The sequence below is a fragment of the Ptychodera flava genome, assembly GCF_041260155.1.
Source record: "Ptychodera flava strain L36383 chromosome 23 unlocalized genomic scaffold, AS_Pfla_20210202 Scaffold_24__1_contigs__length_23054250_pilon, whole genome shotgun sequence".
NCBI classification, from domain to species: Eukaryota; Metazoa; Hemichordata; class Enteropneusta; family Ptychoderidae; genus Ptychodera; species Ptychodera flava.
This window is the reverse complement of record NW_027248278.1, coordinates 5,822,002-5,966,180: the sequence shown is the minus strand read 5'-3', so window position 1 is coordinate 5,966,180 and position 144,179 is coordinate 5,822,002. Positions and strand designations below refer to the sequence as shown.

General features: G+C 38.2%; 2 protein-coding genes across 7 annotated transcripts; one reads left to right on the top strand and one right to left on the bottom strand.

Annotated features, from left to right (window-relative positions):
* Positions 1–65,346: 65,346 nt before the first annotated feature.
* Positions 65,347–85,881, bottom strand: LOC139124963 (SWI/SNF-related matrix-associated actin-dependent regulator of chromatin subfamily E member 1-like). 4 transcript variants are annotated; one of them, XM_070691082.1, is made up of 8 exons: positions 85,558–85,881; positions 83,046–83,110; positions 80,341–80,553; positions 79,823–79,898; positions 77,354–77,440; positions 76,422–76,594; positions 68,010–68,111; positions 65,347–67,418 (listed from the first exon to the last, which is right to left on the bottom strand). In XM_070691082.1, the coding sequence occupies exons 1-8, from the start codon at positions 85,631–85,633 to the stop codon at positions 66,201–66,203; spliced, it is 2,010 nt and encodes a 669-aa protein (XP_070547183.1). In that variant the 5' UTR covers positions 85,634–85,881; the 3' UTR covers positions 65,347–66,200. The 4 variants fall into 4 exon arrangements, with proteins under 4 accessions (XP_070547183.1, XP_070547181.1, XP_070547184.1 ...); XM_070691080.1 differs by having other exon boundaries at positions 77,354–77,467; positions 85,558–85,880; XM_070691083.1 differs by having other exon boundaries at positions 80,341–80,550; positions 85,558–85,873.
* Positions 85,882–85,902: 21 nt separating this feature from the next.
* On the top strand, positions 85,903–121,577 carry LOC139124961 (DNA topoisomerase 2-binding protein 1-like). Of its 3 annotated transcripts, XM_070691079.1 has the most exons (33): positions 85,903–86,287; positions 89,678–89,759; positions 90,681–90,820; positions 92,654–92,786; positions 93,548–93,655; positions 94,737–94,810; positions 95,191–95,318; positions 98,065–98,130; positions 99,541–99,593; positions 100,456–100,591; positions 100,788–100,903; positions 101,243–101,406; positions 101,853–101,945; positions 102,288–102,463; positions 103,234–103,572; positions 108,675–108,897; positions 109,743–109,931; positions 110,438–110,900; positions 111,191–111,319; positions 112,566–112,712; positions 113,184–113,267; positions 113,454–113,522; positions 114,147–114,373; positions 114,640–114,680; positions 115,143–115,247; positions 115,734–115,803; positions 116,198–116,571; positions 117,106–117,212; positions 117,816–117,929; positions 118,254–118,381; positions 118,797–118,875; positions 119,316–119,449; positions 119,933–121,577. In XM_070691079.1, the coding sequence occupies exons 2-33, from the start codon at positions 89,688–89,690 to the stop codon at positions 120,009–120,011; spliced, it is 4,560 nt and encodes a 1,519-aa protein (XP_070547180.1). In that variant the 5' UTR covers positions 85,903–86,287; positions 89,678–89,687; the 3' UTR covers positions 120,012–121,577. The 3 variants fall into 3 exon arrangements, with proteins under 3 accessions (XP_070547180.1, XP_070547178.1, XP_070547179.1); XM_070691077.1 differs by lacking the exon at positions 85,903–86,287 and having other exon boundaries at positions 89,649–89,759; XM_070691078.1 differs by lacking the exon at positions 85,903–86,287 and having other exon boundaries at positions 89,649–89,759; positions 119,938–120,111.
* The last annotated feature ends 22,602 nt before the right edge of the window (positions 121,578–144,179 follow it).

Sequence of the window (144,179 nt, the reverse complement as noted above, 5' to 3'; positions counted from 1 at the left end):
CAATGTCCTTGTACCACCATTGAAAAAAAAATCGGTTGATACCTATGCAAGTTATGGCTCAGGACATGAAAAAATCATAACAAAATGGCCACAAGGCAGCCATATTGCATAGGATTGTGAAACCAGTTGACATGCATATTTATGACATAGGTCAATGTTCTTGTTCCAAGTTTGAAGAAAATCTATTGATACATGTCTTAGTTATGCTAGCTGACATGAAATAATCGTAACATAATGGCTGCCGCGCAGCCATACTTGATCTTACTGTCTAAAAAATCAATATGCATATGCATGACATAAGTCAATGTCCATGTACGAACTTTGAATACAATCGGTTGAGACTTGCCAGAGTTATGGCTCTTGACATGAAAAAAACATTAAAAAATGGCCGCCATGTGGCCATATTGGATGATATCGAGAAACAAATCAAAGTACATATATATATATAACATAAGTCAGTGTGCTTGTACCAACTTTGAATAAAATTGGTTTATAAATGTCTGATTTATGGTTCCAGACATGAAAAAATCGTAACAAAATGGTCGCCACGCAGCCATATTCAATCTTGTCGTAAAACAAATCAATGTGCATAAGCATAACATAGGTCAATGTCCTTGTACCAACTTTGAATAAAATCGGTTGAGACGTGAATGAGTTATGGCTCCGTACATGAAAAAATCGTAACAAAATGGCCGCACGGCGGCCATATTGGATCGTATACATGTGCATATGCATGACATAGGTCAATGTCCTTGTACCGACTTTGAATTAAATCGGTTGAGAGGTGCCTGAGTTATGGCTACGGACATGAAAAAATTGTAACAAAATGGCCGCCATGCGGTCATATTGGATCATATCACAAAACAAATGGACGTGCATATGTATGACATATGAAGTAATCCTTTTACCAAGTTTGAATGAAATCACTCCAAGCATCTCTGAGATATCTGCGTGAACTGACGCACGGACGACGCACGCACGCATGCACGGACGAACGCATGGACACGACCAAACCTATAAGTCCCCGGACGGTGTCCGTGGGGAGTAAAAGTCTCTTCATTATTCATTACATTTTATTCCAATGGTGATTTTGATCAGTCACAGGTGTGTAGACCCTAATCGAGAGCCAAACTGTCTCATTATTTGATATCTCGTGACGTTTACCCTGTATAATGCAACGTCGCAGCCTTTGAGTGAGTTACGCACACACATTCATAAAATTCAGCTTATGCACAGTTGAATGAGGGGTTGGATGGTAAAACAGAGTCTACGGCAACACAGCATAACACATGTATCATACATACCTATTGGTCCATCATATTCGCATTTTTCACGGATGTAACTTCCTTGCCATGTTGCAGGACACTTATTCACCATCCAACAACTTTCTCCAGTATTTTCATCGATTTCCACACAGACATCGATGCCGTCATGAGCATCTAAATCGCCTTCATGTACCGATGTCTTGTTCTGGGTTTGGTTTTTGCAGGCTTCAAGATAATCGGGACAGCAGTCACCATATCGTAGACACTTGGGGTCACAGTTGCAAGCGCGGGAGTTTTCGAGTTGATAATTGATGAATACCTCATCGCAAATTGGTTCGCCTGTGAAGGTGAAGCAGGAGTCCAATCTATCTAGAGTCTCTTCATCGACACAAGTTTCAAGGAATTCACCTTCAGAAGGGATGGAAGCGTGACCACAGCAAACCAGGCATAGTAGTAAAGTGCCTAGAACACCGAATGCAAACTTGTTCATCGTGTTTTCCAGAATAGGTCTGAAAAAGAATGATGGTAGAGCATAAATAAGTCATTTTTATTCATGTATAATAGTCAATCTTATGTGTTGTGGCATCGTTCACCTTCTTTCCGATTGTTACTTTCTGACTTGTTGGATCCTTTTACTTTTTATGTCATGGGGTTGTCCGTCCATATCCAAGAAGTCATCCAACTTTGTGCACTTACAATTGGCAGGATATATTTTATGGAAAGCCGTAGCTGTCTTAAGCAAAGTAAAATGATGATTTAATGCACATTTGTTATACGGGGATGCACATTTGTTACATAGTGATGGGAATTTGTTCTACAATGATGGGCATTTGTTATAGTGTTAGGGAATTTGTTATGTAGTGATGGGCATTTGTTATAAAGTGATGGGCATTTGTTATGTAGTGATGGGAATTTGTTATGTAGTGATGGGCATTTGTTATATATGGTGATGGGCATTTGTTATATAGTGATGGGAATTTGTTATGTAGTGATGGGCATTTGTTATAAAGTGATGGGCATTTGTTATGTAGTGATGGGAATTTGCAATTGGTATATAGTGATGGACATTTGTTATACAGTGATGGGAATTTGTTATGTAGTGATGGGCATTTGTTATAAAGTGATGGGCATTTGTTATGTAGTGATGGGAATTTGTTATATAGTGATGGTCATTTGTTATACAGTGATGGGAATTTGTTATGTAGTGATGGGCATTTGTTATATATGGTGATGGGCATTTGTTATATAGTGATGGGAATTTGTTATGTAGTGATGGGCATTTGTTATAAAGTGATGGGCATTTGTTATGTAGTGATGGGAATTTGTTATATAGTGATAGACATTTGTTATACAGTGATGGGAATTTGTTCTATAGTGATGGGCATTTGTTATATGGCGATGTAAATTTGATATATAGTGATGGGCACTTGTTATATGGTAATGCGAATTTGTTATGGTGAAGCGCATGTATTACATAGTAATGGGCAATTGTTACATAGTAATGCGCATTTAGTATATAGTGATGGATACTTGTTGTATTATGAGCGCTTGTTTTGTTGTGATGGGCATTTTAAAAATTCTAATGGGCATTTTTCATTTTGCGATTAGAATATGTTAAATTGTAATGTGTATTCCTCAAATAGTGACGTGTATGCCTCATATGGTGATGGTCATTCTTTATATGGTGATGTGGATTCATGATGTTGTGATGTTGACTCTTCATTATACGATGAGGACCATAAAACGCCTATTTTTGAGATGCAAATAAATATTTGTGTATTCAAGAAAGGTTGAGAGTAATGAAACAATAATTTCTAAATGGTAAATTAACATATGATACAATATAATCAAACTAAGAATTGGGTATATCACCACTTGGTACTTTTGAATAACTGAAATGATAACCACTCTTAATATAGTGTTGTAGTCCTGATATAATGTTTACAGTACAGGGTTAAGAAAACGTCCTTTGAGAACCAGGAACTCCAGTGCAATCAAAACGGAACACTGTCCGGCGAAGTAATGCGTATTGCGTATGGTTGCATCGCTTACAGTTACATGTAGCTGCAAGGTTACACTTACCCAAGGAATTGCAACGATAGCAACAGGACCGTTGCGGATTCTGAACTCTGAACAACTCTGCTGGAAATTGCATGGCTAGTGAGTGAACACGAAATGACATGAACCGGGATTAATACCGGGGCCAAAGACGTGTTTAGAGTTCTTTTTTCATTAACAGAATTCTACTAATCATCATCATTATTATCATTATTAGTAGTTTATTGTGATATCAATGTTTTGGATCTCAGAGGATGCGACAATTCTCTCAATTTTTGATATGACGGATATATTGTGGTTTCAGACGTGTACCAACTTGACGGGAAGAGAACCGGAAGTTGTTGCTAAGTACGTACACAAATCACCAAACTATTTGGTTTCATTGGCTGACGTGTACGTTTGAAATCAGATGGCTTGTAACTGACGAATAGCGTGGCTTTTGCACCAGTCTATTTGACATCGCTATATTTGGGCTACAGTCCTTCGCCACCAACACAGTGGTTTTGCCGGAAAAAACACATGCCACATGCAGTTTTTGCGGCACAAGGCTTAGGCGACTCCATGGGTGGACGAACCTCACACAAATTCGTCGATGTTCTTATACACATTGCCTAAGATCTTAATATCGACAGATATACTGCTGTGTGTTCTTTTGTGGTTTATTGTTGACGGTATAGAGTTTTGTCCGATCTATGCCGGAGATAAAAATAAACGTTACAGTGCTGTATCAGGTCTTTGTTTTGTACGAATTTTCTGAATGGAAAGACCATAGTCACTGTAGCAAATGGGAGGATGTAAACTGTTAGACTTTGGTTGAGAGAGGAGATAATATGTCCGACAAAGAAATTCAGTCTTGCTGCGAGTTTTAAATTTCTGTAATTTGTTTATTTCCTTAGAATGCCATGACTTGTTTTAAATAGTGTGAGAGGGGAGGTGACTAATGAAGTAAAATGGGGTTACCATGACTACCCGGCAATTCTAATGATTGAAAAAGAAAACTCCAAACACGTCTCTGTCCAAGTTCATATCATTCAACTGGTGTCCACTTTATTCGATAGCATTCGTCCAGGGTTGTTAACAGTTCAAAGCCCGTGTCTGCCTTGTTGCCATGGTTGAAATTCTTTGGTAATTGTCGCGGTTCAGGAGGGAAATCTGACACATAACTTTCCTAGACAGTCAGTCCTCCCTCGGGATTAATAGGCTACTGGCCTCACAGAGGATACCGGAAAATATATACTAGGCCTAAAGTACCATTTAACCAACACACGTGGTTAAAAACCTAATTCTGAGTTTGACATTTAACAAATGTGCATCAAATTACCATTTTACTTCACTGAAAACAGTTATGGCTTTCCATAATCTTTGTTTGTCGGACATACTCTACTAGGCTAGCTTTCGACTTTGTAAATCACCCAGCGTAACTACATCCCAATGGTCGACATTCGTACAACTAAGTTGTTGAAATAACCTTCAGTGAAGTTTTTGCCTCTATTGTATGCGTTATTCTAAAACAGAGATCATATTTGGCTTGACGTTCTTTGCATTGAGAATTTTATCTAAAGAACATGTGTGGCTTCTTTACAATTTTCACAGCCTGGTATGACGTGGACTGGAACAACATAATGTTTCTCAGGTGATGCAGCATGATTTCTCAACGTGACAAAGTCTCCCGGCGGTAATAAATGAACTTCAAGTAAACAGGTTTGTATTTGTATTACAGAGTTAGATATTCTTTGTATCATTAGATGATGTGTCGCTAGAAAGCAATGAATATTTACATGTAGACATGTAGACTACGTACAAAAGCCAACTTGAATTTTAGTAAATGAGAAATGACATTCATTCTATGGGGAAATGGTATCAGAGTGTTGAAGATTTAACTCGGGCTTAGTTTCCGATTTGAAAACAAAGCCGTCAACTTCAATTCAAGTGGTACACCGATTTCTGTTGGACTGAACTTCGTACTGATATTTATCGTAACAAGTTGGAGCCATTCTCAGGTGCAAACCCTAAGGTGAAGGTTAAGAGAGTTGCATTACTGGTGGAGAATCCGGGTAACTGTAACGACATGACTTACACGCCAATGTCCCCTATAAAAGGGGGATTATGGTAAGACTATGCAAATGTGAAAAAGCCACAGTATAGGTAAGACACACTCAATTTGCTCCGAGATTTCCAGAAATTCGACGTGTGAATGATGTTAATTTCCATTCAATCACATACATGACATCTGTGAATGTATAGCGACTGCCTTTATGTCGAAAACACGTTGAAAACACGGCTCTTTAATTCAGAGAGCACATATTTTCACAAAGCGTGGTTCCAGAATGTCCATTTGACCTCTGTTCTAAATGTTAATGCATTATGTCAATCATGCCAAATTCAAATTGCGGCCTGAGCGATCTTGATCCCTGTTCAGCACAAGTAACAAAGCGTACTGACTTATCACTGAAATCACCGTTACGTACCTTGACATACGCATACACAGCAACATACAACACGATATGACATATGAAAGTAACACGTAAGCAAACGGTATTCTTATTTTGGAGTGATTGGTGGTCCTGAAAAGAACCGCTTTGCCCAGCCGCTTTGCATGTGGTCCTGTAAAAGTTATAAACATTGACAGTCTTCACAAGTCATTTAGAAGGCATTCAAAGTTTCATTTCTTCCTTCAGACATCGAAACTGAATATTTTCTCTCATATTTTGAGGAATTACCTTTGGCATTGTGACAAGTTTGGTCATTGTTTATATCAGCTGATTCAATTCAGTTGGGCTAACTAGACTTGAAATTTCAGCGTTAATTACATCGTTACCACTCTCACTGGCTAAGTCGACATAGCGTTGTTTGATCCATCATCCACACTTCGCCAGATCACAGCCCCGGGGGGGGGGTACTTCCATTACTTGCCAATATGTATACGTGCCGCCCAATGGGGTGGGTATTTCAGCAACTTGGTCTAAAATGGGGGTATCGATTCACAGTAAACCAGGGTCTAAAATGGGGTCGATTTTTGAGTGCCACACAAGAACAAATTCCAACTGTCAGTTCCCGTCTTCCTAACACAGGGTTTTGAGCTGCGCTCAACAAGCATCGATATCTTTTTGTATGGCAGGGGAACCATTAAAGAGACCCCCTGGCTTAAGCCAAAATAAATACAGACTTTGTTTTAAGACACTGTCACTAATTGGTCAGAACTCCATATATGGAAGAATTTTGCCCAATAGAAAATATCGAAACAAAGTGGCTCTACTACTACTATCATAACAGGTCGACCATGGGAAAACTAGCAGTGCCTTATTGACGAATGGCGAGGCTTCTTTTAGTTTGGAATTTTAAAAACCACCAGTCAGACAGTAACTGCAGATAACTGATAATTTCAGAAGCTGGACAAAACTTTGGTGAGGGTGAAAGATAGTTTCTTTCACTCAATTTTTTTAGTATTTCCAAAAACGTTTTTCGGAAATCATGGCTTGGCCAGCAACAACAAAGCTGTAAATGCAATATAGTGGTAAGCTCTGCCGGTAGCTCGGTCGCGCAAATGCTTGCTTTTTACCCGATTACGTTTTTGCAAATTTTGACACTATGACTTTTGACCTGGGTCAAAGGTCATAAGGTCTAAAATGGGGTCCTAAAATAACGAGATTTTAGGTCTAAAATGGGCCCCGGGTTTTTTACGTGCGGCCGCACATCCCTACCACTTCTCAGAGCAGGTACCCCCCCCCCCCCCCCCCCCCCCCCCCCCGCCCGGGTCTCACAGCCCCTCGGCCAGTCCACTAACCCTGGTTATGAGCTAGGCCCGAATCGTGTGAACCCTGCACACTTCCGTAATATTCAGGCAAAGGTGATAATCGCTAGCTCCTGGTGTAAAAGATTGTTTATGTTTCTCTGATAAGCCAACGACTAAGCAAACATTTAACCGTACCGCCAAGTATTTGCCTCCAAGTCGTATAACGTCGGGAACACACAGCATCGTACGCATGGGCTACACTTTCCCCTAGCCCTATTGTTTATGTCTAGTGTACGCGTTTAATTGTATCGAATACGAGACTCTCAGGGCTAGATTTGAACTCAATACAGTGTCCGAGGAAATTCTGTCCTGAACTTAGTTGAGACTCTCATTTTATTTTCCTTCCGAAGCTCGTATATTAGTCTGTTTCAAGGATTGGCTTCCATCATAGCACATCTCTAATCACCAGCTGCTGTTGTAAGAAAGTAGTCGTTTCATGTTGAAAGCCGTGTCCCATTGGAAATCGCGACACAGATCGACTACAGACGCTAAAACGATAGTAAAAAATTCAGAGATATATTGAAAGCCATGCATCGTTGCTGGATTATTGAATAAACTGTATGAGAGAAATCCGTCCCCGAACTCGGCGATACGTGCGTATAGCGGTCATTCTGTTTCCTAACTTCCTATTCTATTGCATACCACAGCGACCATCGCCGTGTATCAAACCACAAACGACTGTGGTTTGAATTCTGTAAATTTTCGATGGGATTCGAATTCACAACATTCGGCATCCAGTCACCTAGCGAAGACATCACAGTCGAGAAACTCAGAAAGGTTTGTCGACCAGACCACAGCCCCTTGGCTAGTCTACTAACCCTGGTTATGAGCTAGGATCGAATCGTGTGAACCCTGCACACTTCCGTAATATTTACGCAAAGGTATTAATCGGTAGCTCCTGGTGTAACAGATGAGGTATGTAAGGGTGCCGGAAATCGACAAGTGCGGGGCCAAAGTGAGGGCCAGCACAATCAAAGAACGAGCGAATGTGAGGGCTTGAAGTGAGGGCTCTCACAATCGAAGTGCGAGCGAATGTGAGGGCTTGAAGTGAGAGGCGCCTTGAACTGATCAAATTCGGGCTCAGGCATACGAAAAATGAGAGTCAAAGTCGTTTTCAACGTTGAATGAAAACTTGCTATTTCCAGTACACAGTCGCGGCGCGGCATAGTTCTGTGAACAGTTGAACGGCTGAGCGCGGGACGAGTACACAATGACCTGCGTACAGATCATGACCCATTACATAACTTCCGTCTTTTTCGTTAACCTTTTCGTGTTTTTTAGTCATTGCATTTCAAATATCACAGATATCCTTTTTATTATTAATACATGCAACTCAAACGAGCGATACTTCTTCTGGTACCATTGTACGACTATAGCGCGACTGATAAATGTGACTTCAGTCAAACCAGTTCACGACCTGGGCACGTGAACTCTGATACTGTTTATCCGACATGGCGTCGTATGCGGAGTTTTTTGCCGGAGAATTTTCGACGAAAGAGGAAACTTTTTTGAAGAAATTTTAGAGTGGCTTGTTCACCAGATAAAGTAAGATCATGGGAAAATGTATTTTTGGAGACTTGTCTGGTTCTCTATGATTGATTTTTTGAGGATAAAAAAGATTCAATGGCTACTAAAACTCTGAGAAATCAGACAACAGCAAATGACAAGTTCTTTTTTACGTTTGTACTTACAGTATGCTTTTTATTTTCTCTGTACACAAAGTTTGATAATCATTTCAAAAGATCGATTGCATCAGAATATCAGGGGTCATGAATGTTTGTAACCTTTACATTTTGTTAACAATGATGGATATTCTACCTCAATAAAGTATGCCATTTTGGTCAACGAGCCCCTGAATATTGTTCACTGAATCAATCTCATGGTCAATTATATTGTCACAGAAATCATAGCTCTGTGTAGTCAGCAATTGACCAGTCATTAGATAGAAATTTGACTGTCTCCTTTGTTTCATACTATATAATCGGAAAGCTCTGCGACCTTGCATCACATTCATACGTTGTGTGTAGCGGAAATAATTGTGCCGTCTCTGGCTCTGAAACTTTTAAGCCAACAACTGGGTGATTAGAACAAGCAATCTATCGGCGAGCAACACATCGCGACCGAATCACTTGCAGTAAAATGAATATGCATCACCGTCCCTCCCGTGGGTGGAGGGACGGTGTATGCATGCATCGTGTATCAGCCTTGAGATAAACATTAACTCTGTGACAGGCATGTAGGATGCCAAAGACATTTTGTTCATGTACGTTTACAACAGCCTAGACTTAGTCGATCGTAAGAAAGGTGGTGTTGAAACATATTTCAACTGAACGCAGTGGCTACTATTTCCCAGTATAATACGTAACTTTCACTCTCTCTCTCTCTCTCTCTCTCTCTCTCTCTCTCTCTCTCTCTCTCTCTCTCTCTCTCTCTCTCTCTCTCTCTCTCTCTCTCTCTCTCTCTCATGTGTCAATATCGGGTGTGGTCTCTCAGCGTACCGTCATTCTTATTTGTGTTAGATGGAAATGACCATTGCAGTTTAATCTTGAAATTGGCCAAACGTCATAACTAGACACTTGTCATGGTCTGGAGCAAGTTATCAGCTTGTATAAAAGTCGGAAGTTTTTGCTTCCGAAGGGGCGCACGCGTAAAAATACTGAGCGTGTAACTAAAACTCACTGTTGAAAATTTTCTGACTTTCAAAATTAAGCCAGTTATACTGGCAACAATAAATAAGACAGAGCAATACTGCCGACCTCAAAGACTCCGCGTATTTTTTCAACCTTACTAATGCAGCAATGGCGAGAGTAGGCCTATGAGTCTAAAAATATTACCTCACGGTATTTGGCTTGAATATGCCATCGACTCGATGAACACGTTAAATTCGGACACCTTAACCCTGACGCTACCCTGACGCAAAACCTGTAAGGTGGTGAAATTTCCGATATATATAGGATATTTACCTGCGATTTGACAGCTATTAACGTCCAGTATCGAAGCTAGAGTCTTTCCGTGGAAGTCGGGTTTGGCCAGAAGTGTGAGATGGTGAAATCTCCGATATATATAGGATATTTACTTGCGATTTGACAAAATGTAGTATCGTCTAGTATCGAAGCTAGAGTCAGTCCTTGGAAGTCGGGTTTGGCCAGAACTGTAAGGCACAGGGCAAGTCATTCCAGTATCGTTTAGTATCGATATTTGTGGCGAAGGGAAATTCGTCATGGTGTGACTGATGGACAGACAAGCAGACACGATGTGTTCTGTAATTCTGCTACAACACACACATTTTATTCCGTGGTTCTACTTCTATATATACACCAAAGCATAGACCCTCGAGAAAAACGGGACAGGCAACTGCTGTGTTTTTTTTGAGCGATCTATCTTGGAATATATTCAGTTTATTTGCCAAGCAGTCCCCGACAACAATACTTCGTACTTATAACACTGAATCTCATTAACGATCAAAATGACGTTCTGAATATGTACACTTTGCTCTTGCATGCCACGTTCCGAGTAATGACACAGAGAATTTTGAGGTTTTTTTGATACCAGTCATGTTGAATGTTCTGGTAACGATGAAGATCACAGTTTTTCTCGAGGGTCTATGACCAAAGTTAAATGTCAAAGTCAACATAAAATAAAAAACAACGGAGGGGAAAGGTCAGATTTGCATGTTATGGCTTCATTTAACCACAGTCCCTCTATGGACTGTGATTTAACTAACAAATAAACTAATAGATAAACTGACGCTGTGAAATCGTCATTAGTATGTGTACAGAACCCTGGAAAATAGACAGAAAATATACTATCTGTTTTGCATTATTTCTGTCGGATTTCCGTTTCCGACAATATTAGAGTCCCCAAATCGCCGAAAAATATAGGGTAAATATCGTCGATTTCACAGACCGGGCGTGCCATGGCACCAAGCAATTTATTCTGGTATCGTGTAGTATCGATATTACAGTCCCCCAAAACGCCGGTGAATATCGGCGGTTACACAGACGCGGCTTCCCATGGGACAACCGCAGTTCATTCTAGTATCGTCTAGTATCGATTCTATAGTCCCGAAATCGTCGATATGTCAAACTTCGATACTAGATTGTAAATATACGTTATTTACCGTTATTTACAAATTGAGCAAAGTCGTGCCTTCATGTGAGTTGAGAGACACTTGAGATTTTGAACGACGTGATCAGTCGTGTGTCATTGTCATGGCATTAATTTCAATAACGATAATCTCCCGATGGGCTTGTCTCAAGTTTAAAAGCTTTACAAGAAAGTGTTTTTCAGTCCTGACAGTGTATAACCTAATCATGGCAATGACTGCATGATGTTTTAATATTTCTGCCTGTCGCACATATAGAGTTCGATTCCACTTTGACAAGCACTTTGAATGTGCGATCCCTGCCCGATCAGTCAGTCGCCGATTTTTAAAATCAGCCAGACATTATATTCTTAAAGAAACTCAACGATGTAAAGATTACAAAATGCCTCATTCATATTTTTACGGTGTTTGACAATTTTTTCCGTCAGGGACGTTCGCTCATATCGTGAAGCTTCGATCGATGCTGTAGCTCCATGCATGCTCATACACAGGGCTGCGCCGTTTACACTTAAAGGAATAGTCCACCCAAATAACAACCTGCCTTTAAAAGTTGAAGAAGATTATTTTTGTAACATTTATGATGAAAAGATGAAAAATGTGTTGTTTATTATCCTAGAAATTAATGTTTTATTAACTGATGTGTATGACGCCATTTTCGCGATATGGAAGCGCCACCTATCGGAATTCCTCAGAGAGGCTTAACTTTTGATGACGTAAAGTTTTCGTGTTTGCTTGAGGAAGTTAGGGGTATCGCTAGGGGTCTGGTCTACCGTACGTTTGTATTGAGCTACTGCCCCATAGATACACTTTGCCTTCAACTTATAACTTTGAACCGGAATTCAGCGACTCCGAACTCCAGGATTTCGAACTTGGTGTTTTCAACGAAAAGACGGACACATCGATAAATTCAGAAGTAAAAGAAGGGCACGTGGCTCCACCAATTACCGAAGGAAGCTGTACAAGTATGGCTCTTTTGGTAGCTCACTGTTACGTGGCCATGTTTGGAGCTGAACCACGGTCCCTCAACCGTGGCTGAACACATCTTCGATATCGCCTGGTGACGAAACGAACTCTAACTTACCCACAATGGTTGTACTTTTGGGTAGAACATTTTGATCAGCATTGCAAGCTAGCTGTTATCACTTGAAAAATACGATGTTGGATTTCAAACTCCCAAGAGAACTGTATGTGACGACATTGCTCCGCATGTTTAGCCATTGCAACGCTGGTTTAAAAGTACGGTTAACTCTTTTTATAACAAAGAATGGTCGAAAATTGCCAATTCAAAGTGCTAGTTTTTCAGTTACATATAGAAAAAGAATGAACGAATGACGAGATAATTCCAAGCACTGTTCCCCATAGGGGAGGGAGGAGAGACAAATCGAACGACCGGAAACGGGTCAGCTGTCCGACTCTAAATGGTACTATTGTGTCCCTCATCTAACAAACAATAGTTATACATACACACTTTCATATTCTCCGGGGCACTAAATTAAACTTCAAACACACTTTCATGTTTTAGGAGTACTAAATGAAATTTCAATTTATCCTTTCAACGTACAGTCATAAAACACACTAAAATTTTCCTGTTCTCACAACTCACATTGAACTTTAAACGTAAGTTACCGGTAATTAGAAACCGCCATGGGAAGATATCGCGAATCCTAGTAGCCGTTGCTGCTGTCACCTTGGTGCAATCTTGGAAAAAATAATTGAGAATGGTCAAAATCTGAAAGCTACGACTTCACGACCAGTCATTGGGAAAACTTTTGGGAAAAATTCAATACTTTACAGCAACGTCCAGGCGACAGGTCGTGGAGAGAAACGACCGAAAAAATAAACCTGAAAGCCACGACCTCGCGGCCGGTCTTGGAGAAATATGTCGGCAAAAATTCAACACTAAAGTTACAGCCACGACCTCGCGACTGGTCGTAGAGAAAAATTACAGAAAAAAGGGAATGAAATAAACTACCCTTCGACAGATCAGGAGCGGGAAGATGGCAAAATTAAAAAGTCATGTACTATTATATAGCAATACGGAGAGAAACAGCTCTGAGAAAACAAATCTGAATCACGGTTACTCTATGATGCTACAAGAGCAATGGTGTCTGAATAGCCTGACTGAGAAACGTTGAATATTTCGATCACATATATTGAGTATCTGATTCCGTTTTTTTCACTTTGGAACTTAAAGTTTTCAGGCTTTAGCTCAATGATGTTATTCTATGTGCTTGCTGAGGTTGAGTGGCGTCTTTGAATGACGATACGATGCACTCAAATCTTTGCGTAGTTGAATGGAAATTTCTAGAAACCCCACAAAAGAGAGCCTCGTTTTCACTACAATCCAACATGGTCGTACGACCGGTCGTGCAGCGTGCTTATATGAAACGTTGGTTCATTTTGGACCATTTATTGAAATCCATGTGATAATATATTTGGGGAAATCCCTTGTAATTCCGCACTGGCAACGCAGTAACGAACTTCACTTACTGCTTCTTGTTTTTATTTACAATTTAGTGGCAAAATTGCTCATTATTTTTTCGACGCCACAAAAATATGACTCGCTGCCGTGGTATCGTAGAAACATTGAACTTACAGCATGCATGCCCGATAATAAAGTTTACTTTGACGTGCCTATTTTTTTCTAAAAGGAAGGAAAGACATGTCTGAAATTTTTCCGACATCAATGAAAGTTGTCATCTACGCATCTACTTCTTCTCGAACTCTTTTGAACCTATTCTTGGTTCCAGATAACTCATTTCAACATATGGATCGTTTCCGTTGACTTGATGCGTGGATGCTATACGGTAGTTGCGTTGATGTGGTTAAACATGCCCGAGCAAAAATACAACTTTCTGATTTCAATTGATCACGCAAACTTTATTATGTTTTAAATACCAATGCGATGTCATCAAAATAACAAGAATAATAAGTAAACTTTTTGTAAGAAAGATGATCTCAACAAACTCTCCGGCGGTTCAGAAAAATCATAAATATTTAAACCATGAACCTCTTTTCTTTTATGGAGAGTCTCTCCCACAATCGCCCTTGTATGTCCTCTTTTCACCAATGCATTTGCTTTCCAGTGTAAGTTTGTGGTACAGCATCATCTTGAAGTCTTTTCCTAATCCAAATTTGATTGTGGATCGTCAAACTGCCGACGAAGTCCTTCTCTTTGAAACGGCCTTTGCATACGTAAAAACATGCACTGCACTTATAATTTTGAAAACTTACGTCAGTGGCAATCTTTACCGGCAACAATTTCTAGAGGCGGTGTTTTCACTTCGGGTTTCGAATCATTCAGAATGCCTTATCGAAATCTCGCTCACGATTATTGGTACATCCGTAATACTTACAGGCAGGCATAAGCTATTTATGAGACTCCCTAGATCAGACCCCCTAGCCAATGCACCAAAACACGAGAACTTTACGTCATCATCCGGGCATTTCTCCCGACATGCTTTGCGAGGAAGTAGACAATATGGTCGCGCCACAGTCGGCTAAAAAGGTCTCCATATTGCCTGATTTTGATATTTATTTTAATAGATAACTTCAAAAAATCGCTGTTTCTGTGCAAAAAGTAATGATAAATGCTTTTATGACATACATAGAAACCTGTATAAGGCACATTACATTTTGGGTGGACTATTCCTTTAAGTGGAGATCGTATCGCGCTTTTGGAAGTGACTTTGATCACAAGTCTTCATTCGATCAATGTGAATTTAGTACTGATATTCGCAAGTTTTACCCCTCACATTCGCTCGCACTTCGATTGTGAGAGCCCTCACTTCAAGCCCTCACATTCGCTCGCACTTTGATTGTGCTAGCCCTCACTTTGGCCCCGCACTTGTCGATTTCCGGCACCCTTACATACCTGAACAGATAGTTTATGTTTTTCTGATAAGCCAACAACTGAGCAAGTATTTAACCTTCCGCCCAGTGTTTGCCAACGACCAACGTCACTACAACGTTGCCTATTGCACGCCCACGGCGCTTTAAAGATTAGGTAGACTTCAACACATCAGGAAGAAATGGCATAGTTATATAAAATATGTCTAGTTGGACTACAAGGCCCGTTTACAACCGGCCTTGAGGAACGGATCTCCGACACGTTTCGTTGATCGGCTGCAATGGACACTCTGCGTTTGCATGATGCCATCTAGATATACCAAGCGTGGGAATAAATGTCCTCGAAAACAGCTGTGAAAATTTGAAGCAAATTAGGAACTCAAAAGAGTTCGTAATGATAATATCCTTGAACCGTTCTGCTTATTAATGACTTTCGGTTCTGAGCGATAGTTTTCAGTTCAACCACAAAGTGTTTCATAAAACTTCTTTTCAAAAACAGATCATACTAGAGCGAACTCTCTTAAACGATTTACGGAACAAGGGCAAAGATGATACACCGATCAATTACTGAAGGACATACAGTAACGGTACAATCTGGCAATGGAAAGTTGTCAGTTGGCTTCAGGACAAACGTTTTCGGTATTGCTGGACTGACGCAGCATTGATTGGTCTTTTTATACAAAGGTTACGGCCGATGCTCATGGATTCATTGCAAGATGAAATACGGAGGAAATCCAGAGGATTTAGAGTTAGTTCACATGTTTGATAGGACGGGAGAGCTGATGTTTGAACTACCGATTATCGTCAGGTTTCAAATGACTGTTCATTTGGTTCATGAAATTCCTAAATAATGTTATGGCAAGATATGCCCCACGAGTTATTCTCTGATGAAATTGGCCAATGGCTATAATATTGAATTGTTTAGGGCAGCGATTCACTGAACCAACACGCCTTTTTTAAAGCAACATTGCTCATTAAATATGACTTGAAAACTTGTTCATGCATATTGTTACGACAGAAAAAGGTGGCGAAGTCAGCGATTTCTTTTAAATGAATTTATTAAAACTAATTAAGGGGAAAGTGACTAGAAGCTACAAAACAGTACAGTGATAAGATTACAGCTTAGCTGGGACGGCACAAAACTCCTAGTTACAGCCTCCAGGAAGTTGAGTCAACAGAGACACTGCTGAGTAAGAAAGTGATTTTTTTCTGGCTACAGTCTTGATGTAGTTCTGAACAGTGTAGAGCTCATATACCAAAATCAAGTATGAAAGTCAACAGTGATGTGCAAATCGAAACGTCTAACTAAAGTACTGCACCGCCCCGTACTATGGTGAAAAAGCTTGGAATAGATTCACTGCATTTCTCCAAATGTTGCCGGATTTTGCAACATTTAAGTTTGCCTTGTCTGACTATCAGAGTGATATAAACTCCTCGGCTCAATCAGACCACAACGTACTATTTTAGTTTTGATTGTAACGATAGTCGTTGTTGGTTTTTATGCGCGTTGCCTGCGTTGTCTTCAGTCATTCAATAGATATGAGTTCACTGCATGAATATCCTACAAAATCTCCTGTATTTTAGCTGAATAGTGCATACACAGATGAATACAGTCAAGAATCCATGGCTTGTATTCAGCAAGCCTGTATTCATATGACTTGTGTGGAATTACGTGTATTATTCTACAACACAGCCAATACACTTAGTATAAATTTATCTTTATTGATACCTTTTGATAAGTTCTTATTTATCCCTGTTGACTTGTATACAGTTCATCGTGAAAAGACAGTTTTAATTTACTACAAGCTGCTGTCGACCTTGATTATTTAACGTTGTACAATTTCTCATTAGCAGATATTTACTGGGTATTTTTTAACTGAATGATTATATAATATCAATGTTTTGACAATTATACTGATTTACATCAATGTTTATTTTAATATATGTAATGTGAAATATGTAATTACTACATATGAATACTGTTCTTAACAAACAGGTTGCAGAAGTCCTGTATAATCCGTGAAGAGAAGATGAAGAGAGTGTCGACACAATTGTACATGTTTATGTAAATAATGGAATTATCATGTCCATGTATTTATCCATCAAATGTGAACTTCTCTGTATTTTTGTATCAATATGTCATTACATGAATTGAATCATCAATTGTAAGCAAATCATCAAAAGGGAAATTACTTTCTTACTTCAAGACTATATATTGATAAACACACAAATAAACACAGAGTGTAACGTATTATAATTTCTTCTGCTCACCTACTATATAAACTGAAGACGAAACCAAATGTGCCATAACAAATAAACAACACAAGCCAAGATCTAAAATAAACTGGTGAAAAATGTGCGAAATTGTTATTGGCAATTAACAAAAACTCACAAGCAAAATTTAATTAGTCCTAAACTAATAGCTATGGGGAAATGACTTATTGTTGGCTTTTTTGAGAAAAACTGGTCGATTGATTCGTTGTTTGATTCAAAAAACTTGACCCACATATGTTCATTTAAAGGAAGGGCTCCCATAAATACGAAAATTGGTATTAAGTATGCAAAATTTACCAGCGCTTTACAGCAATGTTATATACTAGGGAAAAAAAACACGAACAAAAATAGTTAAGAAACCCACAATTACGGTTAACAAATAGATCTATTTCTGATTTTAACATCTATGAACTAAAGCTTTCCAATGCTGATAAGAATTTTCATTTGTAAGGTGCGGCTGAAAGACTGAGCTTAGCAAAAATGTTGAACTGAAGTTCGTACGTATTCTTTCCCTGACGTGTGTTTAACATCTCTTTAGTTGCAGTATTTGCAAATATGAATGTACTATGTACGAGATTTTGCGATTGACTGCGCGAAGGAAGGATTCCGGCTCAATGAAAAAAGTGTTTTTTATCATGGGGAGTCTAAATTTATTTTCTGTAATTGAACCAACGGTGAAGTTCGGAATGTTGCCTTTAAAAATAAGATTACGCGTGTACCTTTTTATGATATTGACTTTTTGTTTTAGATTTAATTTGTCAAGGTAAAACTACCTTCCATTAGCGATCATAGGCACAAATCAAACTCCATCGATTTAATAACAAGTTAGCTATAAAGAAACGACAGCTGTTATAAATCGGCTCAATAAAATAGTCACGAAGTCGTATTCTAATTTGTCCCGGGTCATATTACTCAGTAGACCATAGAATATCTTGTAGGTTTGTCAGAAAAATATCATTGAAGTGAGAAATGTATTTTGAGTTACTTACCAAATGAGAGACCAGATGATAACTTGAATCTGCCGGAGATAATTGTAAAAATGTGCGATAGGTAAAGGCTTATATCGCTTTGGAACGTTCCATTATCAATTGTTATAACATCCCTCCTTTAATAGCTTTAATAGCCCTTGTCCCTATCGTGGCTAGAGTTGCACACGTCACTATATGATTCAAACCACGTTTTCATCTCGCCGACAAATTCAGCTTGCTTGCTATTATGACAGTTTTTTAATTATCCAGTTTATGCTTTGCAAGACAATCAAGTCAAAACAAATTTATGAGGAATTAATCAAAACAGTTTTAAAAATTTCAAAGTCTATAGAACAACAAAATTTTTCACAAAGTCGAGTCGAACAATGAAAAAAAAATACAGGCATGAAATAAAAATTACAGGTATGAAAAAAAAATTACAGGCATGAAATAAAAATTACAGGCATGAAATTACAGGCATGAAATAAAAATTACAGGTATGAAAAAAAAATTACAAGCATGAAATAAAAATTACAGGTATGAAAAAAATATTACAGGTATGAAATAAAAATTACAGGCATGAAATAAAAATTACAGGCATGAAATAAATATTACAGGCATGAAATAAAAATTACAGGTATGAAAAAAAAATTACAGGTATGAAATAAAAATTACAGGAATGAAAAAAATTACAGGCATGAAATAAACATTACAGACATGAAATAAAAATTACAGGTATGAAATAAACATTACAGACATGAAATAAAAATTACAGGCATGAAAAAAATATTACAGGTATGAAATAAAAATTACAGGTATGAAAAAAGTATTACAGGCATGAAATAAAAATTACAGGTATGAACTAAAAATTATAGGCATGAAAAATAAATTACAGGTATGAAATAAAAACAATTACAGGTATGAAATTAAAAATTACACCTGTGGCCTCATTAAGCCTCCGTAACCATGAACGCTGGAGAAAACATCAGGAAAAGTAGCAAAGTAATTTGAGCGGGAAATATACCAAAAGTCTGATTGGATAAATATACCAAAAGCCTGATTGGATAAACTAAACGTCTGTGATTGGCTGAGAGTTTCTTTTTCAGGATCCTAGTGTCTGTAATGAATAAATTTTGAATTACGTTCTAAACTTCTCCAAATTCTCCGCCGCGCGAAAAAAAAGGAAAATACGGATAGTTTTCAATGAAAATAAACACCATGAACAGAGAATCTCAGATAACATGAAAGTTAATGCGTATAAAGGTCTTTTAATATGTCCATTATACTACACCATGGATTTTAGAAACGCTGCTCAAATTGTCCACGAAAACAAATTTCGACTTTGAACACACACGATGGAATAAAGAATGCATGCAAATCGTGTAAATTGTCTGAGTCAAATAAGGTCCGCTATTCGTATTCGAGCAGCTACAGCAGAGTCTCTCATCGGTTGTCTAAGAAAGGCGTCATCCGCCTTCTGAGTGTTGTCACCAGGAATACGCGTCGAATTCACAGTAGCCCCTGTATTAGTACTGGAGTCTGATCTAACATCTGTTAGCTCCTCCTCATGCTCTGTTGTGGTCAGCTGTTCAGACACGACTTCCAATGGATATAACTTCTGGATGGGTCTGTTTGTCGGGCCGTTTGCAGTACTCAACTCCGCAGATCGCACCAGTTTCTTCGTCAAAGTGATCTTCGTCGGTCAGATCGAGAATTTTGATCTCAGGGTCAGCCAGCGAGTAGAGAGATCTTACTTGAAAGTTGATCGTTCAGCGCTTCCAGCGTGTCGAGTGTAGTCACTTGGTCGGTATCAACGTCTCCAAACTTTTTCATGAGAGCGTTAGCCCGGTTGAATAGTCAGGTAACTTGTGCACGTTGACCGCGACGTGATCTCTTGTCTGAATCAAATAAGGGACGGACCATTAGATCTTGGGAGGGGGTGGTCAAAAACAGAAAAAAAAAATTCAGAGCAGAAAGTTAGGAAAAAAAAATCTTCAAACTAGTTTGCAAAATAAAAAAAAAATAAATAAGAAGACAAAGGCGTAAAAAAAATCTGCAAAAGTCTTTAAAATTTTGAATTTTTTTTAGATTTTACCGACAGAAAGCAACTTTCTGTATTTTTTAGTACATCCTCCCGGCACATTTTTAATTTTAATTTATACATTTAGAGTGACTTATCCCTTATACTGGAAGTTGTGATTATCTTATCTTTTCAGGACTTTTGTATTCTGATCACTTGAAAATTATGAAATTATAGAGCCTGTTTTCTACTTGTTTCCTGCGTACAAACCAAGCAGGTACACTAGGTAAAATATTGAAACTATGGTATGGTTGTCAAGACAGAAAGTTGTATTTGCCTTTTAAGATCAAGGTAAACAGATGCAGGCCACATCAGTTTCATTTTTTTCACAGCATTTTATTGCAATGATGAATGCAAGAATGGGTGAACAAGTAGAAACACGTCAATAATGATAAAAACAACATATCAAGTCATAATGTATTATTTTGCTTTTAAAAAGGCATTTTCAATTCTTTTTTCTCAAAAAACAGCCTCAAAAAACAACAGCAACACATGTTTTAACATTCAACAATACACTACGTAGAATGCCATCTATCCAACAAATCCCAACACAAAAACACAAAAGGGTTGAACTTTGAAAGTTTCTCGATAGCAAATACTGAATAAATCTGCATGAATAATCGTGTTTGTGTAGCAAATTTCAAAGAAATTGGACAAGCCCTTTCAGAGAATACAGATTTTTTGACCATGAATGGCATAGATTGCCCTAACAAGACAAATATTGAAATTTCAACACATCTATACACATCCAATCAATTTGGACATGCTGCTACAGAGAAATAGATGTTTTGATCAAAAAAGGGCAACAATTGCTCTAAAAACACAAATATGCAAATTTAACTATATTGTTTAGCTTATTTTAGCTTCTCAGCTTGTCAAAATCAATTGTAAATCATGAGATATGCATGATGTTTGGTGGGGTGAATGTAGGGATTTCACCACGCAGTAGAAAGGGAAGCCAGGAAACCAAAATAGTCAATTTTCAAAACTATAGGAAGCTACTGAGGAGCAAGAAGACCATGTTTCAGAGGAAGATGTGTAATCCGAAAAAAATGCTCCCAAAGTACCACCAAATAACACCATTTTTATCTCTATTTTTCAAAAGTTCCAACAGCAGGAGGGGGGACACCCCCCTCCTGACCTCCCCCCGCAAAACATACTCCCCAAGTGCCACCAAATAACACCATTTTAATCTCTATTTTCAAAAGCTCTAACGGCAGGAGGGGGACACCCCCTCCTGACCTCCCCCCCGCAAAACATACTCCCCAAGTGCCACCAAATAACACCATTTTAATCTCTATTTTCAAAAGCTCTAACGGCAGGAGGGGGACACCCCCTCCTGACCACCCCCCGCAAAACATACTCCCAAAGTGCCACCAAATAACACCATTTTAATCTCTATTTTTCAAAAGCTCCAACAGCAGCAGGGGGACACCCCTCTCCTGACCTCCCCCCGTGACCGATTGCGTGGCCGCTTGTGGTGCTTGGCACCACATCTTTGCCCTCTTTATCTTCAGACAGCAACGAACTAAAAAAAAATTATAAATCTGAAAATTTACTCTGAAAAAAAAATTTGCACAGCTAATCTCAATTGGAAAAAAAAATTCAGAAATTTACAAGGGTAAAAAAAAAATTCTCACAATTTCATTGTGACCACCCCCCCTCCCAAGGTCTAATGGTCCATCCCTAAGGTCCGCTATTCGTATTCGAGCAGCTACAGCTGTGGCTGTCTGATCCTCATTCTTTTGTCTATCTGGTGGAGGGTTGTGTTCTTGTTCCGACATCTTTCTCGGGTATCCTGGTCTCGGCACCAAACATGTTGGGGGGGGGGGGGTTAAAGTGACGATAAGAATACTCCCCGGGTGGGGTTCAAGTTAAACTGACGTCGAAACAGAAGCGAGTGATTCGGTTCAATGTAAAAACCACAGTTGGTTTATTAAAATTCGAATCCAACAACAATAACAAGTAAGGGATGGATCATTAGATCTTGGGAGGGGGGTGGTCACAATGAAATTGTGAAAATTTTGTTTTTACAATTGTAAATTTCTAAAAAAAAATTTTTTGCAAATGAGAATAGCTGTGCTAGTTTTTTTTTCTGAGTAAATTTTCAGATTGCTAATTTTTTTAGTGCGACGCTGTCTGAGGATACAATGTACATCCATATCACTAGCGCAAATAAGATTGCGTGCTGTAACCCCAACATATATATGGCCTAGTGATTTATATTGCTGATAGATTTCACGAAATGTTGCAGATCATCTTTTGACAAGCTGAGAAGCTGTTTGCAAAATGTAGTGAAATTTGCATATTTGTGTTTTTAGGACAATTTTTGTCCTTTTTTGATCAAAACATCTATTTCTCTGTAGCAGCATGTCCAAATTGATTGGATGTGTATAGATGTGTTGAAATTTCAATATTTGTTTTTTAGGGCAATTTATGCCAAAAATCCGTATTCTCTGAAAGGGCTTGTCCAATTTCTTTGCAGATTTATTCAGTATTAACTATAGATAAATCAGTGTTCTCCCCCGGATTTTTTTACAAGAGGGCAAAGAAGTGGTGCTAAGCACCACAAGCGACCGCGTAAGCGGTCGGGGGGGGAGGTCAGGAGGGGGGTGCCCCCCTCCTGCCGTTGGAGCTTTTGAAAAACAGAGATTAAAATGGTGTTATTTGGTGGCACTTGGGGAGTATTTTTTCAGACTTTTTTCATATAAAAAACTCAAAGGAAAAGAAATCTGAGACAGTGTTCCATAACTTTTATTCCAGTTCACTGATTTCAATGAAGATTACATTTTTTGAAAACGAAAACATAGCGACAGACATACATTTATCTTGTTCACCGATTCTTGCATTCATCATTGCAATAAAATGCTGTGAAAAAAATGAACCTGATGTGGCCTGCATCTGTTCACCTTGATCTTAGGGACGGACCATTAGATCTTGGGAGGGGGGTGGTCAAAAACAGAAAAAAAAAATTTCAGTTAGGAAAAAAAAATCTTCAAACTAGTTTGCAAAATAAAAAAAAAATAAATAAGAAGACAAATGCATAAAAAAAATCTGCAAAAATCTTTAAAATCTTGAATTTTTTTTAGATTTTACCGACAGGAAGCAACTTTCTGTATTTTTAGTACATCCTCCAGGCACATTTTTAATTTTAATTTATACATTTAGAGTGACTGTATCCCTTATACTGGAAGTTGTGATTATCTTATCTTTTCAAGACTTTTGTATTCTGATCACTTGAAAATTATAAAATTATAGAGCCTGTTTTCTACTTGTTTCCTGCGTACAAACCAAGCAGGTACACTAGGTAAAACATTGAAACTATGGTATGGTTGTCAAGACAGAAAGTTATATTTGCCTTTTAAGATCAAGGTAAACAGATGCAGGCCACATCAGTTTCATTTTTTTCTCAGCATTTTATTGCAATGATGAATGCAAGAATGGGTGAACAAGAAGAAACATGTCAATAATGATAAAACAACATATCAAGTCATTTTGTATTATTTTGCTTTTAAAAAGGCATTTTCAATTCTTTATTCTCAAAAAACAGCCTCAAAAAACAACAGCAAAACATTTCTTAACATTCAACAATACACTACGTAGAATGCCATCTATCAAACAAATCCCAACACAAAAACACACAAAAGGGTTGAACTTTGAAAGTTTCTCGATAGCAAATACTGAATAAATCTGCATGAATAATCGTTTGTGTGTAGCAAATTATCTGAAGAATTTTTCCACCACAAAAAAGAGCATGATTTAAACAAATCTTAAGGGACTTATGTAGCAAATTTCAAAGAAACTGGACGAGCCCTTTCAGAGAATACAGCTTTTTTGACCATGAATAGCATAAATTGCCCTAAAAAGACAAATATTGAAATTTCACCACATCTATACACATCCAATCAATTTGGACATGCTGCTACAGAGAAATAGATGTTTTGATCAAAAAAGGGCAACAATTGCTCTAAAAAACACTAATATGCAAATTTCACTATATTTTGCAAACAGCTTCTCAGCTTGTCAAAATCAATTGTAAATCATGAGATATGCATGATGTTTGGTGGGGTGAATGTAGGCATATCACCACGCAGTAGAAAGGGAAGCCAGGAAACCAAAATAGTCAATTTTCAAAACTATAGGAAGCTACTGAGGAGCAAGAAGACCATGTTTCAGAGGAAGATGTGTAATCTGAAAAAAATGCTCCCCAAGTGCCACCAAATAACACCATTTTTATCTCTATTTTTCAAAAGCTCCAATGGCAGAAGGGGGGACACCCCCCTCCTGACCTCCCCCCACAAAAATACTCCCCAAGTGCCACCAAATAACACCATTTTAATCTCTATTTTTCAAAAGCTCCGACAGCAGGATGGGGGGACACCCCCCTCCTGACCTCCCCCCGCAAAAATACTCCCCAAGTGCCACCAAATAACACCATTTTAATCTCTTTTTTTCAAAAGCTCCAACAACAGGGCCCCTCCTGACCTCCCCCGCAAAAATACTCCCCAAGTGCAACCAAATAACACTATTTTAATCTCTATATTTCAAAAGCTCCAACGGCAGGAGGCGGATATCCTCCTCCTGACCTCCCCCCGTGACCGCTTGCGTGGTCGCTTGTGGTGCTTCACCATGAGAGAAAATGCCGAGAGAGTTTGACCGGTTGACCTCGCTGTTAATTTTATGCAGGAAATTACAATAACAATGCTTGGTCGAATGACGCAGTGCCTTGAGGGTGGGATCACCATGGTATATGGGGAGGAGTACCTTCCCGATGGTGATAAGTGGTGCAGATTACCGTCGCCTAGGTGACTGGCGTATACGCGTGCCAAAAGACACCTATGGTTGATTTCCTGTTGACCAGTCGGATGGCAGAGTTGCAAATACCTGGACTGAACCATTTGTTTTTTTGTGGGTGTCGGTGGTACTTTGACAATATAAGTAAAAATGCACATATATTGAGTTTATTGTCTTGTTTATGAGCGGCCAGTATTTCCAACAGCATAAATTATGTGCATTTGCCCTTGAAGGAATAAATAATTTCGAATAAAACATCGCGAATGTAACTACATTCCTTAAGCTCGACGTACACTTAAGTGCCCCAAAGAACCATGAAATCGCCCGACTTTCGATTGAAAGATGAGTTTTGCCAAACCGCGTATACAGAAAAAGTGGCAGATGACTTTATTTTTAGAATCATAGACAGTATAGCGAGATGTAAAAATGTGAAACAGGCTCCCCACCTAACTATCCTAAATGTTTTTTGTGTCGAGTTTGTGTTTGATTCGTTTCGAAAATGTGTTCCTACATTCTTATCCGATTGTTTGTGTTAATGAAATGTTTGTTTCGCTTTGGATATTTGTAGAGAAGTTTGGATTAGTGTGTACAGTAATGTTTTGTTTGTGTGGGGAAAGCTTATGGCGAGACGCAGCCGGACCTATGTTGTTACAAAAGTTGATAGAGTCGCCCTTTGACGCTTGCGTTTCGAAACCCGAGTGTGGTTTCTCATCAGTCGCAGTGTAGATTCTTTCCTTAGTTTGTGTTTTGTGAAAATTTATTTTAATGCATTTTAGTGGTCTTGCTTTCCGATTAGCGAGGCAAGTATATAATTTTGGTCACGTTGTGAGTCCGTTTGGTGGTTCGGTTTGTTTGTTCTATATTTCTTTACTTCGGTAAATTTTGTTTTGACTGGTGTCTTTTAGATTTTTGCGGAGGTTTGTGAATTTTTAGGCAACAAGTACCACTGCGGGTACGGATTTTATGTTTATTGGATCAAGATACTTACAAGTATCCTGGTTGATGTGCTTGTTCTCGTACATTTTAATTAATAGTTCATTTACTTTGTTTACTGTTTGTTCTGGCTTGTTGTGTATAATACTGAGTGTTACGTAATTGCCTTTCGCATTCGAGTACGTAATCGTTTGTGTTGACAATAACGAAAAACCGACCCTTGTCGAAGGGTTATTTTCCCAAAATTTGTCCAATGTTTGCAAGCTGGTTTATCGCGATTCTTTTGGCACGCGACATGTTTTGTTTCCTTGTTTGAAAGGGTATCTCTAGAAGTGCGAGTTTAGCAGCTTCAGATAGCTTTCAAGTTTTTGTTTTTTTGTTGTTCGTGGAGTCCAATTTGACTTTTCTTTGAATTGGTGTTGTTGCGATTGTTTGTGTCTCACGATGTAGCGTAGTCACATTATACGACTTTATTTGTTGAAATCCTGAGGTGGTTTTATTCTGTTTGGTTTTGTTGGTGTCCGAATGAATTTTAAGGCTTTTGCCTAGTACTATTTTTCGGAGTTTCATAGTTTGAGCGATGATAGGTTGTTGTTGAATTTCATGTTGTTGTCGGCTTTTCTTTGGAAATAGCTGATTTATTTACACGGCCATGTTTTCTGTTACGTTACTGTGATTGTTTATTTTGTATTTAATGTTGTGTTTCAGTTGTTTGTTATGTGTACGATTTTGTTATTTCTTTTAAGTGTTTGTGTGTTCTATGTCATCTTATCGTATTTTTTGGTAGTTCCCTTTTTGGAGTATTTGGTGGCCCTGAAAAGGGCCGCTTGGTATGGGTTTTTGTTAGCGCTTGGCGCGTTTGTTTTGGCGATAAGCCTAGCTTTTTATGCTTCTTTTCGCCGATTCGATGTGCTTGGTGAGTAGGTGTTTGCCGCCTTCTTGTCACTGTGTGTGCTTACATGGACAGTCTGCATAGCCCTTGAATGTGGTCTCGATTTTTATCAAACTTACAATTTAGGAGTATATATCAAAACTGATAAATGATTTATGTGATTACTGTAGCTCATGGATGTCTATTTTTTACATCCATGCTGTAGCTATAGATAGGCTACATTCAGGACGGGCAGCGACGGGCAGTAATTAGTAGGCAAAACAGGTGGTTTTCACCGTGGGCAGAACTCGGTGCAATGATACTGAACATTAATAGTAAGCCTGTCACCTTGAAGGTAATGCTGTAGGTGAAACAAGGACACACGATGGTACAAACAACACCACAAGTGAAACGTACACACAGAAATACACGCGTTCCTACGTTGTGCCCACCCGGGCCACGCGATTAAAATATGACTGATACTGCTGGATAGTGTTAATTGGGTCGGTAAACAGTCAATTAATAGTTTAATTGACTACCTGGGTGATTGGCAGGTCGTGTCCAACGACGCATATGCAAAGTAGGCCAAAAGACAAAAGCCCCCAAAGTTATTGACAGCTGGCCAGGGTCACCTTGAATACGTAATGAAGCTTCACTACGCAGAAACTGCGTAGTCAAGCCCTTCTCAACCGGTCAAACTCTCTCGGCATTTTCCGGCATGCACCACATCTTTGCCCTCTTTATCCTCAGACAGCGACGAACTAAAAAGAAATTATAAATCTGAGAATTTACTTCGAAAAAAAAAATTGCACAGCTAATCTCAATTGGAAAAATTTTTTTTTAGAAATTTACAATAGTAAAAAAAAATTGTCACAATTTCATTGTGACCACCCCCTCCCAAGATCTAATGGTCCATCCCTTAAAAGACAAATATAACTTTCTGTCTTGACAACCATACCATAGTTTCAATATTTTACCTAGTTTACATGCTTGGTTTGTACGCATGAAACAAGTAGAAAACAGGCTCTATAATTTTATAATTTTCAAGTGATCAGAATACAAAAGTCCTGAAAAGATAAGATGATCACAACTTCCAGTATAAGGGATACAGTCACTCTAAATGTATACAATAAAATTAAAAATGTGCCTGGAGGATGTACTAAAAATACAGAAAGCTGCTTCCTGTCGGTAAAATCTAAAAAAAATCAAGATTTTAAAGACTTTTGCAGATTTGTTTTTACGCATTTGTATTCTTATTTTTTTTTTTTTTTTTGCAAACTAGTTTGAAGATTTTTTTTCCCTAACTTTCTGCTCTGAAATTTTTTTTCTTCTGTTTTTGACCAACCCCCTCCCAAGATCTAATTGTCCGTCCCTAACACCAGAGTAGCAAGGCTCGTCCAGCCATGCTGTGAAGCATCAGCAATCTGTAGCTCTCTAAAACTAGTAGCGCGGTCAGTTCCTACCTTAACTCATGACGTCGACCATGAACGCTGGAGAAAACATCAGGAAAAGTAGTAAAGTAATTTGAGTGGGAAACATACCAAAGTCTGGTTGGATAAACTAAACGTCTGTGATTGGCTGAGAGTTTCTATCTCAGGATCCTAGTGTCTGTAATGAATAAATTTTGAATTACGTTCTAAATTTCTCCAAAATGCGAAGTGCCCACTTGCAGTAGAGACAGACATGGTAAGGTCGAAGCGGTGAAATCTCTTGGCCTTGTTACTCACTAATGAGTCCCCCAACCCAACCACTCGCAGTGCTCTTTACGAGGATTATTATGCATGAGTAAAGCAACAAGGGTTTTACTACTCTAAGACAAGCTCTCATTTATATAATTGAAAATTGGCCTTGTGTTCATTTGCTGTTCCAAGGGATCGGTGCAGCCGACATATTTTTGACCTTCATTTTATAATTTGGAGGGAAAGCGAGCCTTTTCGTAAATGCCCCCACCAGCATTTGCGAAAACTGCCATCCCACTCCTATTGAATAATAGTGACCAATTCCTTGATGTATGTATGGTCTGCACGCACCCACTACCCCTCGCGCAAGAGTTCAAGCTTCCTACTGCCTATTCACTAAACTTGGCTCGTCTGTGATTTGCGAGTGTGTCATTTCGGTGAACGCGATGATTTGTGCTCTGTTTTCATGTGAAACGCGTGATAGGGTGAACGCCATGAGTGGGTGAACGCGATACAGGGAGGTTTCACCCGGAATCACTGCGGCAGATATTAAATCACTATGCTCAGCAGACTCAAAGGTAACGCGTTCGATCGCCAGGAAAACCTGACCTGGGCTGGCTGCCAAATTTCAAAGTTTTTTTTTTATGAAAAAGAATAGACACTTACTTTTTGAAAATTCACTGACTTGAACCAAGTCTACCCTCTCCCCACCACTGACATAATTAATCTTCTCTAAAATCCTACCTAGTTGAACTACAATATTCCCCTCCCTCTACCTATTATCGGTTACCCACTGCCTTAATTTTCTCCTCGCCCTTGTGTAAAAACTGATATTTTTCCCCTGCCCACAGTAAAATTGAGTTTTATCTCCTCGCCAACTGATTATTGTTTTATTTGTCCGCCCACCAAAACAATCTGCTGACGAAAACCTATTTGCGCGAACAGCTACGTTGGTTGTCGCTGAAGGCACTCCAGCAATGTCATCAGTGGTAACAAAAGGAAATGTAAGGCTGCATTCACAAATACTGGAGAATCTTAATTTTTTTCAGATAACCCTCTCAGTATCCTTACTCCCCGAATTCTTCCAGCCCCTGACCAGCATTTGTGAATGCAATCTAAAAAGGATGCAAATACACCAACTGTAACTATAAATGTTCAACAGGCAGGAATAAAATACCATGACAGTGTTCAGGGCGAGAGAATGCAAGCTCACCGTAATTTACACGAGGACTTGTATTCTGCTCACACAAGACGTTCATGCATGCATGTACAGCAGACTTAATTCGAAGTGCATATAAAGCGTAAAATAATTGTCACACAGGTGACATACCTACCATTTCGTATTTTTTGTTTTTGTCGCTGCCGGCGAAAAATAAAAAAATTAAAAATAATAATAACAAACTCACAAGAAATGGGATTTCAGTATCACCAAATGGAGTAGATACTGTTATATTCCTTCTGATTACAATTTTTGCATCAAGCATTTGACACAGAGGGCGCTTTCCTAAATGTTAACCCCGATCATCTTAAATTCAATCCCAGAATTCTTTGCGTGTGTCTTTGTTGATATGCAAAACAGTTTTCTCTCTTATTTTTATGCGTGATTGTAAGGATAGCTTCTATCCATGAAAAGGTGGAGAATAATAGAATCTCACACCCCCAAGGACCTGGGATCAGATTTCTCACACGAGTTGGGGATATTTTGTCTCACACTCGCCTGCGGCTCGTGTGAGACAAAATATCGCCAACGAGTGTGAGAAATCTGATCCCAGGTCCTTGGTGTGTGAGATTCTTTTTCTCACATGACCACAAAACGCATTAAATTCATACTGGAAACATTGAATATTTCACTGTATAGGCGACTATCCTACTTCGTGGCCATCTACAGTATTCCGTGTCACTTAAACGCGAACTCTGTGGCGAGTTACGCTGCCGATACGTCAATTTCTGCTACGGATGTCGAACAGAAAAAAATTAGCCATATGTTCCAAGTAGCCTAGGAAAATTCGTCCGGTTTTTTTGTGAATCTGTCATCATCCCCATTCCCGGGTTCACAAACAACGTACAACGTTATCCAAAATCATGACAATGCTGTCGTCTGCCCCCGTACTCTGACCTGCTTACTTTTTAGTTCCGGTCCGTGTGTTACTCATCGTGCCATTGGACAATATTTTGCGCGTGGAACGAAAGGCTATTTATAACCCTATCAGAGCTCGTCTATTATATACTGCAGAGTGTGGGACGGTTTCTGAGAGTGTGGGATCGATTTTTCCCACACCGTCGTAGGCTCGGGCATCATCAATATTTCGATCATGACCACCATCCCTTGGGCAGGCAATAAATCGTGATATTGCCCTCGCTCTCATGTGTTATTATTTAAATAATGACATGTTATTGAATAATGCTTTGCATATTTCCTATTTGGTGCTGTAGAAGCACACAAAAAACGCGGCGGCGTCGATGAGTTTAATTGGAGACATTTCCGGTCAATAGAATAATTTATAACACGCCACATGCTCATTCCGTGTCGCGATTCGCCAGAATACGTCACGTGACGAGAAAATAGATACGTCTAGTCCCCACCGGATCGACAAAAGTGACGTCAGAGGGCATTTTTTGAAAAGCTATTTCCCTAGGGAAATAGTTCTGACCAAATTTGGAAAAGTGCCCGGTCACGTGACCGTAGTGTCGTCTGCAGCTTTGCAACAATGGCGGGTGACTAGAACGTGATGTGCGTCCGGGATAGGTGACGACACATCCTCTAAAACAGATTTTCCAACATTTTCCAACATTCCAAAAGCGCAGGAACTTGAACAGCTTATCGACGGTAAAGATTAAAGTGCAACTAAGGATGTCGCTAGGTATGTTTAGAATATTTTTTGAAAGAAAGTGGTACCACCTTACAACTGAAACCACTGTGGAAACATCGCCCAGTGACCTTGTCACAGTGGATTGTTGCGGTGCAAAATATCAAAACACATTAAAAACTATATAACAATACAACATGAGCATGTGGTGTGTTATAAAACACCTATAGCCTGGTCTTTATTCGGGCTATAGCGCTCGTCTGTTACCCCTCGTGGCCGTGTGTTACCAGAAACACATCGCTATACCCCTCGGCCTACGGCCTCGGGGAATAGCGATGTGTTTCTGGTAACACACGGCCCCTCGGGGCAATAGACGAGCGCTATAGCCCTTATGACCAGGCAATAGGTGTTTAATATTCACCCTGCTCATGCGTAGTTAGTTAGCCGCTGGCGTGACTATCAGATAGTAAGCCTTGTCGTAGCTAGCGTCTATGAAATCTTCCATGCATTCCAGGAGTACATGTCATCATACTCCTACGGTAGAATGCGCTTAGGGGTAGTGGGGGGAGATATGCAGACTCTCAAACTTTTACAATATTCTGTTGGCCTACAACATGTGGGCGCTCATTTTTGTGCTAATGAAGTATATACAATTTTTCACTAACATACCTTTGTATTAATCGAAAATTTTGTTTTGTCTCTAGAGTTAACACAGGGATTGTGGCTGTTTTGAATGTCAAAATCGATAAATATTGGGTAATTTGTTTCTTTAGTGCCTTAACATTATATTGACTGTTGTGATTTTACATATATTCATGTCGCTGTAATTAATGAAAAACCATGTGAACAATTTATCAGATTGGCTCCTGATATCATTGCTTTAAGTAGGGGCCGGTAAAGTCGTGCAGCTAGCTATTTTTGATCTATAGTCGAGCGGCTAGCTATGTTCGATATATAGTCGTGTGGCTAGCTATGTTCGATCTATTACAGTCCTGGACCAGTATTACGCTTGGATTGTTTTGAACTGTCTGCAGACTTTGCTGTCGCCCCGACAATTATCACCCTCATTTGTCGTATTGACGAAAAGTTAACAATCTTGTAGAAAAATACTCCATGCCAACATTTTAAAGGGTTCCTTAAATTCAATTCACTCGCAATTGATATCAAAAGGCTTTTGTACTGCTTTTGTACTGCTTTCCTAATCTAATAGTTTCGCAGTGTATTGGAGGCTTGTAAATCTGAAAAGTCGCCTGGCATCGCGCTCCTTAAAGGTATGGCCGTGCGGCTATTGTCTGCCTACTTCAGTCCTGTATTACGCTTGAATTGGTTTATAGTTTGAAGAGCCTGTCGGCCTCAACAATCACCCCAATTAGTGATTTTGACGACAAGCTGAAAAACGTGTAGAAATATGCTCTATGCCAACATTTTTTAGACATTTTAAAACCAATTAACACATAATTGATATCAATAAGCTTTTACAATTCTATCCTGATCTATGACCTTGCGGTGTATTAGAGACTATATCACCCTGAAACAACGCCTGTCATCATGCTCTTAAAATATCGAGTAGAAATGTAAATTTCAATAGGGAAGAACTCCGGTTGTGTTAAATTTATGATACATTTGCCACTTTTTCATTAAGTCGATGGCTGAGAAAAGATTGTGCAGTGAAAGGATGCAGTGAAAACAAATCACAAAATGCTATTGCTAAATTCACACCAGTCATTGCATGGAGAGAGAAACGGAGCTCCATGGGCATGGTCATTATTATCAATTTATTGTACAAATTATTTCATCGTGTGTCACAATTGAATCTAAGCTGGCTTTTGTCTGATGCAGATTTGTCACATTTCAAATATTTCAAAACACAAGCAAACTTCAAAGGACGTGTTGATATTGAACTCTCTCTCTCTCTCTCTCTCTCTCTCTCTCTCGCTCTCTATCTCTGTTGTAAAAGCAAAATAATAACTACAAGGGCAATATTTGACACAATATCCAACAACAATCTTTATTCGAACACAAAATAGTAAGCATTCCACTATACAGTATGACATTAGACATGGAGGCAATACAAGCTAACATTATGCTGTCACTGTTAAATTATTTGTAACAATTTATGGTCATACAAACTTCCGAGTACACTCTTCTGCGCACAGTTGCATTGTACGAAAAATGCATATTGAAAACCTCAAAATTCAGGAAACACTTTTTATTGGTCTGTTATAAAATATCCCTGCGGAAATATATTAGACTCGTCACTGCAACGAGCAACTAAGAAGATACACTGTTGCTTGTCGTCAGCTACTTTTAAATTCGACCGTAACTGCCACAGTACGGTTTTTAGTGGCGCACGGACAGGGGTTGTTATTAAAGGTGAGATTGACCGCCAAGAGTTGATACCACTTAGTATTAAAAACAACACTGCGAGTAAATGATGCAGAACTTTAAGCATCTTATAAGTGTACATTGAACTTCTTTCATCGCCTTTCTCAGTTCTAGATGGCGACGACGCTTTTTCATGGGCAAAACAGTACATAAAGATACATAGTATACGTACAATCACGATACATACAATCACAAGGTATCTGATACGGAATAGCGAAAATCTTAACTTTTGCGTAGGTTAGCATGTAATCGGTAGCTTAACCATAGGGAACCAAAGCCTGACCATCAATATTTTATATGAAATGGTACAGCCAGCCAGCTTCTGTTCCTCTCTCCCTCCTTCCCTCCTTCCTACCTACCATACCCCTCCTCAATCCCTGTCTACCTACCTACCTAGCTACCTACCTATCTATCTATCTATCTATCTATCTATCTATCTATCTATCCAACCTTACTTCTGAAAACAACTACAGCGGGTCGCAAGTATCTTGAGCTTTCCGAACGTGACAACAAAACCAGGAACGGTCAATATGGTAACGTTCGTCCGTACTCACCGAAAATGTTCGCTGTTGAAGACAATAGTATCTGTCCCGTTGAAACATACAAAATATATAAAGATCATCGCCCAGATGACATGTGCAAATTACATTCTCCGTTTTACCTGACCATAAATTACAACCCTAACACCTAGATATGGTACAAACGGCAACCAATGGGCAAAAATAAACTGGAGAATATCGTTAAAACCATCACCGACGAGATGGAATAAAGGGACGCAAAACCAATCACAGTGCACGAAAGACTGCGATACAGAAACTGAGTGAGCATTGTATTCCTTCAACACCAATAATGCAACTTTCCGGTCACAGAAATGTCCAGTCCATTAATTCATAAGCCGTAAACTCTTTGAATCAACAGGGAGTAATGTCAGATACTTTGACTGGCGCCGGAAACGCCAGACATCAACCAATGCCGCGACGATGGTCTCCTGCTGCCGTAGAGCCTCGATGTCCACCAACAACATGATAAGGAGCGTCGACGATGACCCAAGACAGAGTACCGTGACAGCTTCAGCAGCAGGGATGTTTACTGGAGAAACCTTGACAGGTTGCAAGTTTAACATCACCATCAACGTTGCCGGAGCATCTTGCAACAGTCAACGAGTCGAGCCAAGGAAGCGAAGAGTGTTCGTCATTTCAGATAGCAGCGACGATACTTCGCCTGACTACAGGCGTATAAGAAGAAACGCTGTTTTGTTCTTTCAAAGCAACGATAGTTCGCAGGATTTCCAGTGAACTTGTTTCAATTTATTGTATTTTGCATTGCATAGTATGAATCCAATTTCCCAAATTACCGTTGTCGTTGAACTTTCGAGCTTCCGGACACTCGCACCGATATTTTTCAGCTGTAATTTCGAGGCACACACCGTTCTTAATTATATTTAAACAAGCTATTTTTATTCGTAAAATATTGAATATACAATGGATAATTTTTGAAACAAACTGTTGAAAGTTTAAAAAGTTCATACAAAGTTTGGAAAGAAGTGTTCTTTGAATAATGTCCCAACATCGACTACATTTTTGGAATATATTCGATAGCAATCTGTTCCCGGTAACAGCGTGGCAGAGTTAATGATGCCGTCCCGCTTCACTCGCACGTCATTGTGATTATTATTTTGATCGATGAATTTTCACTAACATTGATGTTGTAGTATATATCAAATAAATACCTTTGGTTAAATGATACCTGGTCTTTCGTTGTTCCGCTTGATTCGAAGAGAAAACCCCTGACAATAGTTTTTTATTATTATTCGTAAGAGCAGCCTCTGTGTGCTCCAAGAAAACTTGGGCGTGGCCATGAACAGCTGAGCGCGGTCAAGTCAGCTGTGACCCAATCATGACCGCATATCATGAACGCAGGAATTCTTTTCAAATCGTCTCTATCGTTCTTCCTCGGAAGTTAGTGAGGAATATCATATCTGGGAGGTTTATTCACGTGATTCGTGACTCGTGATTCCCCATGTAGCGGCCGTATACCCCCTCACCTGCTGCTCACTCGTCCGCGACGCAGCCACACTCGTTCGGACTACGGGGGTGGGGGATTATATACAACTATCACATGAACTGGCCCGAATATCCACCTGTGTGACACAGAAAAGGACGAATAAACAAATCAGAATTACCACTGATCTACGTCATCAAACGGCACTTTTACCTGCACCATTACCGTTCAGTGTTGAATCTTGATGTAGATCAGCAGTGACCAAGTGTTCTACACACTTGCTCTTTTTGGCCGAGACGTTTAAGAATGCTGAACAGCCATTCATTTGGTTGTCAAAGCCAAGTATTTGGCAGTTTACTGTGGTGCTTGTACCGCAGGGATATATTCAGGATAATAAATACTAATAAAAACCAAATAAGTTTCGTTGTCTACAAGTTTTTTTCTTTCTGCCTTTCTCTTACCTATACGCTCTGCTGGCTTTTTCAATCCTTTTCTGTGTAGCTGCGCAAGATTATGGGCTCAGCGCTGAATTACTTGTATAACGTGTGTTGCTCTATTAAAAAAACAGAAAAGAAACCGACCTCTGATATTTACCGCTTTGCAATGATGAAGCAGTCAAGCGATACGGACAGACAGACTTCAACGATGAAATACAAGCGTGGTAATTATCAACACCTACTCGTCGCCTCTCAAATCGTCAAAAATGCTTGATTCATTGACGCATTACCTTTAGGTTGCGGTGAATGTGTTAAAAGATGTGAAATGCAAACAGGCTTCAACGACAAACACACAACACTTGTAACTTTCAACACCTAATTTAAATCATCGACGCATAACTTCAGGATTGCGATTGAAGTGTTTTAAGATGTGAAATGTCACAACTACAGAACACATATGTCAATCGTGCGGGATACAGTCCAGTGATTATGCTATTTTTTCGGCTGACAGTGGCTGGCTCATCGAATCCTCTGATAATATCATCACGCCAATGTAATGAAACATAAAGTACAACAACATATGCCAGAGTAAAAGTACACATTATCTATCTATCTATCTATCTATCTATCTATCTATCTATCTATCTATCTATCTATCTATCTATCTATCTATCTATCTATCTATCTATGTGAAATGATCTATATATGTGAAATGATATATATATATATATATATATATATATATATATATATATATATATATATATATATATATATATATATATATGGCTTTGGAGATGGTCTATTCGGTAATAATAAGGATTGTCGTTAAAAATCTCACGAACGTTGTCTATCATCTACTTTCAACCTAACCCTGGGAAACCAAGCGGTCCGAATGTATTTCATTTCATCAGTAGATTCTTTGGTCCGTTTCTTGTATTTTATACGTTTATTTTACGTTGACACTGTGTATGCTGTCAATAGTTTCCAACATCAATTTTCAACCGGTAAAGCTTTGTGCAAATGTCATACGTACTAGAGTAACATAACATAACCTGACAATCATCCGAAACCTAAACTTGGGCAGCGGTTGCAGTTTAGCCAAAACTATCGTAATCAACCAAAAGTAAACTGGAACTTTAACTTTAAAATCAGAAGGATGCTACCGAACCTTATACAAAGAAGTTGGCTACATTAGAAGAAAATATTGAAGAGCTCACCGAGATAAAGTTAAATCTGGTATTTTATGTTTTCGCTCACACGTGCTGACACCAACATTACTCGCCTTTGATGATCCTGGATGATCGTGTAATGCTTGGATGCATAAGACAATATGCATGTTGTTGTGCCTGCAATTAAAAGGTTTGAAGAACACCAATGGCGTCTGCAAGCAGCATTGGATTCAATGTTTAATGGATGAACTTATAATGAATTCAGATGAGGATACCAAAATATACTCTCTTTCGACCTTCTCTGAGAAGGAGATATTTCAGAATCTTTAGTCTGGTTTCAGTGAATATTGATGATCCCATACGTTTAAACATTCCTGATAAATCCAATTATCTCCATCATTATTTTGTGTTTAATATAATAACCTTTTTAATTTAGTCTTCGTAAAAACTGCATTTTTAAGTCAGTCAAAAGAAGCCATCAAATGACCCAAGCATAATTTGTGATATTCAAAATATTCTTTGTAAAAAGGGGAATGACCAGGTGGGGGACACCCCTCATGACCTTCCCCAGCATTGATTCTTATTTGTTTCACTTAAAGGGAGGCAGTCGTCTGAACTGTGCTCAAAGGTTGCCAGGGACCCCTACGACCGATGTAAACATATTTCTAGGATACACTGGCGATTGATGAAAGTTAAAACATGTTTCTTAACAACGCATTTCGTAAAATTTGAATGTTGCATCTATGTTGATATTTAGATATCATGCACGAAATACATTGTTTGTAAACAAGTAAGTCGCACACGCGCAGTTCCAACGACTGCCTTCCTTTAAATGCAGAATAACTCCTCTCCTCGCTATGTGTTGTGCAATCTTTCAAAACCTTGTTAGGCCTTTGGAATGTTATAACCACACTGAACAAACTTAGTCACAGAAGAATGCTGTCTTCTTTTTGACAGACTGAGTCAACTATAACTCCTTCTGCATTAATATTGATATGATGTCAATCACCAATGTGTTGATGTTGCAGTTCAGGGAGCTTCCAGGCTTTTTCCGGCTTCTTGAAGCAGATGCTATATGCCTGTAATAAAATGTAAACTTTGTGTAACTTCTACTTTGTGTGAAAACGCTTCTGCAAAGACAAAGGGATTCAAAGCCTTTTAACGTACAGTATTAAAAATCCCTCCGCACAGTATTAAAGATCCACATTCATCATTGGTTCCATGATGGCTCAGAAATATGAAATCTTCGGCTTTGTCAGAGGCCCTGAAAAGTCCCCACACCTGCCGCCACCTCCTCCTGGATTACTGTCCACCCTGATGTGGATCCTCATATAATTTCTATGGGGTTTACTGGGGACTCCATGCGGTATCATTTCCTTGTCTGCCTCACTTTTATAAGCATTTAGCTTCTTACCATCGGTCCTATTTGGTCCCATCCAATCCCAGCCTACGCACTTCATATTCACCAACCCTAATTTTCACATTATTATATGCTAGCTTACGTCCTTCATATTTCTTGCACTTTAGTAAACTCAAACTAAAAATGAATTTCATTGCAGACTAAATCAATTCATGACTGTGACGTATATGCCTAACTCTGTAGTCCCCAAGAGTCAGGATGCTCAGTTCCAGTGAGTGATAAAAGAGTCTGCAATATCAAAAACTAACTTTGTTAATGTAAGTGTTAAGAAGAACAGGATCACAGGAGAACTTTTTTCTCATGTGAGTGTGAAAATTTTGGAAAACTTTAAGACCATAAGTTTTAGTATATTCAGTTTTTCGCCAATTCACTCATTCTCGACCTTGTTCATCCATGTGCCACACACGCTTGAGAGGCGATAAGTCTTGCCATTTTACCACACAACATTAAGGCCAATCGCCTGATAAATGTCTTTGTTAGGATTTGAACTTTAATCTCATGTCCTTCTAATTTTTACACCTATCAATGTATATATCTTCTATGCACACGAATTGTCCCTATATATTTCACATCTTTTCGATTTCAAAAATCACTTATTCATCCTGTAGCAACGTACAGTCTGATCTGTGTGGAAAGACAGATGTATTCGGTAAGTTAACGTTTGTTGTTTCGGAAATGGAACTCCGGGTCCGTGAAGGTTCACTCAGCTGTTTGGTCATTCAAACTTTTGCTATTCTCATTCTCCATGCTACTTTCATTGACTTACAGACAGGCATTATGAGGCTGTGCTTTTTTAACTTTGTGTGCAAATAGAGCCGAATAAGGACTAATTGAATCGTATGAAAAGTTACAACACGATATTCCTACTTCAGTTCAGCTCTATTCGTCTTGTCTTCGCCTGCCTAACTCGGTAGCTCATGAAAAATATTAGTGAGAGATGAAGCAAACTATCTTTTATTACAAAAATGTATAGAGCAATTATCATTATGAAATCTCCACGCTAATATGGATCCTGATATTATTTTATTACAAAATGTATAGAGCAATTATCATTATGAAATCGTGTCGATTGATGGGAAATAATTTCATTTGGCAACAAATACAAACCTCCTTCTTAATATACCGTTTGAACGAAAATATGCATTCAAACTTTGGCGTAAATTTCATCAGGCGGACAAAACAACGCCAACTATATTGGAGCCTGAGTTACCCATGGTTTTGATATAAGAAAATCAAGGGTGTTCACTTTTCATTGCAAAAACTATGAACTCAGTATCTTCAGGTAACCGAACTTTCAAGCATACGGATCTGGCATGAAGACGTTTTACAGAGTTAAGCTGGGCTAGACACGATTACAAGTAAGGATTGTAAGTGTCTGCAGTTATTAGAGATGTTTTCGTAGTGAAAGATGTTACACTTGCTACTGAGTAAGTAATGTATTACCATATGCTTGAACATACTACATTGGAATCAAATATCTCACTGTTCTGCTAAATACGAGACAATGGCAGCCTTTTTCATCCTACAAATATTTATTTTTATTGGCAACTGAATCGAACTTTACTGTCTGTTACAACATCTACCTTACAAATTCAATGTATCGCTGTATATTCGATCAATGTGGATAATAGAGAAGCGATTTTTAAAGTCTTCCGCATGATTTATGTATCTTTTACTGTTGAATCATTTTATATCGGTCAAATAACACATAATTGTAAGTCTGAACAATAGTTTTTGTTGGATCTCTCACCTAAACACTTAGGATGAGAATGAACTGGCAGGTTGGTCAGTTTTGTTCTCTTTCATTGTAATCGCTGTTAATCAAAGACAGCAGAAAACTATGGTATTTTGAAAACACGAACGAATAGGTTTGTGGATCAGACATATAGTATTGGTTGTCAAAGAACACACTTAAGTTACAATTATAGGTCCTGCATTGGAGTTGATTGAAAAAAACACTCGATGGATAGTGATATATTGTAAAATGACCAAACATTATTTAACCTTTAGCATAAACATGTCACGAACAAATATAATTCTGCTCTTTCATTTTTATTTATGAATCATTGTGTTAGGGGAAATTTACTTTTCTATTTTACAAAATGTCGGCAAAATTTTCATTTCGTCAACAAAGTTGCACAGATTCCAGTGCTAACAGCTATGAGAATGGCATTCAAATAAAAAAGCAAAGAGACACAAGATGATACAAAAGTTCGATAAATTACTAAATACCAATATTATCTTGAATATGGAATACATACGCGGATGATTTTAATGGCGTCATTGCTCAAAACAACCAAGATAAAATGAAATTAAAATATATGTACATATTTAAAATCTACGTTCGATCGATTTCGATTGTTAAACTGTGAATTGAAAAACAACAGAATTTTTAATATTTTGGGTTTCACAGGCGCGACTTTCGTCTTTCATATTAAATCAGGTGCCTGGTGTTGGAATACTTACGTGACACCCAGATAACTTGATAACTTGTCTTCTTGGAAAAGATCATCGCTTCCTCAATAGAATGAAAAACACGAGTTAAGGAATTTACGCTAAATGTTTAAGCTCCATTGATGGTCTTGATTTGAGGGCAATGTAATTTCCCAAAGGCATCGCGTTAGTAGATGGAGGAATGTCTTAAGATAACACAGAATTACTGTTTGTTTAAGCCATCCTACCGACGATATTTCACTTCATCTATCATTATAGATTATTAACAAGTCCAGTTTTAAAGAATTATATTAAACCTTTTTTTCCTAGGAACCATAAGGGCAGCTATTAAGGGACAAATTTTTGAGCCTCTGTTTGGGGGAGGGTCACAAATTTTTGAGCTCCTCCAAGGGGGAGGGTCACAAATTTTTGGGCTTGTTGTCGGTGCACTAAAGGTAGAAAGCAAAATTGTTTGTGTAGACAATTATGCTCACATGACATCACTCGCACACTGCCTCTTACTTTCTATTAAGTGCTCCATTCCCAACTCTCTGTGTATCTCTTCCCCACCATTATCTTAAACAGGATTGTCTCTCTTGTTGCTATTCTTATCGCAATTAAGTTTGTGGCAAATCCAATCTATTGTTCCTCGCTAACCAGTGGCACTCTGGCTGCCCAGTGTACATGTAGTGTGTTTCGTTAATAAACATTGGACAGTGTTTTTGCTAAGATTGGGGAACATCAGAAACCCTGGTAACATTTCTGTTGTCCGCTAGTATGACAGCACTGATATACCAAGGCTAACCCTGGTAAAATGACCGGGGAACCCCGGTAACGTTTACCTAGGTACCGCCCTTAACAAAAACACTGCTGGATATTACCACAATATCTTACATTGTTCTACTGATGTAGTCAATCTTGAACCTATAACTATTGACAATATTATTTCTCGTTCCATTTTTTGTTGATCAACAAAATTTCCCTCTCTTTCACAAGCTACTTCCCTTTAAAGTTTAAGGCCAAGCTCCACCCTGCATCAGTCACTTTATAGGTACATGAATTTTAGTTTTTAGAGATACTATTGTTTGAAATTAAGAGTAAGCTTTGGTGTGATAATTAATAATTTTGATTGCAGAAAAGTGATTTTAGTATACTTCAATATTTAGGTACAGTCATCTGATTGGTATGGCTACTTGTGGCATTTTCAAGTTTATATTGGCTTTACCACGTGGGTACTATCTTTGGAATGGATAGTGTTCATTTGTGTTGTGAAGGCAGGATATATGACATTTGTTGAAATTTAATGTGGGTAATTATACAGTGAATCAGCCATGTTGATCACGTATTCAGATTGAACTTGATTAAATATGGTGATATCCCAATGTCATTTCAGAATATGGAGACTTGATTGATCATGAAATAGTGTTTGCCACTTCTGTGTCAAATCAGGATCAGTCTATCCTCTATTATCTAGGCTGCTTTCTGTGATATGTTTAAAATGCAAAGAAACGAGGCACAAAAATTGACAGTATTGTCAATGTTAAAACACCATAATTTCACACTATAGCATTCAATCCATGACCATACTTTGAATTGTTTGCTTAAATTATTGCTTGAATAGGCTAAGCCTTTCTGTTGACCTTTCCCAACAAACAGGGCAACATGACCAAAACTTCTCATTGTCTACTGGAACACAATAGTACATTTTGTAAAACTGGATTTGATATGAGCGCAATGAGCACATGTACAGGTATTTTCAGTTCTCTGACTACACAGGCCTATCAGGAATATTATCAATACAGTGAATAATGGGGTCATGCACACATGTAGTTCTATATCTGTACCACGAACACATTTTAAACATACATTGTACTTTCCCATATTTCCTCCCCATGTAGAGATTGAACTGCTCAATACATTATACATGACCATATATCACTGTTATGGAGATCAGTGTCACATTGTGTTTCCAGTATTCCCTCAATTGTCAATGTGATACATTCCAAAATTATGAATTTCACTGATATTTTGATAAATATTAAATTATAATTCCTTAGAAAAAATGGCAGGCACATGCATGTGCATTAATATAAAAGAAACCATTTGAGGAGCATTACTTATCACAATCACTCTTAATGGAGTATAAGTGTGCTCTATTCCATTATGAGCCAATTTGGGCATTCATTATTGGAATTATTGGACAGCCTGTTGAATCATAACATTCCACATCTGCAGTTCAAAGGCAAAATGAAAGGGTTAGGGTACATCTTTACTGCCTACTTACATGATATATGCCATTGACTTGGTGTAGCTGTCTAAGCCCTACGAGAATGGTAAGAGTATTCAGCTGTTGATTGCCTCCAACAACGGCATACTCATCACACAGGTGCAACCACAGTCGCAACGCGGAGGCCTATGCACCCGGTAGAGAGAGAGCTCTTTGGGGTAAGTAGTCTTTGCGTAGCGACGGTGGTACACATATCCTCCTAGCGTAGGGCAATATTGCCGTAGTACCTCAATATTTGGACTGCTGTTTAGGTAGTACGTCAACTTGATCAAACCCTAAAATCTAAAAGCCTAAACTTGAAAAAAGGCAAACCCTTCAGTTTCAGAACTCTAGCTACATAAAGCAATATATGATACCACGGTACTACCAAAAGAGTGTGGTAGCTCCTAGCTTTGCATGGCAGGGCTGTGTGTTACCAGCGTTATCACGGCCTGTGGTGGTAGGAGGCCGTATAACGCGCGCTGGTAACACACAGCCCTACCATGCAGAGCTAGGTAGCTCCATGGTGATACTGATACGCTCCTGCTTGGGAAAACAACACAGAGACTTGTGAATTGTAATATAAACATCCTTCTGATCCTTAATATATTTTCCATAAGCCAATAAGTCAATCATTTAAACATACAGACCTTTATTTCCTGAAAGTGATAGGCTAAAATGTACAGTGTACGTCCAGAGAATTTCTTGGTACAGCACGAAACTTGTAAACAAACTTGTATGCGTTGAAGGTATTTGAATATTTTTAGAATGATGTTCACAGTCCCACTTGGAAGTAGTGACAATTTAGTCAAGTTGTAAGTAAAACATATTTCTGAAAATCATCATTAAATTAAGTACTTTCAATACTTAGACCTCAATCAATTTTGACAGTCGGGAAGAACGGACAGAAATAATTGAGTGAAATTAACGACTTACATGACGAATCTCTGACTTAAAAATGACGTTGAAATTACTGTCATTTTCCAGAATACATGTACGTACCATACTTGCAGGTCAAGTGCAGAGGATCAAGTATGATGTGAAATAGGCCCAGAAGAAAGTTTTTAAATAGCTTTGAAACAAGCGGACTGCCAATCTTGTTTAGTGGTCATCTAGTACCAAGACTTTAACTTTTTTCACATAATGCTATGCTTGGTGTCTACCTCCATGGTGTACAACATACCGGTACATGATTCGGCACTCAGCAGAGGACTGCACTTTCATATTGGAAATATTTGTGAGTTCACATGGTGGTGTAATCTTACATCCCTGTTCAGAAATGGCTAATATTATGATACTTTGGACAAAGCTATTTGTGTCAACATTTTACAGTACTACCTTGTCAATGCACCAATTATAAAAATATTCATTGCCACCATTTTAATACTTAAACAGTGCAATGGTCATGCTGCTTGACACTTGAATTAAAAGAATCTCTACTAGATATGTACCAAGTCAAAGGGACAAAGTTGCTCATTATTGACATTATTTTGCCATTTAAATTTCTTTGATAGATAATTCTCACTGAAATATGCTCACTCTCTGGTTATTGCAATTCAATTCTCACTTTTTATAAGGCACATTAACATGTGAAATTTACTGTGACAATTTTTGGTACATACCTTAAATTAAATTATTAAGTGACCACATGTTATATCCATGCATGCACATGAGTTGAGCTGTGACAACAAGAGATTGCAATTAAGCCCATTTCAGTGAGCAGCAGAAAAGCATATATATTCAACGGAAATTAAAATGACCAAAATTTTGTCAAAAATGAGTGACTTTGTCCCTTTAATGGCCAATGAAAATGGCTAAATTCCATGTTTGCTGTTTTGTTAGTTTTGCCTGTCAGTCACTGTAATTTGAAACAATGGTGTATGGACAAGATGTTGGTTTTGTTGTTTACTTTGCAGGTCAGAGTTATATAAATTCATATATTTCAGAATGTTTCAGTATTAGCTGCTGTATTTTAGCATGATATGCTCTGTATTGATTCAGTTTGTCAGCCTAGCTTGATGACACTTGAGCAGTGGTGTCATTTTTTGTGTCCAGTGAAGTCTTAAACTGTTTTTTGTGGTTTGTTCCACATTTACAAGTGTGCTGACAAAGTGGAAAATAGAGCATTTCATCAAACTTGTGCAGAAAATCAAACAATGAATTAATTTAATCATAGAGTTTATCCTATAGTGTTCCCCTGAACAATCCACCCATATCACACTGGAAACAAGAATACCAGTACTCCTTTATCTGGTGATTGGTTTACTAAGTTAACCTGTTCACCCCCAATTCCCTGTAAACAGGTCCACACTCACTATTGATAACAATAGGATTGGGCCAAACCATGGTGGTGAAAGGGTTAAACAGTGTAAGAGTTAAACAGTATATTAAACCATTATCATAACAATCAAAATGCATATTGTGTAGGCAGATAAATCAGGGGTTTCCCTTTTATTAAAAGAACTGAAAATCTGTAGCATAGCATTATCGAGATTTTTTCTAAAAGATTAGTTTTTACCCATGCTGGTTAAATGTGACTGACACAGAGTCGTTGAAAGTATTCTTAGGTAAGGCTGACATCCATATCTAGACTTGTTCTTGTCACAAGCAGAAGCAAGTAAAAAAATTGCAGACATCCCTTGCTGGTATCCATCTATATTGCCCTAGCTGTGTTGTAAATCCCCACCTCAATTTTTGATCGTTGAAGATTCGATCAATTTGTAATATTCTATTTTTTTGAAACTGGGGGAGGGTCACAAATTTTTCAGCCTTGCTTTGGGGGAGGGTCATAAATTTTTCAGCCTTGCTTTGGGGGAGGGTCATAACTTTTTGGTCACTCTCTTACGAAATCCCCCCGGCCCTCCCCCCCTGCTAATTTACGTCCAGTCCCTAACCAATCTTTTCTGAAATTATGTAATTTCAATCCAGAGTATATGTTCCCGCATATGCGCACACCACGAGTGTAAATTAAGATCAGAATATTGAGAGAGAAAAAATGGACAATTTACTATTGCCAATGTATCTTCAAGATTATGCATCTGTTTCGTCACTATGTTCGTATCCGCCACCGATATTATCTTTTTGTACTTGAAGATGTTTTATTGATGACAGTAAATATTGAATGTTCCGTACGCTTGTTTATGAATGTGAGTCAACATTTAAGTAATGTTTGCTTTAAAAGTAAAAGATCTAAACTTTTGTTAAGACTTTCCTGGATGAAACTTTTAACCGTTGTCTTACCAAATAAAAATTAAAAATCGGGCGGGGGGATCGTCCAAATTTTGATTATAGGGAAACCAATTACCTAACATTTACTGACATTTGAAAGTCAAAATGAACGCTATCCATATGTTCACTCAATAGGGAAAATTGCATTTTCGAAAGACTATGATCGTGCTTACTCCAAGAGCTTTAAAATAACACTGACAAGCGGTAAATCAGAAAAATATATGTCAACGAGGAGCATTCTACCCTAGGCAGAATATTCAAAATGCTAAATATTACGCAAGAGTTAGACAAGGGAACACGTAAAACCAATTCGAATTAAATAGTCTTACTTAATTGTCTTGATATGCTTAATGTGCATCCTATGGGACACACTTGTTAATTCCGAATTGAAGACGCCACCAACTTGATATCAGGAGTCATTTACAATTTAATATATCGTTTTAGTCTTTAAATGAAAACTGCATCTGAAGTAAACGGTCCGAAGTAGCCATCAAATGACTCAACAATAATTTGTTAAATTCAAACTACTCTGTGTAAAGGGGGGGGACTAGGAGGACGCCCTTAATGACCATTCCCGCCATTGAATTGTTCGTGTAATTTCCTCTCCCCAGACTATGCGTTGTGAAATCTTTCAAAACCTAGGTGTGTTCGTTTGGAATGCTATTACCACCTGGAACAAACTTAATCGCCAGAGGGCGCTATCGTCTTTCTCACACGCTGGGTCAACAGCGACTGCTTTGGCATTAATATTGATGGTATGACGTCGATCATTAATGTGTAAATGTTGCCGTAGAGGGAGCTTCCCGTCTCTTTCCAGCTGCGCGAAGCAGATGCTGTATGTCTGCGATAAAATGTCAACTTTGTGAAGCTATACCTTTTTGCCAGTCGCTTTTCAGACAACTTCTACAAAAGATGGAGGGGTTGAGGAGTTAAAAAGAAATAGAAAAGTAATCTGTAGAGGAGTCAGTGAACAAGAATGATAACAATGATCCCCTATCTATCTTGCAACCCCTCCAGAATATCAAACGAATAAACCCTTACATGAACTCTTAAACATTCAGTGTATTACGCTTACATTTCAGAGTGAAGCAGAAATTTGCCTTGCGATTCTTCTCTTCAACGATTGAACTGTATGAAAAATAATTGCTCGCTGTACTTGGTAATAATAATTATGCGTTCTTCCATTTATCTTTAGGCCAGAGCAGATGTTTGATTGGATACTGAAAGTACGCAATGATGTCACGGAAGGAATTTGCCTTGGTATGGATTATTCTTTTCCTTATGAGTGCATCGTCAGCGTATGATTACAGCAACGCCACTTTCGGCATACCTCCTGATCCTTCAGAAATCCTTGATTCGTGCTATGGTGAGGACGGAAAACCTGCATGTGATCGTATGGCGGACCATAACAGAGCAAACATTGTCTACTGGAGCTGTAACTGCGATGAACAATGCACACGCTATAGAGACTGTTGCCATGACTACAATGAAGCCTGTCAAGACCAGTCTGACATCAACGGCTACAATAAAATGAATCCCAATATTATTGCAAGTGATTTGTACGACCTGGAGAGTTGTGTAAAGTTCAGCGACCTACACATGGTTGGTATTTGGATGATAAGCAAGTGTCCAAACCAATATCAGGAAGTCATCATCCGGGACAAATGTGAAGCTAATCACAACCTCGGTATGTTTTCCTTTGTATAAAGATTTTTAAAAGTGCGTTTTTATATGGCACTCTCTATCATAAAGTCACCCATTTCATCACTTTTCAACATAAACATTACAATAACATGTCGATAATGTAAACAACCCAAAAGGTCCCTTTCCCACTGGTAGTGTAACGCCCCTCCCTGTAGAGATTTTATCTCGAAGCGTCCCTCACGTGGCCAATGCGTGTGAAGGTCATTGACTCAGATCGTACGAGAAGCAGATAAGAGATAGTGCAATACTTTAATTAATTATTGGTTAAGATTTCAATGGGAACAATCGAGAACGGGATATTCCATGGTGCGATCTTATTTAATCTTAAGAAACAATCAAAGACTGGCGGGAAAATTACCACGTGATAACTTTTGTAATTATGTAATTTTGAAGATGTATTTAAATTTGTAGAGAGCTTAGACTGGGACTTGAGATCAGACCTTGGACGGTGAACGACACGGTCGCCATCTTGCACTAAAGTACGAGGTTGTGTTACAATCTACATCTTGGTATGTCAGCTTCAGTTACTGAAAGCATTACGATCTAGACTGGTACCTCAACTCGTAATTCCCCTAACTACGAGCGCGACAGTAGGAATTTCCATGTCTGGTATTGTGCATTTTGATCAACCTCGAGATAAGGACACCCATAACACGAAAGTCAATTTGTTAAGCATCATTCTACAATATGGCTGCAACACAGATAACGAGTAGTTATCAAGTTGATTCCGCAATTAGCAATCGTTCAGCCAAAACCTTCAAGATAGGGGAAGGATGGTTGGCATTTGGTTCTTCGTAAAGTAGCTGTGTCTTTAGAGGAAAACAATTTGCAATGATTTTTTACTCATTCAAAATTGTCACAGGTATTGTTACATTTGTAGAACTAACAATCTGAATGCTATTTCTAATTAAAGCTGGACACCGACGAAATATATCATGATGTTAAAATAAGCAGCTTTCCTACATCAAGCACAAGTGAATTAAACCCTTGAAAGTGTTTTAAATGTTCTCGGCGAGTACGTACAACGTGTGAACTCCTGCTGCTCTACAAATGCAATCAATGTCACCGTTTGGTTAAAATTCTTTTTCAGTGATTTGGTGTTTTAGTTTTGCACAATTACCAGTACTGCAAGAGCAGTAACAACCACCTATTGCTGCAACCTTAGTAATTTTCGAACCATTAATATTCATTGAGCAAACCAAGCTTAAACGTTAGCATGTGTATCATATTTGCATGCGCATAGATTAGGAATTCCTAAGACATGTGTAATATCATTGAAAATTGATCACAATATCTACAAGGATATTTTGAAGTCAAGCTGTGCAAGGGAAAATGCAAAAGAGGTCTCATAAATCCCCAAAACCGGGAAAACCGCGAGCTTAATTCTTCAAAGTTCGGATTTCGATTTTCTTTTTAAAGAGGATTGTTATATAAGAAACAGTTACACTGCAAAAATACATTCCGATCGAACAGTTCCCTCTGAAAATGTCCAGTAGATTAAAGAAAAGTGTAGTTTCCACTTGCCCAGGAATCGATGCATCTGCAATTCCATGGAATATCTGCTTACTATTATGAGACTGTAAATCGCAACCCCTGTAATTATAAGAATGTCATTCAAATAAATCCAATGACAGGTACCGTTCAAGGTAAATTTCACAACTGACCAGGTTCAAGAAGCAAATGAAAAAAATTATAATAAAACGGCGCCATCATGACCTAAGCCTCGGTGATGGTAAAGAACTAATTCAAGTACACAGTATTTATATATTAGAATTAGAAGTCATTCTTTTCAAGCGTTTGCAGTGAGTTCCAGATTGCAATGCAACTCTTTATTGACAGCATTTTCTTCTTCTCCATCAGGACTGTCACTTGATAGCATACCAGTTACATCAACAGTTGGGTTGAAGGTCTACCGAAATGTATATTGTGCATTGTGTAATGGCCAACATATCACAGATATTGTCCTTTGGAATGTGGAAATAGTTTATCAGGAGCTGAGGCCTTTTGTCTTCGGGACAAGTACTCAACCTGCCACTGACTTTTTGGCTTTTACAAGAGAAGATGCGTCCGGATCAGCACTTATTGACACTTTGGCAACTGTAATGAGTGACGTAACAAACGCTACTCTCAGAGTCTGCGCGATGAATTTAATAGACACTTGTGAGAAAGAACATTATGATAATGAAACCCAGTATCTGCACATGCAGAAAATATGCGAGTCACATTTTGCCCTTGTTCGCTTAGAAACCCCGAACAGTTTTCAAAGTAGTCAGACGTATGTGTTCAGAAATTTCCACTGCTACACATGTAATAAAGAATATCAATCCTTAAATGGAACATGGGACCGTGGCGCAAACTTAAGAAGGAAAACGGATAGGAAAACTACTTTTCCACTGAGCATGATATTTGATATTAATGTCGACGGGCATGTACAGATTGAGAACATTGATTTTGGTAGGAAAGTGTCTGGCTCTGAAAATTTTAAATGTTCTCAAGGTGAAATGTTGGACATTGGAAATTTGAAGTGCATCAGCCTTTCAGGATTAGGTCAAGGATTAGCGAACGATATGCACAACAATGATACAAAGAACGTGACCGATAGAGATATTTGTCCAGCTTCTTTGGATACGCTCGTCTTGCACAAACCATATTTCCGTGTTACCGAACACGGACTCGCTTTCAATCACAACCGGCTGGCATTTCAGACCAAGGTATTTCAAACCTTTGAGAATGATACGATTGCAGTTGCTTGTTTGACCTCAGTTACATCCACTGCATTTCAAATATGGCTAACGATTGGGTGTTCATCACTATCAATTTTTTGCCTTATTTTGTACTTGGTGCTACATTTTAAGCGGTCACAGCGACGCAAATTTTCAGCAAAGTTGTTGGTAAATTTGGCATGTGCAATATTGTTCGCTCAACTAGTGTTCCTATGTAGTATGGGTTTAAATGAAATTCCAGATTTTTGTTTGTATGTGGCTGTGACACTACACTATTCCTGGCTGACACAATTCGTTTGGATGGCCATTGTGAGTTTTGATCTTTGTCGCACTTTTCGATCTGTCAGAAAGAACCTGTTTGTTTCACATGGACAAACTAGACTTGTGTGCTATTGTCTTCTTGGATGGCTCTTTCCGGTTTTAATTGTCCTTACTGCTGTTATCCTTGATCAGGTGACTTCGTTAGGGATAGGATATGGACAGGACATCTTCTGTTGGATTAGCGGAACATTTGGAAAGGTTGTGTTCTTCTTTGGCCCAGTTGCGGCGATTGTACTCTTCAACTCGGTTTGCTTTATAATGACCCTGCGATACATAATGAAGAAGTCGACATTGAATTCAGCAACTTCATGGCGAACATGGAAGACCTATTTGCTTGTTGGTGTGAAAGCGTTCATATTAATGGGTCTGACATGGAGCCTGGTGTTAGCAGAAGCATTTGTTGACAATGATATACTTAGTTTCGCATTTAATATGATCAACTCTCTCCAGGGAGCGATGTTGTTTCTTGGTTTTGTGGTGTTTGCGTTTATTGACAAGAAGTGGGAAAGCAGCAAGTCCGAGTCATTAGCCAAGGGTCGAAACGCTGCTCAGTGTGACAATAGAAAGCAGGCAGGGATGTCTGGTGATATATCATAGGCATATAATAATGGCATTTCTCTCTCTGTGTTAATTCGCGGACAGGCTCGTAAACTATCGCTAATCGGACAGAAAGTCATAGACGGGAGTTCGAAGTGCATAAAATTAAGAAAATGAACCTTTTCGTCCATAAATCCGTAAAAACACAAATACATCCATGAAGCCTTGCATAAATGTTGAAGAGCACGCAGGCACACAACCATGCGGTGTAAAGGGTCGGTAACCCTGACTTTGCCACTTGCCAGCTTTCTAAACAATGAATTCTTTCTTGCACTATCGACTCCATCACTCCGCTTCTTGATTGACTCACAATACCAGCTTTGGAAATACTCGCACCTAGTTTCAAGGTTTGCTACGCGTGCTATATGTATTCACATATATTTGTATGGACATCACTACAAATCACCCTTTGGCTTTCAGTATTCTGGTTGGGCATCAATGATCGATGTGCTACAAATCAGTCTTTGTATGAAGTATAGTTAAGGACAATTTCTTACTTTATGCAACTATTTAAAGATCCATTAGCTGTAACTTTGGTCATTTTTTAAATTTTGTTTGTTCTGTGTATCATTCGCAGTTTCTGGTTTGAATCCCTGAACCTTGGAGAAATTCCTGATATTTAGCTCATAAACTGTGCACCACTTCTTGCTGATTTATTTTTGTATTCATATGAAGCTGAGTTCATGCAGACTCTTCATAGTTCAGGATCTAAAAGAGTTGCAAAGTCCTTTAATAATACCTATAGATATATTGATGATCTCATCAGTTTGAACAATCCTGGAATTTCTAATTACCTCCATCACATATATCCAGATGAATTAGAAATTAAAGAAACAACGGAGAGCATGAACTCAGCATCGTATCTTGATCTATTTATTGAAATTAGACACAATGCAATACACACCAAGTTGTATGATAAAAGGGATGATTTTAATTTTGAAATCATTAACTTTCCCTACTTGACCAGTAATATTCCGTCGAGTCCAGCTTATGGTGTGTACATTTCACAACTACTGAGATACTGTAGAGCTTGTGATTCATATGGAGATTTTCAAGAGAGACACAGCTTATTAGTCTTAAAGCTGGTGAGACAAGGATTTTCACAAAGTAGGTTGGTTAGATCTTTTAAGAAGTTCTATGGTAGATATTGTTATGTAGGTCATTTCCCCCACACTCATTATGACCTGAGTTCAATTAGTCTAGAACATTCTCAAGGTCACTACTCTCAATGACCTCACAACCTTGAATTCAATTAGTCATGTTTGGAATGTTCTGGAAAGTTGATTAGTTGTGTAAGGGAGATAATTTTAGAACAGTAATTAGCATGTCAATAAAAGTTCTAGATTGTTCTTATATGCCTTTATAAAGGGACGTGCTCAGCTTCCAGTCAGACTTTTGGGATCGTGTCTCTTGTGTGTTACTAAACTCCAGCAGTAGTCATTCTCAAGACTTTCCAAGACCTTCACTGTCAACGCTGGATTTATACTGTGGACTTTGTGCAGCTTCAAGCCTGCAAGCCAAAGGACTGTTCATTCATCCAACTGACTGTTACAACTCTGAGACTGGAGCTTTGCCGTCCGGCTGAGATAAGTAGTCTGTACACTTTTAAAGCTTGTACTCTATCCCTGACTTAGTTTTATTTTTGTAATAAATTTTGTTTAAACGTTAACTGCTGAGTTCACCTTTTGTTCGTTTTCTCTGCACGTAACAAAATTGGGGGCTTGTCCGGGAAACGAATATTTTGAGCCGTTTGACAACAATTTGCCTACCTTTTCAAACTACTGTATACTGTGAACTCAGCAAAATTCAATCATGGCGGAATTCAAGCCAGACGAATTTATGGATGACCTTGATCAGGACACATTTAATTCCCTCAGAAAAGACAACCTCATAGCACTGGCCAATTTCCTTAAAGTAGATGTCAAAAGATCTATGCGCAAGCGAGAAATACAGTTCAAGATTGCAAAACATTTAGTTAATTCTGGCCATTTTGAGGAGTCTGCCTTAAAAGATTATGAGCCTGAGTCTTCCTTCGAACTCAAAAAATTGGAATTAGAAATACAGGCAGATTTCGAGCTAAAAAAATTGGCATTAGAAAAAGAAAAGAATTACAAATGAAAGAAAAGAATTACAAATGGAAAAGGAGAGACAGGCATTAGAAAAAGAAAAAATACAAATGCAGTTAGAAATGGAAGAAAGACAGAAAGAGAGGGAATTGGAAATGAAAGAAAAAGAATTGCAAATGGAAGAAAGACAAAGGGAGAAAGAAAGAGAGGAAAAAGAAAAGGAAAGAGAATTAGCAGAACACCGACTGCAGTTAGAAATAAAACGTTTAGAGCTTGGACAGTCAGGAAAATTCTTCCCTTCAGACAAGTTTGACATCACTAAGCATTTCAGGTTAGTTCCCCCTTTCCAAGAAAAGGATGTTGATAAATATTTCCTTCATTTTGAGAAAATTGCTCAGAGTCTGAACTGGCCTAAGGAGTCCTGGTCTATGCTTTTGCAGAGTGCTTTGGTGGGTAAAGCCAGAGAAATTTACATTCAGTTGTCAGTAGAGCAGGCTTCAAATTATGATTCTGTAAAGGAATTAATTCTCAAGGGCTATGAATTGGTGCCTGAAGCTTACCGTCAGAAATTTAGGGATTGTGAGAAGGTGAAGGATCAAACTTATGTTGAATTTGCTCGAACAAAGAACAACTGTTTGATCGTTGGTGTTCTTCTGAAAAGGTCAGTCAGAATTATGACAAATTACGACAGCTTGTTTTGATTGAGGAATTTAAAAGGTGCATCCGGAGTGACATCAAGACGTTTATCAATGAACAAAAGGCAGATACATTGGAGGTTGCTGCACGTTTGGCCGATGATTATTCATTGACCCACAAATCTTCCTTTCTCAGCAAACCATCCCAGTCCTTTTCATACAGAAACAATGCAGGTAAATTTAACTCCTCCTTTTCATCCAAGAATTTTTCAAAGGACAGTAGAAAATCAAATGACAACAGTTCACAGAGTTCAAGTAACACTCCCACATCATCAGATCCCAAGTCTCAATCTCCTTCTGACAAACAGTTCGGTACACTTTCTTGTAATTATTGTAAGAAAGACGGCCATTTAATGTCAGATTGTTTCAAATTGAAAAGAAAACGTGAAGGTCAAAGTGGTCAAAGTGGATCTAAGCCCACCGGCTTTATTTCTTCATCAACTCAATTAGAGTCTAATAATGTGTGTAACACATTTTCTGAGGTTAAACCCGTCTTATCCCCAATTAATGACGTCAAGGCCAATACTTCTCAAGATAGCATTATGGGTATTTTCGAGCCATTTATTCATAATGGTTTTATATCACTTTCTAGTGATTTCTCTTCTGCTACCCCTGTCAAAATTTTAAGAGATACCGGGGCTTCCCAGTCTCTTTTGTTGGCAGATACCCTGCCGTTTTCTGAAAAGTCATTTTCAGGTTCTAAAGTTCTTATTAAGGGGTAGATTGTAATGACTACATTCCTGTTCCTCTCCATAATGTCTATTTGTCTTCGGACTTTGTTTCTGGACCTGTGGCTTTAGGTATTAGGCCTTTTTTGCCTTTTGAAGGGATTCACCTTCTTCTTGGAAACGACCTTGCTGGGGACAAGGTCATTACTAATCCACTTGTGACTGATAATCCTAGTTTAGATCAGGATCCAGAGCCAATTGAACAAGAGATACCCGATTTATTTCCTTCATGTGCCATTACTCGAGCCATGTCAAAGAAAACTTCCGAGAATCAAAATACTCTCAAAAATAATGTCACAGATGTTGACTTCAATGACACCTTTCTCAGTCAGGTGTTTGACACGGATCATTCCGTTATCCCTCGTGGATTTGAAACTTCCAGTAAAACTTCTGCTGACCAAGTCAGACATTTTCTAGATCAAATCTCATTGCAGAACAACACAAGACCCAGATATTTTGTCTTTGTTTGACAGGGTAGATGATGAAGATAAAACTTCAGATAGCTCTGTTTCCTATTATACAAAATCTGGTATTCTCATGCGTAAATGGAGACCTCCAGACGTTTTGGTTGATGACGATTGGGCTATAAAACATCAAATTGTGGTTCCAAAACCCTACCGTGCTGAAATATTGCGCCTGGCCCATGAAACGCCCTGGGCTGGTCATTTGGGAGTAAGGAAAACTTATCATAAAATTCTCAGTCACTTTTATTGGCCTAATCTCAGGCAGGATGTACACATTTCTGTAAAACTTGTCACACATGTCAAATGGTAGGAAAGCCAAATCAGACCATTCCAAAGGCCCCTTTACAGCCAATTCCTGCATTTCAAGAACCATTTAGTAGGATACTAATAGACTGTGTTGGGCCCCTACCAAAAACAAGATCAGGAAATGAGTACATGCTGACAATTATGTGTACATCAACTCGGTTCCCCGAAGCCATACCACTGAGAAACATAAAGACAAAGACTATAGTGAGAGCTTTAGTCAAATTTTTCACTTTATTTGGCCTCCCTAAATGTGTCCAGTCCGATCAAGGCTCCAACTTTATGTCTGGTATTTTTCAACAAGTAATGGATCAGCTAGGCATTAAACAGTATAGGTCATCCGCCTATCATCCAGAAAGTCAGGGTGCTCTTGAGCGATTTCATCAAACTTTGAAAAACATGATTAGGACCTACTGTTTTGACACAGAGAAGCAGTGGGATGAAGGAATTCATTTTCTGCTCTTTGCTGTTAGAGAGTCAATTCAGGAGTCTCTTGGTTTTAGCCCATTTGAGCTTGTATTTGGACATACAGTCCGTGGCCCACTTAAGCTCGTTAAAGAGAAATTCCTATCAGACGATGATGATTGTCTGAATATTTTGCAATATGTGTCAGATTTTCGTACAAAACTCTCTAAAGCATGTGAATTAGCCAGAGAAAATCTTGAGTCATCTCAGCAGTCAATGAAAACCAAATATGATAAAAGCACCTCAAAACGGAAGTTTGAACCAGGTCAAAAGGTTCTTGTTCTACTTCCAATTCCTGGCAAACCACTCCATGCTCGTTACTTTGGGCCATACCTAATTGATAAGAAATTGAGTGATTTAAATTACATCATAATAACACCTGACAGGCGAAAACAAAAACAGCTATGTCACATAAATATGCTTAAGCCATATTTGGATAGGGATAATCCTACTATAACTCAGCCTGTCAGTGCAGTCAGTTCAAACCATTATGAAGATAGTGATACTGAAACTGACTTGAGTGAAAATACTCTAAACTCAAAGCTGGGCTCGGTCAAGCTTCAGAACTCAGAAATCCTGGAGAAGCTGGAGTCTACAAAGTTGGCACACCTCCAGCCAGAACAACAACAACAGGTGAAAGAACTGCTCCATGAATATAACACCTGTTTCAAGATGTTCCAACGAGGACAAACGTCATCTATCACGACGTTGATGTTGGGGACAGTAAGCCTGTAAAACAACATCCATACAGACTGAATCCAACAAAAGCAAATATCTCCAGGAAGAAGTCAAATACCTGCTGGACAATGACTTTATTGAACCCAGTAAAAGTAACTGGAGTTCGCCGTGCATACTTGTTCCCAAATCAGATCACAGTTATCGTATGTGCACGGACTTTAGAAGGTCAACACTTTAACAAAGACAGACACTTTCCCAATCCCGAGGATTGATGACTGCGTCGACCGAGTGGGAAAAGCCAAGTACGTGACGAAATTTGACCTACTGAAGGGATTTTGGCAAGTCCCTCTGACGGATCGTGCTCGTGAAATATCCGCCTTTGTTACACCAGACGGATTGTTTCCAGTACAAGGTGATGCCATTCGGAATGAAGAACTCTCCGGCAACGTTCCAAAGGATGATCAACGACGTCATATCCGGGCTAGACGGGTGTGCAGCTTACGTTGACGACGTCATCCTGTATAGTGACACCTGGGAGGAACACATCAAGCTCATGCGGAAGTTCTTTGAGAGACTGAGTAAAGCCATGTTGACTGTCAACCTTGCCAAATGTGAGTTTGGTTGGGCGAGGGTGACTTACCTCGGACATACTGTAGGACAGGGTGAGGTAAAACCTGTTGATGCCAAAATCAGTGCCATTTCAAGTTTTCCCATACCAAACTGCAAACGACAACTGATGCGCTTTCTCGGTATGGCTGGTTACTACAGAAAATTCTGTCCAAATTTCTCCACAATTACTGAGCCTTTGACTAACTTACTTAAAAAGAAAGTAAAGTTTGTTTGGTCAGAGCAATGCCAACAGGCATTTGATACACTTAAAGCCATACTGCAAAGTGCCCCAGTGTTGTCTGCACCAGATTTCACTTTGCCATTCAAATTAGCTGTGGATGCTAGTGATACGGCTGCTGGTGCTGTTTTATTGCAAGAGGATAGTCATGGTGTAGATCATCCTGTTTGCTATTTTTCACGCAAATTTAACAAATCCCAGAGAAACTACTCTACAATTGAAAAAGAGTGTTTATCTTTGATATTAGCTTTACAGCATTTTGAAGTTTATGTTACTTCTTCAAATCAGCCAATAGTGGTTTATATTGATCACAACCCTCTTGTTTTTCTGCAGAAATTTAAAGGCAAAAATCAGAGATTGCTAAGATGGAGTTTAATGTTACAGGAGTTTAATCTTGACATTAGACATATCAAAGGCAGAGACAATTTAATTGCAGACTGTCTCTCTCGTATTTAGAACTTATTGTTGTTCACACTTTTAAGATTACATTTGTAAAAGAAAGATTTTTCTTTGAAAAATTTTCTTTTTTGAAGAGGGGTGTGTTATGTAGGTCATTTCCCCCACACTCATTATGACCTGAGTTCAATTAGTCTAGAACATTCTCAAGGTCACTACTCTCAATGACCTCACAACCTTGAATTCAATTAGTCATGTTTGGAATGTTCTGGAAAGTTGATTAGTTGTGTAAGGGAGATAATTTTAGAACAGTAATTAGCATGTCAATAAAAGTTCTAGATTGTTCTTATATGCCTTTATAAAAGGGACGTGCTCAGCTTCCAGTCAGACTTTTGGGATTGTGTCTCTTGTGTGTTACTAAACTCCAGCAGTAGTCATTCTCAAGACTTTCCAAGACCTTCACTGTCAACGCTGGATTTATACTGTGGACTTTGTGCAGCTTCAAGCCTGCAAGCCAAAGGACTGTTCATTCATCCAACTGACTGTTACAACTCTGAGACTGGAGCTTTGCCGTCCCGGCTGAGATAAGTAGTCTGTACACTTTTAAAGCTTGTACTCTATCCCTGACTTAGTTTTTATTTTTGTAATAAATTTTGTTTAAACGTTAACTGCTGAGTTCACCCTTTTGTTCGTTTTCTCTGCACGTAACAATATGGAGATCTTATATCTAAATATGGCAAATCTGTCACTCAGATGATGAAAGACAGTATTCCCGACTTTGACTCAGAACAGTAATTTAGCAGATAGCTGAATTACCGTACAATAACTTTGTCACACTAGTTCAATCTTGACGGGTGTAGCATGCTAGCAGGGTACGCTTACCCATTCCGGACACCTGGTACCACCACTTATATAGTGGTTCAAGATTGTACTACCGATTTTGTCAGTGATCTTATGTTTCTTTGTGTGTTTGTTTTTACTGTTTATTGGACCTGGTAATTTATTTGCCTTGAATGATAATGATTGCTGGAATCGATTTGATGTCATATTAGCTCATAAATATACCCTATATGAGTATAATCTGCATTGTTATTGTTTAAATTTTGTATTTAGGTCCGGACTAGAATACATTTACCAACAATAACAATGGTCTTTTCACATATACAGGCTGTGTTGGCAAGCAGGACATCGGGCATTGGTCATGATGATCGGATTATAGTAAAATTCTGTAGTTGATACATTGAAACAGAGTAGTGAAAAATTAGTCAAAAGTTACAGCTAATTTCCCTTTAACTCTAAAATTATGCACCATTTGTTTTTAGTTCACACATATATGTATACGTACGTACGGTTGCTGTTTTTCAATACTTTGCATTTGTTGACTTCTATGATAACATAACAGCTGCACCAAGGTTTCCAAGTCGGACTACATCGGCTGAAGATATACTTAATAGTTAGGACCTGGGTCATCTCTTTATCGCCAAATAACAACCCCATTGATTCTTGTACATTGACTTTTAGATGGAACTATGTTGCAGTTGGGATTAAGATGCCGATAAAACTCCCCTATTGTGACTTAAACCTTACTAAATATACGTCGTGCATTCAACTCTTATAGGCCCAGGTTCCCGTTTGTTCTTGTTGTGATTTGTACGATGGGCATTCAACTCTTACAGGCCCAGGTCCCCATTTGTTCTTGTTGTGATTTGTACGATGGGCATTCAACTCTTATAGGCCCAGGTCCCCATTTGTTCTTGTTGTGATTTGTACGATGGGCATTCAACTCTTACAGGCCCAGGTCCCCATTTTGTTCTTAACTTGTTACAGCATTCAACGGATAACACTTCTTTTCAGTGTAAGAAATCTGGAATCATGAATTCATATTTCTAGTCGAGGTATGCCAAGATTATTTCTACGGTTCCCGTACAGTTTCTTGAGTTGAGATTCTGGTTGCCTATTTATAAAGTATAAATATATGATGAAACCTTAAAAAATATTACATTTTACCTTCTAGTTTTTGCTTGCATCTTTAGACGTGCATCTCTTAAAAGCATTTTGCGTGCTTGTCTGATTTTTACTACTGTCAACAATGCCTGTATTGTATTGTAATATGTACTTTGAAACTAACGGTTTACAACCATGGCATGGTCGTTTGGTGTTATTGCTTTACACCTTAGACAGATAGACGCTCAAACAACGAGCGTACATGAATTATCCTTGTTCCAACGCAGTGTTTTCCGTTCCGTTTATTCACTTTGACTGCAATTTTGAGTATTCAAAGACAAAACGAAATTTGAGTTTATCACGTTCGTTGCCTTTAAAAAATCTTTCGCGCATTTTATGAACATGTTGTATCTGATCCGGACACTGCACTCGCAACTGAAGGCAAACACATGTGTGATGCTTCGACTCTTGATCGATAGTATAGAAATAAAGGGCGACGCCCTAACCATTGATGTCTATTTATGGGCAAGAGCGAGAGGAGAGCCAAAAGTTATACGGGCAAGGCTTGCTGGGCCCATTAATTTTTGCGTTTGGAGTCTGTTATTTCCATTATATTATCAACGACTCAAAACAACGTCCAAATTTACAAAAATGTCCCGTGTGAAAGACAACGGGCCCCAGAACTTGTATTACGCAAATAAGATATTCTCTGAAGTGAGTAGTGCTATGGGCAATGCAGTGTCACGCGCGCTTTAAAAATATTGCAAATCCAGACATTATTTTGGAAGAGTGTCTAAACCTGGCCCACTAGTGCTCGATTTTTTTGGTGATTGACTACAATTTACATTTCAGCTGTAAATTTACGATGTTTACAATACTGTTTTGCTAATATTATTATTTATATTCACGGGCATTAAAAAAAACGATACCGTGTATTTGTGGCCACGTGGTTCAGGTAGACCAATTACAATGTGACGGAAAGGGCAATGGTAACATAGTGTGTATTTTTGTTCGCCAACTGCAGATTCTGTAAATTGGCTGTCATAGTAGTTTATGTACTGATGTGACGTGTAATATCCACATTAAACTTATCATGTAAGAGGAAATGTACCAATAAGATATGAAATACTCAAAGTCAGTGACAATTTCCCAATGGAGGTTTGTGAGTTAATCTATTTCACTTTTTATCAATGAAGGATTTTGTCTTTTTGAATTCAAATGGACAAACACTTCAAATAGTCTTTGCTGTGTTGGTAATGCAAGTGTTTTAATACTAACATCCATTCAGCATGTCTCGTACACTGGTCTTTTGTTTCATGTTCTTCAGTGTAATTTTTTGTAAACATAACTTCTGACCGGGCAGATAATGGTTTTATACAATTGGTGTAATCATTTACCTTGATTTACTTTCACTTCTTCTTACAATTTATCTGTAAAACCGAGATTTGTGTCAACAAAACAGGAGTCTTACTGCCTGTAGATTTTGTCTTATCTATGCTTGAGGTAACAACAACTTAACATCACAATGCATGGTATGTGTTGTGTAGGGATATTCTCAAGGGGCAGAACAGCTAGTTAAAGACCTAACCAAAGTGTTAATAGGTTTGAAATATTGAGAAATGGCACACAAATGAAACCTTTGACTGAAAAAAAACGTTGTACTAAAAAAACACACAATCTACTGGCCATGCATTTCATTTATGTAATTTAAGATATTTGTAAAATTCTGTTAAATGTGAAAAAGGTTACTTGTTGTAACTCTTCTTTATCAAGAAAGAATAAAGAAACAACATCAACCACAACAACGTTTCCACAGTCATCTTTGAAATTCAAGAACTCTCCAGAAGAGTAAGAACCCTGTATCTGGAAGAATGTCTTTTCTCAGCCAGTTACACATTGCTCACAGCTCACGTCTTTGTGTGTTTTACTATTTGTGGCAACTTACGACAATGCTTGAGACCTTCACTTCCGTAATTATATCAAACAGTTTGTTAGGCACACCTCAAGAAAGAACACCAGGAGGCATATTCAGTACTTGTCTGACAGCTCTTGCCATCCACACCTAATTGCTTCACTTGTACTTAGTACCTCATACTTCATCAATCCTTTGAGTGCTGTAATTTTTCCCGCCAAAATTTTAGTGCAGCATTTTACCAATTTTATGATTTTTTCTGTAATTTTTTTGATACTTATATATCAGAAGGACCTAAATTTTCATTGGCTTGAGTTTTTAATTGATAATTTGGGAAAACATCTGAAAAAATTGCGTGGAACTGAATCAAAATCGTGTGCATCGTATTTTGCAAAGGAGACAAAAATTGACTTTTGCACTCAAAGGGTTAGGTCAAGTTCAAACGCTTCTCTGCAATGTAGAGGCAACTCAAGTTGATTGACTTGCAGGTTTAGCACGTTTCCTTGGAGACTGGAGTTAGTTTTGTCATTTTTACAAGGAAAAGGCAGCGAACAGGTAAAGTCAACAATGTGATAATACATCACAGGTAGTACAGTGTGCAGTCAGAGAATGGCACAAACAATTCTCTGTGTATGTCAATATCTCATTGAAGAGGGCGACATGGTGCCCATTTGTGTTATTTTGGGCGGATTCTCTATAAATAGAGAGATTCCAACAAACATGCTCACCGGAGAAAACATTGAACAAGTTTATGTCATATCGCAGTCCTCAACCCCTTGGTCACAAAAGTTCTTAGACTAGTATTAATGCTTTATTTCACTTTCAATGACAAGTCCAGTCAATCACCCACCGTGTTTTTAGAGATAAAGCTGATATACAAATTATGCCCTTAAACATTTTTTCCTACGAACTGTAAAGAACACTGTGAAAGTACAATCTGCAGTTGAAAATACTCAACTTCATGAATTTTCAATACATCCATGAACTTATAACAGTCTTGATTAGAATTGTCTGTTTGTTTCACAGAAGTAAAACTGTGTGTTGATACAAAATTTTGTCATGAAAGGGTTTTTCAATGAATAATATAGGGTTATTCACAAAATACGGCCCTCTATTGACGAGGGCTCAGTGAGTGACGTATTGGACGAGCCATAGGCGAGTCCAATACGTCACTCACTGAGCCCTCGTCTATACAGGGCCGTATTTTGTGTATAACCCTATTATTATACACCTCCCTCCATTAATCGTCTGTATAAACTAATTCTATGGTAAATTTTGAGGGATGCGGCACGCGCGTTATGAGTGGAACGCGCGTGATCTACTGCTCCGTAGTACAAGTCCCTTGCGTTGGCACGAAGCCAATTAATTTTCAGTGCAGTACAAGCAAACTTCGCTGAATGTTTTCAATTTAATTAGTTTTTTAAAATAAAAATTAATTGCATTTAGACTCAGTTTTGTGTTTAGCATGTTTTAAACCTTATACTACGAATACATTTTGGTGGAAGTTGTTATGTCTATAACTCACCGTAAAATAGTTTGTTTACATCCAATAGCCGCTAGGTCAAAGGTCAAACAGGCGCGTCGCGCGTCTCCCGTATTCGGGACTCCGCGTACTATACAAAATACGGAAAGTTATTGGACGGTCAAACTCCCATAGGTTACGGCAGTAGGTGTATAATAATATCCATCACCAAGAAGAATTGATTCATATCTATAATACTGCTCTTGGAACACTGGTGCAGTCAAAGCTTAGAAGATACCAGTGTAAAGTATGGAACTACACCTGGTGTACGAGTGAAGTGAAAAATCCCCCCACACCAATTTTTTGTTTCTGTAAATACATAAGTACATCACAGAAGTAAAACTGTAGGTGGATTCAAACTTTGGTCATGAAAGGGTTTTTCAATGAATAATATCCATTGCTGGGAAGGTACGATCCATACTTATAATACTGCTCTTGGAACACTGGTGCAATCTCAGTTTAGAAGATACCAGTGTAAAGTGTGAAACCTCATCTGGTGTAAGTGTGAAGGGAAAAATATCCCCCCCCCCCCATTTCTGTTTCTGTAAGTAATACATACCTTCAGTACAACAAGGGCCTTATTGATTCTTACCCAAAAATGAACCAAGAGAATGATCTTTCTCTTACCTCAGAGGTCCTTTATGACCCCTGTAAAAGCAGGTGACCCCTTCTTGGGCCTCAGTTACCACCACTGTTGACTTCCCACAGAGAACACAATGTCTTCAGCTTGCCCTCCAATGACCAAGTCCATTATAGTTTTTTTACCCCAAATGAAATGATCTAAATGCCAAGCTTGGGAGGAGGGTAGGAATATAGTTGTATTGAAGGTATTATTTTCAGAAATTATCCGGCGCTGAGGTGGCTAAAGACTCAACCCTGTTTTTGTTTGGCAATGAACTGACAATACTGCTGGATATTGAAAGCACTTTGAATTCTCTGAAAGTCATGGTACACCAGACTTTTGCTGTACATTAACAATTCTTACAGAGAACTTTGTGTAATTTTTCACTTATTTCAAAACAAAAATTTGTTGATGGATATTCCAAAGTATTCTCATTTGAGTTCTACAATGACTGTAGAAACCCAAGCTCTTATGGGGTTTAACACATGAAGTGACATGACGGAGTTCCATACAGATAATGAGATATCAGATGCTCAATGCATTAAGTTTCCTTTCAAGCCTTGTTCCTTTAATGCAAGTCACGCTGAAAGGACAATTCATTACAAACGGCTAAAATAAAACTGAAAAGTACACAATCAGTAACAAATATAATGTTCAAACACATGGGACTCTCATTCTCAAGTTCCAGGCAGCACCTAATTCCCTGTACATGGCCTAACACACCAACTGTTGGTGTCAGGATTAGCTTTCACACTTTAATATTGGCTATTTGCAGGTACCAGGTTAGCCACTGCTTTCCTTTGGGGAGTTAGGATTAGCTTTCACACTTTAATATTGGCTATTTGCAGGCACCAGGTTAGCCACTGCTTTCCTTTGGGGACGAGCCCAGCCCCAGCACCTTAAGTGATCCAAAACAAGAATCCTCTTGTAATGTAATGCCTCAACAGATATGACAGAAAAAATAAGCTGTTAACCTCTGATTCCCAGAAAACATGTCCGCATTCACCAATGTTTACAATGGGTTGAGGTCATGCTGTGGTGATGAAAAAAATTTTCAGTACAGTAAAGTAATGTCTGCTCTAGATTTTAGAATACCTGGTTGATGAGTTGCCAAATCTTATGTAAAAGTAGGTTGACACACACAGATATGCCGATAACATACCGGTACTGGACTGGATCTTGGCTATCATGTTGCAGTGCTAAACTGTATCAGTGAACAATTGCAATACACCCTCACAATAGATGGCTTGGACTACTCAGCTACTTGAAGGCCCTTTGCTCAAAGATGTCATAAGAAAATTATGCATCCTTCATCCTGACCTACAACTACCTCCCTACGTGAAATTAAAACCATGCTATATGGGCCAATGTCTTTTTAAATTTGTTTGCTCTTTTTCATTCCAATGCCTCCTTCTGTGTGTCACTGTCACTTTTGTTGTCTGATTTTAAATTTTCATCACTTGATGACGATTTCTCCTCATCATCTTTTTTGTCAATTTTCTCATCACTTTGTGCCGCATCTGCCTCCATCTCAGATTCTTTGTCCTTCTCACTTCCTTCCTTTTGTAGTTCATCTATGGATGTTCCCGTCTCTTGTTTTTCAATATCACCTGCATCTTTATTAATGTCATCATTCTTCGCTTCTGTGAATGGTTTCTCAGTTTCCTCAGAACTAACACATGGCTGCTCCTCTTGATTCAATGGTGACAATTCACTCTTCTTCTGATTTGTGTCATCTTCTGTATCCTCAGTCTTCTCTTCACAAATTTTCTCCGTTTTGTCATCCACTTTCTCCTCAACATTTGATCCTGTGTTTGATTCTGATTCCTCCTCTGTTTCCTTCACAGTGCTCGTTTTAGACTCGCATCCTTGTCCCTGGACTTCATCATCTTCACCCTTGGACTTGGGCAACTTTTCCTGCCCATCCTTCTCTGTCTGCTTTCCATTTTCCTCTCCCGTTGGCTCAACTTTCATTTCCCCTATCTCCTCCATCTGTTCCTGTGTACGATCTGACTTCTCTTCACCTAATTGTTCAACAATCCCTTTTTCTGTCTGTTCCGCTTTCTTTTCCCCTATCTGCTCATACTTTCCAACCCCTAGCTCCTTGATCTTATCATCTGCTACATGTTTAATCTTCTCATCGCCAAGCTGTTCAATCTTCTCTTCACCAAGCTGCTCTATCTTCTTGTCCCCAATCTGTTCCATCTTCCCTTCCCCTTCCTCTGCCATCTTCTGTTCACCAATTGGTTCTTGCTGCTTATCCCTCACACTATCTGTCTCCATTTCTACTTCCTTGTCTGCTGCCATGTCCGTCGCCTCTTCTGTTTTACTATTGAAATCCTCCCCTTCTTGATCTACCTCCATTTTTTCGGGGGATTTTGGTTCCACCTTAACTGGCTTATCTTTTTGTTTTTTCTGTGACTCTTCAGTGTTCGTCTCAGACCTTGTCTTCAACTGAGCTTCTAGTTTAATGGAATCCTCGGACATTGTCTGGGTGGTGGATACCAGCTGAGGTTGGGGTGGGGCCTGTGGCATTACCTGTGTCTGCATCTGTGGTGCCGGCAGTGGTTTCATCAGTTCACTCCAGTCAATCTCAATCTTCTGTTCACATAGCTGCAGAATAAGGAGAGGCGTTGAAATGTGCAGTACGGAATCACATCATTATTAACATGTCACTATATGGATGAAATGACGGTAAAAACTAAAAATACTGCATGATTTGATCATTAATACTGTATGATTCCATAATAAATGCTGCATGACTAGATTATGATGACATCACAATACAGATATGTGTAAAGCTTTTTCGTAAAACCAGGGTGACTTTGAAAAACTGTGTTTTGTAGAACTTGTCCCTTTAACAATATTAGCTGACTATAGTGACATTAGGACTTTTCCCCAAGCTTGATATTGTCACAGAGGGGTGGCTAATTTACATAACAATACATGATTTGCATATTTTTTGACGAAAATAATCTTTTGGTTTTTTTTAGTAATTTACAAATTAATAGATTGCTGGAGATGCCATCTCTCAAATCCCTTTAAGGAAAACCCAAGTCGGGTGATAGAAAGAGGATACTTTACAATCTTACAACTGGATGTAGCACTAACAATTGTTAACAATGGATGGGTACCTTGCTTTCTCACAATTTTTCAGTACCAACATTACTGAGTATGGGAAAGGCAAGACAATATTCACTTTACCTTTTTCATTGTGTTTGTAAACTGTTCACTGCTTTCTATAAACTTCCTTTTCTTGCTTTCAAATCTCTCTTCTATATGCTGCAGTTCACTTTCAAGTTTTTTCTACACATAAGAAAGAAATTGGGAAGGAAATTATTTGTAAGACTAAAACATCCTGTGAATGAGATTGAAAGGCAATAAAACCTGCCTCAGAAAGGTTTGCATAAGATGTAGCATTAACTGTTAGCGCGCAAGCAGTGTTCTCCACGAGGGGTTTTAGACGAGCGGTGCGCCCGGCTTTTTTTGTCGCCGCCCACCTTTAATCTCGCCCGCCCACCTTTAATCTCGCCCGCCCACCTTTGTTTTCTGTCGCCTGTACTGTTTTCACAGTCAGTTGTCCGAACAATATCTAAAAGTCTATTGAATAAAAATGACATAGCAACTGACAATGTCGTGTTAAAGAGGGGCCGTTCACACATCTGTCGGTTTGTTTTGCGACTGCATGCGATCGTCACGCATATCTGTATGATGTTCCGCCGCTCAGTGTACGTAGGTTACCGAACCTATCAGAGGAGGTGTCCGTTTCACACTTTTTGGGAAAAAGAGTAAAAAGTGTTACCGCCACTACTTTCAAAGCATTTTCCGCCGTACAAGATGTATTTAAACGGCAATAAGTCGCTAGTACCAGCAGTTCATCGCTTACCATCGAAGAAGTTACATCATGAACTCCATACTCCGATACACGACGAAGTCTCCGACCGCCGCCCAGTTGAACCGCAAACGCAAGCAAGATGATGCCGACCGTGACCGCAGCGAATCACCCATCAAGAAGAGTGCCAAGCACCGTTTTTCTGGTGTATTTGACTTGAATACCATACTGATGAAGGTTAGTTCTGTTTAATATCGTAACTTCCAAAACAAAATACGTTCAAACATTTTGGCTTTCCGATACCCTTTCACAGCAAGCAAATAGTCTATTACGTTATTCGTGATCGGATCCCAGGTCAAAAGTACAGTGTGTATAGGTAAAATGTTACATTGGTTGTAATTGGTTTAATCATGTCACATGACGACTTTCAACGAATCACGGTATCGGTTTTATGAACATGTAGTTCTACATCTGAATCTGAATCTGAAATAGTGTTTCCAAGTCAAATACAATCCCCCGTTTCATATTTACGTTTTTCCGGAACACATGTTCGTGTAAACCAGAAAAGCTTTCTAAAATGTGCTCAATTTATCGTTTTCCACCTTTTTAGGCATGTACTGCCGAGTGTGCAAAAAGTACAACGCTAAACAGAAGACTGGTAGTAGTACATGGATTTCGGTGCCGTGTACTGCCTACCGAGAAGACCGTATACGAAGCCATGCAGATTCGATCAGCCACCGTGCCGCTACCCGAAAGGAAGCAGACGCCAGTGCATCGGCTAAAGATGGGGGTATCTGTGCAACTTTTGAGAGAGTCGTCACTGTAGAATCTCAGGCCTTCATCGGTGCTCTACGTTGTATATATTTTCTCATGCATCGTGAGCTTCCGCATACGACGAATTTTGTACACACCCTTGATCTGGCGAAGTCATTGGGCTGTTCGTATCTGAGTACCCTCAGCAGTGATAAGCAGAACTTCAACTACACGTCGGAAAGAACCATGCAAGAAATGGTATACTGTATAGGTGAGTGACAATGTTTATCGTTTGTTTTCTCAAGAAAGGTTGTTTTTGCGATGAGAAAACTAAACAAGGAAAGAATACTCGACAGAAAGCGTGTGCTATATTTTTAATTATTATTTTTCTGCTGCTGAAGTTCATGGATTTTGTTTTCTTTAACATTCATGCTTTTTTGGTTATTGTTTTTTCAGGACAGGTTATCCGTGAAGAAATTTTGGAGAAGGTTAAACAGAGCAACTTTGTGTCATTGCTTATAGACGAGACGACAGATGTATCCATCATGAAACAGCTGATCATCTACTCGAAGTATTTGCTGAAATCTGGAGAGTCCAAAGTTTCATTTCTTGGAACAGAGGAGGTAAGTACAAACTACAATGGCTTCAAATTGTGTTGGCTGTATCAGACATTTCTCGACTGAAAGAAAGACTAGCTAAGACCGAAGAAATTTTCTTAAATGACAAGACAAGGAAATGAATTTATATGAAGACTTCATTCAAAGAAAAGGGTTTAGATGCTTGTCCTTAGGTAATTCCACTGATAATTATAACCCTGAATTATAATTGTATAATATATATTATATTTACATAAATAAATATAACAAACCAGAACCAATTCTTGTTATGTTAGGTTTGTGATGGAAGAGCAGAGACATTGACTGAGTGTGTGAAGACTTTTGCTGAGAGACATGATATTGTTCTGAATGGCAGGCTGTGTGGTCTTGGAAGTGATGGAGCTGCTGTGATGATTGGTAAGAAGTCTGGGGTAGCTACAAGATTGAAGCATGACGTAAGTATATGCAATGTATTGACCTACTCACTTTTCCAGTTTCAAGAGAGCGGTGATTGCACCACAGAATATTTTAAAACATTTTAAGAATAAATAATACCGTCAATGTCCCAGAAAATGAAAAGAGAAAGCTTATTTGTATGTGAGTGAATCCAGATGATAATATTTTGTAGCTGTTATTTGTTACTCGTTAGTGACCATACCAAACAAAGAAAATTATTTTGGGCTTTATTTTTAGCAGTTTTAAGGTGAGACACAAATTAAGAAAGCATTTTTCGTTTGATTTGTTGCAGGTATCTGAGATTATGGTCTCCCACCACTGTGTTGCTCATCGACTTGCGCTTGCTGTGGGACAAGCAGCGAATAGTGTGCCGTACATAAAGAAGTTTAATGACACCTTAGACAACCTGTTCAGGTTCTATGAATATTCACCAGTGAGATCAAGTGCTTTGAAGACAATCCAGGTAATTTGCTTTCTTATATCCAATTTCTGTTAGCTATGTAAAATTTGTAAATCATCAATACATCAAATTTTGTTATGTATACTTTGTAATTCAACACAATATCAATTTCTACACAGTGATAAATTTATAACACTTATATATTGTTGCATCATGTTGACCATTTTCCCCTCTTTTTTTGTCTCTCCAGGCAACCATGGAGAACCCAGTGTTGAGACCAAAGCAGGCCAAGGCAGTGAGATGGCTGTCACATGAGAATGCGTGTTCCACATTGCGGCAGATCCTTCCAAGCGTTATTGTCAGTCTGCATCGTGAGGCATCAGAGAGGAATGATCCGAAGGCATGCGGTTTGTCCAAGTTCGTGGAGGATTGGAGATTTATTGCCACTTTGCTGATGATGTGTGATATTCTTCCACACCTTGCTGCTCTCTCCAGGTATTTCCAGGTAAGCAACTGTACTGTAATCATGATTTATCATTTAGTTTGCCTACAGTTTACCGAACCGACAGACAATGGAAGTACTTTGAAATTGAAAGTGTTACAAATACAATGTAGTTACAATACTCAGTGACCAATTTTCAGATTTTAATACATGTTAATGTATGCATACCAAAATTAAATGGTTTGCATTTTTGTAATTATTATTTGTGTAACACAAAGTTAATGTTTTGTTTTTTCAGAAATCCTCCCTTGACTTCCATGGTGTTGATAACCAAATCCAGACAACTCTGGCAGTGCTGGATGCCAGATTAATGATCCCTGGTGACCATTTCCAAGGAGCTGCAGAGTATATAGAGTCGCTGCGTAACAATGGTTTCAGCTTCCACTTCAGAGGTCAACAAGATCTTGATGAGTTCAAGAAAAAGGTAAGTAACTCTTAGCTGTTCTCTCTGATTGAGTAAAAACAGAATCTGTTTTTACTATTCTAGCATTTATAAGTGATGACTTGTGAACAAAGATCAACTTTAAAATTCAGATTTTGAATTTTGTGTAATTTTTGTCTCATAAATAGTTAGAGCAGAAAGAAAGTTTACTGTCGTGTGTGTTATGGCTGACTCTATTGTTTTGCTCCTTTGCAGATCCATGACAAGTTTATTGTAGCTGTCAGCAACAACATCAAGGACCGTTTTCCAGACACAGCTGTGTTGGATAGTTTCTCTGTCTTCAGTCCAGAGCTCATCCCTGACTTGCCTCTGTGTGACATCCTTGATACACATGGTGAAGATGAAATCCAGGTTAGTTTTCACAAGTGCATTCATAACATCATTTGAATCACAAGAACAGTAGTGACTGACATCAAAATCATAGCCTAAGGTTCAACTGAAAATACTTTTGTCTAACCAAATTTCTTTTCTTTCAATTAGGTGCTTGTAGATCACTACAAAGGTGTTGTTGATGAAGAAGAGACTGCAAAGGAATGGAAGTGCTTCTTGCCAACACTTCACACCAGAAGGACCAGCCTTAAGATTGATGATGTATTGAAGATGCTGTGTTGTGATATTTCCCAAACTTTTCCAAATCTGGCAAAGTTGGCTGAAATATCACTGACTATACCAGTTTCAACTGCAGGTTAGCCTTTTAAAAAAATTATTAAGTTGTAGAAGTTAGACTAAAATAAAACTGTATGTTGCATATTCTGGTCAGTTTTTTTGGTTACACTACGGTAGAGCTTTTCTGGTCATGTTTAATTTTGACGTTTTACATAATTAAAGTCAGATCAGTCATATTTTGGGTTCCATGGACTTTTTTCATTTGTAACTTAACCAACATTTGTATTTTTTTATTTTCCAGACTGTGAGAGGGGTTTTAGTGCCCTTAGTAGGGTGAAGACGAAACTTCGCAACAGACTGTCACAGAAAATCTTGAACGCGCTCCTTATGGTTTCCATCGAAGGGCCACCACCAGAGAAGTTTGACTTCACTAAAGCAGCCAAGCTATGGTCCGGAATTCGCAACAGACGAATTGAGCTGGTCCTACCAGAGTGAACTGACAAATCGAGCTGATCCTTCCAGAGTACTAACTGACAAATTGAGCTGACCTTCCCAGAGTAAACTTAACACTTGCATTTTCTCAGAATATTTACTATATTTACAGTGTATTTTTTGTATTAGTTCAATGTGTTTTTTTCACTTTTGATGTTTTATTATTTATTTAAAGTAAATAAACAGGATTTAAATGTAAAAATTTGTAGCTTGCCATTAATCACTGCTGAATGGAGAAAAATATTGAGAATGTTAGAAGTAATCTCATCACTGGAATACCTTGTGAATAGCCCTGGTGATATGTAAATTGTATGCAAATATTATGTAAATATTATGCAAATTATTATGCTAATTAGCCGCCCGTCTTTAATTTTCATTTGTGGAGAACACTGGCGCAAGTACTAAATGGGGCACTGTGTACTCAATCTGCTTGCGGAAGAGTTTATTCCTATTACATTGAATTAACTCTTTGAGTGCCAGTTGATTTCTATTTCTATTTCTTTATATACTACACAACGCCAACAACTTCTTTCAGATTTTTCCCAAACTTTTGGTCAAAAAGTGCAGCCCATAAAAATTTATACCTATTTTCTCCAAAATCATGGAAAAATTACAGAAAAATTCATAAAAAATTGATAAAATGTTGCCCTGATATTTTTGGGGAAAAATGACAGTGCTCAAAGGGTTAACAAGTGTTTATGTCTTGTATAGTCATTTTGTTTGTAGTTCGCACATTTGAAAAGACACAGCAAAATAGAAACTGAACGGAAGATGCTAAAGAGAAATTCAGTGCCTAGGAGCACTGTCAACAATTTGCCTGTGTGCATATGTACTTTGCCATAACAGCAGAAATATTCACAACACAATTTCATCACATCATCATGGTTGACAAACATATAATTCCTGCTGGACAATTTGCTTTTGCGAGCTGCTGATCCTACTTTCTGATGACTTAGTTGCAGATTTTCTTATTGACATGCAGGTACATGTACTTGGAAAATTATCACAGTAGTGACCATGGGATCATGCGGACTTAGTTGCAGATTTTCTTATTGACATGCAGGTACATGTACTTGGAAAATTATCACAGTAGTGACCATGGGATCATGCGGCCTGTATATGACATATTTGCATGTCACATCATAGTACCGTATTCCTCCGATTCTAAAACCCCTTTTTCAGAACCAAAGGTGACAGAAAACATGTGGGGGGTTGTATAAACGGATGTCACCGCGAAATCGAACGTCGTAGTTAATTTATGCTAATTGATGCAATGTTATGCAAATTTTATGCCAATGTTTTTTTTATTCCCGTGAGCGCTGCAGACAACTCATACTTTGTGATATCGACTCATAGCCATGCTGCGTCGATAATGACAGTCGAATCTGTACGGTATAAATTAATGGAGATCGAAAAGTTTTGAAATTTAGCGTATTTGCCATACCCTCTTTTGCTAAAAAATACGATAGCAATAAATCTTCGTATTTTGTGTATAGTTAATCAGTGTAACCCACGATACTTCGTTGCAACAAAGCAAGTACGCTCCAGCAGTAGCTAGCTCCCCATAGCAATGCATAGCATGGCCGCAAATGTCAGACAAGGAGTAAAGGGAAAGTCCCTAAAGTTCCGCTGGCTGTGATTGGTCAATTCACGCAATAGGTCAAAGGTGTCAGTGCATGAGGTCAGGGTAAAATTCTGTTCAGCACATGCAATGATGCAAGGTGTCCGTCCGATGTTTTCTATTTACGATTTTCAATTAGCGTACTCCTTAAAATAAATGATCAATTACACGTTGTGAGTTTTATTATTTTGCTCCTACCGGTAGTTTCAAAAAGTCTAACCGTATCTCGAAACGAAATGTGATCTTATGAAAAGGCAGGCGGTAGGCTCGAACTGATAAAGTGTTGAAGCATCAGCCGCCTGGCCGCGACGAAAGATTGCTACGCCAATATGCTTACAATTTGATGTATTGAATTTTTGGCAATAAAACTTTGAAGTTTTTTTTTTATTTGTATCGATGAACGAAATGTCTCTTGAAGTGGAATTCAATCATCTATGATCATCTGTTCGGAATGGTACGAACATGCACGTTTTTGTTCTAACTGTAAGTGTATAGGGCTGTTTATGAAGTTGGGTATTTTCCCCAGCAAAGACTTCGAAGCCATGCATAATCTTGAAAATCTATTACACTATCGCCTACTCATTGCCGGGACTAGTTCAGGAAAAGGACACACACAAGCAAGAAATGCCGTTCAAACAATAAATACATTTAAAACATGAGAAGAAAATGTACAAAATTGATAAAATATAAAGAAAGAAATTCAAAGTATTTTCAGTTCATGCACGGAAGAAACTTCGGATGCCGCGTTTGGTGATACAATTGCCCTCTTCATCGAAGTCAAACCCATCGAAGTCTATATCGTTATCTTCCCCCTCGTCATCAAACACGAGTCCCAGGGCTTCATTTGATAAGTCGTCATCAAGTACCGGAATCTCCTCGGAAATCATGTTGTCTTCAGTTCTGTCGAGCGCATTTGCTATACCCGTGGAAAGGAACAATTTTTTCACCTCGTGAAATGAGCGAATCGTACTTGATCGACACGTTCAAAAACCCGACTATCGTAATGTTCATTTTATGGTAGCCAAATGGCATCGAAATATTTGATTCATACTTGATCAAGATGTTAAAAAATCTGTTTATTTTGACGTTAGCAAAATGACAGTGACGAAAAGACGGCATTGTACTAGATTGAGACGCTAAAAAATCCAACTCTTTTAATGTTCATTTACGTAGCGAAATTCAAGTGGAATTGTATCGCCAGGAACGATAGAACCGTTCCCGAGTGACATGTTCCAACACCAAACATTAGTGTGCTTGTTTTGAGGTTTGATACTTCACTTTTGCACTTGTTTGTGACTTTGATTAGCGACGTAGGTGTCGCGGATATCCTTGTCTCATTAAATGACAATGGCTCTATTGTTCCAGTCAGAATTTGGGTGTACCCCCTGGGGGGCGTTATAAACGAACTAACGACCAATTACAAATCGATGAAATAATCCTTGGGGGGGCGTTATAAACGAGCGGGGTTTTAGAATCGGAGGAATACGGTACATTGATTACATTGCCACATACTTGATATACATCTCTATGTTATAGTACATCGTATCGCACCAGTATATTGATGGTGTAAATACAGCCATCTGATTGGCTGAGATGTGGAAATATGAGTACTATATTCGTATTATAGCACAGTTGAAATGCATGCAAGTTCTCAGTAAGATAACAATTTTTTTTTAATGTTTCTTGACAGAATTTCAATATATTACTGCGATGTAATAGCAACGGAATACCAAAGCAACACTCAATTTTGCCTTGTTCACTCTACATATGTGCATGCTCTATCGCTTGTAGATATATCATCACAAGTCATGAAATGCTACAATTTCATGTTATACCTGAATTGATTTATTGCTTCATTGTTCAAATATACTATGACATTTACACAAACATTTACTTTACATTTGGTTTTTACCAACCTGATGCAGCATAAGTGAAGAAACCTGTCTTTTCAAGATGTCCATACGTGCATTTGTGACGACTGAGCGGGGATCTGGTACAACTGTGTCACTGAGGATCTCGTTAATCAACCGATGATTACGAAGATACCTTGCTGCTGCTATATGCTTTACCGAAAAGCCATCGTCAGTATCTGAAAAGTAAAATTGAAAAACTTCATGTGTTTCTCATGAGTTCTACATTACATAGCTACACTGTTGTTGAAGACTCATTATGTTGGATTACAAATGAACATTATCTTTTTGTATTATATTTTCTGCAATCATTTCCTTGCTGAACTGAGTATGAAAATGGAGTATTTTGGCTATACACAGGATGTAAAGAAAATAAACGAGGTCAAATGCTACACATCCTGCAAGTTGGATTCACATTGTTGATGTATGGAGTTAACCCTTTGACTTGAGTGCTGTTATTTTTCCCACCAAAATTTTAGTGCAACATTTTACCAATTTTATGAATTTTTCTGTAATTTTTTTGATAATTTTGGCTCAGATGGACATCACATTTCATTGCCTACAGTTTTTCACCAAATTTTGGCAAAAATCTGAACAAAGTTGACTGCTGTACATTTTATAAAGGTGACAAAAATTGAGTTTGGCGCTCAAAGGGTTAATGGCTCGTGTGAGTTAAGTAAAGTAATAGAGCAAAAAATTCTGATCAGATTGATGATGAAAACAGTACCACAAGTGTAAACTCAAGCATAGTGCGTTCGCTAGCTGTGCCGATTAGTAAACTGTAAGTATTAGTTGGTTCCTGATACTTCCACAAACATTTGCACATATCAGTACTTTACTCATTGGAACACACTGTTACAAGTACAGCACTGATTGTGTCAGGTTTGGGTCAAACCATTGTTGTCAAAGGGATGCACCAGAGGACAAGGCAAACTCACCATCATCATCTTCTGCAGGCTGTATACTCATCCTGGGTTCTGGCTGCTTGTTGTCAACGACTTGAGCCTCTTCTGCTTGTTGCTGGGCTGCAAGACGAGATGACATACTGGTTGCTATGACAACCAAATATGGACTAATTTGATGATGTTGGTCTTTCAGTGGATAAGGATAAAGGTTGTAATGGATTGATTGCAAGTACCGAGTGTTTTAAAGGGCTGGTGAAGAGTAAAACTGAAAATTTTATTGCTTGTTCATTTTGACGACTTAAATGGTCAAAAAAACATCAGCATTGGAATTTTTCAAAACTGCCCTCCCAATTCCGAATAAAGGCCCTAGCGACGCCCTTGGATACGAAGATACAAATCTTCGGTAATCTTCGGCAAATGTCGGGTATGACGTCATCCGAGGACATCGATCGCTGACGCTAGCTATTCACGCCAGTGCTTTTGCACGCATTCCCCAAATCCATTGTGAAAAGTTGTAAGGCAGGGCTAGGGACAGAGAACTGCTAAGCGTTGTGTCTCTATGCATCGTTCTCATTCAGAATCAAAATTGTTTCAATGGCCGAAGGATGAAAATCTGGCCAGAAATGGACCAAGTTTGTGGAAGCAAAGCGGATTAATTTTACCCCTGTAGCCTCGAGCGTACTTTATTACAAACACTTGCCGATTGTTTTGCCAATCGCACGGAATATGATCACGGATTTTCCAGAAGGCAAGCCCTAATTTATAAGATTATTAAGAAAACTAGTGATTGGCTACGTTATTTTGGTGGTGTAGTTCTACCTCACGAGTTCTCGGTAACCAAAGACAACGACGACTACTGTGCTTGCTTTCCAAGCATTTCTATGTGGCCAAACCACATGTGTTGTGCAACATCGTATATTTACTGCACAGCAAACGATCTCATACGCCCGGGATCATGCCATTCACACTCGACGACGAATTCAGTGTACAAGTTACAACTACAACACACCTAAGCTCAAATTATCGAAGAAATTCATCTGCGAAAAATATCAGAAATTCATATTTAAAAACGTGAGCGGTAGAATGTTTGACTGTGCGTGGCAGGGCGTGACCTTGGAAACAGTACAGTCGAGTCGGTCAATCTACATTTACAGATTGCTGGGAATATAAATGTACAGTAAAATACTGAGACAGGATTATGGAGAACAATTTTCCAAGTTTTATACGGGCATAAATTTGAGGGTTTTGAATCTCATGTCAAAGCTATGTCAATGATTTAAAGTTTTCGGCTGTATACATGATTGGATTCGGAAAACACCACACTAGAACACTAGCAACAGATCATACACATTTTCCACCGGTTTCTCGATGTTTCGGCACGTAGTAGGTTTCGGCCGGAAATTTTCACAACCCCGATTTATTTGGCCCTGACAGCCTAGCCGTTTCAACCTTTATCAGCGTAGCCTATAGTCTATATCGTCTTGTCAGGACTGACATGAGACGACAGTACGATAATACGGGCAGTGCAAGTGAGCGTTCTCTCTGAAGCCAGTGAAGGACTACCATAAACAGTACCATCGAGCGTAATACGGACAGTAAGAATAAGAGCGAGCGTATTGTCAGTACGACTGACACAATTTGCTAGAGGACGAATAGACACTGTTTTGGTCATGGTAATCAACTCTAGTGGCCATCGTATTACACGCAACCACAGATCATGCAGATTGGCTGTCCCCCCTATTGACGTCACACATCCGGGTTTGATTTTTCGCGGCAAAATGTGACTTAGCTTCGGAAAATGCACTTTTTTCCAGTAAATACGCTCTTAAACCATTTTCCTGCTGGAAATTTTTTGCTTTTGCCTTTCCAAGCATTATTTAACGAGTGAAAACAACCTTTTCAGCAATTTTATTTTTACTCTTCACCAGCCCTTTAACAGAAAGGATTAACTGAATGATTCTTCCCATCCAAGTTTAGGATGTGTACCTGTCTTCAACTTAGACTGTTATTGCCTAAACATTTGGCCTGCAGAGAGTTTTTACGTTCTAATGCCTCTTGAAAGGAGGTTTCAATAGATTTACTCTGACTTGTTATTAACCCTTTTAGTGCTTTAATTTTTCCCACCAAAATTTTGCACAACATTTTACCAATTTTTATGAATTTTTCTGTATTTGTTTCAATAATTTTGGAGCATAAAGACATCATATTTTGATGGCTGCAATTTTTTATCAAAATTTTGGCAAAAATCTGAAAAAAATTTGACTAGGGTTTATTTTGTAAAGGCAACAAAAATCGACTTTGGCGCTCAAAGGGTTAACAGCACACCAGTTTCGTGAAAATGTATTTAAAGCTTCAGAAAAAAGACCTTTTGTAAATGCGCTCGATACCAAAGTGACACAAATGCTAAATGATTACTGTTAACAGCCTTGATTGGTTGTGTCTTATCATTATGCCTAATACATGAAAGTGCTGACCAATTAAAAGGTATGTTACAATGCTAACCTCTTCCCTTGGCAACAATCCATGCCTGGTAGGCTGGGGAGTTGTGATAGGCTTTCATGGCTTCATTGTAGTCAATCTGCGGAGGAAAGTCAACACAAACAACTATAATGAGATGTGTACAATGTATCATATGAAATGTTAAACTCTCAGTATCGACAGTTAATATGCCAATATGGTGTTCTATTTCTGTTTCGCAGAGTGTGTTTCTAATGCAGAGAAACATGATGACATGTTATTGATGACATCATGGAAACACTGAAAATCACCACAACATTCCCTAATTTATAGATGCATGCTTGTCAAAATGTTAACAAATACATCTGTAATGTTGATGGTCAGCCCTAGAGATCAATGACTTCATTTTCCATGAAAGAACAGATTATTTGCGGACAGACAGAACAACTATCATGAAAATATTATTTTTGTATGTTTGCCTTCACTTGAGCCACATATACAGAGTATACATGTATGTGGTACAAGACAGAGGAAGTAAGGCATGGAGTTAGCAAGGCATTCACCTTTTCAGCTTCATACTCATCGATGAAAGACTGTTTTTCTTCTTCGGCAAGTTCCCTCCACATCTGACCGATGATTTTACCAATCTCCCACAGCTTCAGTTCAGGGTTTTCCTGCTTCACCTTCTCCCATACTTTCCTGCTGTATCTCATGTAGGGCATCAGTGGCTTATCAGGTGCCTTGGGTGGCTTGGGTACACCTGCATTTTTATCCTGCTGAAAAAAGATATATATTGCATTGTACATAGTTAGAGTATGTGTAGTATAAGTCAGAGTGACCAGGTCTTCAGGAGTCCCTGCACAATCTAGATTTTCAACATGTTTTTTAACCTGTCCACCCCCATAGCCCTGTAATAGGTTCACACACACCATTGATAACAATTGGTATGGGTCAAACCATGGTGGTGATAGGGTTGAACAAGTTTGAATTTAATTGCAAGCCTCAATCATGTGCGCAACAACTCTGAATATCTAAGAACAAAATTAAGATAGTTACCAGCGAAATTTTGACATTTCACAGATATCCATCAGTATTCAGGCTGTTCTCATGGTAACGAACAAAGAATTATTGAAACCATTGGAACTAGCAGAAGGCGAGTTTTATTTTCAAGTTTATTGAAAACCGAGTATACTTTCAACCAAATTTAGTTTACTTGTACAATATCAGTGTTCTCCCTAGGCCCTTCAAGCATCACGTCTCCGCGACGCTTGCCTTGATCGCCGTGACGCTTGCTTCAATGCCGTGACGCTTCAGATTTTTCCCGATACCCTTGATTGACAGCCCCACTTGACAGCTCAGTGTATTCATTGGCATGGGACATCTGCCAAAACTAGCCTTATCAACATCGTTTTTAGTCCAGAATAGACTTTTTCGTGTCGATTGACGAGTTTACATTAATCAATTGACACATACATAGGTGTTGAAAAACACCGGCCGAGCAGCACATCGATGTGGCCGCGACCTTGATCATGTTGGTCGAGCGCCATGTCAATGGCCGTTTATCAAGTTATGTGGGGGATTACAGTGACGTCGTCGCCGTGAAAATGCTGGTGGTCAAAGCTATCGGTCAAAATTGCGACCCTCAAGAAAGGTTTATAAGGCGTCTATACCTGATGACGGTTAGTCTACATGAAATCTCCATGGCAGTATTACGAATGTGCATTTGTATTTTAATTATTTTTCTGTTCTTGTTGTTGAGACAAATGGTGAAAGTATCAGAGCAGGAGAACGGTAGAGTTCGTAGGCTGCACACGTTACGTGTGCGTCATATTACGCTACGCTGACTTGACCTAGTTTCTTGATGTTTGGGTCACTGTCATTTTACAAGTGTTTTGGCTAATCGTGCATTCGTTCTTTTGCATTCTTGTCATCTTTTTTTTATTTCGCGTAAAGTTTTTAAAATATGAGTTTGGATTAACTTTTTGGTCGCGAAATGATGTCTACAGTGCCATGTGACGTAAACAGGTCAGGCGATTTCCAAGATGGTGGTCGATGTGTGGGCTTTGAGCGTTTCACGCTGTTTTCAAGTTCAGGTCTCGTTTCAGGTTCGCTAAGGAGGCAAGTTACTAAAACGACAGGGGTTTCATAAATGTTGGTGACGATCATTCGTGTAAATACGTCTGAATTTTCTGTTATGGTAAACCGTAACAGTCCCTCTATTCATTGGGACCGTGACCGTAATGTGTTTATGTGCTTAAAAACTCGCTGGGGTACACAGCCCTGATTGTGTGGCTTCGTTGCTCTGTATAATTTTGTAAACAAGTGACGCAATGTTTCATCGCAAATGTTTCTCCATGCAATGAGAGTACGAGTTGAATTTTTACAACTGAAGTTGGACTGCTGAAGAAAGCAAGATGTGACCGTGCAGTTTTCATGTATGAATTTATTGCAGTTCATGGTGCCACCTGTAAACTTAATTGTTTATTCCCCTGATACGTACGTTCATGCAGCAGTGTGTAAGTAAATAAAAGACATATTAAATAACTACAATTTGCAGTGACTGTTTTGTGTGTGTATGTATTTAAATATATGTTAATGTAGGCAAATTAATTATGTAAATTTTATGCAAATTTCCGACATGCTTGCCCTTGATCCTAGGGAGAACACTGAATATGCCCACGCCCAAAACCCCTCTGAGACAAAGGATGAATGATCTGATTGCCTGTCAAAATGAGAAATAAACTTTCACAAGAACAAGTTCTGTTTGATTTGATGACCATCAGTTGAATGCAAATCAAGTCTGAGTTTGGGTACTGAGTTTCTAAAATATCAGAATCACATTTGGCAGACGTTATGAACTTGAATTTCTAACAGTACTGAGAGAAATATGGGAAACAAAGACCTTAACCTTTCTCCTGCCAAGTCCATATTTCACCACCAGGTCAAGATGGTTAAAATTAATGAAACACAACGTATTCCATATGATGTATTTTAACATAATACTGTACATTTGAAGGCTGTTGAAAACATAATACTGTAAAGTTGATTTTTTTTGGACAAAAGATGCTATAATATACCAAGCCAAGTGGGTGAAAATACGTCATGTTTTGGCTCAATACCCCTTTTTACTGACTTGGCTGATGGGGAAGTAATACAGTTACTACTGTCTGGCAGGAAATGGGTTAAAGAAAAGTTAACTTGACTAAAAATGCTGATTGATTTGTCTTCTCCTTGCATCCAAAACAGCATCATGATATTGCATTCTTACCCTGCTGTTTGGACCTCCAAACTTGATTGGATTGAAGGCTGGATGGTTGTATTGGTTACTCAGACCTATCAGATAGAGAGAAAAGAAAGTAGTACTTTTATATATATACCACACACATTTTTCTTTGTCCTTAGCTTAAACACTGTACTGGATATAAACCTCTATTCCTACAACCTAGTGCAGGGGTCGCACTAGCGCTCGCCACATTCGCAAAATGCGACAGAAAGTGCTGGGTGGCGAATAAAATGTCTTCCTGATTCGCCACGCTCATGAAAGTGTGGCGAACTGGCCTCAAACTTACAGACCCCGGTCAAATTCACGGTGGACGATGCGATACTATCAGGTAATGAAATCAATGTGACTATACTCTCGCTCTCAGCGCCGCGTAAGTTTACGATACCCAACAGTGGGCTGCGTACTATGCGTTCTGTCCAGCTTAGGTACGCATTGCCAAACTCGGCAAACCATACAGCTTTTTCTTTACTCTTTGAACCCAGTTTAGTTCCATATAAGGGCCAAAATAATGACATTTCCAGTAATTTATGCGAACTTTCCGAGAAGCAGGGGTCAGTGGTTTACGTGAATATTTAATCAGGTCGGCTGTCTCGCTGCCGTGCACTCAACGAGAGTCGAGAGACTTTATGATAGCTTTTCCGCAACCCAGACACAGAAGACGATTATATCATGTACAGCTATTGCTCTCTGAGTGATAGAAACGGTACATTTTACCACTTTTTTATAATATTCTATGGAAAAATCGAGCGATTTGCTGGCCAAGTTGATTGCGATTGAACGTAGCGTTTGATGGCAGCATGGCTATCATTGCGTGAAGCTGAACGCTCCAGACGGTCCCCGTGGTTGAGGTTTTCTTTCAATGTGCATGATGAAGAAATTTGTAAGATTTTAGTTAAACTGAAGTGTATTCTGTTGATTTTCAAGTGACTTGCAATCGATAAGCTCATGCAGACTGTTGATATCGTGGCCTTATCCAGACTGTAGCGAGAGAGCCATGAAGCTCGACCTAGTTTGTTTACAAATTTATGTGTTGTCACTGTTGACATCGTGACATATATCCTACGTTGCGTCGCGTCTGACATGTGTCTGTTACATCACCACAAGGTGACTGGAAACCGTATTTTGTGAGTTCGTAGCCATAATATGTTATCCAACTTTGTTTTAATAAACAACTTGCAGATTATATTTTTACTTTATATAAACAGAGAAATTCCTAGTTATATTTATTATTGGCTAATATTATTATACTGTAATACTTTATCTTTATTGAAGAAAATTTGAACTTATTTTTGTATCACACTTTTATTGCCATAAATGTGATGTAAATCCTATATTGACAAGCAAGCAATAAAAATATTATTATTATTATTATTATTATTATTATTATAATACAACTTTTGGAGGGGTTTAGAATCACGGTTAGTTTTAGGGGTTAGCATACTTAAAAGTGTTGTATATCCTACCTAGGAAAACAATTTTGGGTTGTGGGGGCCTTAACGAACTATTTCCCAAAACCACCAATATTTCTCCAGTCCATTCCCGAAGTGTGGATCCCTAAATCCCTAACCCTACATGTAGATGCTACCCCATAATTTGAAAGTGTTGAACGGAATCGTAACCGCGCATGGAGGTAGAAATAGCTTCAGATGACTAGATGTTGCGGTCATGAAGTGAACGAAGCGATAACAAAACCACGTGTCGGAAACCTATTTGTATCAACAACAACACTTAGCTTAGGGGCATTTTTACTGAGCTAGCTGCAAAATTGTAGCTCTACGGTGAGGCGGTCGGTGAGTTTTGGTTTTAGCGACATCGCTCACCAGTAGAGCTACAATGCCGAAGGCCCTGAAGCATACAAAATAAGCACGCTGCACATGGCATGGCATTTTGATGTAAAATCCCATATATTTACTGCATTTGGTCATACTGATTTATCATTACTGAAGATTAAACACTATACTACACTGACCTTGTCGTGTATGGGGTTTGGTATTTGTTCAACTAGTTGATCGCGTTCCAAAAACATTTCTTGGAGCCGCCATTACCAACTTCCGGTAATGGCGGCTCCCAGAAACACGCTCAATGTTTATGGAACGCGATCGACGTGTCTGTGCTAATACCAAACCCCATAAACGACAAGGTTAGTAGTATAGTGTTTAGTCTTCAGTAGTGATAAATAGGTACGACCAAATGCAGTAAATATGTGGGATTTTACATGAAAATGCCGCGCCATGTGTGGCGCGCTTATTTTGTATGCTACAGGGCCTTCGGCATTGTAGCTCTACTGGTGAGCGAGGTCGCAAAAACCAAAACTCACCGACCGCCTCACCGTAGAGCTACAATTTTGCAGCTATTACTGAGCAAGCATTTGATTTTTGAGACAGTCACGTTTTGCGAAGCCGTCGGCAAAATTCATATATTCGTGTCGGGACTAAAGTTATGTTTTCGAGGCGGGTCTACTTTAACTGAAGATCGTACAAAAGTATTGGTTACTTACGACCCGAACTCGACGGAGGAGTCACAGTTCCTCCAATCGTCGACCGTCCGCCTCTTTGTTGACCATACGACGCCATGATGAACGACAGAGGTGGAGTTGAGAATGTGGCTGTGGTCAAGAAAAATGTGTACAGATGTCCTCTGAACGAGAAAGCGTATCCGCTACTTTTTTGGCGATTCTACTCAGATGCCCTGCGACCAGAAAACAGTGAGGAAGTGATTAGATAAAGGCTTCAGAAGTTACTGGCCATCGCCCGCACACCTTTTTCCTATCAGTTATCACAAGGCGTTCAGACAAAGCGTAACCTCAAAGTTCCCAGAATGCAATGCGCAATAAACCCCCTAGGCTTACCATGCCAAGTAGTACTTCCTTGCACCGATATTTTAGAAATTCTATTTCTTCTTGAGGTTTTCTTTCTATTTATTCTTCAGTTATTGTGTTATGTTGTTCTATCCTCATCTTTTAATATCTAAGCTTACAATTATGTGAAATTTACTACTTATAACTACAATATCAACCGGTATTTGTGTTTTTCAGCCTTGCTGAAGGGTCTAACTTGACCTGTCATGGCGGCAGAAGAGTACTTTTTCGAAACTGAATAATTTGTCTCAAGAGACACTTTTTGGAAATGTTGATATATTTTTGTGTTTTCAGTCAAATGAGTGATAGAAACACGTCATTGTAAAGATTAGATTTGAAGCAATCACGCTATCAAGAATATTTTTTCAAGGTTAGTGACAATTTATGACTTTGTTGTTTGTGGTCGTACCGATTGAATCCTACACTGCATCACTCGTGACAGTGACACTACATGTATTCTAACTTCAACCATGGACGTAAGGTCCATGGTTCAACAACCCATACTCACTCAGTCCCATGCCCAAGGCCTGTTGCATCTGGTGTGTTTAAATCATATGACTCGCGTCTGTACGAACGCCCGTTTTAGCAAATTAACCCATTCATGCCTGTATTTTTGTGTGAAGTAGAGTGTTAATGATCTCTATCAGGTTCGCACAAAATCGGAACATCGATGATTTGCCCCCCAGGCGACGTGCACGGCGAGTCCCAAAACCCGGACCGAGACGAGTCGAGACGAGACCAAAAGACCTCCGATCTTACTGATAGAAAAGTTACGTGTTTTTGCACATATGCAGCATCTGTACCAATGCCACGGGGAAAAAAAGGACGTTGTTCCACTTCTGTCTTAGTTAGTCAAAGAAGTGATATCCCATGCACAAGCCAAGGTTGTCGTCTCCGAACAAAAAATATGGGATTTATTCTCTGGTCGTTCTACGTCACGACAACCCGCGTCTATGTCATCAATTGTGGTGCGTCGGACCTTTTTTTTTTGTCGATCTTCGGTGTGCTCGTAAATATGTAAACAAACAACATGGCGGCCGATGTTTCTCCCACGATCAAAAGTCATGTAATGAAATTGATATTTTCACAGACTACGACATTACTAATCTGAACAAATTAAACACAAGAGTGTACCGCCTGTATATACTGAAGGAATTACGTGAATAATTTGCGGAAACAACGAACTCGAAGCTGGTCGCGTATACCGTGGGTTCCATACGCATTTCAAACAGGGTCAGGCGCGACGTTTACAGTGTTCGCGCCGTCGAGATTCAGTCGATATTTGTTCCCGAAAAATAGCGTACCTTCGTCTGTGATAAATTTCTAGGACTATCCTCTCTTTGAAATAGAGTATAACTTTGCGGAAGGTAGCCTACGTGTAGACCGAGAGCTGCCATTTGCTTCACACATGAACGAACGTGAGCGCTAACGCACACGACGGACGACTGGAAATGATTGACAACTTGTGCACGGCGTACTGATATTTATTCTTAAAGTAGTTCAATAGTTTAAACGCGGAATCGTTATGGAAACTTATTTATTTTGCAAAATATAACAAATTCTTGGCTTGTGCATGTGATAAGTATATTATTCCCTAATATTTTTCTTCGTTCAGCTCGGAAAATACTCGTGACGTAATGACCGTGTCACCACTCGTCTTCGACTCGTGGTGACACGGTCATTACGTCACTCGTATCTTCCTTCGCTGAACGAAGAAAAATATTAGGGAATAATATCTAAATATCCCACTCCTACCATCGACTTATGCTTGTTCATTTTCGTACATTCTAGTCAAGTGGTTACATAGCTCTCCGAATCTGAATCTTAATCTGAGGCTGCCTCAGATTCCACACACATAACATACATGTACTATAGTATCGGTAATGTACATGTAGAAAAATGGTGCAGAGCCACTGTAATAAAATTAAACATATGAGCTCTCAGTTTACTTTCCTATAATGTGTTTATAAATGGTGAATCTAATTTCTACAAAATGATTACTTAAATCTCCTGTATGTATGTTTCTAATACCAGGTTACCTATTTTGAATTCACAGTAGATATCAGTGGAGAATCTGAATCTGGCGCTTATCGCTTAGGCCAAAATGCCGACGTCGCATCGCAGTTCGCATGTTTCGAGCTCGCCTTGAACTCAAGTTGAAAAACCTCAACAAATCTTTTTTCAGTTGTTCCAATCGTTGATTGTGCTATCTCTTGCTTTGTGCATCGATCTTTGACACTCTCAACAAACTGCAAGCTTTCTGTAGTGTTGTATATATGATGTATTTACAAAGCCTGGCCTGAGGGGTCATTATGGTCTCGTCTCGACTCGTCTCGGTCCGGGTTTTTAGGACTCGCCCGACGTGCACCTGCATTCAGTGTTCGGAAGTCTATCTCAAATTGTCATAGGGCTCCTCTCTACTTGGGTAGTAGAGTGTGTTTTTATACATGTGCTTTGCTCCGTTAATATCACTGTATCATGTCAGGGGCTGGTTGTGTTTACTTTACACTATAGTCACGCAGTCATGCTATTATGCACCATTTGATTTCTGGGTTAGGTGTGATGGAGGATTCTGGGATAAAATTGTCAGCCACCTAGGGATTAAAAGATGATTTACTGATATACCTGAAAGCGGAAATATAATTTGATGCCACTTCACTGAGATGAAAGTAAAAAAAAATATGTGCGGAGGTGCTTAATTATCTGAAATGAGTGTCTAGCATCGATCATCATGTTTTGAGCTGCTGCCTGCAGTGGGAAAAAACTACTAGATCTATACTTCAATAGACCCACAATGCTCTTTGATTTTGTGCGCTCAGACATTGCTTGTTAAAGGCATTTTCAATTTTATTAATTTCCAAACAATGTCAAACGTAGAATTTAATTTTAAGATTATTTGTTAAAATTATGCTCCAAAATTATTCAGAGAATATTGAATAAGAAGGCAACGTGTGTAGATGCTGGAAATTTCACTTTGCAAGGTAAAGTTACAAGCAACTGAGATATCTCATGTCTTATCATACCACCTGTTAGAGCTACAAATTTCCTTTGTCATGAACATTAAAAAAATTAATACCCGTTCTTTTGCCAACACAGATGAAACTCATTCCCTTAGTTTCATTGAAGGTACTATGTAGGGTTGTCCAAAATATCTGATGACAAAATTACAGAATTGGTATCTCCTCTGTTGGAAAGTGCTTCATCTTCTGATTATTCAAAGTGGGAAATAAGAAAAGCATGATTATCAAAACAATGTTGTCAGAATTTTCAAAATATGGACGAAGCTCTTCTGTGAACAGAAGAAATTTGATTCAGTTCAGTGAGTGATCTCCATTTCTACAGAGTGTGGGCCTTGGCTGATAATTTTGTATTATGTGGACCTCAAAGCATGTACTTTCAGAAACTTCTCATGAGAAGTTTCAAATGTACACGTTTCCATCAGTTTCATTCAGGGAAAGCAAATATTTCTTATGTTTCAAATGCAACGTATCTGCCTTACAAATGCAATGCATTGTGTACAATATCAAGTATTATTGTTGTACTAATATAAATGAATTCCTGTTGGGAAAAAAATTTAGTTGTCAATACATGGTAATGTTGGTCTTAAGAGACATGTATACACAACAGACTGTGTTGGCAAGTGTGAGTGGGGCTTTCAACATCATATTTTGAATAGAACACGGGAAATGTATTTTACAAACAGAACAACAATACTGGGGGAACATGTCAAAATATTAAGCTTATTATTTTTGTCTTACAGAAATGCAGCTATGTCCAATATACTGGTTGTATTTGTGAATCTATCAAAAGGCAAAGATTGCCAGATTAAGAAGGCATTTACAGTAAGTAAAAATCAACCCTATGAATTACTAGTAACATGGTGAAGTGTAAATTTCATCCAAATCTTGTTTCTCTACACCGTGCTGGCCTATATGATTACTCTGTTCAGATTGTAGGAAAATTGAAAATGTTTTGTGACAACAAAAATGCATCTCAACATTGTACTTACATGTACTATGTCGTCCAGCTTCAACAAGCAACAAGTCTCTATTGATATGTTCATAACTTCATTGAACATTGGGATTACATTCTTGTCAATTGTTTGGTTGGCCAAGTTGTATTCTGTTGAACATCTGATTTTATATACTTATCTAAAATTTGTTACTTATTTAAAATAAAATTAAAAACATCAATTACATATGCTTTTGGTTTGATATTTCAAAAATTCTTATACTCAGATTAGTAAAGTGAGCATTTTGGGATTGCTCATTATTACCAAAATGAAATGAATCATATTTCAGGATGAGGTAGGTAGAACAGCAAGTTGAAGTTCGTTGAGTTTCCACCTACCGCAAACTAGCTCTGATGCACACTAACTAAGATGAAAAAAGATAACCAGACACGGCACCATTTTATGGTGAAGTGTGTTTTTCATTGGACGTTGTTATACCAAGCAGTGTTTTTTTAAGTTTTGGAACCTTGTGGTATTTGGATGTAGGAACTCTTGTAACAGTTCTGTCATCCCTGATATCGTTTATGATTGTATTAATATATATCTAAACAGGGAGTCAAGGTAATATTATTGAGGACTCGCATAAAATTTACTTAGGTACCAACCTTGACAATAACACTACAAAGGCAGGGAAGTGGGGCCAATTTTCAATGCTTTAGTGAAATTTTTTATTCAATTTTATTGATGCATCCTGTTCTGACATTCAAGTTACATATTCATGTACCAATACACACATATTACCTGCTTACAGGCTGTACAGCGCGCCAACCTACCATGCAAGCTGGTGGCTGAAACCGATATCTTGCAACAAAAGGAAAAGGATGCGTACCTCTATGTATGTGATCCCTTTGAAGGCCCAGCTTTTGAACATTTGTTGAAACTTCAATGCAGGTAAAGATATTGCAAGAATTTTCTTTGAGAAAAATACAGAAAGTAGGTTTGTGACTGTTATGCCAGGGAGTTACTATATTCTGCCATAAGATATGATTTTATACATGTACATATATACATTCCGGGGGTTAACATGCAAATTTTGGTACTAGAGAAGCAAATAGCCCAATATTTACTGATATCTGAAATTCAAAATGGCCACCATCTCTGTGTTATCACTGTTGGGGAAAATAAAATTCTCAATATTCACAAAATTAAGCTGGGGAAAATCTGATTTATTCCATTAGCTTCAAAATGAGTCCTCCATAGTGATATATACTAAATGAACAACATTCAATTTCAAAGTACAGTATGTCAGCTTGATAGAAATACGTTGTATCTCATGTATCATGCAATTCTTGACCTTAAAGAGGCACTCCCACTTGATAACATTTTTAAAACACATATTTTAATGCTAACAGTCGATATTTGACATGGCGACTGCGCGCGGATCGCGAGATATCGATAAAAACATGTCATCAAAAAAGTTAAAGTTTGAATTCCGGTGGCCCACCTGAATTCAGCTTCAGAACATAGAACGTTCGGCACTGGGGCCATTGTCAACTAAGCTATGGAGTACGAGTCTACGCTGACGCTGCTGTATGCCACAGCAGTACCACTCGCGTTGGTGAGCGGTCATGTCCCGTGGGAGAAAGCCGAGTCCTACTGACTGGGCAAAAAAACGAAAAACAAAGTTACTTTGCTGATTCCACCAGAATTCGCATAGGTGACTAGTACAGATAGGTGCGGTTGATACAAAGTATGCATAGTGGCCGCCGCGTGGTATGCGCGCATACCACGTGGCGGCCACTATGTATCGAACCACGCGTAACTGTGTGGCAGACGACAAAATGTAGTCATCAGAGGCAACTAATATTTTACACGTAAAAACTGATATCTATGTGGTATTGTTTAAAAATTTAATACAACTGATTGAGAATAATGAAAACGACAAAAACTAAGGAGAAGTTTTAAAAAAGAATTACCAGAGGTAAGGGCATTGATAATGATGTATATAAAGTCATCGCAGTAGGAGGTAAATTTAATTGCGTCATTCGAACGTTTTTTGACTCCTTAGAATATCGTCAATCAGCACAACAACACACTTTCGGGGGATTTCGGGTCATAACCAGAAACGATCGTAAAACTTCGGGATGTGAAAAATACGCTCGGGAAATGACATGTTTTTATCGATATCTCGCGATCCGCGCGGAGTCGCCACATCAAATATCAACCGTTGGCATTAAAAATATGTTTTAAAAATGTTACCAAGTGGGAGTGCCTCTTTAAAAGATGCACAACTTTTATTATATATTCATCATGTTTGTGCCGTAGCATGTGAACAAAGAAACATTTACATGTATGATTTTGATTCACCTTATGCAAATTACAACCTTACCGCTCTGATACGAGATGTGACCCTGTTGTTCTTGCATACAGTATTTGGTTTTATCAACCTTTATTATCTTAACTTGCTCCTGAGTGACTCTAGTACTTTTCTAGATGTCATGAAAATTCAAGAAAATGGGAGAGTAAACACTCAAATATTTGAAATAAGTATTTCTGTAAAGTGTTGTTCTGTTCCGTAAAGACATGATACAGGGAGCACTTTTAGTTTTTAAGTAGGCCACAGATCAGTTCAGTTTCCAAGTAGGGTCTTTGTGTTCGCAAAAAAATTATGTGCACATAACAAGCAGGTACACATTCTCTGTATACAGTGCATTCGAGAAACTAAAATATCCAGCGCAAGACCTGATGTTGTTTATTTATGACTTTGTCATTTTCTCCTGGCAGGATTGTTGGTCCCCAGTGTGTCTTGAATTGCATGAGACTTAGTCTGGCCATTCCGAGATCAGAGCATCCTGTGTACAACATTGCTATGAAAGATGTGGTCATCAGTTGTACAAGCATAGCCAAGTCACAAAGGGTAAGTTTGTCTACCGCAAATATGTGAAACAAAACTACAGAATACTGGGAGCACAGTAAGCGGTAGTACATTTCATCATATTATCACAGAGAGTATCTGTTCATATACCATCAAACTTGTGTACATTAATCACTCAATGAATCAAGAGAAAGTGATAAGCAGGTACATGTATGTGGAGCCAGCGTTTCTCCAGAGAAGTTGGTGTTGCACTACTCTTTAGTTATTGTGCCTTGAATGGTGAGCACAAGAAAAAGATTGAAGCTATAGAAAACCTGAGTGTTATAATTTTGTTAAAAAATTACAATCTTTCATATTTTAAACAACATCAACAAAATGCTGTGGCGTAAATGACAAAATAAAAAGCTGATGAAAACTTTACATGTATCTACTCAATAAGCTTTAAAATGAACACCCCACAAGTGGTAGACCAGAATAAATATTGTCAGAGTATGAGAATCCGAATATCTGTACCCTAGGTGCATTCTACCTCATCATTGTTCCTTTTTAAATCCAGGTTCATATCCTGATAATGTCTAAATTTTCATGATTGCTGTTTTTTCTAATAATGTATCTTTTTAGTCTTTTAGTAAGCTGATAGCTGACAGATTTTCCAGTGCATGAAAACAAGCATAGCTGATAAAGATACATTTATCAGTGGATAAAAGTTATGAAAGTACAAAGTACATGTACCAGTGTTCAAGAATACAAAATAATAGTGTTATGAATTGTTTCAGAGTCATTTGTTTTTCTCTCCTTTACAGCAAGAAATTCATCATCTAGTGCAATGGATGGGAGGAATCATCTCACGAGATTTCACTGAGAATGTCACACATCTAGTAGCAGGAGAAGTCGGCTCAAAAAGATACCATGTAAGTTCAGTCAACTTGTCTCTTTGCTCTATGGGAATAGTGACCTCTACAGGTACAGTTGCCCAATGATATTTATTTTGAAAGGCAGTACCTGTCGCTATGAAGCACATCATTTTATGAAGCATGCAACAACAGGTGTACACAAATAATTTGAATATTCATTTATTTATTTGTTTATTTATTTATTTATTTATTTTTTTATCAAACTTTTGCAACCAAATTCCATGCCAACTACAAACAGGTTGAATTCTTAAAGTTAAAAATTCACAAGATGTAAAAAATACTCATAAGACTTTGCTGAGTAAAAAGCTAAAAAGAGAGAATACAGTTCAAAAGAAAACCTGAATGAGAACATACAGGATAAACTTTTCTTAAATCTTTGTGTATTGCTCCTGTTAGAAGCATATTGTTTTGAGTGTGAGCCTTTGTGGTGAAAACTAAATTACCCAAATAGTTCAACTTGTCAGTATCAATGTCATTATCAATGGAACTTTCTGCAAAGCATACTTTATATGAGTATTCATGTATAATATGCAAGGGCATAGTATAATATGAATACTCATGTGGATATGCATTATATTAAAGAGAAGTACTGAGATTTAAAAATATTGAGCAAGAATTGTTTGTCTCAGTGTGTCTATAGCATTGACAAGACTGCATGATTTACATCGTGTCGATTCAGGTGTTCCTATGTGATGAATGCATTTTGTGATGTAATGAGACATTCATGTTCTTGTCCACAACTTGAAAATCTTGTTTTTGTGGAGATAACAAGCAAGTGAGCACAAAATATGTTTTCATAGAATTGTTTGGTAAAAGATAGAATTAAACCATAGATTTTAAATTCAATTTCAAATTCATTGTTGCATGATCTGAACAAAGATTTTACCAACTACTTTAATGACGAACTTCGTAAAAGTTCTTTTGGCTTTCAAAAGCTATTTTAACCTGTTGACCCTAGATTTTTTAGTGAATAGGTATTCAATCACCACTGATAAAATCGGTTGTGGCCAAACCAGTGTGGTAAAGCGGTTAAAAAGTAAAATACAACAAAAATTTGTCTTTTCTACCCCATGTAAAGGTTGCAGTGAGTCTCGGTAAACCAGTCATGCTGCCAGAGTGGGTAATTCAATGCTGGAACCACAGCAAAAACAGGTAAAACATAATTATGCTTAGAATATCATAATGATGTTCAACAATGACGCGTTACATATGTATCATAAAATTTGAATCTTCAATCCCTACATAACTCGATATACTGCCACAGACACGAAAATCAAACAAGATTTCTTTGAACCATCAGATTCCAAGCTATAATATAATTCAGTTCTGAAAAGGTGGACGTGTACAGCATTACTGATATTTCCACACTTATTGTTTCTGACGTTTCCAAGCCTTGTACTGTGAATGAGTGTATGTTTGCAAATTCTTGTAAGTTGCATGGACTTTCAACTCCATAAGGTTTACTTCATCGTCTATAACAACAGTACGTCATGCATGTGACAAACCAATGAGTATATGAGTTGTTCCTTCAGATATGTCCATGCCACAGATGAGGAGTTTGCTGCCTATCAGTGTCCTGTATTCAAAGGCTGTGTAATATGTGTGACTGGCTTGGAGAGTGATAAACGACGGGATGTCAGTCTCTTGACTCAAGAACACGGTAGGACTCTCAATTCATGCGTATTTTCAATCCGTTTCCTCTTGAACCCTATTGTAACTGAATTTAATGGTACAAATCTGCCATTTATTCTTTCTCCTTAACCAAAGTTGGACTGAAATCAATCTTTTCAATTCCCAGATCGCTCTTCTGTACCCTCAAAGCCAAACTAGAATGAAATCCATTGTGTAAATTCCCCATCTTCAACTCTCCCCACACTGAACGTTGGGCACGTCGGTGCCACCCATGCGGGTGACTGGAATGTTGCTCACGCTCATGTTTTGGCGACATGTCTTTTAAACTCGGTTGAAAATCACACGATATGAACATTTTTTGAAGCAGATGAAGTATCAGGTATGAATTTTTCAGCCAACAAGTAACTGTGCTTGAACCTACTCTCGCAGTTGGTCATTCGGCAGTTGGCCGGTGCCAACTTTTTCTCGTCTGTTTTTGTAACATGTATGATGTGTGCTGTGATTGGTGTGCCGAATTTTGAATTTGCAGCCCACTTCACTGAAACGATGTAGTCGATGCGTCACTCAAGGAGTAATTAGTGGGAAGTAACGGACCCGTGTGAGTGGACAATGGGGAAATCCCATGCACTGATCTGCGAGCTAAGCAGTGTGCCCTCTAACAAAAGAGATTTCTGAAAACTTTTGAGTCATTACAAAAATTAGTGAAATTTTCTTGAGTTGCGATGTATATTTTCGTATTCATCTGAAAATATTCCTGCATCACAAAGAATATTCCTGAGTCATGGCATGCCAAATAGGCATAGAGGGCACACTGGAGCTAAGATAGCCGACTGTCGACAAGAGCGATGCATACTGGGAGAAACTGATCTATTATGTAATTTATATTTTGAGACAAGGTCAAGGAATATATAAAATCAAGGTTATGTAGGATTCTGAAGTATGCCGTTAGTAATGAATGTAAACTATGACTTTTATGCCTTGGATCAGTTTACACTTACAGACAAGTAGGAAAGATTGACCCAGGATACAAAAGTCATAGTTCACACTCATTACTTATGAAAGCCACTTACTAAATAGCTTGGACTTGTTGAAGTTATATTTTCCATGACTTTGTCTCAAAACATAATAATAACATCATAGATTTCTTGCTCCAAGGATGAATCATTCTTGTCCGTGTCAATTCATCTTGCTCAGAGCTCTAGGATTTCCCCAGACTGTGTTGAGACAGCTGGAGAGAGCCCCGCAGAGCAGTCTGTTTAACCAAGACTAGGTGTAATTCTGTGATTGAGTCAAACTATTGAAGGGCGCCCTCTACACATGGTTACGTGTATAGGTCTTTTAAAGTGATCTGTCTATCAGGATGTCCCCCTCTACAGACTTTGTGGTGATTCTATCTTGTGATCACACTGCACTTCCTTCTTTACTACTTTATATAGGGTTCTAGTGTACTGATGGGGATTGCACAGTAGTGTTAATATTTTGGAATAAAATGTCACATCAGGCCATTTCAGTGTTCTGTGGAAATATATATGGTATAGCAGTACAACAAGTACATGTAGAGAAATTCATGTATTGGAATGCACATAACTCTACCTATGTTTCTGCTTGTGGTTTTGTTTCACAAAAGCTAACAAGTCTTAAAGTGCCACTTCAAAACTCATCTGTATTGTTATGGTTTTTATTTGTGGTTTCTCTTGCTCATATGTGCATTGCACTGAAATGAAATGAATAATATACCCAGCAAGTAATTTACATGCAACAATGAGGTACTCTGAATGATAAAACGTCATCAAAACATAAACTCTGTGTTGTGTAAAACAATTAATGTCCTCAAACAAAGGATCTGCTATCAATTGCTACCAGCAGTACTTCAGTGTATAATGTCCCCATAAATTGCTGTGATAGCTGTGAGGTCATAGCTTATCGTACTTTAACCTGCTGTAAACATTCCTGGGCTACTACATGTACCAACCGCTTTGCAGGGAAAAATGAGTGCGTGTCAGTGTATAGCAGAATGCGGGGCTTTACCAAATGACCTCATTGCTATATTAAGTTGAGAAGAGCCACACCCCTCCCCTCCCCATTGCTAATGTAGTTTTAAGCAAGAATAAAGTTTTGATTAATTAATCAGAGCAAATTGCCAGGCACTGATCAATCTATCGCTGCTCACAGTGTTCAGCATTTTAATTTTAATGTGATGTCTCGGGAAACAGTGTGATGGGAGGTCAAAAGTTATTTCACTAGCCTCTTTCAAACAAATGGTGGTGGTATTCATCTTGTTTTAGAGATTTATTGCTCTTTGCAATATTCAGTGCCACAGGTCAATGCACACAGTATTAAAGCCGGTGATAATCTATGTTTATACAACTGCTAATATAGTGGCATTTGATGCAAAACAGTCAAAGCCATCCTGTTGGCCAGGTTGAGCGCCCTCTAATGTGAGAACCTGTGATTGAGGCTACACTGTTACAAAAGCTAACAAACACTGCTGTAACATATCTTTATCAAATTGTCAATCTGTGTTTTATATAGGTACATGACAAGCAGATTAAAGTGCTGCATCCATGTTTATTTAAAAGCAATATTCTAGGGCATTCTGCAGAACTGCAGCCATTAAGTGTTACTAAGCTCAACACAGATGCATTGTGGGATGTGCATCATGCATGGAGGTAGGAAGACTCCCCCATGGTATATGCGTATGCTCAGTGAGTTAATACCACAGTAATAATTACCACAGAGTGAATTTTAAAAATTTCTGATTCCTTGTATTGTAGGTGGAACATACTCCGGTGAACTCAGACAAAATAAATGTACTCATCTTGTGGTTGACGAGCCCAAAGGTAAGTCGTCATGAATTATGAGTAATCCAGTAGATTTCCATCAGATTTGAACTCACAACATATGACACCCAGCCATGGAATTTAATAGTATTATTTATCAGTATTATGGTATTACAAAGAGAATGAAAAGTGCAGCTCCAGTATTTACAATGATATCCTTTAGCTTTGCACAACCCTCAACTGCAGGTACAATGTATGTAAAGGTACCTAAAGGCCAATCTGAGACCATAAACTTGGACTCCAAGTTTACCAAAAATGCAGTTTTGGACCAGTGCTAGATTGTTTTTACAATCCCAAGACCAGTCCCAGACCATTTTTGCAGTCGTGGACTGTCCCAGATTGGGATTTTGGCAATCTGTGACCAGTCCAAAAATATGTTTTGGAGTCTTGGACCGGTCCCCAGATTGTTTTTTATCTGCCATCTGGGACAGTCCGACATTGCATTGTTTTTTTTTCATTTGGCACCAATACTAGGCTAAACTGCATCACAATAAACTAAATCATTATACTCCTGCGTCTGTAACCTATGGAGTTTTGTTGTAAAGTAAGTTTCGATATCAGAGGATGCGGAGTCCAATAACTTTGACGCGGAGTACAATAACTTTCGGTGTTATTGGACACTATTTGATGTTTGGTACTTGGGTTGTGTCTTTCTTTATGAAATCAATAGTATGCTTTTTCATTTTTGACCCTTAGTATGATGAAGTAAACTTTATATTCAGAATCAGATACAGTTTTCCCATTTAACCACACAATTATTTGCTATAAATGTTGTAACAAGAACTGGTGGATTTTCGTAGACCTTTGGCTTAAAGCATGGAGTTACAAGTCTTGCTTATTGTGCCTCCATGCTTGAAGCAAGGTCAAGTTAGAGCAAATCTAGAGCTCCGTGGTGCAGAGGAAGAAGATGCCAATGTCGTGTCTTCATTTGGCTGGATCAATTTATTTGCATATGCTGCAGTAATATTTTTGTATGCGTAATTTAGTATGACGTTTAATTTGTTGCTGTTATAATTGTTAATGTTGGTACACATTATTATGTAATATTTTTTGTAACGAGGAACAATTTATTCCTTGCCTAGTGGCTTTATCATTATTTTGTTCATTTCTTGATAGTGCTGTTGTGGCTATTCTTTTACACCTTTTTTGTTTCCTTTTGAAAAAAACATTGACATTGGTTATTGCTAATTTTGTAGCACTAAAGCACAGAAGAGTGCTCCAAGGTACTTTTCTGGTGTTCTATTGAATGCTGTCGGTGTCGCTGCTGGTGTGTCAGTGAAATCCTATCTTAATTTCAGTGATTGGAATGAGTTTGAATATTTAGTGAGTTTCTTTACCCTTGTTTTATCACCATTGCTTCTGAACTAAACTGCAATGACTTTGCCATTTTCTATATTCTCTCATGTTTAGGTCAAAAGTATGAATTTGCCAAAAAATGGAAAATACATTGTGTTACCTCAAAGGTGAGTGTGCACACTGCCACGAAGTGGATGTCAACCTTCAACATCAACTTGTTTCTGTCCCTTTTCTTGTTAGAATATCTTTTTACAACAACATTCGTTGTGGATTGTTGGGTTGTTACTCTGTCTACCAGCTGTGAAATGCCCTCTATCCTAAATGTATATATTTTTAGCGTGATTTGCAGTGTGATTTTGTGTTTATAGCATGAACACCATAAAGTTGTATTGTAGTAATGTATAGAATTCATGAAATCCTACATGCAAATAATTCATAGTTGTAAGTCTGAAGGTGGCTAGAGCAGATATTACAACCTAGACCTGTCATCTTCTGACTTTGGTTAAAACAGGTAGTATGCATCTCGAAAGTGAGAGACTATAATTTTTGCGCAAACTTGCCTCAGTGAAACTTTCAACTATTCTTTTACCAAATCAAGAATAAAAAATCGGGGGTCATGGTGCAAAGTGTGGAACTAGAGACGCAAATTACCTATCATTTACTGATATTTGAAATTCAAAATGGCCTCCGGCCCTGTGCCAACTCTTTGCAGAAAAAATTTTCAATTTTCAAGAAAGTAAGACGCTGAAAATATTTCCTTCTTGAAGAGGTTTGAAATATTTAATAAGCCCCCATAAGATGTAGAGCAGAAAAGAATTATAGGCATTTGAAAGTCAGAATATCTGTCCCTGAGGGACATTCTACCTTATACCTCTTTGTTTTCTCTAGACTAAGTTTGGATTGATCTGTATGAAGGAAACAAGCAGTCAAGAAGGTTTATGTCAGTATCATGACCAAAAGATTGCCATGGTTAGATTGTTTTGCTCACAAATTGTATATGGATGACAAGTTTTGTTTTTCTCACATCAGTGGTTTTACGACAGTCTAGAAAAGGGAGTGTGTCTTGATGAGAACCTTTATGCTGTGGAAGACAATGTGAGAATTGAGCAAGGAAAATTTGTGAGGCCAACATCGACACCAAAGAGGAAATCAAGGCAGCAAACATGTAAGTGCAGTACGGCTTCAGATAACATTGCCTTGAATATTTGCAAGTCATGTTAAAATTATGCCAAGGCAGAGGGCATTTAGCAACAGGAAAACTTTGAGATTAAACCAATGAAGTTATCTTCAATTTACCACTGAGCTAATGTCTAGTGTGTAGAATTATCTTTTTTCTCATCGTGTTCTATTCTGTTTGACAGTGAGCAGCATTGGTGATGTGAGTAACATCAGTATGGCCTCGGCCATCAATGATACCATCATGTCTGTAGACCTACAGACTCCATCTCATGAAAATTTGTTCCTAGATGGATGCAAGGTGAGAACACAAATCTGTGCATCAAACTGATTGCACAAATAGAGAACCCTGCAAGTTTCATACTTGATGAAACTCTGTCTAGCCAGCTGGCAGACTTCTTGTTGGACAAACGGACAGATGAGACAGACCAGTTGACAAACAGATCGACAAACAAACCACTTGATAAACATTGGCTGGCAGATGGACAGACAGTTGAGACAGACCAGTAGACAGATTGAAAAATCAGACCAGTAGACAGATTGACATTGACATACAGGTGGAGGGAAGAAGCAGAGGATGATGACATGCATACAGGTAGAAAGAAAGACTATTCAGAAGAGTTTCTGTTTTTGACAATAGATATTCCTGTGTGGTTTCACCATGGCAGAGGTTGACAGGTTGCAAAGAATCATCAACTTAGGGGGTGGTTCTCGATTCAACCAATTAAAGGACAGCGTCAGTCATGTTGTCATGGGAACAAAAGATGATAACATCATCAAAATGATCCAAGATTCAGAATCAAGGTAAGCAAATTATTGCATTGTTGGAAATAATAGAAATTACTCATTGTAGAGCTTGCTTTTGATTTGTGGCATAAAAGTTCAAATTACCTCCTCAAAATATTTTCTTCGCCACATTTTAGTTGTCAAAGTTCTATCATTTTAGAACCAAAGGAGCCCATTTTTCTGCTAACATAGAATTCAATAAAAGAGTGTAAATGGTGTAGGAAAACTTTGTCAATAAAGTACAAATCATAGATATAAATCACGCAGTATGAAGAAATTTTAAATCAAAAAATCATGTAAACAAAACTTGCTGCCTCTACTTGAAATAAGAGGCTATTCTGCAATTAGATGACATCTGACAAAACTGTTATCAGGGCTTTTATATTTGTCAGTTATGTTTTAATGCAGTGATTGAAAGGATGATAATTTTTTTGATTTTAACAAGAAAGCATTTTCTTTGACAGGCCATATTTCCTAACTGCTCAGTGGCTGGTTGACAGTTATACTTCTGGCGAAAAAATGGAAGAACAAATGTATGAATATATGACACTAACAAGGTACACACACTTTTAATATTCTTTGAAAACAAATGCGTACAGGGTATGTATCTCTTTGGTAACTTTCTGGTCTCAATAGATAAACAGTTGGGTCAAAAGAATCCAACATGAGGTAAACATAAAGCCAAGGCAAAGGACTGAGATAAATCAGTCATTTGCTTATGTGCATCAAACAAGTTTTACAATAAATAAATAAACGAAACTTACTGTGAATAATTGAAATTCAAGTAGTGCTTGCTACTGACTTATCACTTGGCTTGACTAGTCCTCATTATTTATGGTATATACAGTACTGTCTTGGACTTCTTGGCATTTATCTCAGTATTTTCTATAATAATACAGTGTTGTAGAGGAAGACCATGGAAACACTGAGAGTTTACCAAAGGCTAAAACCAAACAGAGGAATAGCAGTGTCAGAGAAAGTCGGGTTGGTGTGGCTGTTAGTCATAAAGAACAGGAGGAAGATGGTGATGAAGATATAACTCTGATGGAACAGTATCTACCCCAGAATGCCACAGGTATTGAAATTGTTTATGTTACAAAATACCACTTGTTCGTATGCTGTGATATTTTTTAAGAACTTTATTATTATACATCTTACATTCATTCCTGGGGTGTCAACTTGGCTGTGTAGAAAACATTCCACGCAATGGCACAACAATGTTTTTGTCTGCTGTCAAGGGCCAGTAAGGAGCATTTATTATGTTAAAGGAGACAGAACATTTTGATATATTTCTTATAAAAGAATGTATGATACATTAAAGTTTTGTATGCTGAAAAAACTTCAGCTTGTCAGTTCTCACTTTAACTGTACGTCTTGTCAGTAGCTCTGTCTTTTTCCCCTCTGTACTTTCTGGTCTATCTGTTCTTGATGAACGTGAAGATAGTATTGTGTAGTTGCAGCAAATTGCACCTGGTACCATTAGATGGCTGAAAGCCACAAATACTTGTGTGGCACCTAAGTCTGGAATCTTTCCTCTTTTTCTTGATTCTCTCTGTCATTGTGCTTGATGTACTAGTAAGTTATGCCTCTCCTGATCAGACTTTGAATTGACCACGTATTTACATCCATGGACTGAATAAGTACATTTTGTCTTTGCATATTTTTCGTTCAATGCTTGAAGAAACAGAGGGTCAGGAAACAGTTCAGAAGCCATGCGATTTTCACATCCGCAAAACAGAAATGAGCTCTTTTCCCATCCCCTAAAGGGAGGAATTTCGTTTGCCCTGTGTTAGCTTTAATTATCAATGGTCCTTAATATTTTTATGTGTTTTTTATCTTTAATAGTTGAAATAGGTAACTCATGTGCTGGAAAAAACAAAAGCCAAGAAGTTGATGCTGATGAAACTGCAGATAATGTTGCCATGGAAGCAGAGGATGCAGATGTTACCATGGAGCTAGCCGCCAATGATGCTGATGTTGCTATGGAGCCAAGTGGCAATGATGTAGATGTTGCCATGGAGCCTGAGGATGGAAATGAAAATCAAGAGGATGAAGAGGCAGATGAGACAAATGTTGAGGGAAATAATAAAGTGAATCAAATCTTCTATGGAAAGACTTTTATCATTGTTGGGTTTCCAGATGAACAGATGGACACTGCTGTAGAAATGATCACTTCACATGGAGGTACTGTATACCGTTTTATTTTTGCGAACGATTTATTTTTGCGATATTCGCGATTGCAAAAAATCGCGAACTTTTGACGTCGCAGACATAACATGCTCACTGCTCCTATGTACCACACTTTCTCAATACACACAAAGCCTTTTGTATACAGTACACACACACACACGTATACCAAACCAACGACTAGACAATCATTTATACTTAAACGTACGTACATTTATTTCTTGATTTGTAAAGTTTGAAACAATACGCAAAGGAATAAAAAACAAGTTAAAAAGAAAATGATCATAATAAAAGTATGCTCTACGCAACGTTCATTGCACAACGGTGGACGGATAGAATTACGGATGTGTATACTCGAACAGTACAAATGGCGGCTCACTATCGAAAAATCGAAAAATAAAGTTCACTTTCAAAGTTCTCAAATCTTTAAATTTCAATACTGTCAATGACTGAAACTATCGATGACTTCTCAAAACCTTCAGTGATTGCACCACGATCATTTCGGAGCTTATCGAACGCTGACAAAAACCAGCTCGCATGAAGGGGTTTCAGTGTTGACAAACGGAGATCTACTGCTACAGCACTTACATCAACGCCGCGGTCAAGGGCCTCAGCTACTTTTCCTGCGTACCAGTTGCTAAATTCTTTACCCAGTGCATCCTTGAATTTCGCATTGAAAGACAAGTCCAAGGGCTGTAATTCTGATGTGCAGTTCGCAGGAACGAAGACAGTGTTGATTCCTGCATCGTGGAGTTTTGTCAGGAACTCTTCACCCTGATGGGCTCTGAACACGTCAAATACGGCAACGGATTTTTCGACCCAGTTTTACTGCAAAATGACGTACTGCTTTCATGTTACCATTTTCGGCAGCAAACTTCCCTATCTCAGCTCGGAGCTCGGCGTCATAATGTGAATACTGACCTCGCTTTCGTTTCAACCCATTCGTATTCAGTTCAGCTAACACGTTCTCGACTTCTTCGTTAGCTCTCTGGGTCTCTTCTGGATTACTTGAGAGTTTAGGATCTGGGAGACCAGGCTTTGGATCAGGAAAACTTTGCCGTGAAGGTGATTTCTTGCTGACAGTAACGTAGCGCCACATCATGTACACGTTTGCAGTGAGTAACCGAGTGAACGTTTTTGACTTGAAGACGGAGCGATGTTATCACCTCGGGAATGCAGTGGAAAGTGAAATATTCTTGTCAAAACCTCGGCTTATATGCCATTTTTTCGTTTGATCTCCCGAAATTTACATTGAGAACAAAAGATTTACATTCAGAACTAAAGAGTTCTCAAAGTGTGAAACGGCCATGTGTTATAGAAACTATGTGGGTCCTCCCCTCAAGTGCCCATGATAAAGATACCCTTTTTTTCAATAGGTGTAAATAAAAGGGAGACGTTAACACTTCGTTTTTTTTCAAAAGCTTTTATTTTCATGACGATGACAAGGCTAATCGGTGATCACAAGGTGTCCATGACAAGTCTGTTTCTTGATGTTCGTGATCGCTGTAATAACACCTGGGCGTGAACAAAGGTATCCAATTCACGTTGTTTGTTTCCTGTTAGTTTTACCGCAATCTGTGAGACTTCCTGTAAACGCAAACTTAAAACGCCGCAGAGTGCTACCCTTTTACAAAATCGCAAAAAAAAATATTCGCAAAAAAAATACGGTATACAGTATGTAACATTGCATACATCATTGGCTGTGGTGAACAATATGAGGCCACTAACCTGCAGTCTTGGTCCTCACCTCACAGGGCTTTCTTTAGAATTTTTCAGGGATATATGATTATTTGCTGAAATGAAGGCAGAGCAAATACTGGCCAGGTATTAGACGATGCAGGAAAGGATTGACCTACTCTTGTATGCCAATTTTGAAAAATGTCTAATTTTGATTTCTTTAGGTGCAATCTCAATAAGACATTAAGGGCTGACAAGTATGTGGTATTTTTCTTTTTGTGAGAATACTTTTATGAATTTTGTTAAAAACAATTTCGTTTATAAACAACACTCCCTTATGTGTTCAAATTTGATGTTTCTTAGTGTGTTTTTATGTTTGTCAACTTCTCAAGGGTGTTTCTTTGGGCAGAGACCCTCCCTTAAAACAACCCTTCGGTATTGGCTTTATATGGTCTCACTGACAGCACCATCACACGATTACAAATGGCATATGTTAGGCAGCCAAACATGTCACTGGTTCCTACTGCACTTTAAACTTCAAAATGGCAACACCTACAAGTGACCTCAAGGAACATATCACTGGCGTTTTTTTTCCTCCAATAATTTGACCAACGATCAAAGAAAGCAGCAAGCTTGATTTTATATTTGAACGGGAACATGTCAGTATTACAAGTATAACTGGCGGTAACAAATTGAACTTGTGCGGTAAAACATTTTTGCCAAAATGCACTGTCCATGGTCCCTCCACCCACCATGGTGCAGTGTCTGACCTACCTAAACAGTGATGTGTACATTTTGTGTTCTGAGTCTTCAACTTTGTAATGAACGAAATAATCATAGATCAGCAACAATAATTGTCACTGTTAAACTGTGACGCTACCAGTGAGACAGGCAATTAAATCAAATCACTGGTAGCAATCAGTTTGAACTGTAATGTGTCTGGTGAGAGTTTTCAGTCAAAATGAGCCAATGGAAATTGCTTACTACAGTCACGTGTGAGTTTGATTTGAAATATGCTATGGCCAAGGCCAAAGCACAATTTGATCGTGCAGTGCTTCACCCTGTATCTGAAGATAACAAGACAGCGTAACTATGACAATGAATGAGCTACATGTGTGTTGTATCAATGACAAAGAGAAACACAACATGAGATGTTGCCTTTTTAGCTACTATAGACTATAGTCTATAGAAGCTATTGGGATGGGTATCCGTCCGGCGTCCGTCGTCAGTCTGTATGTATGTATGTATGTATGTCCGTTTGTGAGGCGTCCGTCCACTCAAATATCTTGAGAACCGCAGTATTTACTGATTTGATATTTGTTGTGTGGATGAAAATTATGATTTTGAGAAACTAGTTATTTTAATTTTTTGATATTGTTGAAAATAGCCAAATTAACGCCAAAAAAGGCGTTTTTGGTAAAAAATCTTCTTCATAACCACTGGTCAGACAGCTTTGTTATTTGGTATACAGGTCCCTAGGGATAACCCTACTTAGATTTGTTAAAATTGTGATGAATTATGCAATTGTGTATTTTTAAGGAATTTTTTTTCCATTTTTGGTCAAAATTTGACTTACATTGTATGTAATTCTTGTACTGTATAAACCCTATCAATTCATCTAGAAAGAAATAATTAATATGATTTTAAATAATTGAATTAATTAGGAAATCATCAAAGCCAAAATAATTTTAGTGTAGAATTATTAGAAAGCTCAACTTTTTTGACAGTTCATAGTGAAATGCTTACCATCTTGGAGGATTAAAATATGTAAAGGCAACTTTCCTGAATCCCAACTTTGACATATTCTGAACCGTCATTTATTGTGCTCTGTATGTTATCTAAAAGAAATTGCTCATAATAGTTTGTCATGGTAGGGTGATTAAAATAAATAGAGATAGAGAAAGTTCCAATTTCCATTTGGTTGACTTGTTAAGGATGAAATTAAATTACTTTTTGAGGAAAAAAATAGAGTGGTCAATTAAAAGAGTGGTCAAAGTGATAGGGTTTTTATGGTAAAGCTGGGCTGTAAGATTCCTCATGTGCTATTTATAGCAATTATGCAATCTGTGTAAACAGTGCAATGAAAGTGTTACATGATTCCTTATAATGCTTTTGATGACCTTGAACTTCCCCTTAAGTTTCAAACATTTGTCTCTTCTGTGTGCTTTTTCTGATTTTCTGATTTTTACAAGTCCCGAGGATGACCTTTATAGTGAGATAATTTCATACAGTCAGGAAATACTTAATTTTGTATCCATGTCTATAGTAGCTTCAGGGACTTTGGCCCTATGTTTTTGGTTACATTTCTGTTTACTGCAAACATTTTTAACAGTGGCTGTGATTGGTCCACACGATTCAATGCTTGGATTGAGATGCTTGAGAAATTGTTATGAGAGTTCATGTACAGGTTGGTTTGGGACATTGTGCTACTTTGATCTAACCAAACTGTGCAGATCAGACATTGCATGTTTGTTTGTCTAAATTATTACAAGACTACCCAAACATGTACTTTGACTTTGCCCTAAAAATAGAGTCTAATTTTTCCTTCTAGTAGTTCTACCCAGGTTGTGTTATGGCCTAGAATGAATGAACCCGGACACAGGGCCTGAAACAAGGCTGGTGAGGTTGAGTGCCGTGTGCAATAGAGATATGGGTAGCTAGATAACGCATACCAAGATGACTACGTCAGCATTGCAAAAGTGGCTACTGGACAGCTGTGTTCTGCAAGTCGGCCTCGCTCTGTGGACTTACAAACTAGATTTGTGTTATCACACAATTCTTTATTTTGACTTTGCCCTAAAAATAAGAGTCTAATTTTTCCTCCTAGTCATACTACCCAGGTTGTGTTAAAATACCGAAGAGTATGATTACAGAGTTTGTAGTTATATAGACACAGTTCATATAGATTATGATAAAAATTGGCAGCCCAGTAACACTACATTTGTGCCATTCAATAGGATTTCTGACTGAGTTGATCGGTATGCCATACAGCCACTGCCTCATAAAATGTGTATAGTCTTAAGTTAATAATTAACAAATTTCTAGGGAGCACAGTTAATCTATTCACAGGTCCTATTTCTACTTGACCTGTCTGCATTGTGATCCCAGGTGATATCCCTCAAGTGTGTAATGAGCATTATCATGTAACCTTTAGCAGTTGTTTGGGCCTATTGACAGTAATGTTACAGATGGAGATATTGAGAAATCTCATCCAGTCAATCTTAATTAAACCTTTTCAATTGACAGGTTTGATTGCACAGAAATTGATATACTATCAGTATTTGTATGAGCTAAGTGTATTTGTTTAAAAAAAATCATCACAACAAATTTGGTAGCACTACTTAGTACGAATTTTTGGACCTTACGTCTGTATAGTATGGTAGTAATTAAGATTTGTCTTTTTTTTTCATTTTTCCACATAGGAACATTCAAACCAGACAAAGTCAACAAAATGGCAGATTTTGCAATTGTCCCTCTTATTGGTTGCTATGACAATGTAGAAGCCAAAGCTGTAATCAACAACTGTTGGCTTTTGATGTGTATTGAGAATGAATGCCTGATAGACTGTGAAAGCAATGAACTGTTTTTACCAATTGACATCCCAGATGATTGTAAACCGTTACAGAATTGTGTAATTTCAATCAGGTGAGAGGTGCTTTTTTAGAGGAATTTATCATCAAGAAATTTATTAAAAGAGAATAGAAAAGGTTTGCATTTGGATTGTCAGTTGTCCTGGTACCTTCTTTTTCTGACAAACATGTCCAGCTGATAGCTAGAGACTAAAGGTGCAGGTCAAAACGTGACCCTGGTTTGCTACTCAGCTTTTAATCTCTGACCTACGTTGATACGCCCTCAACGGTCTGGTGAAGCCAGCTCAAGGGTAACTCATAGCAAAACCAGGCTGGCTGCGACAGCTCACTGAGCCAGGCTATACTCACCTTAAGATTAAAGCAGGAGAGAGCCATGCTGCTGAGCCAACAGTCGGCCCTTAAGTTGAACAAACTTGACTGATGTCAGGTTGAACAAAATCCACATTTCTGAGTTTGATAAAAGTTTGTTTTGGAGTACAAAGTAAGTCTGAAGAAAACTTCTGGCGCAAAGTAAAGGATAGCCCGTTTGTGGAAATGTAGTAGCAGAAAATGACCACCTGTAACTGTAGGGCTTTGTAGTGATTGTTCTCTCCAATTTTCCTATGTTTATTGGTACCAACTCAAACATTCTAAATAAGATATGTGATAAACCATGCTTAAAACAGTCATTCCACACATGCTGTATCACAACAAACAAAACCTTTTTATATTTGAAAGTCGGTCCAGAACTACAAAGACAGATTACAAGCTTTACTGAGCTATGATCAACTATTTTTCTCCCGCTTATAATCTTGTCCCACTAGAAGCATGTACCGGTACATGTGTCCATCCTTACCATTGTAGACAATAAGGTGACGCCAAAATCTACAACTGAAAGGTGTAATTTTATTTTCTTGACAGTCAATTCACTGGTACAGAAAGAGACTGCATACAACACTTAGCTGAATACCTGGGTGCCATTGTGCAGGACTACTTTGTACGCAAAGCCAACAAAGGTGCCTTGGCTAACACACATCTTATATTGCAAGAACCATCAGGTAGCAAGTATACAGGTGCTGTGAAATGGGGACTTCCAGCTGTTGACAAAAGGTAATGATGAATGCTTGCAATGTGGTTAAATTGAGTACAACTGAATTTTTTTTTTTTTGATGGCTGGTATTTTTTCATGCGTCTCACCAGATGCAGAAAGGTCCAAAATATCAGACACACCAGTGCAAGCTGGATCAAAACAGACCACTTTTCTTTGAATGTTTTGATCCCTACTTCAGTGAGTCAAAAGAACTTTATCTCAACATTTGGAAAGTTGAACCTCTTTCTCCTTTTGATAAATAACAGTCCCTTTGAGCACCAACTTCAATTTTTGTTGGTTTTATACAATATAAACCAGTCAAGTATTTTTTATTTTTGGAAATTTTTTTATAAAAAACTGCAGGAAATGAAATGTGAAGTCCATTTGGTCCAAAGGTATCAAAAACACTTGCAGAAAAATTCATAAAACTTGGTAAAATGTTGCACCAAAATTTTGGTGGGAAAATTGCAGCACGAAAAGAACTAATTGTAGTAATTCTTTTGAATTATATGCCATGAATCACCAGGTGGTTACTGGAGTGTGCAAGACAGAGACAGAAAGTTCCAGAAGAGAGTTACATCATCGGCAATACCAGGGGAGAAGCAGAAAAGACTGCCAGGATACAGACAGAGAATCAGAACAGGAATAACAATAGGAATGAAATGAGGACTAGTCTGCCTAATGAACAAGTAGAACAAAAATCAGATGGTGCAAGCAATGATGTGGACAGGATAAAATCTATAACTGCTAAATCTGATAAAGAGGAAAATACCACTGTTAATAATGCCATGGAAAGCAAATCTAATAAACAGAAAAACACTGCTGCACCGGTGCATAATGCTGTGCCAAGCACAAGTGGAATGGATGCGTCATTTCTCTCAAAGAAAGGATATCAGCCATCGTTTGATTTCTCTGATGCCCTGGCGTATCTGGAAACTCCACCAAGTCAAAGAGTCAAAGGAAGTCAGAGGAGACGAAAATCAAGTCTAGTAAGTTAGTAACTGATATCCAGTCAGAGCATGTAACAGAAAAAAAACGTCAGATACCAATTACCATAGTTCTAGCTGAATGACAAAAACAGTCTCCCAGACTTTCCATAACATCCTACTTTTATCTGAATGTCACAGTTCATCACAAACTTACAGATTACAATGAAAGATTCATTATAAGATGCTCTCTTTATGCCATTTCTATCTGCCACATTTGCAAATTTCATTTTGCATTGTCTGCATTAGTACTTTGATCGTTTTTTCCTCTGTTTATTTTATCTTTGTTGTAGCCCCTTGATGTAATGTTCTCAAATCAGATGCAGAAAGCTGTTGGCAGGACCATTCATAGTACAGCAAGCAGTATCCAAACTGGTCAACAGCAGGACAACGATGAGGAAGAAGAGGTATTTCATAAACAGGTACTCTAACAACATTGACCAAATATGGTCACTAATTTCATAAAGGGGTCTAATATTTACCAAATATGGTCATTGTTGGACAATTTTGCACAGTAATAGGTTGTGGTAGTGATCCGCCAAAGTTGGCCATAATTGACTCACTGATACACATTAGTAACTCCAGTATGATAAAAATTTGTTCCTTTGAGGACATAGTCATGCCCACAATGCTTGCAAGTGCATCATAGTACATAATACCAGGCAAACTTCAATTATTTTTATTTTGATCAAACTTTGCAATTGATTTGCAATTGTTACTAAGATATCTTTAAAGTTTGAAAATGCATTAAAAGTCATCACTATATTTTCATTTTGGACAAAATACATTAAAACACCCTTCGACAGCAGCCAGCAGTCATCATGCATTGTGCCAAGGGTCACCATTCTGACGCAAATTACGCTTCGTAGTCAGGCTGCTGAAGTCAGTGAGATGCCAACACCTGTAATGAAGAAAAGTATGTTAAACAATACTTTTAGCAAAAATCCGTCTAACAGTGGATTGTCAACAATTGAAATTACAATCCCAATATCACTGTGTGCTATCTTATATGCTCTGCCCTATTTTGATATTTATTATTATTTATTAAATATTGTCATTGTCTCAAATACAATACAACAGTTAGTAATGATTACTGATAACCAAATGTATTCATTCTTTCACAATTTAATCAGCATTGCAGCAATTTCCAATTACCATCATCGTATCCAACTTAAGTATGACAGAAGTTACACAATATTTTTTCACATACTTATTCAGTAATTTACAGACTGCTCAGCCAAAGTCAAATTAGTAGCTGCCATGAATATTAGATGAAATATAAGATGCTGATAATGACAGTTGCAGCAATTACTTTCAATCAATATTTTTTGATCAAGGCTACGTTGCATACAGATTGTTATCCTCCCAATTCTTATACCCCTCGGCTCAATTATTAATGTGTTTGTTGTTGTCACAAGATTCACTCCGCAGACAGGAAAATTAGATACAGAGTATCCGTATGAGTCTTGCCTTTAAAGCTTCAAGTTCCAAATTTCAAGGAGAATACAAGAAATTCTCACCTTCAGACTGTAACTCCCGTATATTTCCCTATGACTTCAATACACATAGTATGCCCTCATGTGTTACATATAGATTTGATTTTGTATTGGCGCGGTCTTGTTAGTTTTGTTTATAATAATGTTTAATAAAACCATTTATTGGTTTCAGGATGAGCAGGGTGTGTTGAATGGTGTCATCATTTGTGTCAGTAAGAAAGTCAGCAAACAACAGAGTGAATACAACAACCTGGCTGAGTCTCTGGGAGCAGAATATATATGGACATATGACAAGACATGCACTCATTTTATCTATAAGGTGAGTTGTCAGGCCAAGCCCACATGGAGGACGATGTGCAGCGCCAATGCCCGAGTGTATCCTGTACAGTACTTTGGTAATAACCTTGTTGTTATACATCGTACTTTTATGACTAGGGGATCAGAAATGAGCCGAATATTTACCATTTTCATTTATTGTCAACTATTTTTACCCAATTTAGAGCACAAGCACAGAACACTAAGTTGGAGGTGCTTCTTTCTAGCTTGTGCACTTCAGGCACAGAGCGCAAGACAAATTCTGGCAAACATCCAATGGGTCCCTTGAAACTGTTCAACAGTACGCACAGATGCAGCCGCAGAATGCATTGCACATCAGCACATGCGGGTTAGGGCCTTTTAAAACGGTATATATTATGAAAGGGGCATTCCATGTGGATTTTTTAGTGCGGGCAAAACTCTATTGTTCTTGATGGTACATGTGTAATAAATTGTATTACTTTTACCATGACAGGGAAGAAACAATGACAATAGCAAAGAATACAAGCTGGCCAAGGAGCAAGGAAAATACATTGTTAGTCCACTCTGGCTAAAAGCAGTAAGTAAACCAACAATTCAACTTTTTTATAGAAGTTTCATTTACTCACTAGACAAGATAGTGTGAGCATTTAACTCAACCACTCACCCACTGAGAAGATGTTTATTGTCGTACTATAGTATTTGTCTCCTTTTGTTTGTTTGTTTTTTTTAATGTTGTTTACTTTAGACATTTTGTTTGTTTCAGTGCCAGGATGAAAACAAGCATGTTGATGAGTCCCTGTATCCACACACTTACAATCCAAAGATGAGTCTGGTAGGTGAATCAAATGAAATGTTACTGCAATAATTGGGATATTGTTGTATCATACAATTAGTTTTATTATGTGGTATTAAGGTTTAATTTCTCTTTATGCAGCCATTAAGAGTCTCCATTACAGATCATGGAGTAACTGACAATTTTTTTCGGCTTGATTTTGTGAAAATCTGAAATTTAATTTGTCCTCATAGAGTTAAAAAAGGAGGGCGACCATTGTGAATATAAAGTGTTGGTAAATATCAGATGATTTGTTTCTCTAATATCAAATTTTACTTGATGACCATATTTTCAATCTTGATTTTTAAAGGAGATGATTTAAAGTTACCATGTGGAAAGTTCAACCAAAAGTTTTAAGTCTTTCAATTTCAAGGTGTGCATTATCTTGAGTATTTATTGTTCGGGTTAGTTTCTGATTTTAAGTGTTCACTTCTGTTATAGAAACAAACAAGAATCAGATGGTAGACAAGCCATATTAAACAAAATCAGTCAACTTTTAACCAATTGATGATTGTCATTAGCATATAATTTATATTAACATGTCCAGCAACCTTTGTCAGTTAGCTAGTGTTTTATTTGCCAACAATTTGACTGTGACTAAGACACGGAATTTCTGTTTTGCAGACTGTGAGTAAAAAGAGACGTTTAACCAGAGCCAGTACCAGAGTCCAGTCCAATGTTGGCAGCAGTAGTGATGAGGAGGATGAATGTAAAACCATGGCGACAAAAGATGAAGAAGAAGTGAAAGAGACCAGAGATGAAGATAAAGAAGTTGAAGAAGAGATGCCGCACACTCTGGAAATACAACAAGATTTTAAAAGACAATTTGAAGAACTTAAGACAACTGCCATGTAAGTGTTGTTCTTAAAATGACAAAATGAGTTTTGTACTCATTATGAGAGATTTTCTGTTTGTTATAATTACATCTTTGAAAATAATGGATAAAACAGAATGTGCAAATAATATCAAATGGTTCAATCAAGAATATTGTTGTCAGTATACAGTTTCACTTTGAATAAATACCCTGGTAATCATAAATTTATTTATTTGTTTATTTGTTTGTTTGTATGTTTGTTTACTTGTTGTAAACAATCAATTATATTTTTATCTCTGTCAGGACAAACAAGAGTGCCAAGAGGAAAAGCAGAAGACTAAACAGTAAGTTTTGAATTAAAATTCTTAAACCAAAATTGAATTCTGCCCTGAATGCTGCAGCAATAGTGAAGATGACATGCCATTCTTGTTATTGGTAGTGTACCTGATCTTATCGGTGATGCAAAATCTTATTTGACCTAATCACAATCTTTAACCCTTTAAGTGTTGCAATTTTTCCCGCCAAAATTTTAGAGCAACATTTTACCGATTTATATGAATTTTACTTTCTTATTTTTATAATTTTGGACCAAAAGGACATCACTTTTCATTGCCTACAGTTTTTGATCAAAATTTTAAGAAAAATCTGGAAAAAAAATTTCTAGATCTGAAAAAAATTGTCTGGGTTCTATTCTATGAAGGCAGAAAAATTGACCTCTGCGCTCAAAGGGTTAAAAAAGTTGTAGCCTAAAGATAACTGTAGTCTTTGATGCAGCTCACTGGATACTCTTTGTTCCATTGTTACAGACAGCAGCAATACAAGCAATAGCGGTGTCCATGCACAGGACCAGGACCATGGCAATACTGACAGTGCCTCCAAGACAAGATCTTCACGGTTACAGTCTTCCAAAAGTAAGAACATTTAAGTTAATCTATTTTCTTTAGATGTGACAGATGTGTGACAAGCATTGTGGAATTGCAATTGTTTAGACTATGTTGTCAAGAATTTTATTACTATCCTACTGCAGTGATGCAGTCCTATCAGTGTGCGAGAAACGTGTGATAGGCTACCAAGCTATCAATAATCATTCTTTTATATATTATGCAAATATTATATTGATAAATCATCAGGATGAATATCTATACTTTACTGACTTATTATTAATTGTGAATATTTTAGACATAAAATGGTGGAAGTGGGACATCATGATATTCATAGATATAATATATATATTAATGAATGTTGTTAGTAAGTCCAGAGATAATGACTTATATGTGCTGAATATCAATAGAGTGCAGATCCTGTATTGTATAGCAAAAAGATTATTCTACTGGTACAAGGATATATAGACAGATGAATTCATGACACTCATGCTAGTACTGTTTTCACATTGACAGACACATTCAGTGACCTACCACCAGAAGCGTCACAAACATTACAGATAACATGGGATGACCCTACAGGACGGTGAGTCTCACCAATTATACACATCAATATAAGAAAAATTGACTTAGCTTCAAAGCCATTGTCGTTCATCCATGTTTTGCACAACAACAAGAGAAACTAGTCAATATTATTATATTTTAGAATCATTATTTAACCTCCACTAAGCAGTAGTCAAGGTAACACTATTCCTATTGTCATTTCCTAGTTGTTTTGTGACCTGATTAATAATTATTCACCTTGAATGATGGCTCATATATTCTCATTGCAAGCGATACCAAAAATATGTGCACTGGTATAAGTTATAGCTGGAGTCATAAATAGACAACCTTACTATACTCATTGTTTCTAAGAGGACAGTTTGACCTGGGTTACAAGGAATAAATCACACATTAAGTAAAATATATTTTCATTCAAGGGAAGAGAGGTTGAAAATTATGGAGAAATTACAGGGTGGAAACAGTTGCCATGGAGATGAGGATGGAGAGGATGATGAAGAGGATGGTGAAGGCCAGGATGAGGAAGAAAGTCATCCACAGAGAGCTACTGAGGATGATGAACATAATGTATCCTCAACACCAGAGGCACCACCTGTTAGACTGCCCTCAGCCAGACCAGCAGTGGCCCTGGCACCGGAGGAGAGAAAGTACAAACCACCACACAAGCCAAGGTTTCTGCTGTCCTCAATGACACAGCAGGAAAAGATTGACTACAGTGGATTAATTGAAGAGTTAGGGGGTACTGTCAGTGAGACCCAGTATTATGACAGTACGTGTACACATGTTGTAGTTGGTAAGTAACCCATTTGTTGTTGATTTCAAGGGTGTCTAGTCAGATATGGTATAAGCAATAATGTTTATTTATGATATTATTGTGTTTTTGATAAAAGGTGATACCCAGGCAAATTTTAACCCTTTGAGCGCAGGAATTTGCTCCCGCCAGAATTTAAGTGCAAAATTTTAACAATTTTTTATGAATTTTTCTGTATTTTTTTTGACAACTTTGGACCAAATGGATATCTCATTTCATTGGCTGCAGTTTTTTCTCAAAAATTTTGGCAAAAATCTGAGAAAAATTGCCTAAGGTTTATTTTATAAAGGGGACAAAAATAGACTTTGGTGCCCAAAGGGTAATAATGGAGTTCCAGCCAAGATCATGTTAGCAGCTCCCACCAGAATATCAATGCATTCTTTACAGAGGACAACAGAAATGCTACCCTTAGTTCCCCACACCACAAACGTACGTGCCAAAATGTTAAACTCACTGTGTAATATCCTACACCGGTGACTCAACATGTAGCATCAATACCTGTATTTCATTTTTCAGGTACCCCGACTCGTAATGAGAAATACCTGGCAGCTTTGGCATCTGGTAAATGGGTCTTGCATAAATCTTATCTTGAAGCATGCAGACAAGCGGAAGAATTTGTACAGGTAATCTGAAAACCATTTTCTGTGCTGTTGGAGATCTTTTAAGCTCTTATTTCATCGCATTATTGTGTCAAATTTATCTTCAATACAGCCTTGTGGATAGCACAAAAGTCATTAATTTCAGATCAAATATGTCAGTACCTTTCTGTTGCTTAAAACAAACTTTTTTCGCGTTGAATTTGAATAAAGTTTAACTTTTCGAGTAATAAGTCTACAGATTGAGTGTTACAGATAGCACCTTGCCAGTTTTCCTGTTTAGCAATTATTACAGTTACACTACATTCACCTGTGTTAATGCCTTCGCTGTATGTCAATATGTGAGGGCGCTATACATGATCATTGAGTCATGGAGGTATATGACATGGGTGGGCTAATTCATGTGCCCCAGTGTCCTAGCCCTGTGGCTAACAGACCAGTGAATGGAACTATTTGTATACTAAAGACTGTAGGTAGTTCTAGCAAACTAGACTGCAAGCTACACTGCGGGACTAGTGGTGTAATGAATATCAAATATTTAGTGGATGTTCTCGCACATTGAGATGATAGTCTAGTGTCAAATATGCCAGTTGAACAGATTACATGAATGGTAGTGTTTTCAAACTGTAGGAGGATGAGCATGAATGGGGCAGTGGAACTGACTTGACAAAGTTATCAGCACAGACTGTCAAGTTGGCATTGGCTGCAACAAGATGGCGACAACAGTTACAGGAAGCCAGACAGGTAAGTTCAGAGATCAACTCTCACAAGTTGAAAGGTTAGTCATGATTCCCAGGGTTTCTTAAAGCTGCATGATTCTTGTGTTACAAATTTTGCCATAACATCGAAAAACAACACCATGATGCTAATAGAGTGGTTAGGCTTCAAGGAATAGCGCCCTCATGTGACAGTGATGACAATTTTGACCGGATGAGTTTCAGAATGTTCATCTAGTATTTCCTTTGTCAATACCAATGGTGGCTTATACCCTTGCTAATCCCAGGAACCTCTGATGATTTATATTTATTATATCTTTTTTTTTGAAAGTTCTTTTTTTTTCTTTCACAGAATACAGATTATAACCTACAAGTTGGTGCATTTGAAGGATGGAAGGTATTGCTGTGTGTTGATGTGAACAGAGAGGCTGGGTTTAAAAGGTTACTAGAGGCTGGTGCTGCCCAAGTACTGTGTTCTAGGTCAGTGACCATAGTGAACCCCTTGTCTCCCTAAGAGTATAGGGCACAGTGACCATACTGAATTTCTATTCAGAGAATTGTTTAAAATCTTTTGAGCAAGGTCACAAGAATTTTGAAATGGTAGCAGCCATACAAATTCAAAAATACATATTTTTTGTGATCTTTCATAAAATATTTTTCCTGTAAAGTTCAGGCAATGTAGTACTCATCGGTCATCGTGTAAGTTTTGACCATTTTCAGCTGTTATCATTCAGAGCAGCTTTGAGGCACTATCATAATGTGAGAAAAATTTCACAAGTGTACTCAATATTATTTTGGTTGTATTAAATACCCTACATATCAGGGATGACATATGTAAATTGAACTTAAAACTTAACCTTAATACTAACATATTTGTTTTGTTTAATGTTTGTAGGCCACCATTCAGTAATGTGGAAAATGCTACACATGCATTCCTTGAGATCAACAAAATCAGAAAATCTCCAGATTTGAATGTAAGTTTTGACACAAATCCTATAGTCATCTCTAACCAAAGTTCAACTTAAATTTTAGTTTTTGAAGCAATTTAGTCATTTGTATTTATTCTGATCAATCACTGAAATTTGTATTGGGTGGTAGAACACATAGACCATATGGTTCTGTGGTAAAACTATGGTGCTGGTAATATTCAACTAGTAAACATGGCTGACATGCTTCTGTTACCATACGGTATATAGATGTATGCAAATTGGTTACCATATATGGATGTATGCTAATTTTCAAATTGGTGGTGACGGAGTATCTCTATTACATAATTTTTGACAAATAATGACATATGTTGCTAAACACTACAATGGCAGTAGCTGCTACAGCTAAACTTCTTGCTTCTCTCTATACTAATAAATCAAAGCCAACTAAAATATCCACCAATGTTGTCTTGGCAACATCTTCATAGGTTGACATCAGAGGGATGGCAGAAAGTAATGTTCTGTGTCTGAAACCTGAATACATAGCTGAGTATCTGATGTCTGAATCTGAACCTGATGCCGACAGATACATCATAGCAGAAGCCAAGGCATTCTACCAGTGGTGAGGTCTTTCTGTCTTGTATTATACCACCCAGGGATTAGCAGAACTATTTAGCATGAACAACAAAAGCAAATTTACTAGTTAGTAAAACTTTTAGAGAAGAAAATTCACTGCCCTGTATATGACTAAAATAAGCATTCCCAATCTGCTGACTGTCTCTGTCCATCTTTTATTGATCCCATAATGCTTTGATTCAAACATTTGAATATTTAAAAGACATGATATGTTGATGTGAAATACGGGCAAATTATGTAATTTCAGAATGGCTGCAACCTTGATTATGACAAAATCGGGAAAGACATTGTTTAACTACAAAAAGTGCTCAGAGGAAAAACAGGACAACATTTGCTGCACATTGTGTAATGGAAAGATGTAATACAGCAATTATGTCTACTATGTAGCAATTTGAGAATCTAGTTTATCTATGTACATTATTTTTGTTTTGTTTTGTTTAGTCTTTCATCATTGTATTTTGTGTTTCAGTGCAGAACCTTCCACTCCAATGAAGAGGAAGTCATGTATGAGTGAAACACCAGGGTCTAAAAGAAGCAGAAGACACTAGACTTGTCATTGCTGATATTTTGGCATTGTTTTCCAGTGAAAAGTTGAAAGTTTGTATGTTGAATTAGAAAAAAGTTATGATGACATCAGGATAGTTGTACATGGTGTCTTTCCATTGGAAACCATTATCAGATCATTTATTTTGGAAACATGAAAAGTGCAGGGATATTTTTTCAGTTTTCTTTATACACCCTTGAGTTAATTGTGAGTTGTTATAATGTTAGTAAGATAATATTTTTACATTGTGTCCAAAATGACAAGAACCCTATTTTGCAAATTGAAGCAATTTACTGAAATTAGACAACTTGAAATAATGTGCTTTATTGCCAATTTAATCTTCAAACCTTTCACCATTATGATTTGGAATCTATTTACAAAGAACTGTTGATGAATTGTCAACAATTTTACCCCTATTGCCTTGTATTTAGGACAAATTGTTACATTGACAATTGCAAGGTTATACCAAAGCACAGTGTTGACAGGGTGGAGAGACAGAAGGATGAAAAGCTTCTTTGTTAAATCCAGACAAACTGTACCTTCTTTTGTTTGCCAGAAATTTACTAAAACAGACAGAAACTAATATTGAAAATGCAGTAAGCTACTGTTGAGTAAAGTGACTTTATTTCAGCACTTTGTATCGCCAGCTGCATTATAAAGATGATTTAATTATCATTGTAGCTTTTGTCAAAAGAATTTACCAGCAAGTACTGCAGAATTTCATTCATCAGTGAAAGAAATATGCACAAATTTATTATTTGGTTTGGTGTGAATTCTTTAAATGTCATTTGATGATGATATTGTAACTTTTGAAAGTACAGGACATACAGCACTATTCCACTGTGCATTGCCAAAATGTGTGCCAATGATGTATTTTCAGACACTATCAATGTAAATTATATGATTTTATAGGTCAGATTCAGAATAATGTCCCCTGTCCTCTTTTTACTACAGTAACCAGCAATAATTTGGTACATTCCTATTTCCATATATGTTCAGATCAATTTGACCTCCACCAAAGGTAATACAGATTTGATAATGTACAAAGATCTAATATACTTCAACACTTGAAAGAATCAAGATTTATCGCAAGACTTTCTAAGAATATGCTAAGTCTTTTGCCTTCTTATCCTTTTTAACGTGTTGATTGTAAACTCTCTCCTTCCTTATATGGATCATTCCAAATTATTGAAACATAATTCAATATGCAAATTGTTTTACTGGCAGAAACAATTTTGCTGTAAAACTTCAAAATTAGCATATTTTTCAAATTTGTATGTACTACTTTAATAACGAAGTCATGTCTGTTTTCTTCCGGAAAAAAAGAATTTATATTTTTAGTGTGTGTGAACAGTATTTGTCATTTGAATAATATTTAGAAAATCATAGAATTATGTACAGATTGTTAGGCTATTTTTAATAACAGCTAGTATTCTCATTTTTGTAGAAAATTTGACTTTCAATTTTTTGTACCTCAGTACATTTAATACAATTTCAATTTTGAATATTTTCTGAATGAAAGTGGGATTATATCTGTAATACTCTAATAAAAATTTCTATTTGCATTATCAATGTGAATTTGGCAGTTTCTTGCATATATGTTTTTCACATGTTTTTCAAAATCTGTCCAATTGCTTTGTGATTTGTTTAACACATCTTTGATTTTGTATGAAATAAAAAGGCTGCCCTTTCTATCTCTCTTATGGAAATGGGTATCTTTGCAAGTCATAGTTTAGTACGGCAGAATACAGTGCCTTGCATACACTCTGCTTCTGACTCTGAGATTATCTCTGTAACCATGACAACTAAAATGTCAGGAGGCATCATCAACAGAAGAGAAGGAGCAAATACAAAGAGTTGCTCAACAGTCTCATCTGATTCATTATCTTGATGAGCAGTTGAGGAGTGATTGTATGAGAACAGGGATTGTCTAAATCTTTTTCTCTCAGAAATGGTTGATATTCAGGATGCAAATATTATAGAAATAACGGGCGACGCGCTGACCATTAACGTTTATTTGTGGGCAAGGGCGAGAGGAAAGCCAAAAATTAACGGGCGAGGCTTGCCGAGCCCGTTAATTTGGCTTTCCTCAAGCCCGCGACCACAAATAAACATTACTGGTCAGAGCGGAGTCTGTTATTTCCATTATATTATCAGCGAACCAAAGAAAACCATCAAAATTTCCGAAAATTTCAGGAGCGAACGACAACTGGGCCCCAGAAACTGAGCAATACGCAACGCACTGTCACACGCGCTGTAAAAAATTGGCAAATCCGGAGATGTTTTCAGAAAAAAGTATCTCAACTTGACCCACAAGTGCTCCATTTTATTTTGTGATTGGTCATGATTTACGTTTGAGCTGTAAAGTTATGATACTTTGAGTTGGTAATCTTATTATTCATATTCACGGGCCTGTAAACAAACCATTACTGTGTTTTGTGGTCAGTCATGTGGTTCAGCTCGACCAATCAAAAATCGACGGGCAGGGCATGGTAATATAATGAGTTTTAAGGGACAAAGACAGTATACATCTTGAAATTTGCTCTCAGCACATCAAATAAGGAATCGGTCATATGTAACCAACTGGAGAAAGGGGGAGGGTTTCTTGCTTGACAAAGCTTTATAAGTGATGCCTGAAGTCATCAGGTCTTAAGCTTCATGATCCCCCACCCCACCCGATCCCCATGGAAATATTTCCCAAGATGACTCCCCTACTCATGCTATGTGAACTGGTCAAATTTGACAGATATTTATGGTATGGTAGGCCATGTGAATACTACCTTCAACTACCCTCTCACCCAGATTTTCAAAACTTCCCCTCCAACCAAATATTTCCCCTTTCCCCTCCCCACTACAAAATCTGCAGTCACCCTCTTCCCACCATAAAAACTTCCCTCTCCCCATAACAAACAAGTTGCCTACTTCTGACAGCCCCTCCCAATATATTGAAATCCAGTGTAGAGATGGATGGGCCGGTCTTTGGTCAATCTCGACATCTGATTTTAATCAGATAAGGTCCCTCCCCACCTTGTGGGCCCTTCTGCACAATCATGGACATTGAGCCACGTCACCAGTACCCTATAGTGGGCTTGAACTTCCCCATCTGATTGACACAGGTTGATTTAGTTTGAAAATAACTGGGAGTTTGACTGCTCCCATCTTTTCTCAGTATATTCATGACTTGTCATATTGTCATAATTTCACTTGTACAACAATATGATCCTATACCTGGGCAATCTATTCCAAAGTTCTGCTGCCAAATGAATATAAGGGTCCATATAAAAATTAATTTGTACGGTCAGTACTCATTACTGTGCGCTCAAATTCAGTGTTTGACAAAAGCATATTCCAACGACCGCCAGCTAGCTCTGATATGCAAGCAATGGCCGGGGCACTGTTCAAATGACAGATTTTTAAAATGCTTTTTTAGTCGATAGATCGATACAAAGTGGGCATGTTATCACTGAAATCACCATGGGTATAAATATGAGGCAGTGACAAGAAAAATCATCTGAAATGGTATACTCACAAAAATGGCGCCACTGGCCTGTAACTAATTTTACAATGACTTAATTGCTTGTGGTCTAAGGTCGAAGAGCGTTGACTGGAGAGATTTTGCAGCCAGAAAATGCGACCTTACGCATGCAATCGACTTTCTGATCAAATAACAAAGTCAAGGAGACTGCAGGAAAGAAAGCGCCTACAAAAAACCGCAACAAAATGCGAATAAATGGTTTAATACAAGGCAAAACACGAAAACAAAACATTACACGACTAAAAATGGACAAGCAAACAAAATTATTGCAAAATGTTTCAGGTTTCATTAAATCAGTGGTCCAGCTTGAAAGACAGATATTAAGGGGAGAACAATTTGATTTCTGGGGGGGGTATGGAGGATTTTGAGAAAAAAAAATTTGTCACCAGGTGAGATAGAAGGAAAAAAAATTGTCATAACAGACAGAAGGGAAAAAAATTGTAACAATGCACCAGAAATTAGCAAAATTTTGAAACCTTATTCTCATGTAATCTTTGCCAGTGCGCTGCCCTATGGCAGCGCAAATCTTTTTACCACAAGCAATTCTTATGTTTTTTCCCAGCACTTATGATATAAGTATGCACTACATAGGTCTACTTTACACCTCAGTACACTCAATGTTTTCCTTCCCTTTTCTGACCCAAGAAATCATATTTCAGGATTTCTGTTGCAATATCTCAATGGCATAGGCACTATCTAAAGGGGACTATTTGACTTCTGTAAATTGTGAAAATTTAAAACACAAGACAGGAGTCAATAAACTTGTGTTAAAACCAATATATTATTGGGGTAATAACATTAAACATTCTCGAAATGTGACTCAGAATGAAGCCACAGAAATAGCTAGCAGATAGCTGCACTCAGAAACATTGCCGACCCATAAATGCCTTACAAAAAAAACGCTACAAACATTTTTCATGAAGCTGGACCAAAAATTTTTGAAAACTCTCATTTACAACTTCAAAAGGACTATAGACAGATACATGTATGTAGATGCTGAACCAGCTCACAAACCTTAGCACAAATAGTTGATCTCATTTTATAAAGTTCATGATATGAGGAAATGTGTTATTCTGGATTATATTTGCGGCTTTAGTGTCTTTTGGGGAGACTGTGGCGTGATTCTGGAGTAAGTTATCTCCTTTTCGACCCACACATAGAAAAGAATCAGAGATTAATGATTTAATCAGAATGGCATGCATGAACTGCACAGTTATTGAAGTTAGACTTAAAGATTCAGTCGTGTACGGGCGCTCGGCGCACTGCGATCTACGACCTAGGTCGCAGTGCGCCGGAGCGCCCGCACACGACTGAATCTTTCAGTCTATTGTTGAAGTGTGCAACACTTAAATTTCAACCGAATCGTGAAATCCACGCTTCAATATTCTAACAAGATACCCGATTACGAAATGGGTAAAATTGAACATTTTAATGAGCCCTCGGTTGGCTTGCTCCGATGTTCTCAGAATCTCCTACGTAATTACTACGTCATGGGACATTCAGAGTTTGTTGGTACTACTGTTGTGGTCGTAGTTAGGGGATTTAGGGACCGTTCAGTTTTTACTGCCTGGGAGGGCCGGCAAAATCTTGTCGCCGGTGTTCAAAAAAATATAGACCCCCCTGCATTTTTCGTGAAAAAAATGACCCCCCCCCTTTTGTAACACGAAAAAAATTGATGACACCCTCCCAACCCCCGGCTGAAAAAAAAACCAAAACCCATATGTCAAATTTACCCGCACGGTTTGGATTTGAATTCCAGTACGCGGCGCACTTTATTCGTGTAGCAGAGATGCCAGTGCACAAACTTCTCAGCCACATCCATGCAAATGTCTGTTAATTAGGACAACTGTAAGGCAATTTTTAACTTCATTTCCATAGACAACTTACATCCATGGACATTATATACAGTGAACTGTATTGGAGTGGTTCGCCATAGGCAGCCCTCCGGTTAAGAATGTCATGGGCCATTACGTAAAGTAAACTTTTTTATGCAAAATCAATGAATCTAAGGAACCACAGAAGCTACAGGTTTGGTTTCTTATTCGTGAGTCACTATGGGACAAAAATCTTTTTGACAATTTTTAGATGACCTTGAATGACCTTTGACTACTTTCATGTACCATGGCTCCAATTTGACGACTTGCACCAAATGACTAATGGGTACATGGATAAAACTCAGAGACAATAGTTTTTAGTCCCCACGGACACCGTGTCCATAACTCAGTAACCCCAAGTGCTTCACCCTTCATATTTGGTATGATTGGAGACCTTATGACGCCACATACTGTACCTCATTAATTATGCACATATTTAATTGTGAACAAGCCAATAGAGCTGGATGTCTGATTTTTGGTATATAGGGATAACTATAAGATAGAAATTTTTTGACATAATGTCATGTGACCTCGGTGACCTTTGATCTCAAATATACATATTTGTCCATAACTCAGTAACCACAAGTGCTACACCCTTCATATTTGGTATGATGGGAGACCTATGACGCCACATACTTTACCTCATTAATTATGCACATATCTAATTTTTAGCGAGCCAATAGAGCTAGAGGGTTTGGTATATAGGGATAACTATAGGATAGAAATTTTTTGACAAAATGTCATGTGACCTCAATGACCTTTGACCTCAAATATACATATTTGTCCATAGCTCAGTAACCACAAGTGCTACACCCTTCATATTTGGTATGATGGGAGACCTTATGACGCCACACGCTGTACCTCATTAATTATGCGCATATCTAATTTTGAGCGAGCCAATAGAGCTGGATGTCTGATTTTTGGTATATAGGGATAACTATAGGATAGAAATTTTTTGACAAAATGTCACGTGACCTCGGTGACATTTGACCTCAAATATACATATTTGTCCATAACTCAGTAACCACAAGTGCTACAACCTTCATATATGGTATGATGGGAGACCTTATGACGCCAGATATTGTACCTCATTAATTATGTGCATATCTAATTTAGAGCGAGCCAATAGAGCTAGAGGTCTGATTTTTGGTATATAGGGATAACTTAGCAATACAATTTTTTTGACAATGTCATGTGACCTTTGTGACCTTTGACCTCAAATATACATATTTGTCCATAACTCAGTAACCACAAGTGCTACAACCTTCATATTTGGTATGATGGGAGACCTTATGACACAACATACTGTACCTCATAAATTATGTGCATATCTAATTATGAACAAGCCAATAGAGCTGGATGTCTGATTTTTGGTATATAGGGATAACTATAGGATAGAAATTTTTGACCTTTTACCTAAAATATACGTTTATGTCAATAAATAAGTAACCACAAGTGCTATGTCCTTTATATTTAGTAGGATGGGAGACCTTGTGACAACACACGCTTTACCTCATTAATTATGCTCATATCTAATTCTGGGCAAGCGAATAGAGCTAGAGGTCTGATTTTTGGCATATAGGGATTAATTAGCAACACGATTTTTTTTTTCAAAATGTTACGTGACCTCGATGATCTTTGACCTTGATTATACATATATATGCATAACTCAGTAACCACAAGTTCTATACCCTTCTATACCACAAGTTCTATATCCTTCAATTTTGATAGGATATTAGACCTTAAGATGTCACATCTTGTACCTCAATTATTGTGCGCAGAGGTCTGATCTTTTTTCCTGATTTAGAACCATAACTTAGACATGCCTCATGTGTTTCAAATTGGGAACAACGACATAGACCTATGTGCCCATAGATCTCAACATATACACTCCAGTGATACTTCTTAATGACCACATTTCCCTGCCCAATCAAGACTACTACTCCTATTACATGTGGGGACTATGTCATTGTCAATGACTTGTTTATATTATTACCATGTTCGATTGAAACTTTTAAATCCATCTGATTCGCATAAAGACTGATCAATCAAAATTCTGTTAACAGCATTTGTAGACCATAGGGAAAGACTCATTTATGCCAAATTTCAAGGTCACAGGCCATGTCGATTTCGAGAAGTTTTCAAGTATTATTTTTCACATTTTCAATAACCTTTGACCGGCCATATACCTCTGCTGCCATGATTATAATGTAAAAATGTGTTGTAGCATGGATGCACTCACCAATTAGTCAGGACAAGCAAATTTACCGTTAAAACGTGATTTTACATTATCATTTTCTTTTTTCATCAAACCAAAACATTTAATTACTAAGCAAAACCTAAGTGAGTGAAACTCAAGCAATGGCAATATCTCATTCAAGCCTGTACGAGAGTCCGAGAAGGCTGGTGTCAATCAAAGAATGTCAGGTATGGGACCAAATTGCACACACGAAATTTTGGGGCTACTGTTGACCTTTGACCCGCACATCACACTATATGACATTAATTATGCACATATCTTAAGTGTTTCCATCCAGCTGAGATATTGCCATAGCTTGGGTTTCATTCACTTAGTTAATCTTACTTTTTTCCCACTTAATCTTTGGTGACACTGTTGATCGGCTGCATTTTTTAGTCTGCTCTACAAGTTTTATGGTTTACCGACTTGTCCGGAGTTTTTTACCATGAGTTTTTTTCTCAGACTTTTAAAAGACTCAGTGCATCTACCATTGATTTTACTAGTGTTTTTACCTATTCTAGGAGCTGTATATTATCATTGGCTTTTTGTATGGTCGAGGCTTAACGCTGGCAACATGGCAGCAAAATCTTTGTTTTCCTGTGGTCGTCGTACCTTGAGTTCTTCTTGGTACACCCAAAACCCAAGTTCCGAATTCCATCTGTTGTTACCGATCATGGGAATCGTGGGAAAGAGGCCTTGTGAACATATTCGAACACGGGTACTACATCAGATTCCGATCTCTCAACAGGTGGGTGCAAATAAACAATGCATTATTCATATTAGCGTTATGACACCTAAGACTGTTTCGTCGGCCTAAAATAAAATTGACTCCATTCTGGTGATAATCCTGACGATCTGTATTTGTTTCAAGAAATTACAGCTGAATGCAGCACTACTGTACGCATGTCGATGAACAGGAAAATCGCTGCCATGGCGACAACCTTGGTTGAGGGAAATCTGACATTCTAATTATCACAGAAACTTGGATCAAAAGTCAGTCCGATCCAATCTTTGCGGAGTTTCATACTTCGATCAGCGGTTACAACGTCTACTAGCAACCTAGGGCTAAAAGGATTGGTGGTGGTGTGGCTGTTGTAACAAGTTCTAATCTTCACCTTGTTGAAAACAGCAATCCTGTGCATTCCAGTCATAATTTGAATCATTAATCACAACTCCCCGCTCACCCAGTCAACTCCTGAACATTATTACCATCTATCGTCCATTAAAGTCATCGAAGAATACTTCAACTATAAATCAATTTAGGGACTGCATGGTCAGCTTCTTCGGCCTGGGGGGAGCGGTGGATTCATGGGGGGGGGGGGGGTCACCCTGTTTTTGACTTTGGTGATAGGGGTCACCATTTTTTGAAAATGCCCAATAGGTGGGTGGGGGTCGGTGTGTTTTGAATTTTGACACGGCTCATACTTGCGTAAAATACATAAATAAAATTTATCATGCAGTTGCATTTTTCGGCGCGCCCTTTGGGCGCATAACCTTAATAATAATAAGACATATTTTTCAGAGCCCCGTCCTACGGTGGACTTTGCACTCAAGTCTTCAAGCAATTAAGCCAAAGGACTGTCCACTTTGTCTCACTTTCAGACTCAATTCTGGAGCTGTGTGTCGACCCAGCTGAGATAAATAGCCTGTATACTTTTACAGTTTGTACTTCCCTTGACTTAGCGACTAGTTTTATTTTTTAATACATTTTTTAAGGGAAACTGCCGTGTTCACAGGCTTTTGTTTTTTCAAGTAACAAAATTGGGTGCTTGTCCGGGAGTGAAGATTTTGAGCCGTTTGACAACTTTTGCCAGCCTTTACCAAACTACTCTCTATTGTGAACTCAGCGAAATTTCGTCAAGACAGAATTCCACCCAGACAAATTTATGGAGAACGTTGATCAGCACACATTTGATTCCCTCTGAAAAGACAATCTTATTGCACTGGCCAATTTCCTTAAAGTAGAAGTCAAAAGCTCCATGCGCAAGAAGGAAATTCAGTACTCTAATGTGAAACATTTAGTTAAGTCAGGCCAATTTGAGGAATCCGCCTTGAAAGATTATAAGTCTGAGTCTGCCTTTGAACTCAGAAAATTAGAATTAGAAACAGGGGCAGATTTGGCTCTTAAGAAATTAGAAATGGAAGAAAGAATGAGAGAGAAAAATAGGTAGGAGGGACTAGAATTGAAACGTTAAGATCATGGACATACAGGAAAATTCTTCTAGCAACTTGATATCACTAAGCATTTCGGGCTGGTTCCCCCTTCCAAGAATCATGTTGACAAATATTTTCTTCATTTTGAGAAAATTGCTCACAGTCTGAATTGGCCTAGGAGGTCCTGGTCGATGCTTTTGCAGAGTGTTTTGGTGGGTAAAGCCAGAGAAACTTACATTCAGTTGCCAGAAGAGCAACCATCTATTCCAATATGGTATGAATGGATGCATTTCATCGTATCACCTCTCATACTCAGAGGGATGACGACTCTCTCTCCTCAAAAACTGAAACCATCTTTAACTGATAATTCATCTCTCAGTTTAAAGTATGGTGAGAACTGTGTAGGAAGCTGGTTCTTGTTCTCAGGTCACCCTTGTAGGATCACACATCTCAACATTTGCACAAATTCATCTTGCTCTGTCGCATTGTGGATCTGTGTCAGACGCTCTTGTCAGACACTCTTGTCGTATTGGCAGGAAGCTTATCATGTTAACTTTGTCGAACGCTGTTTCCTTGGTAGTAGCTGAAGGTAGGTACGCTCTTGACAGCATATCTGCAAGATACATTTCTTTGCGTTTTTTGCAGACAATGTTCAGATCGTAGTTCTGCAAACGAATTATCATGCATTTCAGTCTTCTCGGAGCTTTGTGTAGCACTTTCTTGTGTATCATTTCTAGTGGTTTATGGTCACTTTACACTATGGTATGATGACCATATGTGTAATCATGAAGCTGATGTCAAAGCTCCGCTGGCATATGCAATGGGCCGTCCTTCTTGCATAAGTGCTGCACCAAGACTAGATTGGCTGCTGTCACACTGTATTCTAGGTGCTTTGCAGGATCATAGTAAGCTAACACTGGTGTAGAGGTTATGAGGACTTGAGTTGAGAATATGCTTGTTCCTGTTTCTCACTCAAGTGCCATTCAGTATCACTATGAGTCAGCTGTCTGATGGGCTTCATCACTGCTGATAAATGGGGGCGGGGGGAATCGGCTAAGGCAATTTACCATTCTGTTGAGTCGCTGACACTAGTACAGAAATTTGCAAGAAATTGTTCCGGTCTAGGCGTTTTAGTGATTGCCTCAATCTTTGCAGTGTCAGCTTTCAAGCCCTCTTTGGTCAGCAAATGTCCGTTAAAGGTAATTGTTGAGCACCGTTGTTCAAATTTATCTGGTTAAGGCTGATTCCCTTCTCTCGACTTCTAAATAAGAACTTCTCCAAGTAAGCATCATGGTCAGGATCACTTGTACCTATGTCGATAATATTATTTTCAATACAAAACACTCCAGGCAAAGCCTCTAGAGCTTGCTTTAACTATTCTGGAAAATCTCACTGGAGACCTTCAGGCCTAATGGTAGATTGAATCAACGATATCTACCAAATGGTATGATGAAGGTAGTTAACAGACTAGACTCCTCATCAAGGACTAAGTGCCAATATGCTGATGACAGATCAACTTTCATGAAGGCTTTAGCATTGGACAGCTCTGGCAGGAGTTCGTCCAATATAGGGAGCTTGTATCCTTCTCGCTTTAGAGCTTCATTGAGAGGTTTTGGATCAACACAGATTCTGATTTCACCAGAACTCTTTGTAGTAGTGACGAACTGGTTGGTCTACTGTGGTCAATACTCCAAGTTTGGTATAGCGATCAAGTTCTGCCTTTAACCGTTTCCTTATCGACACTGGTCCTAACCTGGCTGGCAATGTGATAGGTACTACATCTGGGTCAATGTGCAGGTGTACCACACCTGCTAGCTTTCCAGGCTTACATTCAGATATCTAGCAAGTATTTCTTCTTTGCTGTTAGCCATTGCAACATTGACTGGTTTTAGGTTTTCTCTGTGTACAGATAGTTATTTCATCTGTTTGGTCGCACGGAGACCAAATAATGGAGTTAAATTTTCATTGACTATGACAAACTCTCCTGAGTAATTCTTGCCTACTTTCTGGTTGCACACTTCATACGAGATATGGACGACCGTTTGACAGTTGTGCCGTTCCACATGACAAGTGTATTTTCACAGGGCTTCACCTCTTGTTTTTCGAGGTACTTTGCAGGCAAAATATTGACTTTAGCTCCACAGTCTAACTGGAGGAAGTTTACTGGCTTCCCATTGACAATCATTTTAGCATGAGCTCCTGTTGTCATTGGTGTTGACTACATTTACTTTCACAATGCTCACCACGCATACTGATCAGAGTCACTGGATCTATCGGTTTCATGAACAGTGTGAGTCTTGTGTGACTTAATATTGTTACACTTCTTCGCAAAGTGGTTTCTGCCCTTCAAGATTTGCATTCCTCACCCCAAGCTGGACACTTGGTCTTCTCTGAGACATGAGATTAGCCGCAAAATTTACGTTTAGCAACTCGTTTTTCTTCTGAGTTTTCTTTCTTGTTTCCTCTCCTCTGAATGGGACTCTTGGGTTTCTGTTTGATCTTCACTTTGTTTATGGGTAGACTCTACTGTTCACATATAGTTTTCATCTATGAGTTTGCTACTTTAGCACTTCGGCATGTGTCAATGGTTTTACTCAAAATAAGTTTACGTTCTTGTAAAAGACGTTTTCTGGAAGCATTGTCCCTTATGCCAACGACAATTTGGTCTCTGAATTAATGCAAATCATGAAAACACTAACAAAAATTGCACGACCTGGCAAGATTTCTCAGAGTGGTGACGCATTATAGTTTCTCCTGTCTCTTGAACTAGTTTGTTGAACAAATACCGCTCGTAGGTTTCATTGGTCTGTCCAATAAAATGATTATCAAACTTCTTCAGCATAGTAGCGAGCAGGGGTTTGTTTTTGTCAGGTCCATAATCAAAACTGTTGTATATTTTGAACGATACCGGGTCAATCGAGTGTAGAAACAAAACAAGCTGATATGCTGAGGCCTGACTATGTAGCTGCGTAATGATACTGTTGTTCTCCCACGTTTGCTTCCAAACCTTCCATTTCTCAACTATATCTGTGCTGCTGATAGGTCTTGACGTGGAGGAGGTTGAATTGTTTCGGACAGAACAAGTATGGTGGGACCATATGCGTAGCTGTACAAGTCCACTGAGTGTCTAGTCACCATGGGTTTTCTACAACTTTGGCAGGTCGGCTCTTCGTTCTCAGTCTCAATATAGAGGTCGAGGCATTCTAGGCTCTTTGCGGACCGTTGCCACCATGTTTCATGCTTAAATTTATAGGCTAGAGGGTGGACATGACACACTGAATACAGGAGTACTATGACACTGAACTTTAATGAGCCGCCATACTGGAAGGAACTAGGAAGTATATCTCAACGAGCTCTGACGTTATGAGCCTCACTTCGGCATCAAGACTGATTAAGGATGTACTTTCCTCCCAGGTTCAAACAATGATGCAACATAGAAAACTGTTTCAGTTGGTCTTCTTCACAATAAACAACTTGTGTTCATTATCGCTTATGATGACTGAATTGACTGAATTTGAGAGACGGTCATATAAATTCTTCTTTAGAGTACTGCTCAATGTACAAGTTGTAAAGATGTTAAATTTTGCGAAAAAATAATCAAATAAAAAGAAAATACCCTGAGTACAGTGTGTACAGATGAATATTGTAATCTTTCATGGTTTAAATGGTGTTGAAGCAAGACTGGTGGATATCTCTCTGTACGTCTAGAATCTAATTACATTTTCCATGCCATAGACAACAGATCCTGTTGAATTTTGAGGGGAGGAAAAAGCTTATGGGGCTTTATTTGAGTTTGAGGGGAGGGAAAGCAGATAAGGGATATACGCACGATTGAATTCAACCTTACTACGGCTTAGGGTAGGTGAAAGAAGAAGGAAGCTTTGAATGATTGAGTTTAGTCTGACAGAGGTTTGTACGGAGGGGAATTTAAGATGGGGACGTTACACAATTGATTTTATTCTAGTTTGGCTTTGAGGGTACAGAAATGCGGTCTGTAAATAGATTTAAGTCCAAATTTTGTTAAGGGGAGAGATTAATAAATGGGAGATTTGTCGAATTAAATTCAGTTACGATGAAGTTCGAGAGAAAGGAAAACTGATGGAAAATATATTGAGTAATACTGCTTGTCCTTTGTGTTGTTGATTCAGAACCATTTCAGACTTCAGACTGCAGTGCTCTTACAGATACATAAATACATACGAGTGAGTGGGTGAGAGAGTGAGTGAGTGTGTACGTACGTAAAAGGTATCACCTGCACATACCTGTCGTTTCGGAACCTGGGTATGAAATAGTACCTTCCGTGCTTTCTTTTTCCGCATCAGAAGCAGCCCCAGTTAATAACAAGTGAAGATGATGGTTATAATGCTGATCATGATAACGACGACGAAAAAATCCAAATAGAAGACCTTGCCCGGGATTATGGCAAGGATGAATTGGAATACATTTTGATAAGCTGATGATATGATTCATTAAGCGTACACAAAACATCTATTTCGCCCCTGTTTATGTTACCGGCATTTGCTTCTGACATAAACACAATGTAAGAAGGGAAACGTGTGATGTACATAGCCTTGAGTAATATAAATGCTGTAAAAACTTTGCTTTATTACAATAACTACACTAAACAACCGAAAACGAAAGCGAAATGCTATTCACTTTAAAGAAAGATATACATCTGACCGGCATCTTGAAGTTATGCAAATTGAAAATTGAAATAATCCTGAAGGAAAATTGTATGGAGGAAATTGTGTGTATAAGTTCCCCACAGAAATTGAAACAGTAACTCAAGGACACTGTAACCGTAGCAACACCGACTAAATCATTGTACACCTTTTTATCATTAGCATGGAGTGAATAAACTTCAATCATCTGCGATTTTAGCAACATTTGCCCCTGCGGAGAAATATATATGGCGTAATATAATAGAACGATACATTAATAGCATAATATGATGAGCTAAAATATATATGTTCATGACGTATGCGTTCTCTTCATTTCTTTTGGAATGCATATCATGACCCTTACCTTCCTTTACCTTGTCTCCACACGCTGGATTTGGCATGGCACATGAACTAACTGCGATAAAGGCATGTTGATTTTCTTTTACTTCATGAATCCTGTACATTTGATTACCATCATATTTCATAGCAAAGTCAATGATGTCACCATCGTTGTTATCTTTCCACAGACGAAATTTAGATGAGTCACCATTTAGCATAAGTAGGTGCTTACCATCAGCTGACAGAGCGACTAAATGTGCACTAAACCACACGATAGTCCGAATACAATTGAGTTTATCAAGCATAGACCATGCACTTGATATGGATAAACGCACAACGAGAGTGTTCTCTGCATTTACTCCAAGAACTCTCTGCTCAAACCACGTCGCACTTATGACACAACAGCTGCCCGGTATCGATGTCCATCCATTATGTATCCATAGAATCCTTTACCTGAAGTTCGTATGATGTGCTCACTCCAAGCAACATATTATTACCAGCGTCAACATCTATGGTTGCAAAAGTGCCATTAAGAGGACCAATTAATTTATTTTCAACACTGTCATAAAGAATCAGCTGCCTGTCAGTAGTCACGAAAATGAAATCTGCATTCTCTGAATGATTGTAGAAGTAGATCGTGACAATCTACCGTGAAATCGCTTTGCATGCAAGAGGCCGGCAGAGTTTATACCTGAAAAGTAAATAATAATATAATAATAATAATAATAATAATAATAATAATAATAATAATAATACATATATTTATAAAGTCATTATGGTGACAACCGGGAGGGCACATTGTATACATTTTGTATATATATATATATATATATATATATATATATATATATATATATATATATATATTATATATCGCACTTTCAGATATTCAAATTGTCGATGATTTCTTTTCATCTGTTCATATGCCATTCATTTGTCAATTCGCCTTTAGTACTACAGTGAGTTCTTCCTGTGATAGAAATTCTAGTGACACCTGTCCGCAGGTCAATTGGAAAGGAGTTGATGGTCAGCTGTTGCTGACTCGGATATTCAAAGATATGCACTTCGTTCCGATTTCTATTTGTCACCAATTCAGATTCCCGGCGATTTGATTTATTGTAAAAATCCAAACTGCTGCCACCATCAAATATCAGTCAAATTTCTTCGTACTATGACTCAATCTGTAATGCTTTGACCAAGGCAAGTGATGACGTTTTCTGTTCAAGCAAACCAAAGCGCTACCATTCAATTCCAGGATGGAATGATGTCGTCAAAGAAGCACACAGTGCAGCACGTCTTGCGTACAGTATTTGGAGATCAGCTGGTAAACCAAGGACTGGCCCGACTTCTGAGCAAATGCGGCGCACGAGATCCGTTTTCAAATATACCTTGAGAAAATACAGGAAAGATGAAGCCACCAGGCGAGCTGATAGCATGGCAAACGCCCTTTTGGAAAATAAGCAAAATTCTTTTTGGGCTGCTGTTGCCAGTGTGAATAGTAAAAAGATCCCTTTGGCGACTTGTGTAAATAATGCAAAGGGTGATCAGAATATTGCTAATATGTGGGGTAGTCACTTTCACGACCTCATGAATTCTGTGAATAATTTGAAGCACACGATGTATGTACAAAATTAATTAGACTTGATCCCCTATGCCGAAGAGATGTACATAAATGTCGATGAAATTCGTAATATCATCAGTAAGCTAGTCATGGGAAAATCATCGGGCAGTGATGGTATTGGGGTAGAGCATTTGCGTTATGCTAGCAGTAAATTGATATCCATCTTGCAATGTGTTTCTCTTCAATGCTAATACATGGTTTTGTTCCCGAAAATCTCACCAATGTGATTCTTGTTCCTTAGTGAAGGACAAAACAGCTGATTTGTCGAGCAAGAGCAATTATCGACCAATCGCACTGACCAGTGTATTGTCTACAATCTTGGAGCATGTTCTGTTAAATCGTTGCGCAACACAACTTGAAACTTCTGAATACCAGTTCGGTTAAAAAAGAAGCACAGTACTGACATGTGTGTTTTCCTCCTAAATAAACTATCTGGTACTATAAGAAGAATGGACGTTCAGTGTATGTATGTTTCCTTGATGCCGAAAAAGCTTTCGACAATGTTAACCATTTCATTCTATTGAAGAAGTTAATTGAGAGGCATGTTTCTCTTTACATTGTTCGTATTCTTAAATTTTGGTTTATTTCCCAAACATTTTGTGTTCGTTGGGGAAAAGCAATTTCTTCCACTTTTACTGTGTCAAACGGAGTGCGTCAAGGTGGCATCATGTCTCCCTTACTTTTTATAATATACATGGATGACCTTAACAAGGCTTTGTCTGCCTGTGGGATCGGTTGTGAAATAGGTGGTACAATGTTGAATAATTTATCGTATGCAGATGATATGTGCTTAGCAGCGCCTTCTATCAAGGGTCTAAGAAAACTACTCAAAATTTGCCAGAATTTTGCTGAAGAGAATGATATTGTGTATAACGTTTTAAAACAAAATGTATGTGTTTTAAATCTTGAAACAAATGCAGAATTATTCCACCAATTACCCTTGGGGTTATAGCATTGATTTTGTGTCAAAATCTGTGTATCTTGGTCATATTTTTCATTAGACTTAAAGGATGATGATGATATCGCCTCCCAACGTAGGGCATAATGTGGTAGAGCAAACTTACTTCTGAGAAAGTTTCGTAATTGCTGTTTGAGTGTTAAGTTACGACTTTTTAATACTTTCTGTAATAACACCTATTGTGCTCAACTTTGGTGTGATTTTAATGTTTCGTCCATTCGTAGCCTGCATGTTTGTCACAATAATGCTTTGCGCAGGTTTTTAGACTTATCGCGAAATGCTAGTATCTCAGCTGCCTTTGTTGAAAATCGTGTAAATAATTTTCCAGTCTTCAGAAGAAGACTTGTGTACAGTCTTGTCCGGAGACTGCAATGTACCGACAACAGTCTTCTAAGAGTTTTACTTTTGTCAGACTGTAGGTATTCTGGATTGCAATCTTATTGGAGACAGCTTCTGTATCGTTAGTCTTATTGTCTCTCAGGGTTCCCGTTTTTTTAATGTGTGTTTGTAATCTGTCTGTACTTTCTTGTAGTTTGGTGTTGTACTTTTTTGGTGTACTGTGTAGCTTTTTTGATTCTATGGACGGTCCTTGTACCTGTCTGAAATAAAGTTTAATAATAATAATAATAATAATAATAATAACAAGGCAGTATTGCTGAAGGCAATGAGTACTTGGGCCATGATAGAGTAATTTTGAGGACAATATATACGACTATTCAAATATGGTCTTGAATTTACTCCTGTCAATGAGGCATTTGATTAACTGGTTATTAAACGAAGCAATGGCATGACAACGGCAAAATATGTCTAGCAACTTTTGTGGAGTTTGAGGCAGGGGTTCTTTATTTATAGCGGGAATTGCTTAAACTCCTTAAATATTCAAATTACAGCAAATTTCTTTTGTTCTCGATGGTAGATGTCTAATATTTAGATGGGCATATTTAGATTTCTACCTTATAGTTATCCCTATATACCAAAAATCGGACATCCAGCTCTATTGGCTTGCTCAGAATTAGATATGCGCATAATTAATGAGGTACAATATGTGGTGTCATAAGGTGTCTTATCATACCAAATATGAAGGATGTAGCACTTGTGGTTACTGAGTTGTGGACAAATATATATATTTGAGGTCAAAGGTCATTGAGGTCACGTCACATTTTGTCATAATAATTGTATTGCTAAGTTATTCCTATATACCAAAAATCAGACCTCTAGCTCTATTGGCTCGCTCAAAATACGATATGCACATAATTAATGAGGTACAATATATGGTGTCATAAGGTGTCCTTTCATACCAAATATGAAGGGTGTAGCACTTGTGGTTACTGTGTTGTGGACAAATATGTATATTTGAGGTCAAAGGTCATTGAGGTCACGTGAAGTTTTGTCAAACAAATTACATTGTTAACTTATCCCTATATACCAGAAATCAGACCTCTTGCTCTATTGGCTCGCTCACAATTAGATATGCACATAATTAATGGGGTACAATATGTGGCGTCATAAGGTGTCCCATCATACCAAATATGAAAGGTTTAGCACTTGTGGTTACTGAGTTATGGACAATAATGTATATTTGAGGTCAAAGGTCACCAAGGTCACATGATATTTTGTCAAAATGTCTGAGATATCTGCGTGAACCGATGTACTCACTGATGGACTCACGGACGGATGTGAGCCAATCTATAAGCCCCCTGGACTTTATCCGTGGGGACAAAAAAACTGTGTCACTGCATCCTTTAGGCAATATGAATACGATGAGAAACTAAATTTTTATTTTTCTTGGCATCATACATGCGAATCTATGGAGAACTGCCTTATACATGGGAGTCTATGGAGGTGTAAACTAAAAAGTCCTCTAACACGGCCAAATTTGAAAGCATTGTGAAACAAATCGACGTGCGTACTAGGCGTGAACGGACGCACGGACATGACCAAACCTATAAGTCCCCTCGGACTTCGTCCATGGTGATTAAAAACAACGCAACAGTTATTACAGCTACACCGGCGGTAGGTTCATATCCAGAGCCCGTACGGTCTGCCGCCGTCGCTTGAAAACAATCTCATGCACCCGGCCATATGGGCAGCTGGCCGGATGCATGACTTCCCGGAGAAGGCGAGCTGTCACGTTCAAGCTCAGGATTATTTGTCGATCAAATTTCAGTAAATTTACCTTACCTAGATGAAATTTTGTCTATAGGCTGAAATTTCGCCGAAGTTTGACAAAATTACATCGATTTTTCAGGTTCATATGCGACATTTTTGAGTTTTGAGTGCAGACAGAAATAAGTTTTGAGGCAACATGGCTGCGACCCCATGTTGACCCCTAGCCCTGCGTACGATGCTATGTGCTACAGCTAACACACAGCATCGTACGCAGGGCCAGCGAGAGAGTTGCCGACATCGACAGTTATTTACGAGAAGTGAATAAAAGACTGTCATTTTTGGAAGCGATCGAGTAGCTGAGGTAGGCTGGGATACGACTTGGGCCCAAGAACGCTGAATTTCGGCAGTAATTTGGCTTTTTACGTCAAGTCCCAAAATGGATTTGAAGTCACCGACCCAACGTACGGGTCTTTGCAGGGCTGTGGTGAGCGGGGCCACAGGCTCTAGAGTCAATGCAGGCGAACCGCTAGCCGCCACTGATACAATAAAAATCAAGTGTATCAGTGGCGGCTAGCGGTTCGCCTGCATTGACTCTAGAGCCTGTGAGCGGGCGGTTAGCTGTAGCGGAACACACAGCATCAGCATCGTACGCAGGGCTAGTTGACCCCCAAGTGAAAATGTGTTCGCGATCAAATCTTCCTATATTTTTTTCAGAATTTTCAACAAAATCATTGCTTCTTACATCTTTTGTAAAATATAAAATACTAAAATAAAACTGCGATGTGCCATGTCTCCAGATTTCTAAAATATCGTTCGTTGACCATTCGACGCAAACTTGTGACGCAGTTGAAATTCAATACTGACCGCCAAATATCAGTCTTGACATCCTCCAAATTATCAACCATTCGCATTGGAGTTCAGCTCGCTTAGAGTATCATAACATTTTCGCCTTCTTTTAGATCGACCCTAATATCTCCCATTTAGGAAATAAATACACAAGCTACCTCGACAAAACTTCGTGCACCATCCAAGACCAAACGCACTACAAATCTGTCTTGACGTCATCATCTCCTTACATGGTAATCGGCATACCGTATTTTTTAGCAAAGGGGACACAGAATACGTCGGAGTATTCAGTTTCAAAACGTATTACATTGTGTGATGTTGTCAAAAAAAGTCATGTTACTGCAGTGATGGTATAATTACAAAACACAAAAGTTCAAATCAGTTTATTTGGACTGGCTTTACTCAACATTTCATATTGTTTCTTATGCCAGATTTGACCACGTGCTTACTGGCGACCCCTTTTCATGCAAATTTTGTGTCAAATGATGTGTTCCCCTGGAAAAACAAACGTACGATTTCTAAATGAAGGAGGCGAAATTTGCCCTCAAGACTCGAAACCACCCCTTACGGGGTGTACCTAGCTATTTTTAACGAGCTTCTCGAATCTGCAGCTCTATTTCGAAATGATGGTCTGGTTGGTTTCTCAGCTCAAGGATAAGTGTTCTCCATCGCTGTGGGCATTACTATTCTCAACCGGGGGTACAGTTTCCAGTCGTAATGTTTTTCATTGTGTCCGGGATATAAAACCTTTCCTTTTCAAACTTTCTCTTTGATTAACACTAATCCACATCTTGTCAGTGATTAAACATGTTTCAAGTTTAAATGTTAAATTCTGGTCTCGAGCCCTCCTGTTCGACCAAACCGAAATTACCCCTCCCACTTTGGCTCGTCCAGTGGGTGTAGCAAGGGTCGTGCCATCGCCTAGGAAACGGAGGGTGCATTAATTGTTGCAATTCGATGCACATTTTGATTATATTCAGAAGATTTTGTGGCCAAAACTCAGATAGAGAAGCATTTATATTCACATCTCACTTATTCAAGACTGGCTGAGAGCAGCACTTCCATTCAGTTAACATCATTACGCCATTTATTATGCCAAGAAAGATGAAGCCAATACATTTTGCCCTCCCTGGTCCAGCCAGAAATGGTTATACCTTACAGTTTTTTCCCACGGAATGAAAACAAATGTACTTGGGCTGAGGCCCAAGTACAATAATAATATATACATATAAAGATAGATAGATAGATAGATAAGTATACAGATGTCAACATTGGGAAATTACAGTGATCGGCGCTAAAAAAAAGCGTTAAATATTGATAAAAAGGTACTACAAGTTACTACAAGTATAAAGTCATGATATCAGTGTCTGATCAAGTCCTTGCTTCCAATAAATCTCAGACTGCTGGAACTAATTTGCCTTGAGGTTTTAACTCTCATTTATTTTGTTTTGACGTACTGTTGTCAAACTGCTGTTTTACGTTGCGTTGAAATACGTTGAATGATATTTGTTTTTGTGGCGACATTTTGAAACCAACTAACGGCGTAGATCCAGCTACATTGATGATGTGTAGCTTTCCTGATAGGCAAAATTTACATCGTTTGCTTATGATAGAGTCTCTTGATGCCCTGACAATGATTGAATGTGGTGCATCAAAGTTTCCGTCCCTCGTCTCAAGGGACGAAAATTTAAACTTTATTAGATCGGTGCTGTTCGTATGCCTTTGTTATGAAACGGTTGCATTTCATTAGCCAAACATATATTGAAGGTGTTATCAGTGAGGGCTATGGAAACCAATTAGTTGATACAACTACCCAAAAGTATATAAACTACACAAGATTTCCAATTTAAGTGCAAATAAAGTGAGTTACAGTTGCATGGAGAATATAGTCTGGATAATCATATCGCGTAATAACAGTGTGGTAGCCGGAAACATTATAAAGATAAACAAACTGTTTCTAATTGCTTGAAGGAATCTTCGTGCCCGTTAATAGGTGAGTTACCAGGCCAACGTGTTAACAGGAGTAGGTTTACATCGACTTCCCTGATAAAATCGTCAAGACATGCTTCGCTTATCACATGCAATCGTTCCGTAATGAAAGCATTAAAAATAATGACAACAGCACTGAACTATCAAAGTTTATTTGTCTCTCAAAAACAAGGACCACAATGATGTATCATGGTCAAATCGTGCAAGAACACCGAGTTACTGTAAGAATCATAAGCAATTCATGTAAACTTTGTCTATCAGAAAAACTAACCCAATATCATTACTTTACAAATACGCTTTAAAAATTCCTTCCAGTTAGTTTCAAATGTCGCCACCAAAGAAATACAATTTGTCGAAATGCAACACCATTTGAAAACTTACACTGGTAAAAGATTATAAGGATATTGTCCGACATTACCATTTCTGTTGCCTTGACTTTCTGACTGCATATTGTTCTGCTGCTCTTACATTCAAAATACCAACGATCAAAAACAGGAGCACTGGCAGTTTGGCAAAGTCCATGACGAAGCTACTTTGGTTGGCTAGGAAAGAAAAGAAACATAAAGGTTCCTCTTTTTAATGATTGTCAATTTCTCCATATGTGCACATGGCATACTACCCTCTGTCCTACGTTTGTTGACAAAAAATACGCAGAGTGTTTTCGCGAATTACTCCGAACAACAGACAATAGTTTGAATATTAAACATTAAGTTAGGCAGTCCTGGAATATGTACTATGTACATGCTTGTTTAAATGTGTGTGCTATCAATCTTGTTATTTCTTCCATAAGAATTGTTCGGATTTGAAATCAGCGTTTTCGCTCAAGAAAATGCCCCAGAGAAACGGTAAAAAGTACAACTTTAAACTAAGCACTATGGCCTTTTTCTGTGACAAATGTTTGTCCCAAAACAACCGCATATGAACTATACATATTCACATGCGCGTATTTGCTTCACTTATGAATGTACTTTGTTCAAAACTTAAATTCATTGTGGCTCATAACATCACATATGATCATCGCTCGATGAATGAAATCGCTGTCGATTTTCACAGTTTTCAAGATTATTCCGCCACATTGGTCCGAATAATGACTTACAGTGATAAACTTGATGGCAACATTAACATTTCCTGTAGACAGACAAGGTATTAAGAATGCAAATATAATTGACGTTGACGCTGAAAACGAAATGGCCCAATTCAAGAGCGCGAAAAAAAATAATTGCACAACTATGGAAAGTCTGAACACAAATTCGTTTTGTGCAAATCATGTATACTTCTTTTTTTCCTAGCGTCAAAATATGACACGTGGGAGTTCAAAGTCCTCAAACTCTTTTCAACATAGCATACATTTTTTTACGGTCGACACAATAAAAGTGAACGCCGACTAACCAGCTGTGATCTATTGAGAGAAACTTCAAGTAATGATTGCTTTAAAAGAATCAGTCTTCAGCACATGTAACTACATGTTAGTCAAGTACAAATTACTACATGATAAAATTCATCGATTTTGCAACTGTTGTAAATCGCCATAATGTCAGTATTTGCCATGTTGTCGTGTAATTCGTTGTATTGTCGTAATTCGATGAGCAAAAAATATACAAGGAAAACGTTGGAACTGACGATGAGTAATGATGACACTTGTAATTGTTTATTGAATACAGAACCATGGCTAGGCCTAATGACCCTACCAACGATAAATCAGAGTGTCCCTCAAATGTTGGTCCAAGAGTCTGACGGCCCCGAAGTCTGCCCGTAACTCTATTATTTTATACAGAGTATCGTGGCTACGTCGGTTACCATGAAGAACACAATCGATGACACAATACGTTTGATTCTACCGACATTAC

Excerpts from the sequence above, each read along its gene's own strand:
- LOC139124963 (XM_070691080.1), bottom strand. The coding sequence starts at position 85,633 with ATGGCGTCGTATGGTCAACAAAGAGGCGGACGGTCGACGATTGGAGGA. Across the intron at positions 79,899-80,340 it reads ATGAGTATGAAGCTGAAAAG|ATTGACTACAATGAAGCCAT; the intron begins GTGAATGCCTTG and ends TTTCCTCCGCAG. Across the intron at positions 68,112-76,421 it reads CTTCACTTATGCTGCATCAG|AAAAAACTTGAAAGTGAACT; the intron begins GTTGGTAAAAAC and ends TCTTATGTGTAG.
- LOC139124961 (XM_070691079.1), top strand. The coding sequence starts at position 89,688 with ATGTCCAATATACTGGTTGTATTTGTGAATCTATCAAAAGGCAAAGAT. Across the intron at positions 98,131-99,540 it reads TGTGGTTGACGAGCCCAAAG|GTCAAAAGTATGAATTTGCC; the intron begins GTAAGTCGTCAT and ends TCTCATGTTTAG. Across the intron at positions 115,804-116,197 it reads TGGGATGACCCTACAGGACG|GGAAGAGAGGTTGAAAATTA; the intron begins GTGAGTCTCACC and ends TTTTCATTCAAG.